We start from the raw sequence: 144,179 nt of genomic DNA on the forward strand, positions 1-144,179 counted from the left end.
AGGTCCAGGAGCCTCTTCGGCTACCTTCATAAGTGATGGAGACTTTTTCTGTTTTGGGAGAAGTGACTTCAAATTTGAAGTAAGATGATATGAAAGATATCATAACAAGGGAGAATCAGCAGAAGTCCTGAGTCGAAATCCTGAGAGGATTTATTTAGATGTAAGTGGCGCAATGGAATTGAGAATCTCACCAGAAGCATTTGTTTTTCAGCTACGGATACACGACTGAATTTGTCTTCAGTTTAGCTCTTAAGTCTCCCTTACAGGCTGGAGCTGGAAACACTAGCTTGTTATGTGAGATACCACGGGAACGATAACATTGAATTTTGCATCAGTATCGTCATTTTTTCTGCTACTTTCCCCCCAAAAGTTGCTGTCTTCATCTCGCCTGTCCTCACAACAGCTCTGCAAAGGTGGCGTTAAAAAAATTCCAGAGGTTTACATAAGGTTTCCATTGTTTCTCATTTCCTTCTTACTGTAGTCTGAGACTCATCATCTTTTTAATGTTACGGGCATTTGGGGCACGGCGAGATAATATTTCTTCAGCCTGTATTTTTCCATCCCTTTGTTGCAATACATAAATGTGTCAGAACCCCTTGAGGTGTAGCTAGAGCGCAAGGTGTGACTTTCACAATCTGAGCAGAAGTCAGAATAGATTCTCAAATATGGTTTGCTTGACTTACCTGAACAAACAATCTGCTTCCCCCCCCCCTCTAATGCACTCAGCAGTGCCACAAGGAGGTGGAGTCCCTTATTAAGGTACTAACTGTGATTCCAAATTTAGAAAGAAAACATTAAAGCAGAATGTAATATTCTTGCTAAGATATTGCGCCAGGCTTTTTGACCCATCATTTATCCACTATAGAAATCCACTACAGGATTATCTAGGAAGTATAATATGTGAATAATTAAGAATAACTAAGTATGATTTTTGCAGCTGTTGTGAAAGTTGCAAAACAGTGACTCACGGGATGGAGCAATGGAGAATTTCTGAAACAACAGTGATATATTAGCTCCACCTAAGGCATGATGGAGAACAGCAACAACTGGGAAAAGATATCTGAAGAAGTGTGCATGCACACGAAAGGTCATACCAAGAACAAACTTAGTTGGTCTCTATGGTGCTACTGGAAGGAATTTTTTATTTTATTTTGTTTTGGGAAAAGATAGAAATATTATTTTACAAGGATAGGAAGAAACGTCACAGACAGAATAACTGCCACACACAGGAAGAACAAGGATATACTTTGAGTGCCTCACCTGTAGTTTTATAAATCATTTAATGTGTCAATACGAATGGAAATTGTTAATATTGCACTTGTTGTTGTATAAGGGATTGTTATTTTGACCGGAGTGTAATTGAAATTAATCAGATTTGGGAACGCGGACATAAAGTAAATCATCAAACCATCAATTCTAGCACGTGGGGAGCCACCTAAATTATATAATTTATATAATAATTATATCAATTGGGAGCTGGATGATTGTTATTAGTAATTGTATTATAATCTGGCATTGTTATAATGAGGCTATTATTGGATTATTTTAATTGAAAACTAATAAAAATTATTACTGATGCTTTTGAATTGATGCTTTTGAATTATGGTGCTGGAGGAGACTCTTGAGAGTCCCATTGACTGCAAAAAGATCAAACTTATCCATCCATAAAGAAATCAGCCCTGAGTGCTCACTGGAAGGGCAAATCCTGAAGCTGAGGCTCCAGTACTTTGGCCACCTCATGAGAAGAGAAGACTCCCTGGAAAAGACCCTGATGTTTAAACGACTGAACAACAACAACTCCTTTAGGGAACTTTAGGGTAGTTTTTAATGTTTGATATTTTATCTTGTTTTTAATATTATGTTGGGAACTGCCCAGAGTGGCTTGGGTATTAATATTAATATTAATATTAATATTAACAACAACAACAATTTCAGTGGAGAATTTGCTAAGCCTGTGGTTCTCAAACTACATATAACATGCTAAGCACCTGGAAATTGGCTTCTATAATAACTGACATCACTTAGAAAACATCTGTTGCTGGTTTTTGCAACTTCCTGTTTAATAGAGCTAATGTTTTGATTTGAGCTAGAGATCTCAAGAGCCCTCTGAAAATGTTGTTCGCTTTTGTTGATATGTATGGATAAGTATATCCTAATAGCAAAGAGATATCTGACGAGAGAAGGGAGCATAACTTGAATCTCTTTACCAACAACATGGCAATCATGTTAAGTGACCCACTGGCAGCACTCCCCGCTTATGTTAAACAAGAATCAATTTTACTATACTCTCCTAAGATACAGTTTCAGTATCTGGGGTTAATAGCACCCCAAAAGCTTAATAAATTGTATCAAGCCGACGACATCCCTTTGATGAGAAAAAAAAAACCTGAGGATGTTAAGCAATGGAAGAATGGCCACATTACCCAGGAGTTTTTTTTTAGAGAACTACACCTTTAGGGAACTCTAGGGAAGTTTTTAATGTTTGATGTTTTATCTTGTTTTTAATATTATATTAGGAGCCGCCCAGAGTGGCTGAGGAAATCCAGCCAGATGGAAATAATAATAATAATAATAATAATAATAATAATAATAATAATAATAATAATAATAATATTTCTTGTGGCATAAACCTTGGAAGTCTTTGAGAGCATGCCTACACCCCAGAGATATTAGGGCATTTCAATTGCTTACTATATACTTAAAACCCTCAGTACTTTACAAAGTCTGCACAACAACAAGAACGACTTCATTGAGGTAGCTAGTTTTAAATCTGAATTACTATTAAAACACCTACCAGTATATTTTACAAGGTTGTTATTGTACTTCACGAGAACTTTAACCTACAGGTGAAACTCGAAAAATTAGAATATCGTGGAAAAGTCCATTTATGTAAGCAATTGTTTTCATTAGCTACTGGAGTTTAATATATGAGATAGACTCATGACATGCAAAGCGAGATATGTCAAGCCTTTATTTGTTATAATTGTGATGACTATGGCGTACAACTGATGAAAACCCCAAAGTTGAAATTGTTAATTTGGGGTTCTCATCAGCTGTACGCCATAATCATCACAATTATAACAAATAAAGGCTTGACATATCTCGCTTTGCATGTCATGAGTCCATCTCATATATTAGTTTCACCTTTTAAGTTGAATTACTGAAAGAAACGAACCTTTCCATGATATTCTAATTTTTCGAGTTTCACCTGTATTACAATATTTGTAAGAATGGATTCCAAATATCACTGAATTTGTCCATGGCAAGTCTGTGTTTATATGCAAGTTGTTCATATGTAGCGAGTTTGTATAAGTCTTCAATCCAATCGTAGAAGCGGGCCGCATTTTTATTTTTCCAATTCATCAGCATCAGTCTTTTTGCTGTGGTAAGGGCACAGAGAGTCCACTCTTATTCACCTTTTGTAAGGTTCCATGTGCTGGGTATATAATTCAAGAGGATATATAAGGATGTAAATGTAAGGATGTTCCGTGCAGTTCTGTTGATAGTTTCAGATACCTTTTGCCAAAAATCTTTCAATGTAGGACAATACATTCATGTACTTCTGATCACATGCTATTTCTCAGAGGTACTCTAGTTCATGTGAAGAATTTGAAGAAGCCACAACAAAATGCTCTTAAAATACACTACTTTGGGGTGGGGGGGGTCAACTTTCTCTTAGATATGTTCAAGAGAGACCTTTAGACTTTACTACGAATCTTCACACCACACGCATTGAAATTCCACCCCCAACACACACACCCCAAAACCTAAAATGGCAGCCCATGGTCTGTGTTACAATTGCCAGATGCCACCATTGAATGTCAGCTGAAGATACTCCACACCTGTGTTTTATCTATATCACCCAAATCAGGGGTGGGGACTAGGGATGATGGGAGCTGTAGTTAGCAATATCTGGGGGGCCAAAGGCTCCCCACATCTGACCTAAATAAAAAGCACGCAAAGAGACTCTGCGTTATAGCCAAACAAGTCCTATTGTGAGTAGAATGAGTGGAAGAATTGTGGAGCTTGAAGGGACCTCAAGGGTTATCTCTTGCAATGTAGGAATCTTTTACCCAATGTGGGACTCGAAACCATGATTCTAAGATTAAGAGTCTCATGCACTACCAGTCAAAGTTAATGGATCTAGTTTAAGTCATGCTCTGTGACTTTAGTGGGTTTATTTGCAGCATTTGCAAATAGCTATCTCTTCTGAGTGGGCATTTAAAGTTTCCCCATTATAACGCCTCAGCTTTGTTTTCCTTCCCTGACATCCATCTTCATGGAAAGCCATTACAGAAGCGACAAAGGTTAAACCAGCAAAAGAATGCCCCCACATTCTTATTCTACTGGAATCGTGCAATCCTGTTTGACTGAAGTGTGCCATAACTACACAAAACACAATTTCACTCATGGAAATTCTAAATCTTTATGGGCTTCCTGCGGAAAAGATTCCTTGTCTAACATTTTGTCGTTCCACTGGATTAGTGAAGGACAATTAGCTCCATTATTCATGTTTCAGTCTCCGGTGGTATTTAGCACATAACGAATGTAAATAGCTGGGAGCCAAAACTGTCGGAAACAATAAATAATGGTTGCGCTATGAGTTTTGCCAGAAAGTGGGCAGGTGGCCTAGGAATCAAATGCATTTATAGGACTTAGGGGAGAAAGTCCACTGTTGCATGATACCATAATGGGGTGGAGATGTAGGTAAAGGGGCATGATATGAAACATGGATGCCATCATAAATGTTTTCTAAGTCACCACAAAGAGTGAAATAGATTTCACAAAGAGATTTCACTTTCTTGGGTTCCATGATCACTGCAGATGGTGACAGTAGTCACGAAATTAGAAGACGCCTGCTTCTTGGGAGAAAAGCAATGACAAACCTAGACAGCATCTTAAAAGCAAAGACATCACCTTGCCGACAAAGGTCCATCTAGTTAAAGCTATGGTTTTCCCAGTAGTAATGTACGGAAGTGAGAGCTGGACCATCAAGAAGGTTGATCGCCGAAGAATTGATGCTTTTGAATTATGGTGCTGGAGGAGACTCTTGAGAGTCCCATGGACTGCAAGAAGATCAAACCTATCCATCCTTAAAGAAATCAGCCCTGAGTGCTCACTAGAAGGACAGATCCTGAAGTTGAGGCTCCAGTACTTTGGCCACCTCATGAGAAGAGAAGACTCCCTGGAAAAGACCCTGATGTTGGGAAAGATGGAGGGCATAAGGAGAAGGGGACGACAGAGGATGAGATGGTTGGACAGTGTTCTCGAAGCTACTAACATGAGTTTGGCCAAACTGCGGGAGGCAGTGAAGGATAGGCGTGCCTGGCGTGCTCTGGTCCATGGGGTCACGAAGAGTCGGACACGACTGAACGACTGAACAACAACAAAGTCACCACAGCCAACCACAAATGAACAATCACACCCTACGCCAATCCTGACCTCTCTCATCACCAAAGAAACACAAGTGAACAACAGAGAACCTACACAAACAACGTTGACACCAAACCCTACCCGTATTAAGGAAAATAGAAACATCGTCACCCCACCTCACCCATCCCACCCCCCATCCCACCCACCTCTTTCCCCCATTCTCTCCCTAATGTCTCAACAACCAAATCTGATTTGTAAAAATGTTACATGGAAAAAATACGAGAGAGACATTGCAGACACTTTTGTAAATCAAGAAAATCTTTAATAATTTTTTTAAAAAATAAGTTTTCCAAGGTATGGTTGATTCCCCCCTCCCTTTGAAGAAATATGATAAAATGGTGATGCTCTGCTGAATAACAAGCTATAACTGGGGGGGGGGGAGAGAGAACACAAAACATATATAAGAATCCATTGAAATGAATTTCCTCTTGCAACAGGATAAGGCATATTTGAATAACATTCTTTATATCAGTGTAGTGACCCATCACAATTTCCTTCTGACGGAAAAAAACTCTTCCATGTTCAACAATATCCTGATAGGTAAGAAAGTGATTCACAAAATGCATTACACAACAGATTCCATTCTACCAGAAACCACACAGGAAATTTGAAGTGCACCTTCTGAAATATGCACTAAGGAAAAGGAAAATAACTGTTGCTTGCTACTGAAATTCATGCCCTGCCTTTCCCCACACGAGTGAACTTACAAAGTAGCTTATAAAATAAGAGTACCACACCCTAAATAGAAATATATCCACTATAAAATTACCAAAAAACACAATAATCATCAAATATCACAAACATCAACCACAAAGGGATAGCACTAAAATAACAAAGCCAAGAAAACAACTGACTAAAACTTTGAAAAAGACGTGTTTTGGCTAGTCACCTTAAAATAAGAGACTGTCAGGTCCTCCTGATGAATTTCCGCAATACCAAAAAGACATCGCTCCTTTTGGAGGCCAAAACGATCTCATTTGGCAGCAGGACCTTTGTGAAAGGCCTTGGCTGTTGAATGGAGTATGTGGGGAAGAACATGCAAAACATGGCTGTCTTTGGCCTACCAAGGTGCCGGGCTGTTTAGACATTAAATGATAAAACCAGCACTTTGAACTGAACTTGGAAACGAAAACGAGCCTGAATGCCTAACTCAAACAAGCCAGGGGCGTAGGAAGGGGGGGGCAGGGGACAGCCTGCCCCAGGTGTCATCCCTGAGGGGGGTGACAGAATCCCTCCTGGGTGGATCGCCGCGCTGCCCCCCTGGGTGCTGATCGCTGCGCCGATCGCCCCCAATGGGCGCCAATTGCCACACCAATTGCTCCCCTGGGCACCAATCGCCGCACCAATCGCCCCCAATGAGCGCCAATCGCCACACCAATTGCACCCCTGGGCGTCTCGCCCTGCCCCCCTGGGCAGCTCACCCCACCCCCGGGTGCACAACATGTGCGCCAGTCCAGGTGCCAGCAACCTGGTAGCAACAGTTCAAGTTTCTGAATGCCTTCAAGGGCAGCCCCATATACCAGCCAAAGCTTGGAAAAGACACCCCTCGCCACCAACACCATCTGTTGCATCGAGGATAAGTTCTGTGTCAAGGAGCACCCTAAGCTGCAAACCCAAACCATTAGGGCAGGCAGGGCTTGGCAGAAGATACACTGAAATCTGCTGCGGATCATTTACAGTAGATCACGAAAGATTTCTGTCTCCCAGCTGGTTAACGAAGCCGTCCTACAACTCTCCCCACCCCAATAGAAATACAGACCCTCCAAGTGCCCCAATTTTCCAGGAACAGTCCCGGATTTACAGAAGCCATCCCAGATTCTGATCCCGGAATGTCCCACTTTTCCTTAGGACGCCCCTATTTTCATCAGAGAAATGTTGGAGGGCATGGAAATAGGCTGCAGAAATGAAGGAAGTCTGGAGGGAAATAAGGAATGGGTTTTTGAATTTTATTGCATTTAGTTGCCCTAAAGAGAGGAAGGCAGACCCTCCAGCTTTCTAAGCAGTGTAACTACAGAAGCTCCAGGAGTCTTGGAGAGCTGCTACCACAGCGCATCTTAGCAGATCCAGAGAGTTCCCACAATATGATATGTGGCATATCATATGCCTTGCTATCACACCTTTAATAGTAGATGGGCACACACATTCATTTAGCAATTAAGTAGATGACACTTTCTCCATAAATAAAAGTTCAGAGATTATTTTTTTTAAGATATGTAGAATGCTGACATGTGTTTAATTTGTTTGTACAACATTTTATTGTTGATTTTGTTTACTTTTTGAGTGTTTTAAATGGTTGTTCCTAACAATTTTTAGGCGTAATTTTACTATTTTAGCAAACAACTCTTGGTTTTTTTTAAAAAAACAATCCAGCAGTATGTAAAGTTTATGAAATAAATAAACATCAGGAAAAGCTTCCTTTGCTCAATTTCTATGTGTCGAGCAAGGTGAGGAGCCATGAAAAAAAGTTGACAAGTGAAATTCTATGCTTACTCTGGAGTAAGCCTCACTGCATTTAGTGGGCCTTGATTGCAAGTGCATAGGACCATATAATAACGAAATGCAAAGTGTAAGAGAGAACGAATACCAGAATGGATTGTTTTCCTTTCAGCTATATTTGCTTACATTTGCTTAAAAGAGAGAGAGAAAATTTGGTTCATGATCGTTTGCAAAAGAAATTCTGTACGAGAACAAAGGAAGAGTTTGAATATAGCACTCACATCCTTGTCCTCTGCTCTTAGAGAATTATTGCAGTCAAAATAGGGGTTAGCAATGGAAGCAGGTGAGTGAAGCTGGAAACCTTAGCCTTAATCTTTTCTGACCTAATTTTCCCCTGCCAGGCCCCTGAAGGTAACTGACACAAACGAGTCCCAAAAAAAAACAGTTGAAAGTTTAAGACCAGAGTTAAAGCTCTCTCATGTTGGTTCAAGCTCCACAAAGCCAGAAAGCTGGAGGCCAAGGAAAATCCCACAACAGATGTTCCCCACGATCAATAATGCTTGCTTGCAACTCATACTTCATCCACCAACTCTTTCATGCCCAAATCTAGACAGGGAGCACGTAGTGTTCAGCAAAGATGCCTCCTATTGAATTGGTCCTGTATTTCCACATGAAGCATCTGTGCCTTACTGTGTTGTTCAAGGATTAACAATTTGTACACATAAACACAATTTAATGCTATGGGTTGCATCTTTATTATTAGTATTATTATTATTAATAATAATTTTTATTTGTTGTTGTTCAGTCGTTCAGTCATGTCTGACTCTTCGTGACCCCATGGACCAGAGCACGCCAGGCACGCCTATCCTTCACTGCCTCTCGCAGTTTGGTCAGACTCATGTTGGTAGCTTCGAGAACACTGTCCAACCATCTCATCCTCTGTCGTCCCCTTCTCCTTGTGCCCTCCACAAGGAGTAGTTCTGTACAAAAACTCCTGGGTAATGCGGCCATTCTACAGTAATAGAAATTCTACATTTTCTTCTATGGACAAGAAGAAGAAGAAGAAGAAGAAGAAGAAGAAGAAGAAGAAGAAGAAGAAGAAGAAGTGTTTGGATTTGATATCCCACTTTATCACTACCCGAAGGAGTCTCAAAGCGGCTAACATTCTCCTTTCCCTTCCTCCCTCACAACAAACACTCTGTGAGGTGAGTGGGGCTGAGAGACTTCAGAGAAGTGTGACTAGCCCAAGCTCACCCAGCAGCTGCACGTGGAGGAGCGGGGAAGCGAACCCGGTTCACCAGATTACGAGTCTACCGCTCTTAACCACTACACCACATTGGCTCGCCACATGTTATTTTTATTTTATTTTATTTTAAAAATGTCCATAAACAGGAATCGAAAGAGATGTGAGTATCCTCCTCAGAGATTTTTTTTTTTTTTGCATTCCAATATATTGTTATAGATTTGGAAGGAGGACCCCCCCAAATGCTAGAAATTAATAAATGGCAGGATTTTGATGATGTGAAGGGAGAAATACAAACTGCAGAGGAATTCCTGGGCTAGCCATTGCAGAATGACCTGGCCAAGCTAGCGTCATTAAGAAAAAATTGAGGGCCACTGAGGGCCATTGGCAGTGCAAGAGAACTGTCGTTCCCCTTGTCCTGAGTTATGAACAGAGACTGGGGGTTTGGAAGGTTCCCAAGGTAACTGGGTGTGAGGTCACAGGAAAAGGAGAGTTTTTAGTCGGGTAAATAAAAATCAATGATTTAAAAATAATAATAACAATAATAACAATAATTCAGATTTTTTAAAATTTAAATCGGATTTTTTTAAATTTAAATTGGATTTTTAAAATAAAATGCTTTTAGAGGAAAAATCTTTCGAAATAATAGTTTTCTATTTAAGTTGCATTATAGTGCCAAGGCTATTCATCAGGAAATAAGGATTTGTTTTAAGTTTTTCATGTGTGCTAAAACTCAGTCTAAGGTTGTTTTTTTTTGGGGGGGGGGAATTGTTTAACCACATCAGTTAACAAACATGGGTACATATGCTATAATGTTATTGTTTTAGTTAAATAAATTGTTTAAATTGTTCTTCAGGAAATGATTATTTTTATCCTTCCAATAAAGTACAGTAGAAAAGTCATCCAAATATAAAGAGTTAACTTATTAAACCTCACCATAATTTCATAATTATCTGTCTATGTATTTCTAATAGTATAACCAAATCAGTAATTTTTGATATGACTGTAAAAACTACTCTGAAATTTTATTATTCCAAAAATGAAACCTTCATCTGGTTGTAAATATTAAGATTATACCAGCAGGAATGAGTCTTTTGTTTTTTAAAAAAGAGGCTTTAAATCAAGTCTTACTGACTAGTGATTTAAATCATGATTTAAATCAATTCGCTTTAAATCAAATCCACCCTGGTTTTTAGCAAGGTGTTCTTGGAGGATGAAGGAGGAAGAAGACACACTGGGATCCATCTTCGGAAGGCTGGCTGGGAGAGATGCCTTGAGATTCGGGGCTGCACTACTGTGAGGTACAAGCCCCTGTGGAAATGACCATGCTCTATGCAGACTGAAGCCATAAATAGGTGAATAAACCATATTTCTTAAAGCTACGACAGCCTCTGTCATATCTCAGTTACCAAAGGATCACAGACCCTGGGTGAGTGCCTGGAACTCCATGAGCTTTGGCCACCATTCAGCAGAGGAGGAGGTGTGGCGGAATAATGCCTTCTGTTGATTCAGGTTCATCATGGGCTAACCTATCACTCCCATGTTAGGTAGGCGTTCCCTGGGAGGCGGAGCTAGTTGGCATTCTAAAAGGAGGGGGAACAACCGTTGAAAGGCAGTTGGGGGTTTGGCAGTTGGGGGTGGAGGATTAGAGAGAGAAAATGCGAGGTTAGGCTTTGGGGAATGGGAGGAACGGTCATTACCATTGCTAAAGGGATGCAGGAAATATTATAACTAAGCTGAATTACATGAGAAGAAGATTTGTACCAGTAATAACCCGAGACATCCATGTTTTCAAGTTACCTGATAAAGTTAAATGTGCTTAAACGTTTGTTGACTCTGGCAGTAAGGTATCAGTACCTTAAGAGGTGTGACTAAGAGGAGGGAACAAAGCTTTCCTGTGGAAGAGGAAACTGTTTGCTTATTCTCCTGTCATACAGAGGGCTGGACAGTGAAGCCCAGTGTGCCACTTATTTGCCTAAAGGGGAGGCAAACTGCAGTAGTTGGGAACCCTGGTAGGGAGATCCCATAGGTGGCAAAAGAGGTTTTCAACCGTAGAGCCCTGAGGTACCCCAGAGACAACTCCCATATGAACACTGAAGGATTCATCCTAGTTGTCAGTGAAACCTAGGGAGAGTCATTGTTGGGGAAGTATTGAAGGGGAGGGAATAGGATCCCTCACAGGAGGCACCCAGCTTTGGTAACAATATATTTTTTCCGTAGGTGTTCCTCTATCAAGGAAAAAGCAGTTGTGTTGCCAAAGGCCCTGGATAGATGTTGACCTCAACATACAGATTTTCCTTTGAGTTAGCACTAGAGGGTGCACTATGTTTAGGACATAAATGCCAAACCCTACCTCTCTCTTCTCTTTCTTTGCCGTCAGCTAAGATCTACTCCGGGAACTCTGCTGTAAGGGAAAGCACGTTTGGTGCCTTCCGCCAATGTGGTTACGGAAGCTGGCTTCCACAAATTTGCTCCCAAAATATTGGTAAGAACAAAATGATCCATATGTATAGTTTTTGCACAACCTTCCCCAAAGCCAACTTGTAGTACAAGTTGGGACGCGGGTGGTGCTGTGGTCTAAACCACAGAGCCTAGGGCTTGCCGATCAGAAGGTCGGCGGTTCGAATCCCTGTGACGGGGTGAGCTCCCGTTGTTCAGTCCCTGCTTCTGCCAACCTAGCAGTTCGAAAGCATGTCAAAGTAGATAAATAGGTACCGCTCTGGCGGGAAGGTAAACAGTGTTTCCGTGCGCTACTCTGGTTCGCCAGAAGCGGCTTAGTTATGCTGGCCATATGACCCGGAAGCTGTCTGCGGACAAACGCCGGCTCCCTCAGCCTACAGAGCGAGATGAGCGCTGCAACCTCAGAGTCGTACCTTTACCTTTACCTTTAAAGGTGTATAATGAAGGCGCCAGGTGAACTTCCCTGGGGAGAGCATTCCACAGATGGGGAGCCACTGCAGAGAAGGCCCGTTCTCGTGCTACCACCCTCTGGACCTCTTGAGGAGGCGGCACACGAAGGAGGGCCTCAGAAGATGATCTCAGGGTCTGGATAGGTTCACATGGTAGCATCTTCTTGCTTGTTTCTGCTTGGCTGCCGAACACAAGCTCCAAAAGGGATTCTTGATGGCTCCTGAAGAAAGCATTCAGTTACACACTTTGACAGATTTCCTTTTAGGGAAGGCACTTGCACAACTATGTGACAGCTGTATATGTTCCTTCTTTACAAATGTGGCACACTGTTGGTAGGCAAAGTGATGGTACAAAGCAGAGAAGAAGTGCAGCAAGCCAGGAGTATACCATTATCAGTTTTTTCTTTTTCTTTTTGCCTTCAGAAGTGTGTCTGCTTACAGATCGGAGAACACCAATGGAACAATAGGAGCACATAGAAGGATAATATGTCAGAGCATGACTGCTAAGGGAGAAAATTCAATGTCACGTTGTTAAGTAGTTGGAATTGGTAAGCAATAGATGTGGAAGGTGACTATCAGAGTGGTACAAGCCCCGAACTATTGACATTTCTTCCTATATACATAGAAATGTAAGGCTGTTGTCACACTGCAGTTGGCATGGCCACTGATAGGCAGCGACTCCAACATGACAACAGAGTTAGCAAGCAGTGTAGGTGGCAGGCGGATACGGAGTGGGGAGGGCATTTTAGAAATCAGTTTAGCCCTCACAGAATTGGAATTACCAAAGATGTCATGGGCTTTGAGGACCCTCAAACTCAGGACACAAGGGAGAAGCATGCTAAGAGGAAGACACGCTTGGCAAACCCTCACCACGATCAACTCCTGCCCAGAAACCTATGTCCCCACTGTGGAAGGACATGTGGATCCAGAATTGGCCTCCACAACCACTTACGGACTCACTGTTAAGACCGTGTTCATGGAAGACAATCTTACTTGGCTACGAGTGATCGCCAAAGAAGAAGACCCTGCCCACGCACCCAACCGCTTCCACCATCACTGGAACATTCCCCTCTCACTGAGTTTCGGAGAAAGGGTGGCATTCTGGTGGGGTGGGCAGGGTGGGGTGACGTTGGGTAGAAGGCAGCATGTTCCCATTAGCCTCGGGTGGCAAAACGAGCCGGGCCAACCCTGCTTACAACTAGCACCAGCTGAAGGAAATTTGGAAAGACTGGATACATACATCCTGGAAATGTGCCCATTTTTCAAGTAGAAAAGCTCACTTAGGAATTATCCGCAGGTGTAAACTTATTTAAGCCGTTTCCTCTCTTCGGGGAACCCTAGGAACTGTATTGCTGCTGGAGAAGGCTGCACCTCCCTAACAGAATTCTTCACATTCATAACAAACTACAGTTCCCAGGAATCTTTGATTCCATGGCACTTAAACTAGTATCAAAACCATACCCTCCAATATTTCTCCGAAAAAAAACAGAGGCATCCCATTATGCTAGAACTTTAATAAACTTACAGAACCAATTTCTGTCTTGTTTACCTGTTACCGGCATTCTAAGAAATTCTGGAGTAATATACCCAGGAAATGGGTGTTTGAAACAGCTGGTGGTCTGACTGAACCGTTTCCAGCCTAGGGCAAAGCTTAAGGTTTGTTCTTTGTTTTTTTAAAATAACTCTGGAAATGACTAGTTTGTTTCAAAGTAGTGTTGGGAAATTGTATCTATGGCTTGCAACTCAGAGCATATTCCTTCTGCTGTGCCCATTAATCTCTTAATGCCCTTCAAAATGTGTTGGGTAGAAGCAACCTTGCATGTCTCCAGTCGGCAGAGGGCAGGGTTGAGACTAACGGATAGTCTGGACTCTGGGGAAAATACACTTTGAGGTTTTCCTTTAAATTCCCAAGTTCTCTCCCTTTGCCTTGCTCTTGCTCTCTTTCTCTCCCCTCTCTCCTGTACGAAGCAGCCATGAAACTAGCTTCCAGCACGTGGGCTTAGGATCTGAAGCTGTGCTTGTAAATATGTAAGGAAAGAACCATTTTTCCTTTACTAATGGAAAATTTATTTACTCTTTTTAAACAATGAGACAGAATGGGTGGTGGTGGGATTGCGTAGCTCCAGCTTCCAAGTTTTTTTTTTTTTTAAACTCTGCTATAAACTATACTAGGGACACAAGTGGCACTGTGGTCTAAACCACAGAGCCTAGAGCTTGCCGACCGGAAGGTCAGCGGTTCGAATCCCCGCAACGGGGTGAGCTCCCGTTGTTCGGTCTCAGCTCCTGTCCATGTAGCAGTTTGAAAGCACGTCAAAGCGCAAGTAGATAAATAGGTACCACTCTGCCGGGAAGGAAAATGGCGTTTCCATGCGCTGCTCTGGTTTCACCAGAAGCGGCTTAGTCATGCTGGCCACATGACCCGGAAAAACTGTCTGCGGACAAACGTCGGCTCCCTCGGCCAGTAAAGCGAGATGAGCGCCGCAACCCCAGAGTCGTTCGCAACTGGACTTAACTGTCAGGGGCCCTTTACCTTTTATAAACTATACAGTGGTGCCCCGCTAGACGAAAATAATTCGTCCTGCGAAAATTTTCGTCTAGCGGGTTTTTCGTCTTGCAGAGTGGCAATGACAGCCGCGCTCCGCAAAACGGAAAAAAAAGACGAACATTTTTCATCTTGCGAGGCAGCCCCATAGACTTTTTCGTCTAGCGGGGCAGCCTTCCGCTAGACGAATGCCTTCGTCTAGCGAGTTTTTCGTCTAGTGAGGCATTCGTCTAGCGGGGCACCACTGTACTATATATTAGCCAATTTTTAAAAAAAAAAAACTGAGGAGAAGAAGAAGAAGAGTTTGGATTTGATATCCCGCTTTTCACTACCCTAGGGAGTCTCAAAGCGGCTAACATTCTCCTTTCCCTTCCTCCCCCACAACAAACACTCTGTGAGGTGAGTGGGGCTGAGAGACTTCAGAGAAGTGTGACTAGCCCAAGGTCACCCAGCAGCTGCATGTGGAGGAGCGGAGACACGAACCCGGTTCCCCAGATTATGAGTCTACCGCCCTTAATCACTACACCACACTGACTCTCAATGAAGGGGGTTATTTCCTCCTCCCCACCCATCAGTTGATCAGTCTGATGAGTGTGGAGAGTCAATGCACATCTGCACCAGAGCGATGGTGTGGGTGGAGGGTTTTTAAATCTCCTTGCCTAGTCCAAAAACATGTTCAGGATGGAAACTGCTGTAGCTCTGCTGGTCTTCTTCAGTTCCCCATCCTCTACCCCAATGCCTGTGCCGCTGCCAATGGAAAATTGATTTGGGGGAGCTGGGGGAACTTAGTGGGTCAAATCATCCCTGCCGACTGGCAATTCACCTTCTTTATGTTAAGTGTTGAAATTGCTGCAGTAAGCTACGCAGACACTCCAGTGTAGTACTTAAATGTAGAAGCAGCTCCAATAAGGAATAATATCCCCTGAGCAGAGGTGCCAACAGGGCTTTCAGGGCCCAGTGCACTGTATGTGGATTTGGAGATGCAGGTGGCCCTGTGGTCTAAACCACTGAGCCTCTTGGGCTTGCCAATCAGAAGGTTGGCGGTTCGAATCCCTGCGATGGGGTGAGCTTGTGTTGTTCTCTCCCAGCTCCTGCCAACCTAGCAGTTCGAAAGCATGCCAGTGCAAGTAGATAAATAGGTACCACTGCAGCGGGAAGGTAAACGGCGTTTGCGTGCACTCTGGTTTCCGTCACAGTGTTCCATTGCACCATAAGCAGTTTAGTTATGCTGGCCACATGACCCGGAGAGCTGTCTGTGGACAAACGCTGGCTCCCACGGCCTGAAAAGCGAGATGAGTGCTGCAACCCCATAGTCGCCTTTGATTGGACTTAACTGTCCAGAGGTCCTTTACCTTTTTTACCTTTTATGTGGATTTGGCCCTCTGAGCCAGCTGCAAAAAGGGACAAAGATTTGCATCAAATGCAAATTTGTGTCCTCCTTTGCAGGTAGAGTGGAGAGAAGCCTCATCCTCTTCACCCACTCTACGAGCCCAAGAAATGAGAACATTGCCTATTGGCACAAGATAACATCACCAAGTCAACTATGTCAACAAACAATAAACGCCCATAAAAATGGCAAAAGTAATTTCTTTCCCAAGTAGGGGAAAGAATACCTTGTTTCGACATTTTACCTAAGATTCATAAGGTGGGATTTCCCCCACCTGGGAAGTAATTCCAGTAGTAATTCCATTCTGGAACCTTTGGCTAAATTTGTAGATTCTTTTCTGTCACCGCTCATACCTAAGATTCCATCATACATTAAAGAGCCAGTGTGGTGTAGTGGTTAAGAGTGGTAGTCTCATAATCTGGTGAACCGGGTTCGCCTCTCCGCTCCTCCACATGCAGCTGCTGGGTGAGCTTGGGCTAGTCACACTTCTCTGAAGTCTCTCAGCCCCACTCATCTCACAGAGTGTTTGTTGTGGGGGAGGAAGGGAAAGGAGAATGTTAGACACTTTGAGATATCAAATCCAAACTCCTCCTCCTCCTCCTCCTCCTCCTCTTCTTCTTCTTCGGACTCCATCGATTTCGTTCAACAAATTGAATTCCTTCTGATTCTCTCCTCATGACTCTGGATGTTAAATCTTTATATACCTCTATGCCTCAAGAGGAAGCCTGCACTTGTGTATCTGACTCTCTAGGACGACATACCTTTTCAAATGCTCCAAAACATTTCCTTATGGACCTATTAGACACAGCTTTAGAGAAGAATTTCTTTAGATATAGAGAAACCTTCTGTCTTCAAGTGAAAGGTAATGCCATGGCTCCTTCCATAGCCAGTTTATTTATGGCCGATTTTGAGCATTGCTTGGTGTATGGTCCTAATAATCATTTTGCTTCTGATGTGGTTTTCTATCAAAGGTTCATTGGTGATACCTTTCTGATTTTTAAAAAATGCCAAGAGATTTCCTGACTTTTCATCTTGGATTAATCAACTACACCCCTCGTTGATGTTTTTTTTCTGCCAACACTAGTCATTCATCAGTCCCATTTTTGGATATTTTAGTCCCACGAACCATTGTGATTTATTTATTTTAATCTACAGGTATTTCCCTATATAAAAAAGGATACTGATCATAACACTTTATTACATTTTAAATCACGTCATCCATACAATCTTAAATGTAACCTACCTTTGTGCCAATTTTTGTGTAGGAAAAGAAATTCCTCTACTTTGGATGCTAGCCATTTTAATGATTGCTTCATGTTGCTTTTAAAGTTTTGGGTTTTTTGTTTTTTTACATTGTGGAAAACCACCCTGATGTTGTGGAAAAGGGCAATACAGAAATTATTTTATAAATAACTTTTAAAAATTGCTTCTGATAGTTAGGTGGAGGCTCCTAGCAGTGGCAAGGCCATCCTTGTCCAGAAACATTCCATTTTTTCCTCATGTGTGTTTATCTGAGTGCACTTTGCTCTGGTTGAGTAGCTGAAAACGGTGTTATCTGAAAGCAAGGATTTTATATAACCTTCCTCTCTAGCTTTTGCTGGTGCAGAGATTAAAATGCTGAGCAAGTGAGACCCTCGGGGCATTATGACCTTTTTGTCTCCCTTGTCAGTGTTAGTTGAAAATTTACAGAGGAAGAGCTGTATTTCCTATTTTTATTTCCCTAATGTGCAAAAGATGCTTGTGTAAGCATCTGCCTCAGAGTTTTGTGGACACTTACTGCATTCCAAGAGATGATGATGATGATGATGATGATGATTCAAATTGGATAGAAAATTGAGACGAAAAGAGGGAATCACTTCATCATCTGTTGAAATAAAACATTTTGGCTGCTGTATATATTTGCAGGCAGGGAACACACACACATACAACGGCCTCGGTCCAGTATACCTGAAGGAGCGTCTCCACCCCCATCGTTCTGCCCGGACACTGAGGTCCAGTGCCGAGGGCCTTCTGGTGGTTCCCTCGCTACGAGAAGCCAAGTTACAGGGAACCAGGCAGAGGGCCTTCTCGGTAGTGGCGCCCGCCCTGTGGAACGCCCTCCCACCAGATGTCAAAGAGAAAACCAACTACCAGACTTTTAGGAGACATCTGAAAGCAGCCCTGTTTAGGGAAGCTTTTAATGTTTAATATATTATTGTATTTTAACATTCTGTTGGAAGCCGCCCAGAGTGGCTGGGGAAACCAGCCAGATGGGTGGGGTATAAATAAATTATTATTATTATTATTATTATTATTATTATTATTATTATTATTATTCAAAACAAAATAAAATAAAAAATTCCTTCCAGTAGCACCTTAGAGACCAACTAAGTTTGTTCTTGGTATGAGCTTTCATGTGAGAGCCAGTTTGGTGTAGTGGTTAAGAGCGGTAGACTCGTAATCTGGGGAACCGGGTTCGTGTCTCCGCTCCTCCACATGCAGCTGCTGGGTGACCTTGGGCTAGTCACACTTCTCTGAAGTCTCTCAGCCCCACTCACCTCACAGAGTGTTTGTTGTGGGGGAGGAAGGGAAAGGAGAATGTTAGCCGCTTTGAGACTCCTTCGGGTAGTAAAAAGCGGGATATCAAATCCAAACTCTTCTTCTATTATATTATACAAAGGGAAAAGGGGGGGGGTGTCAAATTTAGAGCGGAAGTTGATGGTGAGCAAAGCCAGAGCTGACAATGGGCAGAGTTTGCAGGCGCATGAGTAGCGTTCTGTGTGCTGTTATGGTAGTTCAGAGGGACACAGTACGAAAGGGAAGGCTGTCAGCAGCCCTGGGAAGGGGAACTCAAAACACGTGCAGAACAGATCACTCAAAAACATATCCCAAGCCAAAAAGCACAGGTCAGCTTCCATACTGCAGAGCTGCTGAATCAATTATTTGCAGCCGTCTCCACGATGGAAAATATTGAGCAGAGCTCAGTGCCTGAATGAACTTTTGCAGGGAGGGAGGAACTGAGGCAGACAGGGGTGACGAGAGATGAAGTTCTAAGCCTAACAGACAAAATAAAAACTGAAAAATTGATGGGCGCAGGGGGCCCTGAGAGTTCTCAAAGAACTCAAATGTGAAATTCCTGATCTACTCACAGTACTCAGTTCTCATAAGGATATTTGTCCTCTTGGTTTATTTTAAAATACGTATTGTATTTCTTCGAGGATGCTGATACTAACTTCTTATTTCTGTTTGGGCAACGAACCTGACATCGCTAATTGGGTTTAATGGGGCAGGGTAACTGGAATCAGGAAAATGGAAACATGAGCCTCTGTTTTAAACTCTAGCCCCCACTAGAGCAGGGAATTTAGGGGTTTGCTTAAATTCTAACCCATTAGTGAATCCAGATGTTTTAGGGGAGTCTTGCTGCCCCCACAAACTTATAACAATATTTGTAGCCTGCATGGTTTGCCACATGTTGTGCAGACATTGTGAAGAGTGTCTTGATCTAGGTAAATGGTGCATGCTCTAAGGGGAAAACTTGCTTCTGGTCATTTTAATTAAAAATGCATCTTTTTAGGAAGTAAAATAAGGGTACTGTTATTCTTTAACTGCAATACAAGCACCAGGAAAGCCAAACAGTATTTTGAAAACTAATGACCTGTGTTGCAATTAATAAGGTGCTAAGAGGCTACCAAAAGTCGTACAAGGTTATTCATACAATTCATTGAAGTAAATATCCAATAATAGAAACTGCAACCAGCAACTGCTGGAGAAATTTATACAACACTGGGGGCCCAAGTGGTGGTTTTCAGCAACCCAGGCATTGATGAATGAAATCTCTGCCCAAAGCAATGTGTAAAACGTGCATTTGAAAGTTTCAGTTCAAATCAAGGAAGTTATAGAATATATTTCAAATGTGGAGGAAGCCGATTGTGTATGTGTGTTGCTCTAGCTTAATTTTAAAATAAAATTGCAGTCAGTATAAATGCAAATTGACTGTGTGACGCCGTGCAATTGTTTCAAAACACTAACATAAAAAGAATTAATCTAAATTTCCTGGTGACACCATCATAATCCTGTCAACCAATAGGGGTTATTCTCACTTTCTCACTAGGAAATTTAGATTAATTCTTTTTATGTTAGTGCAGGGGTCAGCAACCTTTTTCAGCCGTGGGCCGGTCCACCGTCCCTCAGACCATGTGGTGAGCCGGACTAATTTTTTTTTGGGGGGGGGGGAATGAACAAATTCCTATGCCCCACAAATAACCCAGAGATGCATTTTAAATATAAGGACACATTCTAATCATATAAAAACATGCTGATTCCCGGACCGTCCGTGGGCCGGATTGACAAGGCTATTGGGCTGCATCCGGCCCACGGGCCTTAGGTTGCCTACCCCTATGTTAGTGTCTGCAGTTGGGTTTTCCACTCTCCTTTCTGCCCACTTTTTTTTTTCACTTGACACCACCACAAAATCTGGTCAGGCCCTTAAGGAAGATGTGCTTCTCAGGCCTCTTGCCTTTCCTATTGATCTACTGCCACAAGGTATGCCATGGAAGACTGGGTATTAATCAAGGGCCTGCAGCAGGTGGAGAAATAAAATAATAGTGTCCCAATTAAATTCTGTACCCTGGAATTAAAAGGTACCCTTCCAAACAAGAACATTTACAGCATGCCAAAATATTGACAGAAATTGTGTTGTCTTAATAATATTCGTAAGTTTTACACAAGGTGACGGGTCTTTCAAAAACTCCATCCAGTAGGTGCAAGAGACAATTTCATATGGAATGACATTTTTGAAAAGAATTATACCAAAACAAAAGTCCTGCAGAGATATGCAAACAGCCTTTAGGGCATGTGATGGTTTTCTGGTGCTCCTGGTTTGTAGACTGGTAGATTTAGGACAGGAAGTTGATGTTATCTGCCCACAAATTTCACAGATGACAGAAACCGATCTGTGAGAAAGAAAGAGCTAAGTCAGTCCAACAGCCAATGACACAAAACCACAAACTAAAGGCCACCTTTGTGACTACTTCTTGTTCAGCAGGATAATTAAATTTAGCATTTGCATTCCTACTACTGAAGAACTGCTATTTATCCACCCCCCATTAGATGTTACCACAGGGATACCTGCACCATCAGTTTCACATTTTCATAAACTCAAAAAGTTCAGGCTACAATGGCCATTGTGTAAGGATGGGAAAGGGTTCAGAAAGACAATGTTATATTGCCAAGAGGATATGGCAACCAATACTCCAGCATCTTGTTTTCCTTCCAAAACAGGTTACTTGTTTATTTGAGCTCTGATTTCAATGAATGCAGCCTTGGTTCTCTACATAACATCACAGACATCTCCTTTTCAGCTGGCAATTTCTAGAGACGGCTTCTTTCGTTTTGTACTCACATACAGAGATGCATGTACAAAATAGCACAAGCGCAATCTTTGATGTGAAGGCCATGCCATTCCTTAAAACGCACACACAAACACACACAGAAAAGGATCAAGAGAACCTCTTAAGTAAATCATTCCAAAATCTTCCCTCTATGGGAAAAGTAAACAATATAGCCCCCCAAAATAATAGTCACACAGATGCACCTAGCATGAAACCTAGGTGTGACTGTTAGCTGTTTCTTCCTTTGGGCTGATCCTGATTGTAACATCATAGATGGCGTCAGGAGGTTGTGTTTGTGTTCAGTCTAGGGTGTCCTCATGCCAAGCATAGTTGCCTTTCAGCTTGATTCTCCAGCAAGTTTGATTTCATAACCTACGACATTTAAGCAGCAAGAATTTTAGAGTCAGGTGACACCTCTGTTTCTAGGGATAAAAAAGAAACCACTAGCTAAATCCAAGCAGGCCTGTCCAGTACCTCTAACTGAAGCACCCTAAAATGTGGATAACCTTCTCTTCTTACGAGGGCAGATTTTGGTAATATATATCATAGGACTATATCACAGCAGTCTACAACAATATGAAAACATAAAACCAAACGTTCACATAGCAAAAAAAAATTAAAATCAAGTTAAAGGCAAAAAGAAATAAAGCACGAATCAAATAGACCATTGTGGTGAGTGAAGATCTACATCAGAGCAAGAGAGGACTAATGGGAGGAATAAAAATTTCCACTGAGATCTTCTGCCCCTGTGGATCCTGCCGCCTCAGACAGTAGCTGCATGGACCAGTAACTCAAAATTGCTGTTTCCGTTTTGTTTTTGCTATGTTAGCAGCTCCAAAGTGATCTCTCCAGGGCAAATGCCTGAGCAGTATGTAAAGGTAAAAGGTAAAGGAGCCCTGGGTGGTTAAGTCCAGTCAAAGGCGACAACGGGGTTGCAGCACTCATCTCGCTTTCAGGCCGAGGGAGATGGCGTTTGTCCACAGACAGTTTTCCGGGTGATGTGGCCAGCAGGACTAAACTGCTTCTGGAACAATGGAACACCATGATGGAAACCAAGAGCACGTGGAAATGCCGTCTACTTTCCCGCCACACCTATTTATCTATTTGCACTGGTGTGCTTTTGAATTGCTAGGTTGGCAGCAGCTGGGACAGAGCAACGGGAGCTCACCCTGTCTTGGGGATTCGAACCACCGGCCTTCCGATCGGCAAGCCCAAGAGGCTCAGTGGTTTAGAGCACAGTGCTACCCGCGTCCCCTCTTGAGCAGTATGTATGGAGGTACTGGGCTACCCAGACGACAAGACGCCCCTCTTGGCCTTGTTGATGTGGACAAAAGGAAAGCAGAGCAAGGAGTTTGGCACCAGCTTAGGGACTCCACACGGGATTTGTGTCAGGTTTACTCCATAGCCTTTTCCTCCCCCAAAGATATCCTGTAAGGCAGCGGGTACAGATTTTTCATTGAGGTTTTCTCCCAAAGCCTTTCTCACATAGCAGCACAGTAGAGTTTCTCTTCTCTTAGATGGGCTACCTCCCCAGCTTGACAAGCTCCACCTGCCCCTCACTTCCCTCCAGAGTGCATGCAGAAACTGCCTTCTTGATCATTGGACCCAAGTGCCAAGTGTCAACAAAAACAAATGAATAAAAGAGAACCTACCCACAGGATGCTGACACCAAAACCTTGGACATAAAAGTAAAGGGACCACTGGCTGTTAGGTCCAGTCGTGGACGACTCTGGGGTTGCGGCTCTCATCTCGCTTTATTGGCCGAGGGAGCCGGCGTACAGCTTCTGGGTCATGTGGCCAGCACGAATAAGCCGCTTCTGGCGAACCAGAGCAGTGCACGGAAACGCCATTTACCTTCCCACCAGAGCGGTACCTATTTATTTACTTGCACTTTGACGTGCTTTTGAACTGCTAGGTTGGCAGGAGCAGGGACCAAGCAACTGGAGCTCCCCCCATCGTGGGGATTCGAACCACCGACCTTCTGATCGGCAAGCCCTAGGCTCTGTGGTTTAGACCTCAGCGCCACTTTCAGAAAGAAAGTTTATGTCCTTCCTGCTCTGTCTCTCCACCTCTCTTCTCCCCAACTTTACACTATATATAACATTAAAGTCTCACATTGAATGTAACTGATCTGTAAAAAGGACTCTTGTAATCTGAAAACAGAGACAATGTATGTTCTTTTGTAACCGAAGAAAATCTTTAATAAAAGCAATAAACGAAACAAAAAAGAAAGCAAGAAGAGAGGGCAGGAAACAGCAACATAGAAAATCTAGTTACAGGTAGGTAGCCGTGTTGGTTTGCTGTAGTCGAAACAAAATAAAAAAATTCCTTCCAGTAGCACCTTAGAGACCAACTAAGTTTGTTATTGGTATGAGCTTTCATGTATGCACACGAAAGCTCATACCAACAACAAACTAAGTTGGTCTCTAAGGTGCTACTGGAAGGAATAGAAAATCTATAAACAGAAAAGAAAATACAATACATTCATTCGTCAGCTTTATTTGAGTGGCAGCTTAGAGGTTCAGGTGAGCAGGGGGGCCAATTTGAATAAAATATTGGGGGGGCAGGTAAGTCCAAGCTTGCATAATGAATCACATGATGCAGCACATGCACACTATTTGAATGGCAATGTCCATCAACTTTGGGGGTTCTCGGCCACCTCAAATATTTTAGAGGGGTTGGGGCAAAGTGACCTCCGCCGCTAGGAGTTGGCTCCTATGAAAGTGAGCCTGGAGCAAGGATGATAATGAACGAAGTGTAAACGTTGGCAGCATCAAGATAAATTCAACAGTGTTGAATTTAAGTTTTGATGGATGTAATAACGGAATACTGAATGGTTTGGTTTATATAAAATACGCAAGGATTTATGTTATGCAAAGTGAACCACTGAAGGGAGGAAGCCATTGATATTTTTGAAGATTAGATGTGTTTGCGCGAGTGTGAATGTGAAGAGAAGGGAACTGGCCCCCGTTTTAAGAAGGTTTTCCTTTGTCTTTTTATTTATTAATTAATTAAAGATTTTCTTGGTTTACAAAAGTGTGTACAATGTCTCTCGTATTTTTTCCATGTAACATTTTTACAGATCAATTTTGGTTGTTGAGACATTAGGGAGAGAAGGGGGAAAGAGGTGGATGGGATGGGGGGGCTTCTCCTTTCCGCAGCCTGAGCGTCTTCTCGCGCCGCCTTAAAGTTGGAGGCAGCGGGCAGCTGATTTGGCCGGGGACTCCGCCCGCCGCCGCTCGGCTCACGAATGGCAATTCTTCCCGGGCAGCCCGCCTGAGAAGGGGAGGAGATAGACCTCAAAAGAAAAAGAGAGAACACAGAGACACACACAGTGTATGCGTGTGCGCGCGGCTTGCAAAGTGGAGATCTGCGCGCCACCGAAGGATCCCCCCTGAGCGCTCCAAGACGGCGCTGCAACTGTAAGTAGGGCAACTTTGGAGAGGAAGGAGGCGCACGGGGCTTCCTTACTGATGTTTGGGTTGGGTTGGAGGTGGTTCGTTCGCAAGAAGATGGGACGGGAAGAAAATAAGGAAGCGCACCGCCCGGTCCCTTAAAAATAACTGGAGAGGAAGGAATGCAAAAATGAAACACGAATTCTGCGATTCTGTAAATTATTTTTACAACAGCTGCCTGGTCCGATTGCGATTGGCAAGGACTGGAGGAGATATTTGGGTCGCCTGGGCAGCTGCAAACGGGATAGTGCCTTGCGTATTACGGAGCTTTGATTTGTTTTATTTGTTTGCATGGGCCAAGGGTGGAGGGTTTGGAAGTTGCATATTATTTTTCTCTCTAGGGACCAAAGAAAAGTGTAGGACTAGGAGTATGTCATTATGGAGCTAATAATCGTCGATTTGTAGTTGGGAGTGTCATCTATTGCAACCTCCCTGCACTGCAGGATTCTTTTGCCCAATGTGGGGCTCGAACCCACGACCCTAAGTCTCATGCGCTAACCTCTGAGCTATCCCCAGGTGCATCACAGCACGTGGTGCTGTTCTCGCGTGCTTCTGTGGGGATGGCTATCAATCGCGTAAAGTACTCGAGCATATAATCCACAGCCTTCCCGGTCGGTTTTCTACGCGAGTGCAAGCCTCTGTAGGGTGGCCTCAGCTTCCCCGCCTGCAAAATGGGAAGAAGCGATTCGATTAAAAGCGCCGTTAACTGATAAAGAGGCAAGCGCACGCATGCCTCGGCTGAAGTAACTGCTGAGCAGGGAGACTTCAGGCCAGGAGGCAAAAGGTTTCGCAACGGCCACGGAGATGTTTTAGCAAACGAGCTGGCAGCTTCTTCATTCGCTCTACGCAGCTTCCTAATGCAAAACGGGGAGGAGTGTGTGTGTGTGGGGGGGGGGGAGCCAGGATTTTTGAGCATGAAATTGAAAATATGCCCAGTGCTGAGAGAGCATTTATGTCATTGAGGCTGCAGCCCTGCACACACTTACCAAGAGGAAGTTAACCCTCTGGAATACAGCAAGCAGTTCTGAATGAACTCACAAGGGGCTGAAGTATGAAGGATTTTTTGTGCGCATGTGCACACACACACGTGCAAATATTGTTTGATATCTGCCTCTGCTTACTCTAGCATCCACATAATTTGTAGGTTGCTTGCGTGTTCTTTCCCTCAGTTTTATCGGTGACCCTGATGTGTCGCATTCCAAGCGTCACTTCCTTCTCCTTGATAAGAAACAGCATGCCATCTAATACTAATATTTGCATTTCTAGGTGCTGCAGGAAATACTCAGCTTGGGTTTTAGGAATAGCGTGCAAAAGAGTTTTAGTGCCTAAGATCTCGGTGTGGAACGTAGATTTTCCAAAGTGCTTTCGGTGCAGGGCTAAACCCAAGCCAAGATTGAAACAAAATAAAAAAATTCCTTCCAGTAGCACCTTAGAGACCAACTAAGTTTGTTCTTGGTATGAGCTTTCGTGTGCATGCACACATCTTCAGATACAAAGATGTTCGGCCTTATAACCTAAAGAGCTCTAGTCTCTGTGGCAGGCCCCTCTGAAATAATTGTGCATTTTAAATTTATTTATTTTAATTTTGTCTTTATGCCACCTGTCCTCCCTGACCTACATTGTTCCTTCCTCTGCTCACTTTTTCCCTCACAACAACCCTGCGAGGTAGGCTAGGCTGAGAGAAAAAGAGATTGGCTGAAGGTCACTCCAAGTGGGCTGTTTCACAGCTGAGTCGGGATTTGAAACCAGGCCTCCCTGGTTAGCCAAGTCTAACCCAGGGATTGGGAGCAGGTAGATCTGCTGGTAGATCTCTAGGCGTTTTGCAGTAAATCAGCAAGGGTTTCTGACTCCCATTAATTTAATAATACCAAGTGAAATGGCAAGTGAAAACAAAAACTGAGCCTTCTGCTAATTGCTTGTCAACCTTTTTGTACCTCTCTTTACTGCAGTTTTATGAATATAAGTTGGTTGCCTTTGGCCAGTCCTTTTTGCACTTCCACTGACCCGTTTTGGAGTTTGGTTCTCAAATCCCCGATCTGTTGCAACTCTAAAGTTGATTTGTACTAATACACTCAGGTTATTTTGCTGTATGCCTTCTGGGATGCAGTAGAGGAGTGGCTCCGCCCCCTGTTTTTTTTGGGGGGGGGGGAGGCAGCTGGCTCTGATTGGTAGATATTGGTAGTTTAAGAAGAAATGCAAAGTAGGTCGCATAACCCGAAAACCTGCCCACCCTGCTCTAACCACAGCACCACATTGGCATAGGTACCACTTCTAAGCTTATGCTAGTTGCACATTTAAAAGCACAGCTGCTGTTAATTAATAGGGTGATGCTGGGATAATGAACAGAATCAACAACTGTATCCATAACTCAGGGATGGGAAATCGGACATCCTTGGACCACAGCTTCCATCTTTCAAGACCATTGGCTATATTGGCTGAGGCCGACCAAGAATATCTGGAAGGCCACAGGTTCGCTACTCCAGGGATGCGGGTGGCGCTGTGGTCTAAACCACTGAGCCTCTTGGGCTTGTCGATCGAAAGGTCGGCGGTTCGAATCCCCGCGACGGGGTGAGCTCCCGTTGCTCGGTCCCAGCTGCTTCCAACCTAGCAGTTTGAAAGCATGCCAGTGCAAGTAGATAAATAGGTACCGCTTCAGCTGGAAGGTAAACGGCGTTTGCGTGCGCTCTGGTTTCCGTCACAGTGTCCCGTTGCGCCAGAAGCGGTTTAGTCATTCTGGCCACATGACCCGGAATGCTGTCTGTGGACAAATGATGGCTCCCTCGGCCTGATAGTGAGATGAGTGCCACAACCCCATAGTTGCCTCTGACTGGACTTTACCTTTTTTTTTTTTAAACTCCAGCTTACTTTTCCTGTTTTACACAGTTTATAAAACCTCTCTTTAGCGTGCTTGAGACTAACTTATAAATAAAAAGGAGAAGACTATGGTCTTTGGGAGTCTTGCTTCTTAACTTCGAACAGTTGTTGTTGGCATGGTAATAAGGACATTCCTCATATGCTCTGGGGCATTTTGTTCTCTGTTGTTGCCGTCCGTCTGCCTCGAGGGACAATGCAGTGCGCCTCTGGGAGTGAAGTCAAACCAAAGTGACCTCTCCGGGGCGCAAGGCTGGGTAGTGTGTGTGGAGGTCCTGGGCTACCCCCTCACTGATGTGGTCCAAAATAAAGCAAAGGAAGACATATGAACAGCAGCTAAATCAATACAGGCTTCCTCAATCTCTGCCCTCCTGGTGTTTTTGGCCTACAACTCCCATGATCCCTAGCATGCAGGACCAGTGGTCAGGGATGCTGGGAACTGTAGTCTTACAACATCTGGATGGCCGAGGTTGAGGAAGCCTGGATTAGAAGGTGTGGAAGGATATGTAGCACAACTAAGAGTAAAAGGGAACCCATGGAGGGAGGTGCGGGGAAGACAAACAGTGTAGAAGGATAATCCATTGTGACATGGATGTACTAATTTATTGTAAAAGCATAAAAAAGGGAAAGCAGAGCAAGGCATTTGGCACCAGTTTGGCTGCAGGAGTTGCCAGAAGTAGGCATACAAGAAGAGGAGGAGGAAGAAGAAGAGTTTGGATTTGATATCCCGCTTTATCACTACCCGAAGGAGTCTCAAAGCGGCTAACAATCTCCTTTCCCTTCCTCCCCCACAACAAACACTCTGTGAGGTGAGTGGGGCTGAGAGATTTCAGAGAAGTGTGACTAGCCCAAGGTCACCCAGCAGCTGCACGTGGAGGAGCGGGGAAGTGAACCTGGTTCACCAGATTACGAGTCTACCGCTCTTAACCACTACACCACACTGGCTCGCCTCTACAAGGAGCTATCCAACTGTCTTAGGGACTCCACTCCAGATCTGCATAGTGTTTTCATCTCCCAAAGATGTCCCACAAGGCGGCGGAGATTTAGGACCAGAGTTTACCTTCTCCCAGATGGGCTACCTTCCAAGGTTGATGAGCCCCATCTTCCCCTCATTTCCCGGTATGACATGTGCTGAAACCACCTTCTTGACCGTTGGACCCACTATTGGTCTCGTCCGCTCAGTCTGCTGCAGCCTGTCTTTGCACACAGGGGAAGTTCCTAACTCACCAAGAGCTTGAGACCCATCGGCTACCATCACCTGGTTTAGCCGGCCAATCAAAGCGGTTCCAGGGATGTGGTTGCTGTCACATACTGGCAGCCTCCAGATGCCACAGGTGAGAGCTAAGTGCATGGTGGGGACCAAAGGTGGTCAAATTCCCAACCTTTACACCCCATTTTGTTCTCCCAAGTACAGACAAAAACTGCTTTATTTAAAGTAGCGGGGACAGCCGCTAGCTTAGATGGTTAAAAACAAATTACTGGGCAAGTTCATGTAAGGTTAGGTCTGTCAAGAGGTATTGGTCATGGAGGCTAAAGATAATCTGTGTTCAAAGCAGATTTTAGTGGCAAGTAACAGTTGAAGGTTGTTATCCTGATACTTTGCTTGTGGCTGTCTTGGAGGCAAAATGGTGATGGACTAGATTGACTTCGGTTCTGACTCAGCAGAGATCCTGTATGGCAGGTTGTCTGGGCTTGTCTCGAGCTTCTGAAACCTAACTGTTGTCCACCTCTGCCCTGAGAGTTGCTTTAGGGCCAGGGTGGATAAAAATCAATGATTTTAAAAAAATAATGATCAGATTTTTTTTAAAAAAAAATAAATTGGATTTTTTTAAAATTTAGATTGGATTTTTAAAATAAATTGCTTTTTGGGGAAAACTCTTTCTAAAGATAGTTTTCTATTTAAGTTACATTATAGTCCAAAGGCTACTCATCAGGAAACAATGATTTGTTCAAGTTTTTCATGTGTGCTAAAACTCAGTCTAAGTTTTGGTTTAATTGTTTAACCACATCAGTTAACAAACATGGATACATATGCCATAATGTTATTGTTTTAGTTAAATAAATTGTTTAAATTGTTATTAATGAAATGTTTATTTTTCTCCTCTCAATAAAGTACAGCAGAAAAGTTGTTAATAATAATAATAATAATAATAATAATAATAATAATAATAATAATAATAATAATAATAATAATTTATTTGTACCCCATCCATCTTGCTGGGTCTCCCCAGCCACTCTGGGCGGCTTCCAACAAATATTAAAATACATTAAAATATCAGATTAAAAACTTCCCTAAACAGGGCTGCCTTCAGGTATTTTCTGAATGTCAGGTAGTTTATCTCCTTGACCTCTGATGGGAGGACGTTCCACAGGGCGGGCGCCACTACCGAGAAGGCCCTCTGCCTAGTTACCTGTAGCTTTGCTTCTCGCAGTGAGGGAACCGCCAGAAGGCCCTCTGCGCTGGATCTCAGTGTCCGGGCTGAACGATGGGGGTGGAGATGCTCCTTCAGGTATATAGGACCGAGGCCGTTTAGGGCTTTAAAGGTCAGCACCAACACTTTGAATTGTGCTCTGAAACATACTGGGAGCCAATGTAGGTCTCTCAGGACCTATGTTATGTGTTCCCGGCGGCCACTCCCAGTCACCAGTCTAGCTGCCGCATTCTGGATTAGTTGTAGTTTCCGGGTCACCTTCAATGGTAGCCCCACGTAGAGCGCATTGCAGTAGTCCAAGCGGGAGATAACCAGAGCATGCACCACTCTGGCGAGACAGTTCACGGGCAGGTAGGGTCTCAGCCTGCGTACCAGATGGAGCTGGTAGACAGCTGCCCTGGACACAGAATTAACCTGCGCCTCCATGGACAGCTGTGAATCCAAAATGACTCCCAGGCTACGCACCTGGTCCTTCAGGGGCACAGTTACCCCATTCAGGACCAGGGAGTCCTCCACACCCGCCCGCCTTCTGTCCCCCCAAAACAGTACTTCTGTCTTGTCAGGATTCAACCTCAATCTGTTAGCCGCCATCCATCCTCCAACCGCCTCCAGGCACTCACACAGGACCTTCACGGACTTCACTGGTTCTGATTTGAAAGAGAGGTAGAGCTGGGTATCATCCGCATACTGATGAACACCCAGCCCAAACCCCCTGATGATCTCTCCCAGCGGCTTCATATAGATATTAAAAAGCATGGGGGAGAGGACAGAACCCTGAGGCACCCCACAAGTGAGAGCCCAGGGGTCTGAACACTCATCCCCCACCACCACTTTCTGAACACGGCCCAGGAGGAAGGAGCGGAACCACTGTATAACAGTGCCCCCAGCGCCCAACCCCTCTAGCCGGTCCAGAAGGATGCTATGGTCGATGGTGTCAAAGGCCGCTGAGAGATCCAGCAGAACTAGGAAACAGCTCTCACCTTTGTCCCTAGCCCGCCGGAGATCATCGACTAGCGCAACCAAGGCAGTTTCAGTCGCATGACTAGTGATTTAAATCGATTTAAATCAAATCCACCCTGTTTAGGGCAAATAATTCTTTTAAACAAGCGCAACCAAAACTGCATACCTGATAGACGGAAGTGGCGGATCCAGTGAAATTGCTTTTTAGGCAGAATCCTGCATTGAATAGGTGAGGCTCCACTTGAAGAGATTAGATCTCATTCTTAGACGGATTAGAGGCATTATGCTGGAAGAATTCTCGGGACTGTGCACGGGTGTGTGTGTGTTTGTGTGTGCAAGCATGTCTAGAACACTGAAGTGGTTAAACAGCTATTCCCTCTTCCCATGGGATTGTGGGAATTGTAGTTCCGTGAGGGGGAGGTCTTGGGCATCAGTACAAAGCAGCATTTCATGTCTTCGTAGAAATCTGTGGGTGAGAGCCACAAATTGCTTCAACCTCTTCTTTGCTTCCTCAAGGAATCTTGTTTAAGTACTGTACGTCATTGTGCTGGCATAGGTTTATTGTCTGGTACAAAATGCAGCCTTAGGAGTATTATTTATATTTATTTAAAGAGGACCGGAGGGTGGCAACATGAGAACGGGGCCTTCTCTGCAGTGGCTCCCCATCTGTGGAATGTTCCAGGGAAGTTCACCTGACGCCTCCATTATAGGCGTCAGGCAAAAATGTTCCTTTTTAACCAGGCCTTTGGTTGATCTGATTTACATCCTATGCCCTTTTAAAATGTGTTATTTTTGTGAGGGGCTATTGGGTTGTTGTTTTTATTATGTATTTTGTGGTTTTGTACAGTGGTGCCTCGCTAGACGAAAAACTCGCTAGACGAACGGCATTCGCTAGCGGAAGGCTGCCCCGCAAGACGAAAAAGTCAATGGGGCTGCCTCGCAAGACGATTTTTTTTTTCCGTCGCGAAAACTAGCGGTTTGCATTGGTGCTTCGCTAGACGAATAATTCGCTCTACGAAGACACTCGCAGAACGAATTATTTTCGTCTAGCGAGGCACCACTGTATCTTGATTTTATTCTGTGAACTGCCCTGAGACCTCTGGGTATAGGGTGCTATATAAATTCAATAAATAATAATGATAATAATAATAATTAATAATAATATTTATTACATTTATAGAATCATAGAATTGGCTCACAAGGGTCAACTAGTTCGACTCCCTGCAATGCAGGAATCTTTTGAACCCGCAACCCTGATAATAAACTTTATCTTCTAAGGATCTTAATGTGATGTACATGGTTCTCCTCCAAACTTCATCCTCAGAACAACCCTGCGAGGTAGCTTAGGCTAAGAGATGCTGACTGGCCCAAGGTCACCCAGTTAGCTTCCTGGCTGGCTGGGGATTCAAACCCTGCTCTCCCAGGGTTCTGCTCTCCCAGACTAAGTTGCACATGCTGTGTTAGATGTGCAGTTTGCAGCCATGCCTGTCGGTTTGTTTGTTTTTTTACTTTAATTAGAGGAAGAGGAGGGGGGTTGTCATTGGACCAGCGCCGGCATGCAGGGGACAGAGGTGTAAGCCTCAAACCTGTTCAGGTGGGTGGAATTTTTGTCCTGGATGTGTTTAGATGGGATAAGCCACCTCTTCTGCCAGTCTCTATAGGTCCCAGTGATTGTTGGCTCCAGTCCAGTGCCTGTAATTAAATAAAGTAAAACACAGATGTTTTTGCTTACTGCACAAATTAAAGTTAGCACCCAGTTTGGCCTTTAGTGTCAGCTGTTCAGTAATGTTCAATTTATGTGGGTCAGTAATAATCTCTCTCCCCCTTCCCCAACCCCATCTCAACTCTTTTGAGGACAGTACAGCAATTCAGTAGCAGAGTAGACTAGACAACACAACACAACACAACACAACACAACACAACACAACACATTATAATATTTAACATGCATTTCGCTTCATTCAATATGGTCTTCATTAAAATTGACAGACTCAATGGGTTGGGGGTACTTTTTTTTAAAAAAGTCATCTAGGCTACACTGTGTTGATCTGTAAAAAAAGGAATATTGATAACTACGTTTTTTATAAAAAGCTTCCTTTCAGTTGCCTGATTCAGCTCTTTCGCCACTGACTTGAAGCAGTTTATTGTGAAATATGAAGAGAAGCAGCAGGATGATTCTATTAAGAAAGAGTCTTACAAAATTTCCTGCTACGTAAATTATTTGTGAGGGAGAGAAAGATCTCGACAGCAACTGCTGTTGGCGTCTCAAAGATACCTAGTAGTTTAAAGTACCGTATTTTTCCATGCATAAGGCGCCCCCATGGACATCACCTGTTTTGGGGGACCCAGATTTAAGAAAATGGGGGGGGGAGATGGCCCAGAGTATAAGACGCCCCCTAAAATTTGACATTAATTTTTAGGGGAAAAAACTAGTCTTGTACATGGAAAAATACGGTACGCTCACAAGTTAGGTGGAGAGCCAGTGTGGTGTAGTGGTTAAGAGCGGTAGACTCGTAAACTGTGGAACCGGGTTCGCGTCTCCACTCCTCCACACGCAGCTGCTGGGTGACCATGGGCTAGTCACACTTCTCTGAAGTCTCTCAGCCCCACTCGCCTCACAAAGTGTTTGTTATGGGGGAGGAAGGGAAAGAAGAATGTTAGCCGCTTTGAGACTCCTTAGGGTAGTGAAAAGCGGGATATCAAATCCAAAACTCTTCTTCTTCTTCTTCTCTCTTCCTGGGATCACCCCTAAAGCCCAAATGGTGTCCTCCTCCTCCTCCTGCTTCGCATATAAAGCTGAATGTGCACAAGTTAAAATCACAAAAGTTGCAAACTTACTGTATACTAAAGCAGTGCTTCTAAAAAATTTTTTTGAACTGCCTCCACCAGGTTGCACTGTCTTCTGCAAGGGTCAGCAACCTTTTTCAGCTGTGGGCCGGTCCACCGTCCCTCAGACCATGTGGTGGGCCGGAATATTTTTTTTGGGGAAAAATGAACGAATTCCTATGCCCCACAAATAACCCAGAGATGCATTTTAAATAAAAGCGCACATTTTACTCATGTAAAAACATGCTGATTCCTTGACCGTCCGTAGGCCGGATTGAGAAGGCGATTGGGCTGCATCCAGCCCCCGGGCCTTAGGTTGCCTACCCCTGGCCTTCTGGAATTGCCTCCTAAAACTCTGATGAAAGTGGGAGAGTACTATAGTCAAACCTCGGTTGTCGAACTTCATCCGTTCCGGAAGCCCATTCGGCTTCCGAAATGTTCGACAACCGAGGCACGGCTTCCAATTGGCTGCAGGAGCTTCCTGCACTCAAGCGGAAGCCATGTTGGACGTTCAGCTTCCGAAAAACGTTCAGAAACTGGAACATTTACTTCTGGGTTTTTGGCGTTCAGGAGCCGAAATGTACAGAAACGGAGGTGTTTGGGAGTCAGAGTAAGTGGCGGAGGAAGGGGAGTGCGGGCCTCCACAGGTGTCATCACTGAGGTGGGTGACAATATGACAAAAATAAGAACTGGAAGACAGAAGAATAACCATTGATAGAAGAATGGCAGATGAAAATGATGGACTATATGGAACTTGCAGAAATGACCAGGAAACTCTGTGACCAGAGGGATGACGCAGTGGAAAAAGAATGGATGAATTTTAAATTGTATTTAAAGAATCATTGTATGATTGAAAGTTAGATATAACTGGAGGATAAATTAGGTTATAGATTATAGGTTATAGATAAGAAGATAGGTGATTAAGATTTAGGATGATAAGGATTAAAATAAGATGTTAAGATTAATTAATTAGGCAATGTTATGAAAGGAGGTTAATAGGTATAGGTTTTTTTTAATGAATTTTGGTATTTATAAAGTAGAGTTGTTATGAATTTAGGAAGTTACGAAAAGATAATTTGACAAGGGACGCAGGAGGCAGGAGGAAGTCCTACTATGATGTGAGGAAGAAATATTAGTTATAAGAAATATGTATGTTATGTTTTGTTTTTATTAGTTGTTTATGTAGTTGTGTTATGTTGATGTTTTTCTTGTTAAAAAAATTATTTAATAAATATTATTTTTAAAAAACCAAAATGACAAACATATGAGTTTTTAAAAATATTTTTTTTAAAAATGGGCTCACGAAACTTTTCAGTTCAGTCAACAAACGTAACGAAATGTGGCGGGCACTGGGAGCCACACCGCGGGGGCTGGCACTCGCCACAGGACCTGCAATGTGCTCGAGCCACGCCTCTCTCCTGGGAGTGACGTGGTGGCTTGGGCGCCTGCAGGCTCCGCGCTGCCTGAAACGGCAGTGTGGGACTTGCGTCTGACCTCCGCCTCTTCCTCAGCCGCCCTACAGCTGAGGGGGAGGCGGCGGAGAGGCTCCATGCAGCTCGCCCCGCCCCCGGCTGCGGATGCGCAGGCCGCACCCGAGCGGCTAGCTACGCCACTGGTCGGGGTTTGACTGCGCTATATTACAGAATCAAACTGGTTCAGCCGTCATCGAGGAATTGCAGTTTGGGGTGTGTTTTCGGATCTCTGATAGATCATTCTCAGTAACCGTGCCAAACTACATTTCCCAGGACACCGTGAGAAAAGCCGTGACTAAAATTGGTATAAAGTTGATACAAGTTTGTCATGTAGATGTACGGAGGGAGATCTTTCAGTTCTTTCTCCCAGAGGAATTGCCCCATAGTTTTAGAAACTAGGCACTAAAGAAGAGATGTCTTAAAAATATATATATCTCTAAATCGTGGAGTTCTTAAATTTCTAAAAAAAAGTCATAAAAGGAAAAGCAGCCCACCTGTCATTCATCTGCTGTCATACCGCTGTCAGGTGATTGACAGGTGGACAGGACCACCCGCCTGTCAAAGATGGGCAGTGTGGATAGGATTGAACCCCTGCCCATTAGTGGATGGGTGAGAGACCAGTCCTGCTTTCTCCAGAAAGAGAGTTTTGTATGGGGAGCAAGTGTGCACAGTAGAACCAAGCAGGACTCAACCCTCTGACCATCAGGTGATGTCACCTGATTGATAGGTGGTAGAAGTTCTGAAAAAAAAATGGCTGCAAGGACCAAGCTGGAAACTTGGGCAGGCCACAATTAGCATGTGGACTGAGGATTCTTCACCCGTGTTCTAGCCTTTGAAATGCACTCCCACTTCATTCAGCAAATTCCTCTATGTTTAAATGGCCAGACTAGACCATTTTGGAGTACAAAACTTTTACCTACGCATAAAAAAATGGCTAGTATCGGTCTATGCCTGGCACAGATACTGAGTGCTTATAATGTAAAAAAGAGCACTTGAAAAAATCGAGTGTGATGCAGCAGCTAAAAAAGCCAATCCAATTCTGGGCTGCATCAATAGGAGTATAGCATCTAGATTAAGGGAAGTAATAGTACCACTATATTCTGCTCTGGTCAGACCTCACCTGGAATACTGTGTCCAGTTCTGGGCACCACAGTTCAAGAAGGATACTGACAAGCTGGAACGTGTCCAGAAGAGGGCAACCAAAATGGTCCAAGGCCTGGAAACGATGCCTTATGAGGAATGGCTTAGGGAGCTGGGTATGTTTAGCCTGGAGAAGAGAAGGTTAAGGGGCGATATGATAGCCATGTTCAAATATATAAAAGGATGCCATATAGAGGAGGGAGAAAAGTTGTTTTCTGCTGCTCCAGAGAAGCGGACACGGAGCAATGGATTCAAACTACAAGAAAGAAGATTCCACCTAAACATTAGGAAGAACTTCCTGACAGTAAGAGCTGTTCGGCAGTGGAATTTGCTGCCAAGGAGTGTGGTGGAGTCTCCTTCTTTGGAGGTGTTTAAGCGGAGGTTTGACAGCCATCTGTCAGGAATGCTTTGATGGTGTTTCCTGCTTGGCAGGGGGTTGGACTGGATGGCCCTTGTGGTCTCTTCCAACTCTATGATTCTGAGTCCTTTATTTGTCTCAGTCGCTATCAAAAGCAGAACATACCTGGCGGCCAGGTATGTGGTGCAATCCTTTACACCTTTAATCAGAAATAAGTCTTGCTGCGTACAGTGGTGCTTACTTCCAAGTAAGTGTGCATAAAATTCCAGCCTAAGAGTTTCTGGAAATGCACTTGTCAATTGGCACTGTGCCACAAGGTCCCATATCTGGCTCTCTGCTAAGCAAAATAAATAAACCGTTGTGTTCATGTGATGCCAACCTCAGCTCTTACTGTGTAAGGAAGTGGTACCAGTCTGTGTAAAGGAGCTGCAGTTGATTTGATCTTTAGTAATAAACTGCGGAATGATTGCTTTGTAGTAGCCCTAGGTTACAACATGTTTCAACAGAGCTGCCTCACCTTCCTTCACATATCTTATTATCACTCTTCTTTTATTTTACTGATCAATTGAATTCTATTTTTATCCAGATGCACTGTGCCAAGAAGGAACGAAAAGCTTCTGTTAAGAGGCAAGGGTCTGGTGTGCCAGTTGAAAGATTCTATTGAAAGCTTGTTTTTAGACAATCGTAGAGGTAAAAATGTTCTATAAATACCAGGTGCAAGATAATTCCCCATCTCCATGCTAAGATTTGATTGGTTTCCCTCTCTCTCCGTCTCTAGCTGTTGTTGGAATCCAACGTCCATCATCCCTAGCTAGCAAGACCAGTGGTCAGGGATGATGGGAATTGTAGTTCGACAACAACAGTTGGAGACCCAAGTTTGAGCAACTCGGCTCCATAGCCATTTACAAACTCACTAAGTTACCATGTGGGTGAGAGTCTTAGCTCCATGCTGCTTCTTCACCAGTTCAGACCCATTCCAACTCTTTGAAGGAGACTATAGGATGCGGGGAACTGTTTTTTATCCGTGGAGGCTACCCACATATTTCGGAAACTTGATACAGTGGAACCCCGGGTAACGCGGGCGCGCATAACTCGAATGCACATAAGAAAACCCGGAAGTCGCATGATTTGAGCGCATCTGTGCATGTGTGAAGTGCGCAGAAGCGTTCTGCGCATCCAGCGGTTGCGGCGCTGTGGAAAACACTTCCGGGGGGGCGGGAGTACGTATCCCGAAAGTACACAACACGGAGCGTACGCAACATGAGGTATGACTGTACTCTAATTTTAAAAAGGTTCTAAAATGTGCACAGAGTCGGCGTGTTTAGAAAAGGCACTCCACGTCACACAGTCGCCTTTTGTGAATGGAAAGACAACTGCACTGGGCATTGGTTGGACGACAGAGCCAACTGCATCCTCACTGCACCCCTTGCATAATAATTTTGCCGGAGAGTGAATGCCTTTCTTGCGAGAGAAACATGAGGTGCAAGTACTGTACAGAGTCCTCATTTCTCACAGGAAGTTGCCTCATACCAAGTTGGGTCATTTGGTCACTAGCTCTGTAACATGTGCACTGTTTTAGCAGCGACTCTCCCAAGATTTTTTGAATTATGGTGCTGGAGGAGACTCTTGAGAGTCCCATGGACTGCAAAAAGATCAAACTTATCCATCCTTAAAGAAATCAGTCCTGAGTGCTCACTGGAAGGGCAGATCCTGAAGTTGAGGCTCCAGTACTTTGGCCACCTCATGAGAAGAGAAGACTCACTGGAAAAGACCCTGATGCTGGGAAAGATGGAGGGCACAAGGAGAAGGGGACGACAGAAGATGAGATGGTTGGACAGTGTTCTCGAAGCGACTGGCATGAGTTTGGCCAAACTGCGGGAGGCAGTGGAGGATAGGGGTGCCTGGCATGCTCTGGTCCACGGGGTCACGAAGAGTCGGACACGACTGAACAACAACAACAACAACTCCCAAGATTCCGGACAAAGTTTTCCCCAGCCCTATTTGGCGATCTCAAGGATCGAACCTGGGATCTTTGGCATTCAAATCACTGTGCTTTGCCCCTGTGCTGCATCTCTTCTCATCAGGCCACGTTGACACAGTTAAGATATTTTCATATCACCATTGTGTGGTGGCTTCCATGTTACGTTACGGAGAGCCTAACTCAAGTTCTAGACGGGCTGAAACTTTTTGATATACGTGGTTCCACTTTCCTAACTGGTTTGGTTATAGTTACTGGTAGGTAGCCGTGTTGGTCAGCCGTAGTCGAGACAAAATAAAAAATTAAAAAAATTCCTTCCAGTAGCACCTTAGAGACCAACTAAGTTTGTTCTTGGTATGAGCTTTCGTGTGCGTGCACACATCTTCAGAAACACTGAAACAGAAGTCACCAGATCCTTATATATAGTGAGAGAGTGGGGAGGGGTATTACTCAGAAGGGTGGTGGTAATGGCTGATAGGTGTGGTAAACCTGTTGATGACTGTTAACGACTGCAATTGGTCTTACAGGAAAAAGCAAGGGATGAGATGGGTAAAAATATAATGAGATAAGAATCCAATGTCTCTATTCAGACCAGGTCTCTCCATGGTTTTAAGTTTGGTAATAAGTTGCAATTCAGCAACTTCTCTTTCCAGTCTGTTTCTGAAATTATGTTGGAGACTTCTCTTTTTCTGAAGCATCGATTAGCTGCAGTTTAAAGACACCCGGATACAGGAGTGTGAACATGAGCTTCACGCATGCTTAAGGTTTTGTTCGAGTTGCTGTGTTTTGAGGAAGGGATGAGGAATTGCACATGTGAACCAGATCTGCGTCACATTTTACACTGGCTGCCTTGTTTCCCAAAACAACGTTGTTGTTTTTTTCCTATGGAGGAAATTCATTTGCCTCTTCACATCAGGGGTGGCTAATCTTTTCCTCCCCAGATGTTGCTAGACTACAGCTCCTATCATCCTTGACCATTGGGCATAGTGAGTGGGGCTCATGGGAGTTGGAGTCCAGCAGTATATAGAGGGCCACAAGTTTGTAACCCGTTTCAAGCAGAAAAAGCTTATTGTACTTGTTTTGAAAAAGTTGCACCCTTTGATACATTTTAAGGTGTCAATACTTTTTGGTCCTTCTTTGTGAAGTTGATTACGTGTACAAAATATATTTAGGCTTTGTCACAGAGACAGATCTTGCGAGAAAAGAGGAAACGCGATTCGACATATCCCTCTGTGTGCTAGTGAATGGTACATTTGGCTTGGATTTGTGTTCAGATTTTAATTATGGGCTGATGCACAGATTTTATGGAGGTAAACTTGGGTTTGCTATTTCAAGTGTTTGGATTTCTACCGACTTTTTATCGCTGCTGTTGAGTTATATCTTGCTGCCGTTTTAACATTAGATTGTGTGGCTCCCAGTCAACAGTGTGATGCAGCAGCTAAAAAAGCCAATGCAATTCTGGGCTGCATCAATAGGAGTATAGCGTCTAGATCAAGGGAAGTAATAGTACCACTATATTCTGCTCTGGTCAGACCTCACCTGGAATACTGTGTCCAGTTCTGGGCACCACAGTTCAAGAAGGATACTGACAAGCTGGAACGTGTCCAGAGGAGGGCAACCAAAATGGTCAAAGGCCTGGAAACAATGCCTTATGAGTTACGGCTTAGGGAGCTGGGTATGTTTAGCCTGGAGAAGAGAAGGTTAAGGGGTGATATGATAGCCATGTTCAAATATATCAAAGTATGTCATATAGAGGAGGGAGAAAGGTTGTTTTCTGCTGCTCCAGAGAAGCGGACACGGGGCAATGGATTCAAACTACAAGAAAGAAGATTCCACCTAAACATTAGGAAGAACTTCCTGACAGTGAGAGCTGTTCGGCAGTGGAATTTGCTACCAAGGAGTGTGGTGGAGTCTCCTTCTTTGGAGGTCTTTGAGCAGAGGCTTGACAGCCATCTGTCAGGAATGCTTTGATGGTGTTTCCTGCTTGGCAGGGGGTTGGACTGGATGGCCCTTGTGGTCTCTTCCAACTCTATGATTCTATGATTCTACATGGTTTCATTGCTAGCTGCCTCGAGCTCTCTGGAAGCAAGGCTGGGTTTAAGTGTTTTAAATAAGTATGTTGTTCTCTGACTTAAGTTGTAGTTAGACCAGATCCATTGAAACCGGTGGTTTCAGCTAGTCACAATTAACTTTAATCCATTGGTTTCAGAATGTACTGGAAAATATATATATGAAGGTTTATTGTTTGGATCACATTCTGCATTAAGAAAGGTAGATGCAAAGGGACTTGACAGGAAGTCGGATGTGTGGAATTATATTTTTGTGAATAGGAGGGTATGCATGTTTATGTATATCTGCATGTATGTGTATATATATATATATAGAGAGAGAGAGAGAGGGGGGGGAGGGGTGTTTCTTTTTTCCTTCCCCCCCTTTCCTTCCCTTTCCTTTTTGAAAGGGGATCATTTAAGATACAAAAGACAAAACACAGTTAAGACAATGTTGTATGTAAAATTTTATTTTGTAACGTTATACAATAACAGCTGGATTAAGTGGTTCTTCTTTGTTAAACTAAAATAATTAATAAAAATTATTCCCAAAAAAATCCATTGGTTTCGGCATGTCTATTTTGTGTATGACTTGGTTGGATTCTGCCCATAATATAAAAAAACATCTGCTCAGCTGGGATCTGTAGCTGCTGCAAGGAGACCAATGTTACATTGTGCTCCTTGGTTTTTTTTCCCTTTTTGTTGGAGATGTTAAGTTTAGCCCTTTGTTCTTTGTTTGCAAATATTTGCATCCATATGCAAAAGAAGTAGCTCAAACTGTATCCCTGTAGCTCCATTTCCCAGAGCCAGAACTCTGGAAGTTTCGTCCAAGTTGTTGATTCCTTATGGAATCAACAAAATAAATTACAAACGGTGATCATTTTAGGCTTGTCCAATTGACTTGTGATCGCCAGTGCGTGGGTCCTTTTGGACTTGGAAGAAGGCAGATCAGGGACAGGATGGGGTGGAGGAGAACAGAATTGGGGCATAACAGGGTGTGCTTGGTCACTGCCTGTATTCAGACTATAAATATTGACACATTTATAGGCTGGCATGAAAAATGTACATTTAAAAATAAAAATAAAAATATTTATTTGGTTTTTCAGATTAAATTTTTACAGTCATTTATCGAACATAGATCATAAAAACCGGATTCCAAGGAATCTCCTGGACTTCCGTCCTCCCCTTTATGGGTCCTATTTATTAACCATTTCCTCCTGCATCTTTTATGGTGATCCAAATCTTTTACATCTCCATTATACCCAACATTCTCTATTAAACAACAAGTGATATTCCAATCCTACTAACGATTTTAACTGTTTACAATGGTCTTTAAGATAAGTTATAAATTCCCCCCATTCTTTATTAAAATTGTGGTCTTCCTGATTTCTGATTCTTCTGGTCATTTTAGCCATTTTGGCATAGTCCATCAACTTCATCTGCCATTCTTCTCTGTTAGGGACTTTATCTTCTTTCCATCTCTGGGCCAATAACATCCGTGCAGCAGTGGTCAAGTACATAAATAGTCTTTTCTGCTCCCTTGGGATTTCGACACCTAGAATTCCTGAAAGGAAGGCTTCGTTTTTTTTAAAGAAGAGGTTATTTTAAACATTTCCCCCCCAACTCATTATATATCATTTCCAAAAATGAAAAAAAAAATACATTTTGGGGGGAAATGTACATTCTTGGTGTGACACTCTTGTGGCAGTATGGCCTGTTTTTGTGGCATGTACAACAGCAAAGTAGTATCGTTCCTGGGGTAATGTGCAGAAGGAAACATGACAGCCTCCATTGGCAATCTCTACTACTTCTTCCCACAATGCTTCAAGACCACTGGTAATGTTGTGTAATTCCCAGTGGGCATGAGGTGGCGAGGAGGTTGCAGAAGTCTAGTTAGCACCAACTCTGCTACCACTGTGTTGGAGTAACCTGCTCCAACAGGTCATGAAGGTCGTGAGGATTTGGAGGAATTGAAGCAAGTTCAGGGCTGAAGAAGCGATAGGCAGCTAGAGGAGCAAAGGCGGCCGAAGCAGCAGAAGGTGGCCGAAAATAAAAGAGACTGCAGTCTAAACTTGTAGTGCACTCACTGGTAGCGAGCGAGCTCTCCGACACCTCAAACAGAGGCAGGGGCTATTTATTAGCTATTCATACAACGTCATCAGCATAACACCAACCAATAACAACGCAGCATAACAAGCCATTCCGGGAGGGAAACAGCCTCAGGAACCGTTAACCTAGAGGCTTCCTCGCGCGCTTTTGCTGGAGCGGAGGGATCCCGACTCCAGCTCTGTGATCCTGGCCGGATCTTCTTTTTCCTCCTGCGCACGGCAGCATGGAAGGATCAGCACGGCGGAAGGCGCCAAAGCGTATTCCCACACCACTGCTTGTGGGGAAGGTCACTAAAAAAAGAAATGAAACAGGTACAGCAGACACTACAATATATTTTGCATTGAAGAGCACATGAGGGGTTTGTTGTATAGCCCGGTCTTTCACTACCACATGCACACCAGACCAGCCCCACTGGCCAGCATGTTCAGGGGCCATGTTCAGAGGCCCTATGCACATCCATTTGTGTGTGTGTGTGGAACTCCTTGACCCAGTTACTGCATGGGTGTGACCCGTTTGTGCCTGTGATGACTGTGGCAGGTCGTGTGTACCTCTGAGAGAGTTCTGATAGGCTTCCTCTCTGTGACATGAGGGCAGCTGGGCCAATCGCTAGCATACAATTTTATTGTAATCAGCACCACAAAATTGCAACTCCTTTCTCCATTGTGGTATAGAATAATTTTACAGTGGTACCTTGGTTGTTGAACTGCTAGATAGGTCAAGCATTAACACCTTGCAATCAGATGTAAGCTTTTTACCTGCTCAGGTTTAGTGCGGTCCTCTCTCTTTCTCTTTCATTTTTTCAAACATTTGCGCAATAATCTCAAATATTTGATTATCAAATATCAACCTCAGAAATCAAATACCTTGCTTCATAAGTTGACTTCCCACCCTCACCTCCACAGTGGTTTTTATCCAAACCTTTTCTACTGCATTAAATCTTTATCTATTACAAAAAAACTTTGACAATTATTTTGTCATTCTCCTTCTGCTGCTTTTTATCTCAAATCCTGCCTGTGATTTCATTTGGCTGTAATATTTTTTTAATTAGTCCATCATTTTTATCTCTTAATTTCAGGTTTGCCATTACTTTCAAAATCCACTCTTCCTTTGTTAGAACCTGCTCTTCTTTATTTTTGTGCATATAATATTCTAGCTAATAAGTAAAGAACTGCACTAAACCTATCTCTTACTGCATTTTAAGACATTCATGTACTTGCTTAATTATTCACATTTCAACATGGTGGTTGCCTAATTGGTTTCTTAGCCAACCAGCTAGGCAGCTCTTTGTTGTTGTTCAGTCGTGTCTGACTCTTCATGACCCCATGGACCAGAGCACGCCAGGCACTCCTGTCTTCCACTGCCTCCCACAGTTTGGTCAGACTCATGTTAGTAGCTTCAAGAACACTGTCCAGCCATCTCGTCCTCTGTCGTCCCCTTCTCCTTGTGCCTTCAATCTTTCCCAACATCAGGGTCTTTTCCAGGGAGTCTTCTCTTCTCATGAGGTGGCCAAAGTATTGGAGCCTCAGCTTCAGGATCTGTCCTTCCAGTGAGCACTCAGGGCTGATTTCCTTAAGAATGGATAGGTTTGATCTTCTAGCAGTCTATGGGACTCTCAAGAGTCTCCTACAGCTCTTAAGGTAAAGGGTAAAGGGACCCCTGACCATTAGGTCCAGTCGTGTCTGACTCTGGGGTTGCGGCGCTCATCTCATGTTACTGGCTGAGGGAGCAGGCGTACAGCTTCTGGGTCATGACTAAGCTGCTTCTGGCAAACCAGAGCAGTGCAGGGAAACACCGTTTACCTTCCCGCCGGAGCGGTACCTATTTATCTACTTGCACTTTGACGTGCTTTCGAACTGCTAGGTTGGCAGGAGCAGGGACAGAACAGCGGGAGCTCACCCCATTGCAGGGATTCGAACCGCTGACCTTCTGATCAACAAGCCCTAGGCTCTGTGGTTTAATGCCAAGCGCCATCTGCTCTGCATTTTAAAGTATGATAATCTGAAGAAACCTTCTCAGACATTCTCGTTTCCAGCACATATTTTTTAGGTGGATAAACGATGTGTATAAATGCCAGCAATCTCTATTTTCGAAGATTTTCAAAAATTGGCAGGTATTGTGTGTTTGAACGTGCCAGGGATCTTAGTGTCTCTGTGTAAAATGTGCATATTGAGTTGCATTGTAAGGTTTTGCCTAGGGTGCCAAAATACTACAGGCTGCCCCAGGGAATTTAGTAACAAGTCTGGGCCCATGCCGTGTGGCTCCTCAGTTCCTGTTGCTGCAGTCAGTAATAAACACTACTGTACATAGTGCTGATGGCAGAAGCAGCCAAGAGCAAGTTGAAGCCAGCCCTGCCGTATTTCGTAGGAGATTTTTGCAGCAGCAATAAGCCCTTGCTACCTTCCCCTTTTAACTAAAGAATGAAAAAGCGAGTGCTGGATTGCTCATCATTTGCCAGATTTAAAGGTGGCAGCCTTATTCTAGCTGGCTGTTATAACAACCCAGCCCCTTGTAATCCACAATAGCTGGGGCTCTTCTCATCCCAGAGGTATGTGTCATTCTTGGATTACACAATTTATGGACCATTTCGCTACAAAGCGTAACCATGATTCAGCCTTGAGGTTAAAGCTTGCGTCTGTCGGGTAGGGTGGGGGAAGCCCCCTTCCCCCCCCCCCGTCACCATTTGTAGTAGATTTCCCTGCAGATGTGATTCCTGGCACGATGTGATTTTTGGAGAGGAGTCAGCAAGTCAGCCTTTTACAGGTTTTAAAAAACAAGGCAGCGGATAAACTTCCACATGTCACCGATTTCTTCCGGTTCTCTTTTTGCGGGGGAGGAAAGCGAGAGGAATCTGAATCGAGTTTTTACGTGCTCCGTGAAGTTTAACCGTTGCGGACTTTGAGGAAACAGAATGCTGTCGTTTATAGAGCAGAGAGACAAAAATGAAATTGGCATTAACGAAATGTTGGGCTAAGGCCTGAATTTTTGCGTTTTGATCTGTCCTGTCCCGAGGATAAGCATGCTGATGTGATGATATGTGAGAAAGAAGAAAAGGGGGCGGGGCGTCACGGCGCGTGTGGCGTGACATCACGGCGCATCGGATGCACTGCATGCCCGGAATTTCCAGGCATGCATAGTGGATCCGAACTGGCGAGCACGTGATGGTTCAGGCAGCCACACGACCTGCCGCTTGCTCGCCACGAGAGCAGCGCCAGCCCAGGTGCATCTGGCCGGCGCTGCTGCGAGGCGCGAGCGAGCGGTGGGTCAGGCAGCCCCATGACCTGCCGCTCGCTCACCATGGGAGCAGCACCAGCCCAGGTGTGGGGGGTGACATTCCCCGGCCCCTCCCATGCCGCCCGGCACCCCGTCAGCTGCTCCCGCGAGGCAGCGAGCGAGCGGCAGGTTGGACAGCCCCACGACTTGCCACTCGCTCCCCGTCTCCCCATGGGAGAGCGGGCAGGGTGCTGGGGGGCATGGGAGGGCCTGGGGAGTGTGTCACCCTCCTAGCAGGCAGCCACCCCCAAAACCTTGCTCGGCCGGCACGCCTCCCTGCAGCTTTTCTGACGCTGCCGGGCGGAGGCGAGGGGTGGGGGCGTGACCCCAAGTGTCACCCCCTCCAGGGCGGTACCTGGGCCGGCCCGCCCCCTTGCTCCGCCTCTGAGCACACAGAAATGCCGTTTACCTTCCCGCCAGAGTGGTACCTGTTTATCTACTTGCACTTCGACGTGCTTTCAAACTGCTAGGTCGGCAGGAGCTGGGACAGAGCAACGTACCCAATGTACCTAAAAGGGAAAAATAAAGGAAAGTATGCTTCCTAGTTAATTTAGAATTGTGGAGTTGGAAGTGATCCCAAGGGTCATCTAGACCAGCCCCCTGGAATGCAGGAATCTCCGCTAAAGCATCCATGACATATGGCCAAGAAACATACACCCACCCCTTGGGTATGGGGAACTAGTTGCAAAGATCTTGGTTTCCTAGCTGGAATCACACACTGTTCCATTACTCCAGTCAATAGGCTTGCTCGTGTGTCATTTCTGTGTAGAAAAACGGAACAAATATTCTGAAATCCAGTTTAGACTGACCGCCATGCTACACCAGGAGGTGTAGAAACGTTTCTGGCCTGGGGGTGGCATTCACTTCCGGCCAGCCTCCCGGGTGCCCCATGTGGTGGACACAGGCAAAATTAGTTGGAGCAATTTACACAAATGTTCTCTTTTATACACTCGCATGCCCTGTTCTATTATTGAAGAAGCAGTTTGATAAATTTTAAAAATGTAACTGCAAGGCAACATTCCTAAACGCTTGGTTGAAGTGTTTTGGAGTTGAAATGATGCGTTTGTGCAAAATAGATTAAATGCTGGCCAAGAAAGCTAAATCCCGATTGTAAAGCAGTTCGTGAATTGTGTGAGCTGCTAGCTCCATACAGTGGTCCAAACAAAATGGCTGCCACGGGTTCCCTGCCTGTACCCGTGCAGTGCTAGTAGGTTTTCTGTCCAAATTGTGCAGAGAATGCTTGCCATCCTTTCCTTCACTCTTGGCACTGTTACTTTGCCCTTCCTTACAAATACCAAACCAAACTGAACAATTTCCACATATATCACAACAAAATCTAAAATAAAGAAGCAAGAAACCACCACCAGCAACGACCCTCACCCACCAAGAACCCCCCCTCCCCATTGTGTCACTTTGTTTCATCATTGGTGTCTCCCGGGAAGGCATTAAGAAAGCAAGGAGGGACGTGGCTGGTATATCTAGTCAGGGGATCTATTTCATAGGGTGACCAAGGTTGGATTAATTAGGGGAAAGCACTTAAAAACCTCCAAGTACTTAATTGTGCAATACCCTATGCAGCAGAATGTGAGAAAGCTGGGTTTATTATCGAACCTCTTCAAGAGTTATCAGTTAGTCATTAGCTGTGGCTGCATGAGCCAGTTGGACTGGTTAGATTGCATTCTCAAAGGATGATGGAAGACAAGTAGCCTTAAGGATCATTGGAGTTCATTTTTAAAGAAGACTTTCAACAGGACTGGACAACTTCTGGCCCACCAAGCCAAGTGCAGCCCAGCAGTTGTATTTTGTGGCCTGTTAGGTGTTTGGTACTCCCGATTTGTTGGTCCAAGGAAAAGGAATAGGTATAACATGAGAATTCGTGGGTGCCACGAATTAGTGAGGGAATTTCAGCAGAGATTTAAAATCACAAGAGATGCAGAAAAGTAAAGTGTGGGAATATAAGCTGTTAGACTCCATCTGGTATGCAGGCTGAGACCCTACCTGCCCGCAGACTGTCTCACCAGAGTGGTGCATGCTCTGGTTATCTCCCGCTTGGACTACTGCAATGCGCTCTATGTGGGGCTACCTTTGAAGATGACCCGGAAACTGCAATTAATCCAGAATGCGGCAGCTAGACTGGTGACTGGGAGTGGCCGCCGGGACCACATAACACCGGTCCTGAGAGATCTACATTGGCTCCCAGTACGTTTCCAAGCACAATTCAAAGTGTTGGTGCTGACCTTTCAAGCCCTAAACGCCCTCGGTCTCGTATACCTGAAGGAGCATCTCCACCCCCATCGTTCAGCCCGGACACTGAGGTCCAGTGCCGAGGGCCTTCTGGCGGTTCCCTCACTGCGAGAAGCGAAGCTGCAGGGAACCAGGCAGAGGGCATTCTTGGTAGTGGCGCCCACCCTGTAGAACTCCCTCCCTTCAGATGTCAAAGAGATGGACAACTACCAGACATTTAGAGGACATCTGAAGGCAGCCCTGTTTAGGGAAGCTTTTAATGTGTGATAATTTTGTATTTGATTTTGTTGGAAGCCGCCCAGAGTGGCTGGGGAAATCCAGCCAGATGGGCGGGGTACAAATAATAAATATTATTATTATTATTATTATTATTATTATTATTATTATAGACCTTTAAACTGTACCATTCAAAGTTCCTTCCAAAATTTCCCACTTCCCCTAGCATAGAAAAAGACCACGTTTGGTGAGTTAAAAATGGTTTACTTACAAGCTCTCAAAAGGTTAGTTTCATGTGCGACAGGAAAGTTGCGCAGCAGTAAAACCTAGGTTAGTTACAAAGTGGTGAAAGTTTCTAAATTAATGGTATAGGAACTCGATAAGAGTGGCTTGTGGTTGCCATATGGTCTGAGCTGGAGCAACCGGCTCAAATCTCTTTATATGTTCAGCTTCTCAGGTAGACTGAGGGTGAACAAAGGCTTGATTACTTAGTTCCTCCCAAGGTGAGGTGGACATTGCTAAGCCTGACAGGACCGCTTACTCTATGGTATTAACCCCTTCATGCACTGGTTAGATGTTGATTATATGTTTATCCAACACATTTAACTGCCGAGGAAGCGAGCTTGGAAGGAGATATTTCCTAAGATAGTCAGAACCCAGCGAGATGAGAACTTTAAGGCCGAAAGCAGTATTGGGCCTGGAAACATTGATAACCAGTGCATATTTTTCAGAATACAGAAGATATGGGTACAGTATGCTGACTCTAACCTGCCAATAGTCGAGCACTTTGTGCTAGCAGGACTTTCCCAACAATTTTCAAAGGCATTCTTAGGTTGAGCACAGAGCTGTACTGCAACCTGGGCATTTTATTTGTTTGTTTGTTTGTGTTATTGCATGTATGGCTCACCTGTCCTCCAATTTGCTAGGCTGAGGGAGATTGACTGGCTCACCGTCACCCAGGGATCTTCACTGCTGAGTGGGGATTTGAACCTGGGTTTCTCAAGTCCTAGTCCAGTGCTCCTAACCACTACACCACGCTGGATCTCACCACAGCATGAACAATATTGGCCGAGTTTCTGTTTACCTAAAACAGCTGTAGCTGGCACATCAGCTGAAATTGATAGAAGGTAGCCCAGGTTAAAATAGGAGCAGTGTGGAACCCAGCAGTTGAAACCATCAACCTGAATCTTGCAGGCGATTGTGACTCACCCATACCAGTCATATCGCCAGCCAACGGGTCTACTGAGTAAAGTTCAATCCAGATAAGTCAGAATTGATAGCAAAAGCACTCATTAGACCATTTGGCTGGGGATATGTCTAGTCTGGGTGGGATCACACTCCCTTGTATGGTTCACCCATATCCGATTCCAGGATTTCATCTTATTCTTGAGAAGATGCCAATAAGTTGCAATAATACTTCATAATGAATGACTACTATAAAGGCCATAGCCTTTGTTATTTTCCTTTTCCACTTATTCAAGGAACAGACATTTAGAGCTACCTAATGGAAATAACACAAGCTTATTTTTTATTATTATTGTGCATTCTGACCAAGGGTATCACATCATACTTCAATAGAAGCAAATATACAACTTCAAAGTAATGCCATTGTTGAGTCACAATGAACGGAAGTTCTGAATGACGCCTGACGTACAGAGCCCTTTCTTCCATTGTTGAGTTTTTACTGTTAGGAGAAAAAGTATTTAATCTCCTTGTGGCTAATTATCACTGACTTAACACCTTTGAACTGCAGAGTTTTACAACTTTTGTTTTCATTCTCACGGCAACCCTGTGAGATAAGTCACTGAGTGAGAGAGGTCAATCCTAGGTGGAAATTTGAACTTGGGGCCTGCACCACATACTACTGTACAGCCCATTGGTTCTGCACAATTGAATGAAGTCATCCGGTGTCTGTTAATTGTCATTTAGTTTAGTCTCCTAAGGTGACAATGTATAAGTGTGAAACATATGAATAGCCAGTTCTTTAAGAATTCATTGTGAGAGATGAGCGCCGCAACCCCATAGTCGCCTTTGACTGGACTTAATCGTCCAGGGATCCTTTACCGTTTTTTGTTGTTCAGTCGTTCAGTCGTGTCTGACTCTTCGTGACCCCATGGACCAGAGCACGCCAGGCACCCCTATCCTCCATTGCCTCCTGCAGTTTGGCCAAACTCATGCCAATCGCTTCGAGAACACTGTCCAACCATCTCATCCTCTGCCGTCCCCTTCTCCTTGTGCCCTCCATCTTTCCCAACATCAGGGTCTTTTCTAGGGAGTCTTCTCTTCTCATGAGGTGGCCAAAGTATAGGAGCCTCAACTTCAGGATCTGCCCTTCCAGTGAGCACTCGGGGCTGATTTCTTTAAGGATGGATATGTTTGATCTTCTTGCAGTCCATGGGACTCTCAAGAGTCTTTTTTTAAATACTTTTTACCTCACAGCATTAACACCCCAAGAGGGTCTTGCTTCTCCCACAGCCACAGCCAAGACAGGATATAAATGAAATAAGTAAATAGAAAATAAATGTTAATATTAAGTACCTATATTGTATACAGCTTGCCTAATGCATTTTCTCAGCTTTATGAGTAAAACTATGGTAGACTTTTTTTAGCATGTCGCAACAGCACAATCCTGTGCGTGTTTACTTGGAACTAGGTCCTTCACTGTGTATCAAGTGTGCTTAGAATTGCAGCTGTAATTAAATATTGGTAGCGCTACCAGAAGGGCGCTGTGGTCTAAACCACAGAGACTAGGGCTTGCTGATCAGAAAGTCGGTGGTTCAAATCCCTGCGACGGGGTGAGCTCCCGTTGCTCAGTCCCAGCTCCTGCCAACCTAGCAGTTCGAAAACACATCAGAGTGCAAGTAGATAAATAGGTACCACTCTGGCGGAAGGTAAATGCCATTTCTGTGCTCTGCTCTGGTTCGCCAGAAGTGGCATAGTCATGCTGGCCACGTGACCCGGAAGCTCTCTGTGGACAAACGCCGGCTCCCTCGGCCAGTAAAGCGAGATGAGCGCCGCAACCCCAGAGTCATCCACGACTGGACTTAATGGTCAGGGGCCCCTTTAGCTTTACTGCTACCAGAATCTAGGTAAAATGGCTGGGGAGGGTGAGCAGATGTGATATGTGGGGCACAGGTCATTATCTCCAGCGCCTGGAAATGTGTGTAGAAATGGCATGATATAAATATAATGGTCTGTTTTGTATAGCTGTTGATATTTCCTGAAATGCATGTTTGCACAATTTTGCATCTCGCCTTACTGCTTACACGGAAGATGCCACTTTATTTCCCCTTAATCTTTCCATTATTGTTTTGAGTGACGACTCTTTGCAACACCTCTGAACAAAGTATTTGCTGTTCAGACATCAGGAAGTAAAGCTGCATACATGGTGTCCCACGGCAAGTTTCAGTAGTATGGGAATACCAAAGCTACGTCAAGCAGGACTGTTCAGAAGCAATGACAATTGGCATGGGGTTGTCCTAAGAAAACAAGAAGATACAGTACCCTCTGTGGGTTAGACCAGGGTTTTTTGAAAGGAAAATTTAGAACTGCCCAGTGGTTATAATTCATGTGCAAAGTGTGTCATGATATAACACCTATGGATTTTCCTTATGTGCATATATGGTGGTACCTTGGTTCCCAAAAGGCTTAGTTGTTGAACAAATTGGCTCTCGAACGCCGCAGACCAGGAAGTAAGTGTTCCGGTTTGTGAACGTTTTTTCGGAAGCCGAATGTCTGACGCAGCTTTAGCTTGAGTGCAGGAAGCTCCTGCAGCCAATCGGAGGTTGCGCCTTGGTTTTTGAACCGTTTCGGGAGTCGAACGGACTCCTGGAGCAGATTACGTTTGAGAACCAGGGTACCACTCATGGTGGATAAAAATCAATGAATTTTTTAAAAAAAATCGGATTTTTTTATTTAAATCGGATTTTTTAATTTAAATCGGATTTTTTTAAAATAAAATGCTTTTTGAGGAAAATATATTACCATCCAAAGGTTATTCAATCATGAAATAAAGATTAGTTTTTTTAATTATGTAGAATAAGGATGTATATGTTTAATTTTTTTGGTAAATAAATTCCATTAATCCATTCACAATGTCATTTATGCTCTTCCAGGGGTTTTTGTAAAATTATTGGGGAGTTTCTCTGCCTACTAGATATTATCACATATGCTTGGTTTACTTTTGCAGTTCTCAAAACTGAATTTGACTCAGCAGAGATCACATGCCTCTTCTTCACAGCAAAAATGTTATAACATGAACAGTTGAGAAAAAGACCTTAATCCTATTGTTCTACAAACCTATGAATACAGAATCAACCCCTTCAGTGTTAAGTTTCAAGAAGTTCAGTGAATAGAATAGAAACAATATTTTTCTGATTGTTTGGAGTGGAATGGATCTAATAAATCTATTTAAATTGCTATTATTAAGCCTTGGTTGTCGAACCGTTTCGGGAGTCGAACAGACTTCTGGAGCAGATTAAGTTTGAGAACCAAGGTACCACTGTACATGCTATCTTGCTTAGAGTTACTTTCCATGATAATTCAGAAGCCTACAAAGAGTGGGAGGAAATCCTCAAAAATGGGTCTGTGTGTCTCTGTGGGCTCTAGCACAAGCCTGACTTTTGACGGGTAAGAAGTGCTTCCAGATTCCATATGGAGTAAAGAGGGATCATGGGAGAGTCGAGAACTCATACTCCCTAAATCCCTCTTCGAGGTCAATACATGGTGGACTTTTGTTGCAGTGATAAATCTTTATCTCCATTTTTCTTTTTGAAGCCCAAGTTCAATAATTTTATGCTACGGTGATACTTTCAGACATAAATGTTTCATGTAGCTTTGCCCCAATAAGATTCCTGTTAAAAATGCCATGTTGGATGTTTCTGACAATGCCGTCCTTATCATGACATCTCAGGAAAGGGCAGTCCATGTTCTATAATTGTTTCCTTCATATTACAAATAGTGGTGAATGCTCTGTGGAGAATACCAGTGGAGTCTGCAGGGCGTGCCTCTGGCAGGGTGAAGGAAAAACGGATATGCTTGTTCAGGGTCTTTCTCACATTGTTCCCAGTAGCTTTTTTTTGCATCACTTAATACTAATATTTGCATGGCTTGAATTCTTGAACTGTCCAAGTCTTCTTTTTGAACTGCCCATAAACATGGCAGGCACACCAGTAAACAAATGCAGCTGCTGACATCACCATATGATTTCAGGCTCTCTTGGCCTGAAAGCGAGATGAGTGCCGCAACCCCGTAGTCACCTTTGACTGGACTTAACCATCCAGGGGTCCTTTACCTTTACCTTTTACACATAGATCTGTCACTGTTGTTGGAGATGTGGTAGTTGGCTGCATGCCCCACTGGACAATGAAAACATTGTGTCAGGTCGGCGTTAGGGTTGCTCACGAGTAATCAGGCACGAGTCTCAACTGTCTATTAACAGTTTAATGGAGCAGACTATTTACAGTGCAGAGAACATGAAAACATGGCCATCCTAGTCACTCACGGAATCCGGGAGTGCCGCTTTCCGGCTGTGACCCCTCAACGTAAGAATTTCGGCACCCCAAAGCGCCGCCTCCCCGGTCTCCTTTTGACCCCTCTGTGCAACTGGGGCGACGGAAGTGGCATGCTCCCCTCAGAGCGATACTCATGAGGCGTGCTGGGGCTCTCAGCAGCATCTCCAGTGAGAGCCAGTGTGGTGTAGTGGTTAAGAGCGGTAGACTCGTAATCTGTGGAACCGGGTTCGTGTCTCCACTCCTCCACATGCAGCTGCTGGGTGACCTTGGGCTAGTCACACTTCTGTGAAGTCTCTCAGCCCCACTCACCTCACAGAGTGTTTGTTGTGGGGGAGGAAGGGAAAGGAGAATGTTAGCCGCTTTGAGACTCCTTAGGGTAGTGATAAAGCGGGATATCAAATCCAAACTCCCCCCTCTTCTTCTTCTTCTTCTTCTTCTTCTTCTTCTTCTTCTCCTCCAAGCCCTTGTCCAGCCTGCCCCTCCCCGCTGGAGGAAGTGCCGCTTTTCCCGCTTGAAGAGGTCTCACTACTGAGGGGGTGTCAGGGCTCTTGGTACATCAACAAGACCTCCCGCCCTGCCGAGGGCAGTTCCCTGACACCTTGCAATAGTTATCTCAGTTAATTATGAAAGACAAGTTAGAAATATTTTAAAAATAAATACAGTGGTGCCCCGCTAGACGAATGCCTCGCTAGACGAAAGGCATTCGCTAGCGGAAGGCTGCCCCGCAAGACGAAAAAGTCAATGGGCTTGCCTCGCAAGACGATTATTATTATTATTTTTAGCGAAAACCGCTATTCTGCCTTGGTGCTTCGCAAGATGAAAAATTCGCTATACGAAGACACTCGCAGAACGAATTATTTTCGTCTTGCGAGGCACCACTGTAATTGAAATACTTGCAGGTATAGTGACTACCTTTGAAAAGCGGACAGCTGAATTCCCTGCATTTTATTCAGAGTAAGCCCCAATCAAATACACTGGGGCTTCCTTCCTTCCCACTATGCATGCTTAATTTTACACGTTGAATTCCATAAATTCGAGGCACTGGAGATCAACGCTGGAAGGCTCTTCCCACCTTAGTTGAACTGAACTTTGAACTTTGCAAAGCCCCCTCCCAACGAAGAGAGAAAAATGAGGTGCTGGAACACACACCTGTCCCTGTGACTTTTAAACTAGCAGCCCGAAAGATGGCAGGTAAAGTTTCAGCCTGTAAGCCCAAACTATTGTTTTTGCTCGTCTTCCCTTAAAGCCAGCAGGAAGTTGGTTTGGCACAAGATAACCTTATTTTTGGTGGGTGGTGCATTAGGTGCACGATATTATGTCTGGAGATTGGCTGCAGAAATAAAAAGAGTTAAAACTTTTTTTCCCTGGCTTTTTAAATTATACAGCCCTTAAAAGACTGCGTGAGCCCAGTGTGAAAAGAACATTACATCGGCAGCTGATAACATCGTCCACTGCCTGTTTCAGGCTGTTACCGAAACCAAAATGTCTTCTACAGATCCTTATCAGCAAATTATGGTGAGTTGATTAGACTTTCTATTCCCAATGGTCAGGATAAACTGCGGCTAATAACAATGGCATTAACTACAACAAATTATTTTAACGAGGCTTGCAATTTTAGGAATTGTATGTATAAGCATTATGCACTGTTGAGTTTGGGCGAGCTAGGAAAAATTTGAAAAAAAAACTTGACGTGAAAATATTTTAAGTGCATTGAGTATGGAATTTTTCCCCCCCAGCTGGCCTCAATTCATGAATTTCTGAAGATAAGGGGATATAAACTGTGTAAAAAACACATACCATAAACTGATACGTTTAGTACGATAAATTATGTACCAGCGTGTAACTAGGTAACTAAAACTTTAATTACAGATTAAACTGATTAGTTGAGGGGCTGAAAATAAGCAAAGACTTCAGGATTCTGGCTTGCTGTTCACTTTTCAACAAGACAGTTTCTCCTCTGACAAATTACGGAAACTAGGCGCGGAAGGCTTGTATTGAAAACTTGCAAATGACCTTCCTTCAAGCAAGAAGAACCAAAGGCAGAGAAAGTTGAAGGAGCTCAACCGCAATAAATAGTTGATTTCAGATTTCAGAGGTGTAAAATTTCTTGAATTGTTGAAGCTGTGGAAAAATACCTGTGCCTCAACCATGGGTGTAGTCAGGAGTTTCGTTAGGGAGGGGGCAGGCCAGGGGCGTAGCAAGGTAAATTGGTACCCGGGGGCAATTTTTTTGGTCAACCCCCCCCCCCCCGAGGCATGGGAAGGTCAGGTGGTACCCGGTGCGGAAAATTTCTTGTCAACCCCCCCGTTGATTCCACCCCCCGCAGAATGGATTTACGTTATTTCATATTTTCTTACAAAGGAATAATAACAAATAATAATAATTAAAAAAACTTTTATTTATATCCCACCCTCCCCGGCCAAAGTCGGGCTCAGGGTGGCTAGCATCAGATACATAACATTGGTATAAAAATCAAACAATAATTAAATGACCTCCTAAAAACATCTCAAAATCAAATTAAAGTCTAATTAGATGGCTTTCCACAGGGTTAGGGTTGGGAACAGTAAGTGCTCCACTGAACTGAAATTTCAGCCTTCATGACATAGGAAAACGGCCAAGTGAACAGCTATTTTGGTGGAGGAGGGTCAAGATATTAACCGATATACATGAAATTTCATATATAGCTATATAATCCCTAGTATAGTAAGATAAGACCTTCGGAGCAGGCATTAAAAAAAATGTTCCTTGATAATTTGTCAACCCCCTCCCCATTATGGAACACGGGGCGGACCGCCCCCCGCCCCCCTTGCTATGCCCCTGGGGCAGGCCTTTTGTTAGCCTCAACGCAGGGGGGGGGTGATGATATTTTTGGGAAAAACCAAAATATCAGCTAAACTTACTTATGAACCCTGCACCCATTTTACTGTTTTAACTACTTAAATGGGTTATTTTATTACTTGGTTGGAATATAAAATTGTATTTGGCATACAGGCAAAATCGCACAAAGCCAGAATCCCCCCCCCCCAGAATGACCACAGCCAGTGCTGAGTGGGACTTGCCCCCTCATGCAAGGTAGATAGCTTTTTAAGCCCCCCCCCCTGCCTTGCTTACCAGCTCTGGGAAGGTCTCTGGAGAACCTCTTACAAGTTTGTAGAAATCTTGTGAAATCTCGCAGGAGGTTCTCCAAAGGCCTCACATTATCTTCCCAGAGCCCAGTAAGCTAGGCGGGGGCTTTAAAATGTTCTCTCTGCAGCAAGAAAACACTCCACAAAAATAGCTTTTCCCCTTGAAAATCTCTCCCCCCCCCCTAATTGTTCTGGGGCCTTTACAACTCTATGTAGTTGAGACGTCATTTTACAGACTTGATCAGGAAACACCGCTTAAGATTGTGAGGGATGCCAGTTGAGTAAATTGGTCAAAAACCAATTAGAAACTAAGCAGACAATCCTTGAGTATCTAAGGCTCTCCCACTGTCCATTACTCAACTGGCTGAACAAGAGACTCCAGCAAGTAGCGCAAATCGAGTATTGTTTATGGATTTTAAATTTTTAGTTAGGGCAAAATGGTTTGGTTTGAGTTCTGTTTTCTTCGGTTCAAGTCATTGTGGGCAAATACATTTTAACTTTTTTTTACTGTGGAAATTAGTAATTCATGCCCTTAAATGCAGGTGTACTTTTGCTGAAATTAACACGTGGGTTCTTATTTTCCCTGAGAACTGTACGAAAATATTAGCTGTAGTATATCCAGATTCTCTGGAAACAGCTGGTAGCAGGAAAAGAAAGCAGCGTCTGTTCAGAGGTAGCGGCCAGATTATTCATCATAATGCTGAACTAGTGAGGGTGCTAAAAATACTTTTCTGTGCTTCCTTGAAGTGATCCTTTATCATCTCTGTGGCTTTGGGTTTCCCTCCACATACAGTCACATCCTTTTCAGTGAGTCTGCTGCAGTGAGGCTGTAAAAGCGAGTATTTCACCACTCTGTGGCTTTACCAATGGCAGTCACATGTGTGCATGTTTGTTTGTTTGATTGATTTGGAGTGAGGAATGGAGGACGAACATGATCATATTAGAAGTTTGCGTGTTTAGACCTTTAACCTTTAATTCAGACAAGACTCATAATTTTGGTTTGGTTTTTGGCAGAATATAGGCCACAACTTTATTGATTACAGAAAGTGAGTGGTTGCATAGGCTCTGGTTCGACGAGCTCCCTGCACAATGGTAGTGCTGACCCAGGGCACCAGCATAGGTTAGCCTAGGGTGAACACCTGGAACAGTGGAAAGCCGGGGTCAGGCTAGTCCACCACCCAGATGTCCCCCTGGACTCAGGCACGGGCACAACCCCTCTCAGGGTTGACCAAACCATTGAGTCCCTGGATTCCTTTACCGGAATACCCTTCGCATAGGGATGGCTAGAGCGTTCTGCCACCCCTATCACCTGAACCAGAGCCTATCCACAACCTTACAAGTTGTGACGATTTGCTACGCAGCAGGTGAAACCCAAATGGCAACAGCCAATCAGCCAAGTGGGGAAAATTCCTGCCGTGCCCCTGTCCCAACGACAGACGACACACGGCGGCATATCAATTTCAAGCACAAGCCCTAAATACAGGGAGAGGTGGGTGGGTGTTCTGATGCACTGGCCCAAAGAGGAAGCTCAGGGACACGTGCATGGGCTTATGTAGGTCCCTCGATCCCTTTCGCTAGCGTCCCATTGGTCTGATTACACCCAGCATCGAGGGACCTACCAATCGGGTGTTGTGGCTATCCAATCGGACCCACCCACAACACAGGGTTTGGTTGCCAGGTCGCACCGCAACATGTGCCCTCTTTGAGGGAGGACACGATTATTCCCGTTGCAGGTTGTCATGAACTAGTAATCCTGCATAATGGCTTGCATCTTTTCTGAGGTAAGCTACTCCTGCCACCTCCTGGATGAAAAGTGTCACTCGGCATATTTGCATATCTGAAAGATTTACAGTGTGCTCAATAAGAAGCAGCTTATTGTTTTATTCTTTTTGAGGTTTTCTTTCAAGCGAGTGATAAATAAACGTTGTGATATGAAACAAATAAGGAAACGACTGGTGCCAGGTAGACAGAGTCAGGATACCGAACACATAATTGTTGTTGTTGTTGTTCAGTCGTTCAGTCGTGTCCGACTCTTCGTTACCCCATGGACCAGAGCATGCCAGGCACCCCTATCCTCCACTGCCTCCCGCAGTTTGGCCAAACTCATGCTAGTCGCTTCGAGAACACTGTCCAACCATCTCATCCTCTGTCGTCCCCTTCTCCTTGTGCCCTCCATCTTTCCCAACATCAGGGTCTTTTCCAGAGAGTCTTTTCTTCTCATGAGGTGGCCAAAGTATTGGAGCCTCAACTTCAGGATCTGTCCTTCTAGTGAGCACTCAGGGCCGATTTCCTTGAGAATGGATAGGCTTGATCTTCTTGCAGTCCATGGGACTCTCAAGAGTCTCCTCCAGCACCATAATTCAAAAGCATCAATTCTTCGGCAATCAGCCTTCTTGATGGCCCAGCTCTCACTTCCGTACATTACTACTGGGAAAACCATAGCTTTAACTATACGGACCTTTGTCGGCAAGGTGATGTCTTTGCTTTTTAAGATGCTGTCTAGAGAGGAAAATAGCCTTTTGAATTATTTACCCAATACATGGAATCTAAGGACGGGGCAATATGACTCTCAAGAGTCTCCTCCAGCACCATAATTCAAAATAGCTAAAGCTTTACATGGTAACAACAACCAACTACTATGAAGTACAGTCCTGGTCACCACCGTCAAATAGCATTAAAAGGCAGAAATTTCAGTGAGTTCTGTTTTCGTTATGGTCCCTCGCAGCTACTTAGGCCTGCATTGTGCTGCAAATAAAGCGAACCTCTGCAATTGTTTTAGAAATTGTCACATGTCCGATTTACAGCTGGGGCATAAGAAGAATAGGAATCCTTAAAAAAACAAACAACATCTTATTATCGGCATGCAAAGGACTGATTTTACTACAGCAGCTCATGTTTTGTTAGCCCCAGAATGGAAAACGAGCGAAGTCCCAAATAAAGAAGAATGGCAACTTAAATTGATGGAATATGCACAGCTTGCAGACCTAACATATAGAATAAGAGAACAAGAAGAACATACATTCAGAGAAGATTGGAAAAAAATTATTGAATATATGGAGGAAAATGGTGTATATCTGAAAACATGGGCAGCATTAAGATGAATTCAACAGTGTAAATAAGTTTTGATGGATGTTATAATGGCATACTGAATGGTTTAGTTTAAATAAAATATGCAGGGATTTATGTTGAGCAAAATGAACCATCGAAAGAGAGGATGGGATGTCACTGATATTTTAAGGATGGTTTAAGTGAATATTCTAAAATGTAAAACAGAAATTTAATAAAAATTATAACAAAAAGGACTGATTTTACCAATACCACTAATCCATCAGTTTAGCAAATAAATCAGCTCTTTTTGGCTCCTCCAACCCTCAGCTGTCACCTATTAGCAACTGTTCCAATTGGCTGGAGTGAACTTTCGGGCCACTCAACTGGCTTCTTTGACAGACCAGCTCTGATTGGCTCCCCTTCTCCCTGCCTGTTTCCATTCGAGCTACTCATTATTAAAAACAAATTTAAGAATTGGTTTGCTTGTCATCCTCTTCCTTCTCCAGACCTTTTCCCTTTTGTGCTTTGACTTTTAGGTTGTGGGCCTGCAGTCAGGGATAACTTGACTGTTACTGTCTATTACTGGGAACCTTTTGGATTCTAGAGCAAAGCTTTTAAAAGTTTTAAAATACATAAATAAATGTAACCACTCTTATGCAAATATTTTTTTTTTTTTGCAGTGGTAGGTTTTCCTCACTCTGTGCATGCAGATGGGTGAGGCATAGTCTCCAAATCCATATAAGTTAGTGTGAGTAGAGAACCAGGATGGTGTATGGATAAATGAATGCAGGAGAAGCTATTTTCAGTTCCAGAGTAATGTTGAGGTCTCTGAGTTTATTCTCTCTGAGTTTAATTATGCAGTATAGCTGGAAGAAAATTGACAGTTACCATTCAGCAGAACCTGTATTTATCTAAATCTTATTTGCAACAGAAGCATAAGCCTGCAGGGCACAATCCACCTTTTATACTCACTGTAGGGGTAAATGGTTGCATTTTCCTCTGCCTAACCCTGGCATAAATGTGTGTGTGTGTGTGTTGGGTGTTTGTGTGTGATAGGATTGTGCTCAAACCCTGTCTTTAAAATAATAAAAAAAGTTTTTGAGTTCCTAAGACAATAAACGGGAGCAACAGGAGTAAATATTTATAGTAGACCAAAAGAATAAGCTTAAGATAAACAGGCTGAGAAAAAGGAAGCCTGTGCAGGAGGAAAAGTGATATGATTAAAACAAGAAGTAGAATGTTCATGGAAGGTTTGGATGACATATAAACACAGAAAGCTTATTCTGAGTGTGATGATGGATCCATGTTGCGTTCGTCTACTGAGCTATAGCCCTTCCTCTCATGAGTACGCACCAGTCAGGAAGCTAGACAAGCACTTTGAATCTTGAAGTCTTCCTGAAGTCTAGATTGAGTGATGATCTTCCATTGTTGTCAGTCAAGCGAAGTCTTGAGTACAAAAGTCTTCATAGATGAACTTGACTTCTCGGGTGTCTGCATTTGATAAATGAACGTTTTCAGAAGCAGGGAGAAGTATTCATTTTACACATTCCCGTGTTTGGCCTCAACAGAATACAGCCTGGGTGATTTGTATTACCTTTGTACGGTACCTGAAGTATGCAGTGTCTTTTTCTTCATCAAATTTAATATATGAACTGTCTCCTGTGGTAGTTCACACTGAATTCTACCCATTATAGAAATGTTTATAGCTTCTGTTAGCTTGGTAATCTGATGTAGCAACACTTTGCAGACAGTCCATTTTGCAACGAGTTCCTTCTTTAGGATTTGAATGAGTGTTGTGATTTCTCACCCTATTAGGAGTTCTGTTGAGCTATAGTCAGTAGCTATTGATTGTATTGAGTTGTCACTTAAAATAGCAATAAGTGGGAAATTCTCTCTGCCTTACAGTTTGTGCTTAGTGAGGGCTAGTGGTAATGTGCCAAGAGTTGGAAGATGCATAGAATGGCTGAAATTCTACTGCCATAAATTGGTTTGCATGGTTAGTCCAAGCTCTTCTGAAAAGCCGAAGTAATCAAATATTTTCTTCAGTTGTCCAACATGCTATGGCAGGTAATGTCAGGCAAGGGGAGTGTCTCAGTACTTGAATAGTACGTAATCCACAAAAAACCCAATAGTGCAGGGCTCCAAGCTGGTAGCCTTTCCCAAAATTTATTGGTAAGGTGTAGTGATGAATGGTTCCTTTTCTTCAGATGTGTCAGCAAAATTGTTTCTATCTTGTTGTTGTTGTTGTTGTTGTTGTTGTTGTTCAGTCGTTCAGTCGTGTCCGACTCTTCGGGACCCCATGGACCAGAGCACACCAGGCACGCCTATCCTTCACTGCCTCTCGCAGTTTGGCCAAACTCATGTTAGTAGCTTCGAGAACACTGTCCAACCATCTCATCCTCTGTCGTCCTCTTCTTCTTGTGCCCTCCATCTTTCCCAACATCAGGGTCTTTTCCAGGGAGTCTTCTCTTCTCATGAGGTGGCCAAAGTACTGGAGCCTCAACTTCAGGATCTGTCCTTCTAGTGAGCATTCGGGGCTGATTTCTTTGAGAATGGATAGGTTTGATCTTCTTGCAGTCCATGGGACTCTCAAGAGTCTCCTCCAGCACCATAATTCAAAAGCATCAATTCTTCGGCGATCAGCCTTCTTGATGGTCCAGCTCTCACTTCCGTACATCACTACTGGGAAAACCATAGCTTTAACTATACGGACCTTTGTCGGCAAGGTGATGTCTCTGCTTTTTAAGATGCTGTCTAGGTTTGTCATTGCTTTTCTCCCAAGAAGCAGGAGTCTTCTAATTTCATGACTGCTGTCACCATCTGCAGTGATCATGGAGCCCAAGAAAGTGAAATCTCTCACTGCCTCCATTTCTTCCCCTTCTATTTGCCAGGAGGTGATGGGACCAGTGGCCATGATCTTAGTTTTTTTGATGTTGAGCTTCAGACCATATTTTGCGCTTTCCTCTTTCACCCTCATTAAAAGGTTCTTCAATTCCTCCTCACTTTCTGCCATCAAGTTTCTATCTTAATCATTGAAAAACAAGCAAACACGAGAGCCCGGTGATCAGACCAAAGGCCCATCTACACAGGGTCAACCAGATCTCCTCTGTTACTTACAGTTTAACACTGTCAGTGAGCTCTCAGCAGTTAGTGAGGCAGAACTTGCCCTCATAGAGGCCATCTTGGTTCTCCCTCAGCAAGACTTGTGCTTATATGTGCTTGGTAATTCCACCTTTTACAAAGCTTCCCACCAGTTCTTCCTGAACGCGGGCGTTAAGTTAACCGGCCCATAGTTTCCAGGATCCGTCCCTGCCCCTCCCCCCTGATCCCTTTTTAATAATTGGTGTTACACTAGCTGCTTTCCCCTGACAAATGACTCAGTAGTTTCTCTAGGCTTTTGAGCAATTTGATAGAAGTAGGGCCCTCTCATAAACGACATTCTTCTTGGGAGTTGTGTCAGAATTGGCCAGAACACTCTCGCCTTACGGATGTGCTTATGGCCTTCTGCTCCTCCCTCCCGTTGGTCTTCAATATAAGGATAATAACAGTGGTCTACCTTGGAAATTAGTTATAAGGAATGTATGTGAAGTGTTCTGAATGATCTATAAAGTGCATGCTAAGTAATTATTATACTTAATATATGCAAGCATATAACTACCGTAAGTGTTTCTGAGGAGAGCCCAAAGAGAAGGGAGCACATAACCACCAGTGCCTGAAGGAGCCCATCGGTGGCCTGAGAAGGCAGTTGGAGAAACCCCACCCGCCATCTTCTCTGGGGCCATTCAAGACCTGGGTGCCTTGAGGGAAAGCAGAAGCCAGGGAGCTATTGTCATAAGCCGCTGAAGGCCAGCTTGAGAAAATTTTGTACCTTTTTTTTTTTTTTGCTTGTGTTAATTGTAAACTGCCCTTGGTTTCCTTTGGTGCAGAAAGGCAATATATAAATGCCATTAACAACCAATTAACAAGTAATGATTTTTATCCTTAGTTCTCTCTGTCCCTTTGCAAAGAAGGAAACATGCTTTTGTGAAGGGAGCTGCTGAAACGAAGCTTTCCCCCTTTCTTAAAACGTCTCCTTGAGCTTCCTTGCTGCTCCCAAGGAAGTAGAAGGAAAATGCGGGTGTGGACATGATGCGTTCAGCACCATGACTTAGCATTCCTGTCCCAGACACTAGGAATGGTAAGAGCGAACTCTGGGCTTTTCCAGTAGGCCTAGAAAGCTTTGGTTGGCTTTTACTAGAGACGGAGCCTATAATGTGTTGGCCCCCGCCCTATGGAACGCTATATCAATAGAGGTTTGGGAGGAATCCTCCCTCCCTTCTTTGAAACTTTTTTTTTTTGCAGAGTACTGTATATTGTTTAGACAGGCCTTTGAGGTATGAATCTTCTCTTTCTAACCAAACAGTATTTATTGATCTGTTTAAAGACGTTTCCATGAATGAATGGTTTTCACTGGCTTTATACTCACATGCTGGTTTGTTTTGTTTTTTTGAGTTTTTCTCCTGCCCTTCCTCCCCAAGGATACATTTTAACAAAAGTGCTGGTTATAAAAAGATAAGCAAGATCAGTGTGCCTTCCTTAAGGAAGCTTGCTGGCACCTTGTTAGCCATGCAGCACCTGCCGGGTTAGAAGCAAAGGACCCTCCACCCCAGATATATTTTTTCCCTTCTGTTGATGGCACGAAGGGAGAAGAAGAACCAACTTTCACTCCATGAAACAGGAGTGGGGACCTTTTTCAGCCTTGAAGTTGTGTTCCCTCATGTTCCCACCTTGTTCTGGGTAGACTGTTGAGGGCCAGATACGAAGATCTGGGGGGGGGGCTGTTTTTGGCCTGAGGTCTCCCACTCCTGTTCTCTGCCTACTTCCTGAGTAGTTAACTAAGCTAGTTAATAAACTAATATTCTGACAATAATGTCAAGTTGTATTGTTAAAACCCAGCCTTGTTTATGGTGTTTGAGGTGCATCAGCTGGGCAGATAACAGTCGGAAAACAGGAATTCCTAAGCAGCATTTCTTCTAAATTGTTTGTTTTTTACCCTCATTATGTTTTCCTCTTATCAGTCAGCCCCCCCCCCCCAATAAATCTGTTCCTGGAGTAGCTTTTGAAAGAACAATAAAGTTGAGTGTCCTCACTACGTTAGGAACAGCTACTCCACAAATGTGTAGGGTCTCCCAATTGCAGATTCAGTATGGTCCTACACAGTGCCGGATTTACGTATAAGATAACAAGCTATAGATTAGGGCCCCATTCTTTGGGGGAACCCAAAAATTTAAAGGAAAAAACCAACTGGATGTACATTTCCAAAATATAAGATAAAAAATATAAGATAAAATAAAACCTACATACTGCAACAGTGTTTTGTGTTGTGTAGTATCCTATGATGGGCCTGCTAGCCTGCTCCCTAAAATATCACTGGTAATTATTTCACTATTAATATACTTCTTCTTAATTGTATTTCACTATTAATACACAGTACTTCTTAATTGTATTTCAGTTCAACAATTACTTTGATAAAATAGGTATTTTTGTTATGTGCAAATGGCTTTAGATACCTATTAGGTCCATAAATTACCATATAGCATATATTCAACACAAAAAACAGCAGCAATTTGTTGTTGACAAAGGACTGCTGGTCATATAAAGGGCCCCATTACCTTCAATAGCTTAGGGCCTCATCAAATTTAAATCCACCCTGGTCCTACAAAATTGCAGAATGTATCTTGCCAGGGTCCAAGGAGGAACCTGGGGGTATTACAAAGGAACCTGGTTGCTAAAGGTACGCGGGTGGCGCTGTGGTCTAAACCACTGAGCCTAGGGCTTGCTGATCAGAAGGTCGGTGGTTTGAATCCCTGCGACGGGGTGAGCTCCCATTGTTCGGTCCCAGCTCCTGCCCACCTAGCAGTTCGAAAGCACGTCAAAGTGCAAGTAGATAAATAGGTACCACTCCGGCGGGAAGGTAAACGGTGTTTCTGTGTGCTGCTCTGGTTCGCCAGAAGTGGCTTAGTCATGCTGGCCACATGACCTGGAAGCTGTCTGCTGACAAACACTGGCTCCCTTGGCCTATACAGCAAGATGAGCGCCGCAACCCCAGAGTCGTCCGCAACTGGACCTAGCGGTAAGGGGTACCTTTACCTTTACCTATCTTGCCAGGGTCCAAGGAGCAACCTGAGGCTATTACAAAGGAACCTGGTTGTTAAAGAACGCCGATGGCACAATACTGTACTTCACCCTCAGCTAAAACTCATAGTTGGGCCGATACAGGAATGCGACTCACTGTGTCAAAAGCCACTGAGAGAGAGGAGACCTGGAAGAGGCAGCAGAAGTCAATTTCCCTTCCAGCCAATTTCCCTTCCAGCTGATGTCAAAAGCTGCCTTGATTGCGCAGCCAAACTGGAAGGTGATTTGGGGTAAAGCAGAGAGTCTGGCCTAACAGGTTAGGGCAAAACGTTGGGGTACTACATCACAGAACACAGTGTTACTGGTTGCGTCAATAAAGCTGCCTGTCTTGATAGCAAAGGAGCTGGGAGCTCCTCTCCAGGAACCTGCACATTTGCATGGTGTACTGGCAAGCCGCCGTGTGGCTTAGCATGACGTCTGAGCCAGGCCAGTGTAGAAAGGATCCCGTGAAGTTAGAAAGTTGGAAAACAACTGCTCTAGTGTATGTAAGTATCCTGAATGTAAACCCATTTCCACATGCACGTAGGCATACGGTATGCCTTCCGCAATATAGTATTTAAGGTATAATTGTACCTTTCCCGTAGGAGGGAATTACAAGCACAGGGTAAAGTTAAAGGCATCTATAAAACAACTTTTGGCTTCTCTAGCCCCTGCTGTGTTTTTTTTGATGACTAATGAAATGCCTGTACAATAGCAGTGCTTCGAGGGGAGGAGTGCTGAATTCATTGACGCTAAAAATTAAAAAACACAAAGGTGTGGTGGCGAGGGGAACGAGCAGTTGTGTAGGAGTACAGTAGTTATAGTCGGTTACGCTCAATGTAGTCTCAATGTTCGGTAGAGCTGAAGACTTCTGATTCAAGATGCTGTGTCTTCCAGTGGGTGCTTCATTTGCTTTTGGGAAAACAAACTTGGGGAGTGTCTCAGACGTATTGAGAATTGGTTGCAGAGGGTTGTTTGATTTGGGCGCTCTGTGGCCTTTCATTTCCTTCCTAACACCAGCTGTTGTTTTTGGCGTGCAGGTGGAACACCAGTATTCACACATCTTTACCGTGACGATTAAGCAAGCCAAGAATGTCACCAAAGGGTCTTTTGGAGACATGCGTAAGTATCGCTTCAACTTTGTTCCTGTTGCTCTGTGGGCTATTTTGGTGTGTGCATGCGCTCCAAGTGACACATGCTGGATTCTTACCATATGAGAGGGGTCTAATCTTAAACTTGCTATTTTTCTATGGCTTTTAAATTGTAATCAGCTAGTTAGAACCGACGACTAAGGAAATGCAGGTTCCTTAAACAGCGTATTTTTTTGACTGTATTTTTTTTAAAATGATAGGCTTACTTTTTATTTTACACTTCCCAATAGCAGCAAAGTCAGTGAGCGAGTTTGCTGCCTTTACTTTACTCTTCTTAGACTGACTTAGAATCCAGCAATTCACTTACTGAAACTTAGAGGTTAGCTGTGGTCAAGGAAGGGGTGTGTGCAAAAGTTCTGCTGAGTCCTTGTGGCAAAACAGAAAGTGAAGCCACAGACCAAAAGTGTGCTTATTGTTTGAAAGGCAGTCTAGTACGAGCTCTTAGAATAGTGGTGGCCACTGCTCATCCTCTCGGATGTTTTAGGCTACAATTCCCATCATCCCTGGCTATTGGCGATACTGACTTGGACTGATGACAGTTGTGGCCCACGACATCTGCAGGACACCACTTGGGCTGTATCCCTCCTTTAGAAATTAATGTGTGATCATTTAGTGCATCAATGTGCTGCTCTTTCCTATGCATTCTCACCCTTGCTCAACAATGTCACAGGCTATTTACAAAGGAAATATATCGATGATGAAGTTTTGAAATTTTGGCACATGTTACTTAACTTTACTACTGATGAATTTTCAAAGTAATTGTGTGCATAGGAAGCCAGATGGGTAGGCAGAGTTATATTCCTTCCAGAGAAAATACAGAAGGGTTAAAACAAAAAGAAGTAAGAATGGGGGGGCTGCAGTAAAGAAGAGAGTTCATCGGAAGGCTGTACAGAACCTGGACAATGTTGAAAAAATCTCAAGGACATATGAGATAAGAAAGGAGCAGAAGCCAGTTTCCCACAACGATAGGATTTTGGAATTTGAGAGGGTGGGTGTGGGTTGAAGAATGAATGTTTTTAAGGAAATTCTCCTTGTGCCATGGTATAGACATACGGTTTGGTAATGGATAACGGTTATAGAATAAGAATTTATCTTTAGGGAGTGTAGGAGGGAAGGGGGGAAGAGTTTGAATAAAAATAATTTCAAATGGGATGTTGTAATGAAATTTGGAATTAAGTAAGGGGGGTTCAGGAATATAGTGAATGCAGAGGATAGGTTAAAATGATAAATAAAATGTGTAAGATGAATAATCATTTAGTAAAAGTGTGTATAAGGAAAATGTGAGAAGGAGAAAAAATAATATGGGGATTAATTGGCAATAACTGAATTAGGATTAAATTGAAATCAACGGGGGGGGGGGTCAGGGAAGTCTGGAAAAGTAATGATGATAAGTGTAAAGCAAGTGGTTAAATTGGGAAAGAATTGTTGATCACCCCAGTGAGAGGGGGGTTTGTTTGGTATGCTCCCTTTGGTGAGAGAAAAGGGAGTGGGGGGAAATTTAATCATGTATTGTAATTTGGAATTAATTGGAATTTTTAAAATAAATATTATTTTAAAAATAAATAAACTGGTCTCTTCACAGTGGGGGAAAAAAGAACCCTGTGCATGTATTAGTTGTTGTTAGTTTCTGCATATATGAATATATGTTTTTGGGAATTGCAGCAGAGCCAGAGGTTAATATAATACATGTGGGTTTCGATGGCAAATGCTGTCTCCTATTCCTTCGAATGAAACTAATTGCTTGTGAATGGTCACATATTCATATGGCACAAAGCACTGTGGGGCAGTCTCACGTGGTGAGAGAGAGTCTCTTGCCCTACAGATTGCACAGAGGGGCAAGTTTGTTTCTCATATTGGTAGTCGATAATCTCGGGACTTTATTGATTGTGATATTGTTCCAAGGAAGTGCTGAGGGCAACCTTTGATGATACATTTTACAAAAAAACCTTTCTGTAAAGAGAATAAAGTGGTCATCTAAAGATCCTTGACTGAGAGTTGCCATTACGTCTTGGCTACCTGCTGAAGTGAAGGTGCTGCTCACCTACAAACATTTGCAGATGTAATCGGAGTCTCAGCAACCTCAAAAGCTGGATTAGTAAATTATGTGCAAGATGATAACTACAATGAAAAGTGATATCTTTATAAGTCCTGTAGACACTTATAAAGGTAAGAAACTGGGGTGGGTATGTTTGATAGCCCCCCCCCCCCGGCAACTCATTTGCCTTGACTGGTTACTGGTATCACCTGCTGGTGATGGAACACGGGTGGCATTGTGGTCTAAACCACTGAGCTTGGGCTTGCTGATCAGAAGGTTGGCGGTTCGAATCCCCGTGACAGGGTGAGTTCCCGTTGCTCTATCCCAGCTCCTGCCAACCTAGCAGTTTGAAAGCACACTAGTGCAAGTAGATAAGTAGGTACTGCTGTGGCGGGAGGGTAAACAGCGTTTCCATGCGCTCTGGTTTCCGTCACGGTGTTCCGTTGTGCCAGAAGCAGTTTAGTTGTGCTGGCCACATGACCTGGAAAGCTGTCTGTGGACAAACACTGGCTCCTTCAGCCTGAAAGCGAGATGAGTGCTGCAACCCCATAGTCGCCTATCACCTGCTGGAAAACCCTGGGGAAAAGGAGGTGGAGAATGCTGGAAACATTTGACTTGTCTCAGGCTCCTTGTTCTCTAGCCTTATATACTACCAAGGCCTGTTGGACTGCCCTGACAGGGGTGACCTCACAGGGTGGACATTTTTGGTGGACTCCTTTTGCCATTTTGGAGAGAATGGGTCATTCCCGAATGGGACACGGGGATGGCAAACTGTGTCAGGTGTGTGTTTCCAACTCAGCGAGAGGCGGAGTCCTGAGGGGACCAGCCACCTGGTTGAGATGTGGTTACACACTTGAATAACTGGAAAGACATTAATTCTGGTGCAAGTATAGGATGAGTGCCATGTGATGTGTTGGAGTAAGCATTGGGAGCAGGGTATGGGCATTCTGGGAGGGGATGGTATGGTATGGTGAATGATAGGGATCAGGGAGAAAAAATAAAACAAATAGAAGGGGAAAGTGGCTTCAGGTCATCTCCTTTGCTGATCTTACCTTGCTGGTGACTGGTGACTTGTCTACTGAGACTCCAAGCCTGGTGGTGTTATTCAATGTCAGGTCAGTACATAATAAGATTTAATCATTATATACTCACCTATGATTTAGTTACGGATGAGGGAGCTGGCCTGGGTTGTGTAACTGAGACCTCTTTGGGTGAATTACTGTAGGTGCAATACTTGGTTCAACACCACCTAAGCTTACATGACCAAGACGTGGGCATTCAGGGAGAGTTGGTGTGGTCTTTAAGTTACAGGTAGGTAGCCGTGTTGGTCTGTCATAGTGAAAAAAATAAAAATAAAAAAATAAAAAAGTCCTTCCAGTAGCACCTTAGAGACCAACTAAGTTTGTTTGGTATGAGCTTTCGTGTGCATGCACACTTCTTCAGATGTTTCAGTGTATCTGAAGAAGTGTGCATGCACACGAAAGCTCATACCAAGAGCAAACTTAGTTGGCCTCTAAGGTGCTACTGGAAGGATTTTAGTTTTTTATTTTATTTTGTGTGGTCTTTAAGATATCCTTTCTACTTGGCACAAAAACCCTTTGCCTTGGAGTGAACGTTGAAGACCTGTCACTGTTGGTGGGTCAATGGGACATATATATGGGGGTCATTGGGAGCATTTAATAGGAGTTTTGGGGCACAGTGTCATCATAGAACCATAGAGTTGGAAGAGACCACAAGGGCCATCCAGTCCAACCCCCTGCCAAGCAGGAAACACCATCAAAGCATTCCTGACAGATGGCGGTCAAGCCTCCGCTTAAAGACCTCCAAAGAAGGAGACTCCACCACACTCCTTGGCAGCAAATTCCACTGCTGAACAGCTCTTACTGTCAGGAAGTTCTTCCTAATGTTTAGGTGGAATCTTCTTTCTTGTAGTTTGAATCCATTGCCCCCTGTCCGCTTCTCTGGAGCAGCAGAAAACAACCTTTCTCCCTCCTCTATATGACATCCTTTTATATATCCGTCTGGAGAGGCTGTGTGCTAGCAGAAGCAGTACCTGTACCCAGTGCTGTAGTGAATGAGGGGTAGTACATTCAGTAACCATTTTGCTTGCGGGTTCCGTTCCTGCCCCCCTCCCCACACGTTGGTGGAGCGCAAAAAAGTGCACCCCCCACCCTTCCACCCTGCCCCCATTCCACTCTTTTAGTGACGTGTTTTGCGATGTTTTCAGTCACTTCTGAGTTCAGCAGTGTGCGTTCAGGCACAAAGCTGAATTCGGCGGTGTTGAGTTGTTCCCAGGTCTGAGATTTGAGGGTGTGGTTTTTTTTGGCTTGTTCTAAATTATTATTCTCCATTTTACGTAACAAAATTTACATACTTCTTGAAACAGAGCCTTCTAAGTGGTTTGAAAATAATGCGACAAACATTAAACGAGGTCTTGAACAGATGAGACCAACGTAGGTCCATTGGCAAAGGCATGTGCTCTAGAGGGAAGTGACGGGGAGATGGGGCTCATCAACCTGGGAAGGTAGTCCATCTAGGAGAAGGAAAACTCCGATCCTGAACCTCCACTGCCTTGTGGGATATCTTTGGGAGAAGAAAAGGGTAAGGATTAAACACAACACAAATCCAGAGTGGAGTCCCTTAGGCAGTTGGATGGCACATTGTATGCCTCCTGGTGCCAAACACATTGCTCTGCTTTCCTTTGGACTGCAGCAGTGAGGCTGAGAGGGGAGTCTTGTCAACGGGGCAGCCCAGGACCTCCATATACACTGTCCAGGCTTGAACCCCAGGCATGCCACGTTGGTGCTGCTATTTCACTCCTGGAGGCACATTCCATTGTCTATCCAGACAGACGAATACCAACAACAGCTACTGTTGTGAAATGGTCTGCCTGCTGAAATATGCATTGGCATTTTACCAGCTGCTCAGATGAGCATTCCTTTGATCTCCTGACCTGAACCTCCTGCTTTAATTGCCGTGTTAGCAATTATAATTTTTGAGCTCTTTTAATAGGCTTGTTTTATTGGATGTTTAGCTTAATGTTTTGATGGCATTGTTTTATTGTGTGTTTTAATTATGTGTGTGTGTGTGTTTATATATGTGTGTGTGTGTATATATATATATTTAGGTAATTGGTTTTATACTTCTAAATCACTTAGAAGGCACTTTGGCAATTAAGCAGTATATTAAGTAAATAATACCTGTTATTAAAAGGCCAGTGTGGCTGTGCCCTAAGGAGGGTTGTGGCTGGGAAAGAAAAGGCTGGAGCAGATCTGGAACCAAGGCGCAGCCAAGGGAGCCATGTTTCTTCTTCCTCTGGTGGTGGAGATGCAGGGAGGTCCTCCATGTGGAGTTTCCCCAGCTTTCAGACAGCAGCTTTTATCTGTGCACCATTTTGCATATACCGGTACATGTTGCCCCTGGAGTGGAACCCTTGCATGAGAGGTGACTGCACAGCGGGTGGCGCTGTGGTCTAAACCACTGAGCCTCTTGGGCTTGCCGATCAGAAGGTTGGTGGTTCAATCCCCGCGACGGGGTGAGCTCCCGTTGTTCGGTCCCAGCTCCTGCCAACCTAGCAGTTCGAAAGCACGCCAGTGCAAGTAGATAAATAGGTACCACTGTGGCGGGAAGGTAAATGACGTTTCCGTGTGCTCTGGTTTCTGTCACAGTGTTCTGTTGTGCCAGAAGCGGTTCAGTCCTGCTGGCCACATGACCCGGAAAGCTGTCTGTGGACAAACGCTGGCTCCCTCGGCCTGAAAGCGAGATGAACGCCGCAACCCCATTGTTGCCTTTGACTGGACTTAACCGTCCAGGGGTCCTTTACCTTTACTGTACTTGTTTTACAAATTTTATTGATGTTATGTGCTACTGTAGGAGCAAGGTGAGGGCTGTGAGCAAGTGAAATATTTGACATTAGGTCTACTCTTTGCGTGCCAGCCTGTTCTGGCCCTTTCACTGGCAATGGTGATCAGTCAACACTGCATTCTATGCCTCAAATCCTGTCAGTGTAGGGCCATTGTGGGAGGTGTATCGAAGATGCACCAATGTAAGGACTTCTGCCAAATCTTAGCTCTCCCTAATCAGCACATCTTGGGCACAGTGCTGTGTCCTTAACTCGATTTGTTGTCTTATGTGCAAAATAGCATCTGTTCAGCCCAGATTTTCATATGTCTGTGCGGAACAAACACCCAAACAGAAATGCAGTTGGTGAAGATTCTGTTGAGTGCAATTGGCCATTTTATTTACTTTCATGTTTTTGAAGAATTTGCTACTGACTCCTGCGTGTCTTTATTTTATTTCAGTTGACACTCCCGACCCTTATGTGGAGCTGTTCATCCCAACAGCCCCAGACAGCAGAAAGAGAACGACACACATCAACAACAATGTGAACCCCGAGTGGAACGAAACCTTTGAAATGATTTTGGACCCCAAGCAGGAAAATGTTTTGGAGGTACCAACACACATTATATTGGGCTGGGCGGGGGTCGTATGTGCAGGGCTGCTTATATCTTTTGCTGGTTTGCTCCAAAGATATTTAAACTTACCTCAGGAAAACTGTAGTATTCAGAATAATTTATACGAGTTTGCATTCTTTTAAGTCTACCCATCTTTTTGCTGAATTTGCAAAATGGTGTCCAGAAACATGGTTTGAGAAAGGGGAGGAAGAATATAGCATTGGCAATGTGTTTGCAGAGCCCTCAAGCTTCCAGTCCACAGTGTTCTAGATATGAATTTCCTGAGTTTACAAGGGACTGAAAAAGGACATTGCTACAGGCTGGGGAGATCAGCAAAAAGTGAGCAAAAATATTACTAGACTAAGGCATTTCCTACAGAGACGGTACACCTATGTGTAGTTGGTGGCGCTGTGGTCTAAACCACTGAGCCTCTTGGGCTTGCCGATCAGAAGGTCGGTGGTTCAAATCCCCGTGGTTAGGTGAGCTCCCGTTGCTCTGTCCCAGCTCCTGCCAACCTAGCAGTCTGAAAGCACACCAGTGCAAGTAGATAAATAGGTACCGCTGTGGTGGGAAGGTCAACGGCGTTTCTGTGTGCTCTGGTTTCCATTACGGTGTTCTGCTGTGCCAGAAGCGGTTTAGTCATGCTGGCCGCATGACCCAGAAAGCCGTCTGTGGACAAACACTGGCTCCCTTGGCCTGAAAGCGAGATGAGCGCCACAACCCCATAGTCGCTTTTGACAGAATTTAACCATCCAGGGGTCCTTCATCTGTATACATCAGGTTACAGGTGAGAGCTTACATAATGGAACTCTTCCCCCAAAAGATAGCTTCGTGTGGGAAATGAATACATCAAGCTAGGCTTGAACTCTTCTCCTTTACATTGACTTTTCTATGGTCAGGGAGTTAATTTGTATGGAGGAACATGTGAATCCCCACAGGCAGTCTGAAGTGATATAGCCCAGCCAGAAGTTCCCATCCTCGGTGAAATCTGGCTCACTCAGTATGAGAAGAGAGAGCAAGCTGTGGGCTTCTTGAGAGGTTTGGAGAAGAGAAGGTCACCTGAGGACCTGCCCTGGGCAACTAGCTCTCACGACCTCGTTCCCCATTTGTAGAATGGCTTTAATGGCGAGGATAAGTAAGATAAGGAAACTTCGTGAGGCAAAGCTTTCATATATCAACAGAACTGAGCCTTTGAAATTATTATTATTTTTAATACTGCAACTGGAACAAGCAAAACAGGAATAAAGAAATGAGCAACTCTGAGAGCATAATTGGGTTTTGTTCTCTTCACTCACCGTTGTGTAACCACATCCATTATCTGGGACATTATGAGTAGTAGCAGGGGGCCTGCAGAAGGTCTACTGGTGGTTGTGATAGAAGGAAATCCAATACTCTCATGCATAGTATATGTGTGCTGAGTTTAAATGAGTATGTCTGTTCCAAATTGGGTCTTTCATTCCAGCAGCATCCTGTTTTACTTCTCTTTATGCTGTTCTTAGTACGCATTATGTGAACTTCCCTTATTCTTGGAGGCAGAAAAATATATATAGAAAGGAATTTTCTTAAGGGGCTAGCTAGTTCGCTCATTTCTGTTGCTGTAACTATGGTGAATTGAAATAATTTTCCCACTGGGCAGCTTTAAAAATGAACATTTAGAAACCTGCTTTTATTGTAATAGATTTAATAATTTAAATTGACATGCTCAGCTGCTTGTGGAAACGCATGACGAAAATTCTGAAAGCTGACACTAAAGAACCAATAATGTTGTGTAGGCTGGATAAGAGAGTTTATCTGACAATAATGCAGTGCCATTTGCAAAAGTGCTTTCTTTCCCTCTATATCACATTTCTATATTAAATTTAGTTTGTAATTCAGTGCTTAGAAATGTATCATTGTGGAGGCCTACCCTTCTCTGCTTAAATTCTATTTTTCATGTAAATTTGTTAACCAATGCTGTTAGTTTGACAAATGAAACAACGGCACCCATGAACTAGCTAGTGATGGGGGAAATGCAAAGCTGGGGAAATTTGAAATAAGGATCCAAAAAGATGGAAACACTCCATTCTGAGCTGGGCCCAGACCCTTCTGAATTTGGTCTAGCTGGAAATGGACTTTGCCAGTCTTTCCTACTGGCCTCATTCTCTCCCCAGCCCTATTCCCAAGCAAATAAACCTGGCCTTTGAGAAGAAGATGGGGAACCCAACAGCAAGAAGAGCTTAAAAGTGGCAGGCAAAACCTTGTCCACCACTCTGTAGTTGGAAAGCCACTTCCACTCATGAGCAGGAGGTGGCGTTGCGGGCAGCCCCTGCGTGATTGGCCAGATTTCCCGCCGTTCAGCCCCGCAAGCCGACCAATCCAGTTGGCGGAGAGGCGGGACTGGCAGCCCCTTTAAATCGGAGACGGTGGGAATCCTTCCCCCTCTCCTTCTCTGCTCCCCAGCTTCACTGGTTCACCCACCCACCCACCCACCCACCCACCCTTTAGGTTAGCCCTTGACCTTGCTATGGACCTCGGTTGGTCGCCTCAGTTGGCTGGGGGGTCTGGTAGGACTTTTTCCCATTTGGGCTAGCCAAATCGGGTTTTTTCACCTACCTCATAGAAATTTGTTACAACTTTGGTTTGGCGGTTAGGCATTGGACAACATCAATAGAGGTGAAAAGGGGAGGTAACGCCATCACCTGCCCCTCATTGGAAGAGTATTCCGTTAAAGGATTCCGGGGGCGGGGCCCTGTCCGAAGCCTAGGGAGGTTAGGGCCTAAGGCACGCCCCAACGGTGATCACAAGGGGAGTTCCACTTGATAAACATCAGTTGGGCTCCCCTTGGTGGTTAACCCTTCACAGACTTCCAACACCTGGGTTGGGGTCAGATATAGTCGGTTAGGGTCCAATGCCTAAGCCAATACCGCTCAACATCCGTAACCAATAAAGTTGTGGCCTTTACACCCATTTAATTTGATATCAATGTCTCATGTGTCATTCTTCTTCACGGGAGGGGGGGACATTGCCATGCAAATGATACTTCTGAGCAGAGTTCATGGAATTTAAAGTTTCCTTCACCTCTTAAATTTAATTGCCATTTACTTTCTCTTGCCTCTGGTGTATGGGGATTAAGTGTCCTCTTCAGCCGGTGTTAACTACAAAATAACAACACAAAATTCTGCAAAATTATACGGTCATCAGAGTAATGTATATGTTTAGCATCTCCTTTTACATTCCCCTGCCTTTGGGGCCACTTACTGATGCTAGATCTCCATTCTACACTGTGAGAATAAGCATAGGAGGGAAAAGCAATGGCTATAGATCAACATCTTTATGATGTTGGGATGTCATACTCTGTGCAACCATTGGTACACATCTGCGAGTTAATTATTTAAATAGCTGCAGCACCAAGTACAGTGGTACCTTAGTAGTTGAACAGCTTAGTTGTCGAACAAATTAGCTCCCGAACGTAGCAAACTCGGAAGTGAGTGTTCTGGTTTGCGAACGTTTTTTGGAAGCCGAACATCCGACACGGCTTCTGATTGAGTGCAGGAAGCTCCTGCAGCCAATCGGAAGCTGCACCTTGGTTTTCAAACCATTTCGGGGGGAAGAAGAAGAAGAAGAAGAGGAAGAAGAAGAAGAAGAAGAAGAAGAGTTTGGATTTGATATCCCGCTTTATCACTACCCGAAGGAGTCTCAAAGCGGCTAACAATCTCCTTTCCCTTCCTCCCCCACAACAAACACTCTGTGAGGTGAGTGTGGCTGAGAGACTTCAAAGAAGAGTGACTCGCCCAAGGTCACCCAGCAGCTGCATGTGGAGGAGCGGAGACGCGAACCCGGTTCACCTGATTACGAGTCAACTGCTCTTAAAAACTACACCACACTGGCTCTCGAATGGACTCTTGGAACAGATTAAATTTGAGAACCAAGGTGCCACTGTAGTGAGTTGTATGCATGAATGAATGGACTATTACAACAGATCAGACACAACAGATAAGATTCACATATCACCGCAGAATTCAACACTGTTTCAACGGAATCAATTCCCCCAAGTCTCAATTCATACACTGAATACCCAACTGATTTAAAAATCATGTCATAATATTGCATTTTTGAACTGGCCCCCAGATGCATGTCTTGATCCCAGAATCCTTTCCATGCCTCATTCTGGTATGTGGCTGCTCTGACGTTACAATAGTATGTGTGTTTGGGCATATTATGTCCACTATTTCAAAATGTTTTTGTCTACTGATGATGAATCTTCAGTAAGCCTATTTCTGCAAGGTTTTAACATTTTATTTTCCTCATTCATGCTCTGTTAGTTGTACACTAATGTATACTAATGTACACAAATGCTTGAATTTTCCTGTTTTCCCTGATTAATTTCTGATTTTTTTTTTCTACATTAGTATTTCAAAATGATCCTTCATGCCTTAGGAATGAGGTGGGCAAATTTGCAGCTGTTCTAGACTCCTGGCAAGATATATTTAAAAATTGGTGGTTTGTGCATAAGCAGAATCTGCCCATTCATACTTAGGAACAGGAAGCTACCCTGAAACCAGATATTTATACTAGTGGTCTAGATAGAGGACGGGACCAGAAAATGTACATCGGAAATGGCAGTAGAGAAAGGCAATTGAATGACAAAAGAAAAAGAAAATGCTTAGATATATCAATTTCAGTCCCTCTGTGCAATTGCTTTGCCATATCTGACAAAGGTGTACTAATAATTGCTTGGCAAAGATGTTGACTTTAATGAGTGTTATCATAAAGGCAAGTAGGTGATTTTGATTTTTTTTTTATTTCTCTTTTGCAGATCACTCTTATGGATGCAAATTATGTGATGGATGAGACAATTGGTACAGCAACGTTCCCCATATCTTCTTTGAAAGTGGGAGAGAAGAAAGATGTCTCACTCATCATCAATAAAGTAGGTTTCAAAATTCCGCTGTATAGAATATCAGTTCCATTGATGTCAGTGGCAAATCTGGCATTGTGCAGTATTATGGAGGGCTAAGAGCATGGGTAGGCAAACTAAGGCCCGGGGGCCGGATCCGACCCAATCGCCTCCTAAATCTGGCCCGCGGACAGTCCGGGAATCAGCATGTTTTTACATGAGTAGAATGTGTGCTTTTATTTAAAATGCATCTCTGGGTTATTTGTGGGGCATAGGAATTCGTTCACCACCACCCCCCAAAAAAATATAGTCTGGCCCCCCACAAGGTCTGAGGGACAGTGGACCGGCCCCCTGCTGAAAATGTTTGCTGACCCCTGGCTAAGAGTGTCTCTAGTCATTAAAGTATTTCAAATCGGCTCCGCCCCTGAAGGTCCCAGGGTGGAAGTCCATAAGCTTCAAAATCAAACTTTTCAGTAGGACTAACAGTAGCTACTGTAAAACGAAACAAATGCAAAATATAAGTTAAAAGACAGCAGTAGAACCCAAAACATATAAATACATTGATTCAATGAGTGTATAGAAGCAGTTCTTTTATATAATGTATCCCAAGTAGCCATGTCAAACAGTGATATCCTTTTTAAATCATGGTGGAATTTAGTATGATGTGAAGGATGCTATATAGCAGGGCCCTTTCAAACAACAGTAACTTGGCTTACAAGGCTGTTGTGATTTACTTGTATAATGAGACGTTATTAACTGTGCTGATCCATAGGAAAACAGGATGATATGTGTAAGGACGTTCAGTGGCTGCTCATGAGTAAACGCCAAACGCAGAACTTCTAAACTAAGTTCTTTATTGTGCAAGTTATTTACAGTGGAGCAAAAGTTCAAACGTCCCATCTCATCCCTCCACAGAGTCCAGGAACGAACCCTTCCGGTTCTTTGTCCAGCAAAAGAGGCGCGGGATTCTGAACCCCCGCCTCCCCCCTCTACGTCCTTCCTGTCTACGCCCTCGGAGCGTGGGAACCTGACCCCGTTCCCCGCTATCCACTCGGCGTTCAGGCTCTGCGATCCTTTCAGAGCCCCTGCCCAGCCTTCCTGTCTCTAAGTCCCCCCCTCCCCACTGGAGGAATGGTCGCTTCCGGAGCTGGAAGGGGAGGGCAAACTGGCAAACAGAGGAGGGGGTTCTCTATATTGCAAACGCTCCCGCGATTCTACCACCCGCGGGGAGGGGGGTTTCCTGACAATATGCATTTTAAAAAAATGATTAAAACTAGTCCCTTATTTCCTTTGCATTAGCTTGGTAATGCTTTCTCGGGAGAGAAAGAGCTTGGGGAAACTGCAAGGCAATTGCAGCACTTTTTATATTATTGGTAATATTACCATTTTCCTTGGTGAAGACTTGTGAAGAAATAGCATTTAACCTTCTTCCTCTGGGATACAAGTAAAATCATCTTATTTAGATTTGGGTTTGGTTTTTTAAAATACTCTTTCTGCAACTTTCAGGGAGATTGTGGTAGAGAGTAGAACTGGAATTGCATTGGCTGTTTTTTTGGAGACAGGAGGGAAAAGATGGCTTGGAATTGATTCATTTTTTTTAAAAAAAGTATGCATCAGTTTCAGAGCTTTTCACCTAAGATAAAATAAAAACGCCAGTCTTGAAAATACAGGAAAAACACGGCAGACATTGAAAACAAATTCATGTTAAAATCCGGAGTGAATGAGGGCCTAGTTCCAAAAAGATAGGAGTGTTGCTGCCGGGCATGTCTCCATAGAGAGGGGATCTTAGAAGTCAGGTTTTCCAAATCATTGCCAGGTTGGCTGACCTGGAGGAGTGTCTCCAAAGATTATCTCAGTATTGTTGCTGTTGTTCAGTCGTTCAGTCATGTCCGACTCTTCATGACCCTATGGACCAGAGCACGCCAGGCACCCCTATCCTCCACTGCCTCCCGCAGTTTGGCCAAACTCATGCCAGTCGCTTTGAGAACACTGTCCAACCATCTCATCCTCTGTCGTCCCCTTCTCCTTGTGCCCTCCATCTTTCCCAACATCAGGGTCTTTTCCAGGGAGTCTTCTCTTCTCATGAGGTGGCCAAAGTACTGGAGCCTCAGCTTCAGGATCTGTCCTTCCAGTGAGCACTCAGGGCTGATTTCTTTAATGATGGATAAGTTTGATCTTCTTGCAGTCCATGGGACTCTCAAGAGTCTCCTCCAGCACCATAATTCAAAAGCACCAATTCTTCGGCGATCAGTCTTCTATCTCAGTATAGTGGCAGGTTAACATGGGGGAAGGCACACTCCCAAAATATCAGTGAAAGAGAGAAGGGCAGGTATTTATTTCTGTGATCAGCACCATCAACATATATGGTGCTTTAAGGTGCTGGGCACACCAAAAGAAGAAAAAAGACTTTATTCCTTGCCACCCAGGGAGAAACAATTGACCTGGAGCCAGGCTGCTTGTTCGGCTCACCACTTGGCAAATGGTGCTGGAGGGGGATCTAAGTTAAGCACACAGGAAGGGAGCAGCTGTTGGCTGGCTTTTTGTTTGTGGTTTCCCTCTAATTATGTCTCCTTAGTGCTAAATATTTTTAAGGAGTTGGGAGAAGATGGAGCTGGGCAAGATTATCCACAAAGGGAAGAAGGCTGTGGACAGAATTGGTCCAAGACACTTGGCTGCCCGAGGCGGAAGAAGTCAACCTTTTCTTTTGTAAACTGCCTTGGGGGTGCCTTGTTTAAAGGCACCAAACAAGCAAATGATCCAAGAAGGACAGAGTTAAGGTGGTGCAAGTTAAGGTGGTGCTGCATTTACAATAGCAAATGGATACAGTGGTACCTTGGTTCTCAAACGCCTTGGTACTCAACTTGAAACCCAAACACTGCAAAGTGTTCCGGTTTGCAAACTTTTTTTCGGAAGCCGAAGATGCTCCGTTTTGAGTGTCGCGCTTGTGCTTTGAGTGCCACACTTCGGTTTTGAGTGTTACGCTGAGGTCTGTCTGTTTTTTGCGGTTCATTCTGCGTTTTTGTTTTTGCGGCTCCTTTTGTTTTGTTTTTGTGACTGTGCGGAACCCAGTTCAGCTGCTGGTGCATTTATTGTGTGACTGCGGTACACTGTTTATTGCTTTCATTTTATGGATCAATGGTCTCGTTCAGGGAAGTTTTTAATGTGTGATATTTTTGTATCTGATTTTTGTTGGAAGCCGCCCAGAGTGACTGGGTAAATCCAGCCAGATGGGCGGGGTACAAATAATAACTATTATTATTAGTAGTAAAATTCATGTTAAATTGCTATTTTGGGGGTTGTTTTTAAAAGTCTGGAACAGATTAATCCGTTTTGCATTACTTTCTATGGGAAAGCGCGCCTTGCTTTTAGAACACTTTGGTTTTGGAACGGACTTCCGGAACGGATTAAGTCTGAGAACCAAGGTACCACTGTGGTACCTCGGGTTAAGAACTTAATTCGTTCTGGAGCTCCGTTCTTAACCTGAAACTGTTCTTAACCTGAGGTACCACTTTAGCTAATGGGGCCTCCCACTGCCACCACACAATTTCTGTTCTCATCCTGAGGTAAAGTTCTTAACCTGAGGTACTATTTCTGGGTTAGCAGAGTCTGTAACCTGGAGCGTCTGTAACCTGAAGCGTCTGTAACCCGAGGTACCACTGTATAGTAAAAGTAAGGTGAATTGTAGAAGTTATAGTTACAGGTGGGTAGCCGTGTTGGTCTGCCATAGTCGAAACAAAATAGAAAATTCTTTCCAGCAGCACCTTAGAGACCAACTGAGTTTGTTCTTGGTATGAGCTTTCGTGTGCATGCACACTTCTTCAGATACACTGAAACAGAAGTCACCAGACTCCTTAAATACAAAGACATTGGATTCTTATCTCATTATACATAACAAAGCTATCTTTAGCCATCTCACCCCTTGCCTTTCCCTGCAAGACTAATTGCAGCTGTTAAGAGTCCACAACAGGTTTTCCACACCTATCAGCTGATGACCCATTCCGACCACCCTTCTGAGTAATACCCCTCCCCACTCCCTCACTATATTTAAGGATCTGGTGACTTCTGTTTCAGTGTATCTGAAGAAGTGTGCATGCACACGAAAGCTCATACCAAGAACAAACTTAGTTGGTCTCTAAGGTGCTACGGGAAGGAATTTTCTATTTTGTAGAAGTTATGGGGGGTATTTTGCTGCAGTTTAGGATTAAAGCACTGCCCTGAAAGTTGGAAGGCTGCTACACCAGGTGATGGTTTCAGGAACAGGTGACAGGAAAGGTCAGCAGCACAAAGCCACCAGGGAGGGAAAGATGAAGAACAAGGCAATAGGGAGTACAGTGTTGTACACGCACACCAATGGAAGCATGACATGCATTGCCACCCCTTTTCTCTGGGCACTCTTGCATAATAATAATAATAATAATTTTATCATTTATACCCCTCCCATCTGCCTGGGTTTCCCCAGCCACTCTGGGCGGCTCCCAAGAGAATATTAAAAACACGATAAAACATCAGACATAAAAAACTTCCCTAAACAGGGCTGTCTTCAGATGTCTTCTGAAAGTCAGATAGTTGTTTATCTCCTTGACATCTGATGGGAGGCCATTCCACGGGGCAGGCACCACCACCGAGAAGGCCCTCTGCCTGGTTCCCTGCAACCTCACTTCTCGCAGTGAGGGAACCGCCAGAAGGCCCTCAGAGCTGGACTTCAGTGTCCGGGCTGAACGATGTGGGTGGAGACGCTCCTTCAGGTATACAGGTGAAACTCGAAAAATTAGAATATCGTGGAAAAGTCCATTTATGAAAGCAATTGTTTTCATTAGCTACTGGATTTTAATATATGAGATAGACTTGTGACATGCAAAGTGAGATATGTCAAGCCTTTGTTTGTTATAATTGTGATGATTATGGCGTGCAGCTGATGAAAACCCAAAGTTGAAATTGTTAGTTTGGGGTTCTCATCAGCTGTACGCCATAATCATCACAATTATAACAAATAAAGGCTTGACATATCTCGCTCTGCATGTCATGAGTCTATCTCGTATATTAATTTTACCTTTTAAGTTGAATTACTGAAAGAAATGAACCTTTCCACGATATTCTGATTTTTCGAGTTTCACCTGTATTATATGTTAGTGAAGTAACCTACAAGCTTTGGCCTGATTCTTTAAACTTGCTAGAATTCCCTGTCTAGCCTCTGTGAGAAACAGGATGGACCTTTTGGTCTGATCCTATGAGGGTTTTATTTTTAGTCTTACTTAGTAGCCATCTTAAGTTCTGTACATACTGAAAGTTTCTGTCATTTCTTAGTTTAATTAATTGTATTGTTGAGGAAACTACATTTTTTTTTGTTGGTTGTCATTAAGCTGCAAAGAAAGACCGTGATCTTTCCCCACAAAAATCTGATCCTGTTGTAACTTGTCTTGTTTAGGTCATTACCGTTACTTTGGAGGTATCTCTTGAAGTTTGGTAAGTCATCTTGACACAATAAAAACAGAAGTTTAGGGATTTCAGAAGCAGTATGGCTTTGAGAGTAGGTTTTGGTTGTTGTTGCTTTGCTATGTTTTGTAAATTTAAGTGTGAAGCTGTAAAATTAACTGTGTAGAGCTAACTGCTGGAATAACTTAGCATTGAAAATATCAGGTAGGAAGTTGGTATTATCCAAGTTGGTATAATCTTCAGAGGAGGTATTTGACTTGTAATTGACCTATTTAAACTGATGGGATTCAAATGTACCATACTAAGAAATATTTGCAATATTCTAAAAATGTTGCAGATTTTGGGTACATAAAACTAGAAAGCCTAGAAATCTGCTGGAGTATAACCTATAATGTACTGTCAATGATTTTAACTGTTTGGAGTGGTTTTTAAAATAAATTTAAGAATTTACTCCAATCTTTAAAAAAATCCTTGATTTTCCTGGTTTCTGATCTTCCCCACCAGTTTTACCATCACTGTGTATTCACCTATTATACCTAAGCAAAGGGCTTTTGGTTTCTTAACAAATGTATTCTTAAACATTTTCTTTAATTCGTTATATATCATTTCCCAGAAAGCCTTGACCCGTATACATGTCCACCACATATGATAAAAAGTACCCTCCTCCTCTTTGCACTTCCAGCACAAATTTGAACTTGTTTTATACATTTTTGCAATTTTACTTGGTGTTAAACAGGCATAGGCAAACTCCAGCCCTCCAGATGTTTGGGACTACAATTCCCATCATGCCTAGCTAACATGAACAGTGGTCAGGGATGATGGGAATTGTAGTCCCAAACATCTGGAGGGCCGAAGTTTGCCCATGCCTGGTGTTAAATATCATCGGTATATCATTTTCATATAATTTCCTGCTGTAAAACTTGTCTGTTTTTTGCCCGGTAGCTCATCAACAGACCTCCGTTTCAGCATGGCGCTGTGTGATGAGGAAAAGATTTTCCGAGAGCAGCGGAAAACTAAAGTAATGCACCATCTAAACAATTTCCTGGGGACAGACCTCACCTCTACCCGCGATGTAAGTATGGAAGGCTCATGTCAGTAGCCAAGATGGCTGTTGCTGTCAGAATCTCAATAGTGAGTTTTTTTTAATGCAAATACTCATAAAACTACAAAGTTCCGCAACGAAGTACTGAACAGGTGTGTCTATAGTCCAGACTGTTAAAATACCAGCAGCATATCTGGTGCTGAGCATATTTACTGAATTGATTTTGTTAATACTTGGCTTTGAGCTTTATTCTCTGTTCCTGCTATCTATAGTCCTGCGGTTTCTTGTTTCAAAGTTCAACACACTCATTTTCTAGTCTCTGCTGGCAAAATTTGGATGCTGGGATTTGTTTTCTGGAAGTTGTCACATGTTTGGGACTTTATTTTAATCTTAATTTTAAACAAATAGACCAGTCTCCCCCCCCCACACCCTCATTTTTTGTTTCATTTAGGCTTAGGAGAGTGGGAATCTTAGTTTAGATAGTAATGATATCTAATGTAGCATCAAACCCTTTTCTATAAACCTGAAAAAGTGACTGTGGACCACCAAAAAGTGCAGAACGATTGTGAGAGTTGAGGAGACCAGTATCTAAAGAGGATCGGATTGTTAAACCGAGTCAAAAGCAAAATTGCTGTCAGAGGTGGTACCAGTCGAATAACGTTGACAGCTTGTTTTAATTCTACAGCACCGTAAATGTATAATTTGATTTACAAAGCAATATAAAGAGGGGTTAGCTATGTATTTCCACTCTAAGGAGCTTTCACTGTGAATTTTGACAGCAGGGAGGGTGTCAGGGAAATGTCCCCGCTCTCCCCGGCACAACACAGGGTGGTGGAAGGGCTCTTGGGATGCTACAGAGAGCCCTGGCCCCACCTGACCAACAGCACTTCTTCCTCTAGCGGGGAAACAGCGACGTCTCCAGCGGGGAGGGGCAGGCAGTTCCGGGCCTTCGGCGCAGAGGCTCTGGGGGTGCTGGAGTGACGCTGCACTCCCCTCACTCAGCGGGCAGGGAGGGAGACACTCCAGTTCCGGCGCCCCAAATGCGTAGAGGGGTGAAACGTAGGGAAGGGAGGCAGAGATTTGGGATTCCGAAATTCTTATGTTGGGGTCCCAGCCGGAAGGGGCCACTCCCGGATTCTGCGAGTGACTGATACAGACATGTACTTGTAGCTCTGCACTGTAAATAGCATGCACAATAAACCTGTTAAAAGACAGGTCAGAGTCTTGCCTGGTTACTCATGAGCAACCACCCCACGGACGTTACAGAGGGCAACAAAAAAAATGGAAGAGTCAGGCATGGATAGAAAAGAAGAATGGAACAGAATGTTTTTTTTATTTGAAGCTGAGGAATATAGTTCTCACTGACCCACGTTCTTTCTTAGAGGTGATTTTATTGCCTCTAGGTGATCCAGAAACTATCTAGGTCTGTAGGAACAAAAGAATTTCAGTAGATGGAAAAACTAAGCCGCACACAGTGAATGTTTAAAAATCCGTCTTAATTGTATGCTTATCCAGGTACCGGTGATTGCAATATTGGGATCTGGTGGTGGATTCCGTGCCTCAGTGGGGTTTGCTGGGGTGATGAAAGCACTGTATGAATCTGGAATTCTGGACTGTGCAACATATATCGCTGGCTTATCTGGATCCACATGGTATGTTTCCCCACCGAACTGTCCTCATCTCAACTTTCTTATATAATAAGAACTTCCTTCAAATCTCATTCTTTCTACATGTAGGTTAACGTATGAAAAGTTGAAATAGTTTCGAATATAAGGATTTAAATAAACATTTACAATTTTATTTATAGAGAACAAGAAGTATAACAATGTGATAACATAATACTGTATATAAACAGCAGAATGTATCATCTGATGTAATAAACAAGAAATGGTAGTTGAGGGAAGTCAACAGGGAGGGGGGGAATTGGAAAATGTATGTTTTGGATATTTGTTTGGAGAAAAGAAAATTAAAAAGAATTATTTTTTTAAAAAGAAAAGAAATAGTTTTGAATATGAACATCCTGATCTCCTTATCTGCTGATCCTGTTAACCAGTATACAATAAGCAGCACAAAAACGGCGCACACAAATCTACCAAACCATTCCACGTTCTGAATTCTATATTGGTAGTCCAACCAAAGAGAGAGCAATACAAGAAGTCTAACAAAGAAGCCACAAACAGAAAACACATTCCAGTTAGTGCAACAGGACAATCTCAGTCTTTAAATTTCTTTAGCCAGGCTCCTGTAGATATTGATGAAAATAGGTCCAGTCAGATGAAATATCAATGATGATACGCACAGATGTTAATTGATGAAAGGAAGTGCAATCAGATGAAATATTGAAGATGTTACACACAAAAGTTAGACAGGGTGCCGGCGTTTGTCCCCTGTTTCGCCCATGGACAGTTTTGGGCTTCTTCAGTAAATTCTTTCCCAGGGTTTACTGTATTTTCATACATACAAATTTACATGTTACATCTCATCTTAACTAGAACATCTAGTCTTCTTCAAAATATTCTTTCTCAAGGTTTTGGTACATTTACACACTTTCAACTTCATATCCAGTTTCAGTGTCTAGCTTGTGCCTGTGGCCTCTTTTGGTGCTTTAATTCTGTGATTTTAAAATGATTACTGAATGAATGGAATAAAAAAAGGGGGGACCCCTGGACGGTTAAGTCCAGTCAAAGGCGACTATGGGGTGCGGCGGCCATCTCGCTTTGCAGACCGATGGAGCCAGCATTTGTCCACAGACAGCTTTCCAGGTCATGTGGCCAGCATGACTAAACTGCTACTGGCGCATGGAGGACCGTAATGAGTGCCAGAGTGCATGGAAATGCCATTTACTTTCCCACTGCAGTGGTGCCTATTTATCTACTTGCCATGGCGTGCTTTCAAATTGCTAGGCTGGCAGGAGCTGGGACAGAGCAACAGGAGCTCACCCCTTTGCACGGATTCAAACTGCCGACCTTCTGATCGGCAAGCCCAAGAGGCTCAGTGGTTTAGGCCACAGCGCCACACGCGTCCCTACATGAATGAAATATTGCAAGTGTAGGAATCTTTGTAATTGCTTCCTACAGATGAAACTGAAACCCACAAAAATAAGTTTGCTCCCAATTCATGTATTTTACAGTATATTGTATATCCCGCCACCTTGAATTAGCCAGAGGGTGGAGTTAAGGTTAAATATTTTTTATCTTGGTTATAAAACATCTTCAGCTGCTGCTGGAAATGATTTCAAATGTTCTGCTCAGTAACGCTAAACTTGATTGTGGTCATTTGCAGGTATATGTCAACCTTGTACTCTCACCCAGATTTCCCAGCAAAAGGACCAAAGGAAATAAACGAGGAGTTGAGGAATAGTGTCAGTCACAACCCATTGAAGCTGCTCACTCCTCAGAAAGTAAAGCGATATATTGAAGCATTATGGAAAAAGAAGAGGTCTGGGCAGCCTGTTACATTTACAGATATCTTTGGAATGTTGATTGGGGAAACTCTCATCCAAAATGTAAGTTTGCAAATAAAACTTGGAGGCAGGCGCAGGTTTTTACTGTAGCACTGTCGAAAATCAGTGCAAATCAGTAAATCTATCTGTGCTTTTGCATGTGTGATGTCAAGTTTTGTATTATCAGCTTATTTCTCTCTCAACCCTTCAAAAGAATTCACAAAGGCCACATATTTATTTATCAAGTCTCTCCCACAGTGTTTTATGCCATATAATAATGTTACAATTGATGAACAAATTGTGTAACTTCAGTGTCCATTGAGGCAGTGCCCTTTGTTCAAGCCCACAAATATGGCATAAAATTCTATTATGTTGCAGTTCTAAAACAACATTTGTTTATGATGCAAACATTTATGTGGAGATGGAAGAAGGTGCCCTAGCAGCTCAAGTCTGCTCTGTATAAAATCTTTTCGTTCTTTTGACACTGCTGAAATATTTTAAAATTTGCCTTGGCCTTGAATTTTTGTTTATGCTACCACCGCGGAATGTTTTATGATGATGTGGTGTATAATTGGTGCTTTAATGCAGATATAGGATACCTGTGGCCTTCTAGGTGACCTTCAGCTCCAATTCCTATCAGTCTCAATTTGCAATGCCACTGGTTTTAGTTGCCAGTGTGGTATAGTGGTAAAGAGCGGTAGACTCGTAATCTGGTGAACCAGGTTTGCATCTCCACTCCTCCACATGCAGCTGCTGGGTCACCTTGGGCTAGTCACACTTCTTTGAAGTCTCTCAGCCCCACTCACCTCACAGAGTGTTTGTTGTAGGGGAGGAAGGGAAAGGAGAATGTTAGCTGCTTTGAGACTCCTTCGGGTAGTGATAAAGCGGGATATCAAATCCAAACTCCTCCTCCTCCTCCTCTTCCAACATCTGGAGGACCACAGTTTCTCCATTCCTGTTTTAATTACTGTCTTATTGTTGTTTTGATTAACTAAAACATTAATTAAAAAGAGCACTAGCAATTAATCAGCACAATAGTTAATTAAAAAGCCAAGTGAAGGTATCTATTTCCTGTTGGACTGAATTTCACGTATGCTGTTTTGTAGTTTTATTGCTGTTTTAATCTTTGTAAATTGTTTGATAATTGACTCTGGGCCAGGCTTTTGAGAATAGGGTGGGCTTGCTTGGCTTATTATTATCAATCAAATCTCTATAGCGCTCTCCATCTGAAGATCACGGGGTGGTTTTCAATATAAAAACACAAAAATTCATACCACAGTAACAAACAAAAACAATCCCCACCCCCACTGTAGAAGGCCATATAGTTAGCCTGGGGGAAGGGGAATGTTTTTTGCATGGCGCCTAAGTATATGTAATGAAGGTGCCAGGCGAGCCAGTGTGGTGTAGTGGTTAAGAGCGGTAGACTCGTAATCTGGGGAACCGGGTTCGCGTCTCCGCTCCTCCACATGCAGCTGCTGGGTGATCTTGGGCTAGTCACACTTCTTTGAAGTCTCTCAGCCCCACTCACCTCACAGAGTGTTTGTTGTGGGGGAGGAAGGGAAAGGAGAATGTTAGCCGCTTTGAGACTCCTTCGGGTAGTGAAAAGCGGGATATCAAATCCAAACTCTTCTTCTTCTTCTTCTTCTTCTTCTTCTTCTTCTTCTTCTTGGGACAAGCGGGGAGCCACCACAGAAAAGGCCCGTTCTTGTGTCGCCACCCTCCTGAACTTTCGTGGAGAAGGCACACAAAGAAGGGACTCAGGTGGTGACTGCAGTGTCCCTGTTGGTTCATATGGGGAGAGGTGGTTTTTGAGGTATTGCAGTCCTGAGTCATTTAAGATTTTACAGGTCTTAAACCACCACTTTGAATTGGGCCCCGGAAACTAATTGGCAGACAGTGTAGCTGAGCCAGGATTGACGTTATATGCTTAACAACCTGGTTGCTGAATTCTGCACCTACTGGAGTTTCCAAACCATCTTCAGAGGCAGCCCCGCGTACAATGCGTTGCAGTAATCTAACCAAAGGGGGGTTATTGTTTCATAAGTTTTCTGAGAGTAAATTCTGTTGTCCTTTGCCTTCTTGAATGATTTCACAAAAGCGACCAGGTACTAGCTGGATTGCTAACTCTAGTCTTTAAATTACCTGTGCTCTCTTTCTCCCCTGTAGAGAATGAACAACACTTTGTCTGATATGAAAGAGAAAATCAACAAAGCGCAGTCCGCTTTGCCACTCTTTACATGCCTCCACGTTAAACCTGATGTATCGGAACTGATGTTTGCAGGTAGTCAAATCACATCATTTTATATATGTGTATCTGAATATAGGCCAGATAGAAGGATTAAAACAGCCTTATTTAAGCCCCTTCGACTTGATTATTTGTTTCTGCATGTCTCATTTGGCATATCTGATTTAAGCACGTCTGTTGCATTGGCTGCTTTTGCCTTCTGGTCCTGCTCATTTTTTATTTATTTTTTGTCACCGTCCCTGCCAAATCTTGGCATGCACCTCCCAAAAGTTGCCCATAAAAAAGGTTCCCTTCCCCTGAACTTAAATAATCCTCTCTGTCCCACTTAGACTAAAAAGTGTGTTTTGAAGAGAAATAATTACTGTATATTCTGACGTATAAGACTACTTTTTAATCCAGGAAAATCTTCTCAAAAGTCAGGGGTCGTCTTAAACACCGGGAGGAGAATCTGCGGTCAAGTAGATCTCTAACTCTATATTTTAACTGGAAAAGTTGGGGGTCGTCTTATAGGCCCAGTCGTCTTATACGCCGGAAAATACGGTAGTTATCCTTTCATGAGCTGACCTCTGAATTCTTAGGGTTAATCTTGCATTCCTTCTTTATACTTTTACTATTCTGTTTAAAAGAACGTTGCTTAGAAAAGCAATGGATAAAGATATTTGCCAGCTGAGAAGAGTTTTCACAATTCTGGTTGAGTTCCCATTATCCATAATATTTTTATTCCAAGTGGGCATTGATCACACCTATGACTGCTCGTAATTACGATGACTCAGACATAATTTAGACCTATTTCTGGAAAGCTGTTGTGAAATTGCAGAGTTTTAAATGAAAACACATGAACTATGTAGGGTGGAACAAAACAGAGTCTACCGTGGCACCTGTTGCAGCAATGGGTTTTGTCGGGACTTGTTCACAGACCTATTTTCACCTATTAATCTGTAAATATCTTCCCCCGTGCCCCAATTTCAGTCTCACTCTGTGTGGGTGTCATGTATAATTTGCTGAAGGGCATGCCTTAATAACACAGTAAAGTTCCTGGAAGAACGCAGAAAAAGATGAAAAGGGAGATGCAAGGAGGTGCAAAACGAGCTGAGGAAAATAGCAGTATCTGCTTGCCATAGTGAAAGCAAGAATCTGGCTGAATATAGAGGGTGGCATGCAGGGAGGGCGTTCAAAAGCACGCCAGTGCAAGTAGATAAATAGGTACCACTGTGGCGGGAAGGTAAATGGTGCTTCCATGCACTCTGGCTTCAGTTACAGTGTCCCCTTGTGCCAGAAGCGGTTTAGTCCTCCTGGCCACATGACCCGGAAAGCTGTCTGTGGACAAACGCTGGCTCCCTCAGCCTGAAGTGAGATGAGCGCCACAACCCTTTGGCTGGACTTAACTGTCCAGGGGTCCATTACCTTCCCCCTTTTTTTACACTTTACCACATGGGCTAGTAGTTGTTGGCATATATGCAGTTTGGCAAGGAAAGTCAGCAGATAGAAGTCAAGATTCGGTTGAGCCTTGATAATCTTTTGCACACCTCTTCTGTTCCTGTGCTGCATTAAAGAATTTCTTCTTCTTCTTCTTCTTCTTCTTCTTCTTCTTCTTCTTCTTCTTCTTCTTCTTCTTCTTCTTCTTCTTTTGTTTTTCGTCATCGTTCTGTGTTAACCAGTGCCCCTTTTTTATATTTTTCTTTACAGATTGGGTGGAATTCAGTCCCTATGAAATCGGGATGGCTAAATATGGTACCTTTATGCCTCCTAATTTGTTCGGCAGCAAATTTTTTATGGGAACGGTAGTGGATAAATACAAAGAAAACCCTTTGCATTTCTTAATGGGTAAGTAATTGAGTGGATATGTGAGCATTGCCAGAAAGTGAATAATACCCAAGCATCTACCAATATCTTAACAACAACAACAACAACAACAACAACAACAACAACATTAAGTTATATTTCATTTTTTTCAGGTGTCTGGGGAAGTGCATTTGCTATATTATTCAACAGAGTCCTTGGAGTTTCTAATTCTCAAAATAAAGGGCCTACAATGGAAGAAGAACTAGGTAATGTTACGAAAATAAATTAACAAAGAAATTAAACAATAGGCCCAGGACAGAACCCTACAGCACCCCATTTGTCACTTTTCCCCCAGGATGACCTGGGACCGTTCATAAGCACTCTTTTGGTTTGGTCAATCAACCAGCTACAAATCCGCCTAACGTTACCTCATTCAGCCCACATTTTACTAACTTCTCTGCAGTAATATCCTGGGAGACTTTGTCAGAAGCCATACTCAAATCAATATTCACTAAATCCATAACATTCCCCTGGTCTTCCAAGTTTGTAACTCTTGTCATCTCCCTTAAATGTCTGTTGCTTTTCTTTCGGTATTAGCTTTCAGAATGGCTTGAGTAGTGTGAGTAACTGTGAAGCTGGGAAGATTACATGAAAATATGTAAATCTGTCATTGATACTGATCTACACAGATGTAAATTGCATGAGGGCATGACTCTCATAAAAGTCATTGCAATCAAATATACTTATAAGGAACCTATCTGGGGTGGTTGTTGTTTTTTTGGTGCAGATCTAGTTGAGTTAAACATTCCTTTGTGAGTTAAAAGAACTGTTAGGGCGCCAACAAGTTGGCGTGCTGAAGTGCAGCAGTCAGTCAGATAAGCCAAGGTCGAACAGTCCGGGTCAGAAGCCAGCTGAAGTCAGGTATCAGTATGGGGTCAGGAGAAGCCGAAGTCAGAACAGTCCAAGTCAGGAACCAGCCAAGTCAGTCAGAGAAAACCCAGGAGCCAGGAACAAGCCGAGGGTCAGGAACAAGCCAGGAGTCAGGAACAAGCCGAGGGTCAGGAACAAGCCGAGGGTCAGGAACAAGCCGAGGGTCAGGAACAAGCCAGGAGTCAGGAACAAGCCAGGAATCAGGAACAGAACGAGCAAGAGCAACCACGCACTCAGCATATCAGTTGCAGGTGCTAGTGAAGGGAGGAGCTAGCCTTTCTTAAGTAGCTGGCCTGCAACCACGTCTCTTACGAGTTGCAGCTGCCTCTAATTGTTCCCTGCGTCTCTCAGCTCTACGCTCTACAGCTGAGAAGGGAGGAGGGGAAGGGCTGTTTCTCTCCTCACAAGGGCCTGATTCTGGCTCGACTTCCGCCTCCTCCTGTTCTGGTCTTTCCCCCTCTCCATCTGACTCTTCCTCTTCCGAGGAGTGCCGCCACCAGTCTTCTCCAGGTACGAACTCCTCCATTTCCCCAGGTTCTTCCGTGGGTGCAGCCTCACCAGGGGGGGCTTGCCACCACTCCTCCTCATCCGGCTCAACCCTGACAAGAACCATTTAATATTAAGCCTACCCAGTCTGAGACTGTTTCATAAGGATCTTTTGAGATAATATAGGAAGAGTTTTTGAGACAAGCTGAGATGCTTCTAGGGTCAGTAAAAAGCAACAGTCTGTTTCAGACATTCGTTCTTGGTTTCAGAATGAATGTTTATGGAGCTGGGAATGAGAGCCAGTGCCACACATGCCTTACTTACTCCTCCCCTCTTTAATTCCTTCATACTGGTTTGGTTCAAACCACAGTTTCCAGTTGTATATAAAACAGGAAACCCTGGCTTAATGTCTTTTAACCTGGCTTAATATCCTAGTTATCAGATGCCAGTACAAATATACTATTTCATCTTTATCAAAGGGGATGCTGCTGTGGGAAAGACCCAAACCAGAGGCAGAGTTTAGGAAACACTTCCCTCTGCTGATGCTTTTTGAGCTTGGTCCATTTGTTACCTCAGCAAGGTGGTTGCTTTCCATGGCTGGCTTCTCTGTTACCAAGGTGAGATACAGAAATTTCTTATTTTGTGGTCCACATTGTGTAGGTTGCTTCTCCTATCAGCAGCCCCTATGGAAGGGAGAAGGACTGATACGACGCGGCCTACTCACATGTGAAGATATTTTTATTTGTTACAGAGGGTAATGTGGGAGTCAGACATGGGGCAGTGGTTTTGTGGCAGGAACCGCAACACCAAGGTAATCATAGAATCATAGATCATAGAATCATAGAGTTGGAAGAGACCACAAGGGCCATCCAGTCCAACCCCCTGCCAAGCAGGAAACTTGTAGAATGCAGAAACTCAACCTTGATGTGGTTCTGAGAGGCAGGTTTGAAGAGTTCAGCAATAGGGTGAAGTCAAGAAGAGGCTGAGATGGGAGTCTTTGCCTACTAGCACTTCTGTAAGAGCTCTTTTTATGGCCAATAGTATGATATTTTGGCAGCATATGCTTCAGGAAGTGCCTGTCTCCTTGATATTCCAATTTCCTTGTTGTCAAATACGCAGCCTTTTGAGTAAAGGGGTGGGTGGGTAACAAAAGGCCGCCTCTCACCCTGGAAGCATGTCAAGCAAGGCAATCCTAAACCACCATGTTGTATTTGTATTAGTCTGGAAAGCCAAAACATTGTGCATTAAGCTGGCAACTCTCATATAATGCAAGTTAGCCGTGCTTCTCTGCTCAAGCTTAAATTAGTGTTCTTCTCTGCTTGTATATTTCGAATGTGGTAGTGGAAAGAAAAATGAAGGCCTCGTCAGTTGGCCGGGGGGGGGGGGAGTAGTTTTGAAACATATTAATCTCTTGTTTAACTTCCTTCGAGAGACGGTGCTCTGTATTGTAGTTTTAACCGTTGTTGTTGTTCAGTCGTTCAGTCGTGTCCGACTCTTCGTGACCCCATGGACCAGAGCATGCCAGGCACCCCTATCCTCCACTGCCTCCCGCGGTTTGGCTAAACTCATGCTAGTCGCTTCGAGAACACTGTCCAACCATCTTATCCTCTGCCGTCCCCTTTTCCTTGTGCCCTCCATCTTTCCCAGCATCACGGTCTTTTCTAGGGAGTCTTCTCTTCTTATGAGGTGGTCAAAGTATTGGAGCCTCAGCTTCAGGATCTGTCCTTCCAGTGAGCACTCAGGGCTGATTTCTTTAAGGATGGATAAGTTTGATCTTTTTGCAGTCCATGGGACTCTCAAGTGTCCTTTAGCTTGGTAATCTGCTGGTTTTATGGATGTGGAAAATCCTTTTGTCATAAAGTTAGCTTCGGATTGCTTAATTGTTTTATTCCAACATTACTCTCTCCTTCCAAGAACTTGCACAGCTCCTTTGATAGCCATTTTACCAACCCATCCATTTAAGGTACCAAAACCTTCCTTTGTTTATTTCCACAGACAATATCAGGGTACGGCACCTAGTGAGCAACGATTCAGACAGCGATGATGAGTCACAGGGACCAAAAGGTAAGAAAGGTCACCAGACGTGATACTTCATACAACTATTTTTACTGGCGCGTCCCACTAAAGCAAGACATCATGAAAAGGAGAAAATTCAGGTGGTATTTAGGACCTGAGAAAGGAATAGTCGGCTTTTGGATTAACTGTTTCCTGGTGCTTCATAAAGTTGGGGAAGGTGGAGGTGGTTGGGTGGTGTGTGTATGTGTGTGAGTGTGTGTGTGTGTCAAGATGAAATGTGAGACCTTTTTTGGTGGCAGATCAGAGCACAGTGGCACCTTGGTTCTCAAACTTAATCCATTCCAGAAGTCCGTTCCATAACCAAAGCGTTCCAAAAGCAAGAAAGTAAGTACAGTGGTACCTCAGGTTAAGAACTTAATTCGTTCCGGAGGGCCGTTATTAACCTGAAACTGTTCTTAACCTGAAGCACCACTTTAGCTAATGGGGCCTCCCGCTGCTGCTGTGCCGCCAGAGCATGATTTCTGTTCTTATCCTGAAGCAAAGTTCTTAACCTGAAGCGTTATTTCTGGGTTAGTGGAGTATGTAACCTGAAGCGTATGTAACCCGAGGTACCACTGTAATGCAAAATGGATTAAACTGTTCCGGACTTTTAAAAACAACCCCTGAAACAGCAATTTAACATGAATTTTACTATCCAACGAGACCATGTATCCATATAATGAAAGCAATAAACAATGTACGGCAGTCACACAGTCAGTCAGTCAGTCAGTAGCTGGACTGGGTTCCACACAGTCATAGTCACAAAACAAAAAAAGAGCCACAAAAATGCAAAATGAACAGCAAAAACAGACAGACCTCAGCGTAACACTCAAAATGGAAGTGTGGCACTCATAACGGAAGTGTGGCAATCAAATCGGAAGCGCAACACTCAAAACGGAAGTCTGGCACTCAAAATCGGAAGCGTAGCACTCAAAACGGAGCACGCTTGGCTTCCAAAAAAAGCTCGCAAACTGCAACACTAACTTCCGGTTTTGCAGTATTTGGGTTCCAAGTTGGTTGAGTACCAAGGCGTTTGAGAACCAAAGTACCACTGTACTGCTGATGGAGCTGTTCTTCTGTGGAGGAGACCTGACCTCTGCCCAATGTCTTGGGCTTTCACAGGTGCAGTAACTATTGACCAGCCAAGACTCTCCATGTTCCTAAGCCAGTCCATTGCCAAGTGAAGCCTGGAGCTTGTGCAACCAAAATAGGTCTCCTCACTTTCCATCTGGCAGGACTTTGGATGGAGCACTGTCAGCAGTGACTCCAACTAATTTTTGAAATAGTTGAAATAGTCGAGAGTCACTTTGTGAATCACATGTTCTTGATGAACCAGGCTGTGGTTCATTAGAAACGTCTGGGTTATTTATGAAACCTGGAATGAGAATTCTCTTTACGGTCAAAGGAGGGCCCACCCTTCTGAACAATATCAGGCAAGGACAGTATGGCTCTGTGCGTGTTATGCCTTCCAGGGGAACATTAAGACTTGCGTGTGCCTCTCTCAATTACATCAGTAACAAAAAAGCTCAGCTGGGCAGATAAGATCTCCCTTTTGGCCAGGCAGTTTCCCCTTCTACTTTTCCACATGCAAATCAGTTCCATTTTCTCACATCTACTTTTGTCACGGAAGATTTTTCCTTATGGCATATCAGTAAAGTGAGGAAAATGAGCCTTCCTTCCTTCCTTCCTTCCTTTTAAGACAGAAGCAGATTAGTATGTCCTTTTTATTTGTTTGTTTGTTACACAAGACAATCTTTAATAAAAACTTTTTTTAAAAAAAAATGTAGTACCTCGGGTTTCGAACTTAATTCATTCCAGAGGTCCGTTCTTAACCTGAAACTGTTCTTAACCTGAGGTACCACTTTAGCTAATGGGGCCTCTTGCTGCCGCCACGCGATTTCTGTTCTCATCCTGAGGTAAAGTTCTTAACCCGAGGTACTACTTCTGGGTTAGCGGAGTCTGTAACCTGAAGTGTTTATAACCTGAGGTGTTTGTAACCTGAGTTACCACTGTACTTATTGCTAGAAGCCCTTTGGGTTTTTTGTTTTGTTTTGTTTTGTTTGCTTGTTTGTTTGTTAAGGTATGCATTTGTATTTTGCCGCACCAAGGGACTTTTCAGAGTGACTCAGAACAGAAAATAATAAATGATCAATCAGAACAATCAATCAGGACTTTTATTGGCAAATAAGAGCCAGGAAGGGAAAGGTTTTCATTAGGAAATTGTCACAGCCCCCCTATCATGGCACATGTTCCAAACTGGGACCCCACAGCTGCTTTCTTGTCAGAATAAAAGTGGCCAGTTTAAGTAAACGTCTTGCTTATCACAGCACATAATTTAACATATAGAAAATATTAAAAATAATAATAGAAACAGTAGCATCAGATTTCAGCCCAAATACTTTGCATCCTTAAAAAATTATTGTGGGTATTTTTCAGAAATTACAGCTGGAGTCCTAGGCATACTTACATGGGAGTAACTTCTGTTTAACTTGATGTGACTTTCTTCTAAGTAAACATATATAGGATTGAGCTTAAAAGGTAAAGGGACCCCTGACCATTAGGTCCAGTCATGGACGACTCTGGGGTTGTGGCGCTCATCTCGCTTTATTGGCCGAGGGAGCTGGCGTATAGCTTCTGGGTCATGTGGCCAGCATGACAAAGCCGCTTCTGGCGAACCAGACCAGTGCATGGAAACACCCTTTACCTTCCCGCCGGAGTGGTACCTATTTATCTACTTGCACTTTGACGTGCTTTCAAACTGCTAGGTTGGCAGGAGCTGGGACCAAGCAACGGGAGCTCACCCTATCACGGGGATTCAAACCGCCGATCTTCTGATCGGCAAGCCCAAGGCTCTGTGGTTTAACCCACAGTGCCAGCTGGATAGAGCTTAGGGGTCCATAATTTTTGGCTGCCCTTGAGATAGGCCAAAGACTCTTCCACTCCCCTTGGAGTCATTATTCTGTTTCAGATTGCCCACTCAGTCTCTTTCAACTCTCAGGATGCCGGACGCATCTCTGCTGCAGTTCTGTGGCGGGGAAGGAACATTGGAGAGAGGGGTCACTTTGAGCTGGAAAGTGCCCAGAGTTAAAACGGTTCCATGCCTCACCTGCAATTTCTTCTCTTAAAATTGCAGCCTCGCGGGACTTCTTTCTTTAACAAGTGAAAGTCTGCCGAAGCATCGCTACCTGAGTTTGTGTGCTGTGTGCGGTATGCCCTTCAGGCATTGCCAGAGCCCAAAGGCATCTCTATTTAACTTTCTGTAGGAGAGGTAGTTTTATTAAGACATTAATTCAAGCACAGTTGTATTGGCATGTTACGTTACATGCTGAAGTTATATAAATACAGTTTTTTATGGGTTGGGGCCGCAGGGGTACGCATACCCCTAAACATTTTGTGAATCTTTGTACTTTTGTCCATTTATTGTATTCATTTTTCCCAATTAGATAGATAGATAGATTACAGTAGATATACACACAGTACTTTTTTCTAAAAAAAAATGTTTAGGGGTACTCTCATTTTGAAAATCACCATTTTATAGACTATATATATATATATATATATATATATATATATATATATATATATATATATATATAATAAATTGTCCAGTAGCACCTTAGAGACCAACTAAGTTTGTTCTTGGTATAAGCTTTCATGTGCATGCACACTTCTTCAGATACACAGTGTATCTGAAGAAGTGTATCCTAAACATTTTTAAAGAAAAAAGCACTCGATCTATCTATCTTTCTATCTATCATCTATCTATCTATCTATCTATCTATCTATCTATCTATCTATCTATCTATCATCTATCATCTACCGTATATTCCGGCGTATAAGACGACCCCCAACTTTTCCAGTTAAAATATAGAGTTTGAGATATACTCGTCCGCAGATTCTCCACCCGGTGTATAAGACGACCCCCCGACTTTTGAGAAGATTTTCCTGGATTAAAAAGTAGTCTTATACGCCAGAATATACAGTATCTTTCCATGATTCATTTTACATATCTTAAATCCCTGCATATTTCACAGAAACTATACCATTCAGTATTCTGTTATTACATCCATCATAACTTATTTACACTGTTGAATTTATCTTAATTTTGTCAGCTTTTCCAGCTGTACACAGTTATTCCCATATATTCAATAAACATTTTCCAGTCTTCTCTAAATGTATTTTCTTCTTGATCTTTTATTCCATATGTTAACTCTGCAAGCCGTGCATATTCTGTCAGCTTTCTTTGGTTGGAACCTTGCTCATTTTCCATTTTTGGGCTAACAAAACACGGGCCGCAGTAGTGGCATACATAAATAACCTTTTTTGTCACCTGGGAATTTCAATCTGAATTATCCCCAACAGAACGGACTCTAGTTTTTTTTTTTGGGGGGGGGGATACTTTTAAACATTTTTTTCAATTCATTATGAATCATTTCCCAATCCCCTTTTACAAGTCTACCACATGTGAAAAAACATTCCCTCATCCACTTTGCATCTCCAGCACTTATCGGATTCAGTCTTATACAAGCCTACTCGGAGTTAAATACCATCTGTAAATCATTTTCAAGTAGTTCTCCTTCAAAGAATAGCATGCTGTGAACTTCAAATCACTTTTCCAGAGTTTTCCCCTTATGCTGAAGTTCTTTCTGCTCCTACTTGGTCTCTACAGGCTCAGAAAACCCTGATGCTGAGAAAGAACGTGAACAGAGCAACCAGGAGAGCTGGGTTCAGCGGATGTTTATGGCTCTGGTGGGCGACAGCGCCCTTTTCACCACCCGGGAAGGACGTGCAGGCAAAGTACACAACTTCATGCTGGGCCTGAATCTCAATACTTGCTACCCGTATTCTCCTTTGGCCAGCTACGGTGCTCAAGAATCTGTGGACGAGGATGAAATGGATACTGCTGTCGCAGGTAAGTGCATGCACTTTTATTTATTCTTCCTCTCTCGTGAAAGCGTCCGAGTATGTGAATGGCAAATGTGTTACCTGGTGTGGGAGACCCATTTTCAGTGGGTCCAGTTAGGTCTTGTCGCAGAGGACTCTGGGGTTGCGGCGCTCATCTCGCTTTATTGGCTGAGGGAGCCGGCAAACAGCTTCCGGGTCATGTGGCCAGCATGACAAAGCCGCTTCTGGCGAACCAGAGCAGCGCACGGAAACGCTGTTTACCTTCCTGCCAGAGCGGTACCTATTTATCTACTTGCACTTGACGTGCTTTCGAACTGCTAGGTGGGCAGGAGCTGGGACCAAGCAACGGGAGCTCACCCCATCGCAGAAATTCGAATCGCCGACCTTCTGATCAGCAAGCCCTAGGCTCTGTGGTTTAACCCACAGCGCCACCCACATCCCATCAATAGCTATTATCCATTGTAAATACATGGAGCTTCCATGTGCAAAGGGAATATGCCTAATCGGGACGTGAGAGAGAGAGGTCACTGCTTCTGAACTCCACAGATGCATGTGGCTGGTCCCTAATGGCCATAATGCACTTTTTTTAAATCAAATAGTCAAAAAATATTGCTCTCTTTTAAATTGTTAGGAGTCCATTTTCAATGAATGTATGAACTTCCCTGAGGTCACTGGAAATAGAACTAGACATTCTGTGGCACAGTGTTTACCAGTTTTCACCGCTAAGACTTACCACATTAAGATAATTGAAGTCTGAATGGGGAACTAAGCCATTTAGGTGCATAACGTAGGAAGTTTGTAGTCATGGATCTCCATATTACATCATTCATGCTTGGAGCCACATCAACGGCACAGTATCTCAAAATAACAACAATTATGCCTTGTTTTAAAAGTCATTAGGTAAGATGGAATTTCCTGCCATCGTGCAATTGTGCTCAGATTTTACAATAGTGCCACCTTCTATATCTCTGTTCAGTGGGACATTCGCCCACTGAACAGCCTGAACATTCAAATAACTCAGGAACATGCAGAAAAGCACATTCTTCTTTTAAGTGGCCGCACCTCATCATTTCCATCTGTGCTCTGCTAAATATTTTTTTAACTTATTGTAGATGTTTATAACTATCTAATCCTAATATTTGAAGAAAGTAAAAGTGGACATCCATCTTAAACAGTAGAATGCTGAAAAATGGTAGGGAAAATATATTGGATGGCAGCTTTAGGCTTTGAGTGGATCTTTACACAATTTTCTAACTACACACATGAGGTCAGTATGTGCTTTTGGGTGGCCTGTTGACTGTGGCCTGGTTCAGAATATCTTTCAAGGCTCCATAAACCTACAGTGGTACCTCGACTTACGAATTTAATCCGTTCCGAATGCACATTCGTAGGTCGAAAAAAGCGATTTCCCCATAGGAATGCACTGGAAACGAAAAATTCAGAAAAATTCGTAAGTCGAGTAAACCGCATCTAAAATTCATAAGTCGAGTAAACCCCATCTAAAACCGCCAACGGATGTCCATTCGTAAGTCGAAAAATTCATATGTCGAGTAATTCGTAAGTCGAGGTACCACTGTATTAGAAATGAAAATGTGATGGTTTGTTTCAGACAATTGCCCAAAGATTCATAAACCATATTTGGTTGAATACCACCCATAGAGGGTTTTACAATATTTGCTTAGCATTAGAAAATAGCTCACACCATGCGTTTAATATTCGTTAAATTATTTTAAATTTGCATTTCAAACATTTTGAGATGTGAGATATAGATACAGATGAGAATTCTGTTTTAGAATTGTGTTCTTTAACAAATGGCGTCGTTTGTCTCATTCTGCCCAGATCCTGATGAGTTTGACAGGATAATGGAGCCATTGGATGTAAAGAGCAGAAAGATTCACATTGTGGATAGTGGGCTTACATTTAATCTGCCATATCCAATTATCTTAAGACCACAACGAGGGGTTGACCTTATCATCTCATTTGATTTTTCGGCACGTCCCAGCGATTCTAGTCCTCCTTTCAAGGTGAGAAATCCAGGACAAAGCAATTTGTGCAGAGGAAGTGCTAAATAAGAATGTTTTTTCCCCCTCCCCCCACACAAAGCTTGTTTCATAATGATGATTGGTTGTTTTCAAGAAGTCCTTGTGCAAATGGAATGACTTCTGCTCACCCAATGGAATTTTCTCTCCCTCTACTCCCCTCCCGCCATGCGTGCCCCCTCTCCCCAAACTGCACACACACAAATATGCTCTACACCAGGGGTGGCCAACTCCCAAGGGACTGTGATCTACTTACAGAGGTAAAAACTCGCAGTGATCTTTTGGGGGGTTCAGGTCAAAGTTGTTGAGCTTTTTTGGGAAGGAGGAAAGCCCCATTTTTTAGGCATTCAGGTCAAAGTTGTTGTTGTTGAGCTTTTCTAGGGAGAAGGAAAGCCTTGTTTTTTGGGGGTGCAAAAAATTAGCTTTTTTTAGGGGAGCCAAAGTTGTTGAGCTTCTTTGGGGGAGCCTGTGATCTTCCAGTGATCTACTGGTAGATCACGATCAGCCTGTTGGACGTGCCTGCTCTACAGATTAGGGAGGAGCAGTCCTGTTGCACAATCAGAAGTCATTCCCCCCTTGTGCAAAGACATAGAATTGTAGAGTTGGAAGGGACCACGAGGGTCGTCCAACCCCCTGCAGTGCAGAAACATTTTGCCCAACCAGGGGCTCGAACCCACAAACCTGAGTCTCGTGCTCTACCAACATCCGTGGATTCAACCCAATATGCGAACATGGAGCTGCCATTTTTGGTGTCAGTTCAACAACACCATGAGTCTGCCAGGTAAACGTGGGAACTGGTCCATTATCTTGCTGCCAGCATGTTACATGCTATTCTTGTATAAATATAAATGGCAGCTCTAAATTTGTGTGCATTTGATGCATGCACAACCATGCACACATGTGTCATGCTTGGAACCGGAAGGGAGCAGAACAGGCTTATGCGCACAGTGACCTGGAACATAACTCCCCGCCTAAATGGAGATTTGCCTGTACTCTGTTTCCATTATTTATAACTAAGGTGACCACATATAATGTCATTTCTGCCTGTCCCGGCCTTCCTTTTCTCATTGCTTTTTCTTTCTTTCTTTCTTTCTTCCTAGGAAATTTTACTTGCTGAAAAATGGGCGAAAATGAACAACCTTCCTTTCCCCAAAATAGACCCAAATGTTTTTGACCGCGAAGGCTTGAAGGAGTGCTACGTCTTCAAACCCAAGAATCCTACTTCTGACATAGACTGCCCAACAATTATCCACTTTGTTTTAGCCAATATAAATTTTAGAGAATACAAAGCGCCAGGTCAGTAGGCTAAAACGACAACACAAAATTAATCCTGTTATCTAAAGATACTGTTACAGTACACTTTAATCTTTCTCTCTATGTGTCTTTTCTCTTAATTATGTGCATGGTTTTTTTACTCACCTCTTCATCATCACCAGCATCATTATTTCTCATTTCCCCCAGACTGGGACTCAAGGTGGTTTACTAATTTACTTTTACTAAATCGGGTCCTCCCTTAAAGAGGGCACGTATTGTGGTGAGACCTGGCAATCAACCCCCTGTGTTGTGGGTGGGGTTTGATTGACAGCCACAACACCCAATCAGTAGGTCCCTCAATGCAGGGCTCAATCTGGCCAATGGGACGCAAGCTAAACAGACCGAGGGACCTATAAATACCCATGCACACGACTCTTTCGGTGCGTGCATCGGAACACCCACACACCTCTCCCTACTTTTAGGGCTTGTACGCTTGATCTCGCTATGCCGTCATGTGTCATCTGTCGTTGGGACAGGGGCATGGCAGGAATTTTCCCCACTTGGCTGATTGGCTGTTGCCATTTGGGTTTCACCTGCCACGTAGCAAATCATCACAACTTGTAAGGTTGCGGATAGGCTCTGGTTCAGGTGAAAGGGATGGGAGAACGCTCTCGCCATCCCTATGTGAAAGGTATTCCGTTAAAGGAATCCAGGGACTCAATGGTTTGGTCAACACCTGAGAGGGGGTTGTGCCTGTGCCTGAGTCCGGGGGGGGACATTTGGGTGGCGGATACAGCATGTCTCTGGCTTTCCGCATATCCGGGTGTTCACCCTTGGCCGACCTATGCTGGAACCCTGGGTCAGCGCTACCTGCGGAGCAGGGTGCTAGTCGAACCAGAGCCTATGCAACCACTCACTTGCTGTAATCAATAAAGTCGTGGCCTAAATTATGCCAAAAACCAAACCAAAATTTGAGTCCTGTCTGCATTTATTTGGGGTGAGGTTAAAAGGTCTGAACACGCAAATAGATATTAAACTGTGGTATATCAACTGGACAGTTTGCCCTTTAAAATGCCTACTTTCGTTGTGGTCTACCTAACAGGTGTTCCAAGGGAAACTCAAGAAGAGAAAGATTTTGCTGAGTTTGATATTTTCGATGATCCCGATACACCGTTCTCCACCTTCAACTTCCAGTACCCTAATGAGGCCTTCAGCAGACTGCACGATCTAATGGAGTTTAATACCCTGAACAATTTAAATGTATGTTTAATGCACAACTTGCTTCAATTCAAAGATGCTTTGTGGAAGTGAAGTGGTGGTTCTTAATGACTTTTCCACCCTCTGCGTGCAGGTTTTTCTGGGTGTGGTGCCACAACCCTCTGATTTATGTTTATTCTTAAGAGGGCTGCTTATCACTTTCAAGATCTGTTTTTTTTTAATTATTTGTATTTCACAAAGAAAACACTTCCAGTGAGTGTGATACAAAGGAATTGCTGTAAAAGAGGAGCCAGGACACTTTTAAGAGTGGGGTTATGCCTTAGCTGTGTTCAAAGGGTTCCTGGAATTTGCTCTGTACACCAGGGTAAGTTCTTGCAGGCAGATTTGGGTGTAGAAGACTCAAATGACGGGTTTTCTATTTGGCATTGCCGCGTAAAGTACCTCATGTGGAAAGAAAATTAAATGAAAGTAGTAGTGCTTTTTTCCCTTTCTGCTGTAGATGCCCAAATGGACAGTTAGAATGTGATCAAAACATGCCACCTACTGGTTAAATTCCATTCTGTATTTCTTTTGTAAAAATACAAATAAGGATCAAAATAGGTTGGTTGCATGAAGAGCGAGAGATCCATTCCAAGTTTAAATGATAACATTTTCACCAGAAACATCAACGTAATTTGTCCATGCTGATGAAAATGTCCCCCCCCCCCGTTGTATACAATCAGATATACAATCTACCTCTATGTAGGTATGGATGCTTGTGTGTGTGTGTGTGTGTGTGTGTGTGTAAATTGCTATCCTGAGAATACATATTTCCAGTGGTGAAACCCTTACAGTTACACTTTCAGAGCCTAATTACTAGTGAATCTTGTGCAGCTGCTGTCTGGAGAATAAATGTCTCCCATGAGTTCACCAGCTCTGCTGCAGGACAATAATTTCAGGGTAATAATAATAATTTTATTATTTATATGCCACCCATCTGACTGGGTTGTCACACCCACTCTGGGTGGCTTCGAGCATATACAGAAACATAATAAAAAATATCAAACATTAAAAAAACTTCCCTATACAGGGTTGCCTTCAGATGTCTTCTAAAAGTCAGATAGTTGTTTATTTCCTTAACATCTGATGGGAGGGCGTTCCACAGGGCGGGCGCCACTACCGAGAAGGCCCTCTGCTTGGTTCCCTGTAACTTCACTTCTCGCACTGAGGGAACCGCCAGAAGGCCCTCGGAGCTGGACCTCAGTGTCCGAGCTGAATGATGGGGGTGGAGACACTCCTTCAGGTATACAATACCAGGCTGTTTAGGGTTTTAAAGCTCATCACAAACACTTTGAATTGTGCTCGGAAATGTACTGGGTGCCAATGCAGGTCTTTCAGGACCAGTGTTATGTGGTCTCGGTGGCCGCTCCCAGTCACCAGTTCGGAGAAGACTTGCTTTATAACATTTAAACAGTTTTCATTGATAAAAATGTACCCAAGGCATGCAAATCCACCTGTCATTTGAAGAAAGGGGAAGGAATGCATGTTTATTACCTGATTTTCCTGGTTATGCAAAGAAGACAAATCGGGCAAATAGCATCTGCATCTGATGACGTTTGGTTGTTAGTTGGTTTCTTCTGCGGCATGTTTACCGTATTTTTCGCTCCATAGGACGCTCCGGACCATAGGGCGCACCTCATTTTTAGAGGAGGAAACAAGAAAAAAAATATTTTTCTGGTTTTCCTCCTCTAAAAGCCCTGTTTTGTTTTGTTTTTTTGTTTTGTTTTTGAGGATCAGCTAAAAGTTTTGCAGCTTTTTTCAAAGGGAAAAGCCCTGGGGTTTGGGGGTTTTTTTTTTGAGGATCAGCTAAAGGTTTTGCTGCTGTTTTTGCAAAGGCAAAAGGCCTTTTTTGAGAATCAGCTAAAAGTTTTGCAGCTTTTTTTGCAAAGGGAAAAGCCCTGGGGTTTGGGTTTTTTTTTTTTTTTTTGAGGATCAGCTAAAGGTTTTGCAGCTTTTTTTGCAAAGGGGGAAAAGCAAAGCTCCTTTTGCAAAGGGGGAAAAGCAAAGAGGAAAAGCCCCATTTTTATGGGGTTTAACTCACATTTCTGAAAAATCTTAAGGAAAGGGAGCCTTTTCTACTGTTTCCAGACAGATAATCTAATCAGCCAGTCACATGTCCTGGGGAAACAAACAACCTCCCTCTGCAGCACATTCAACAAAGGAGGGCGGGGCTGAAAGGGAGCCGGGGACTCTTATCTCTCTCCCGATCTCTTGCTGATCAGCTGCTGAGCGGGTCCTTTCAACACTCCCTTTTCTCTTTGTAAAATAAAAAGCACAATCTGCTTTTGGCCCCTGGGCAATTCAGCTCCAGGGACCACCATTCGCTCCATAAGACGCACAGGTATTTCCCCTTACTTTTTAGGAGGAAAAAAGTGCGTCTTATGGAGCAAAAAATACGGTACATGCTTTGAAAAACCGTCCACGTAAGCAAGCCCTTCACACCCACTTAGCATGTGGTGGCTTCCGGAAGAGGCAACTGCTGTAGACATGACATATCCTGCATCATCAAGTGCTACTAATGAGTTCAATGTTGTTTTGATTCTGTTTTGCAGATAGTCAAGCAAGCAATAGCGGACAGTATTGAGTACAGAAGACAGAACCCGTCGCGCTGCTCAGTATCCCTCAGCAGCGTCGAGGCAAGGAGGTACTTCAACAAGACTCAAAGCAACAACCATACATAGGGACAACACATTGCAGGCTTCGTTACCCAGAGCAGAGTCTTCCTGGATTGGTTGGACAGACGTCGTGATGAAGAAAATTGCTTCTGGTATAAACAGTGCAGAAACACAATGTGGGCGTTTTATAGACTTTAAAATGGCACTGAGTTATCTTACGGTCATGACAATATCCTAAGCCACCTGTCAAGGCAGCTCATGTGTGCATACAAATGTGCAGCAATAATCGCTAGAAAATTTTGATACCATTGTCTGATGATGAGTTCGTGCTAATATGCTCTGTGTACAAAACGCCAGTTCACTCGTACACTAGCACCAGTGGGAATATAATTGGCTTCTTTAAAATGTTACTGTTTATTTTTTTATTACATATACATAGATAACGGCTGAATATTGTTTCTTGTTATTCTTTAACTTGGTAAAAAGGGCTAGACTTTTCTTTTTTCAAGCAAGGTTGAAAATTCTGGGATGGGGTCTGAAAGGTCACTCTGGTGGTGGCGCAGAAAGCACTTTATCTACAACCCTTTCACTTGTCTTCTGCGGTAATATTGTAGTGTGCGAAAGAGCAACGAAAGGAAAATCTCCATAAAGTGATTTCTTGCTGCTCGCTGACTGTCTCAGTTTGCTACATGAAACCATTTTGCGCACCCTTCCTTCATGGGATTAGAACAGGCATGGGCAAACTCGGCCCTCCAGATGTTTTGGGACTACAACTCCCATCATCCCTAGCTAACAGGACCCAGTGGTCAGGGATGATGGGAATTGTAGTCCCAAAACATCTGGAAGGCCGAGTTTGCCCATGCCTGGATTAGAATCACATGAGGGGGAAACCAGGGCCCAGATGGGTGGCTCCACTCCATCGCATTGCACCCTTGTCACCCCTGTAACTGTCCACAGGTTTTAGGGGATAGTCTGCAGTGAGGAGCCTGCTTCATTCATGCTGGTTCCTGACATAATTTTGAACTTTGGTCACACAGGGTTCTAAATATTAGGGGGATCGTACACATGTGCAGCAGACTGGCCACTTCAGACCTTCTCCTCAATGTGTGGACAGGGTGGGGGAATGTAGATGTGGAATTGGGGCCAGTAAGCATGACCCCCCCCATTCCTCCCCTCACACAGTGGGGCATAACATCTGAATGGCGCTATAGTCTTTTCCCCTTCTTTCATACTATCATACTGGATGCGGGTGGCGCTGCGGTCTAAACTACTGAGCCTCTTGGGTTTGCCGGTCAGAAGGTTGGCGGTTTGAATCCCCGCGACGGGGTGAGCTCCCGTTGCTCTGTCCCAGCTCCTGCCAACCTAGCAGTTCAAAAACACGTCAGTGCAAGTAGATAAATAGGTATCGCTGTGGCGGGAAGGTAAACGCCGTTTCCGTGTGCTCTGGTTTCCGTCACGGTGTCCCGTTGTGCCAGAAGCGGTTTAGTCCTGCTGGCCACATGACGTGGAAAGCTGTCTGTGGACAAACACCGGCTCCCTCAGCCTGAAAGCGAGATGAGCGCCGCAACCCCATAGTCGCCTTTGTCTGGACTTAACCGTCCAGAGGTCCTTTATACTACCATTCCTATGTAGCCCTGTGCCACTGTTGGAATATGCAAGTCTTTTATTTGTATCTGATTGGTTGAATGTTTAGGTTGTTCCAAGGCTATGTGGCTAAGGTGCCACTCATGCATACTTGGAATGAGACACTTGCTGCTGAAAGCTTCTATTTTTTGCACTACTGGAAGCTTTGAAGAGTTAACTACATGGTGCTGCCACTAGCACCTGGGATGTCGTGAGGCTGTGTGCCTGGAGCTGGATGATACACATTCTGGAAGGGCCGCAGAGCCCTTTGGCATGCTGAAGACGTTTTCAGTAGCAACGGCAGGTAACACATTGGGCAGCAATAAGATTATATACTGCAAGCAAAAGAAATGTCCCTTCCTGGTTACTTACAAAGCCTTGTTTCAAACCTCGGAAAACAAAGAAACGGTGCCTTTGAGAAAAGGACTAAGGGCTAATTAAAGTGTCATATTTTAGAATTTTGTTTTCAGGATAAGATTGAAATATGGTGGACCAGTTCTCTGCAGTTGACCACGAGTCCTCTTCGCCAGAGAGCTCACAGTGATCTATGAGCAAAATGATCTAGCTGATTTGCTCTTCATGGTGGACTGACTTTCCCAGACATTCCCATAACTACTGTAAATAAGGTTTTCATTATGGTTTTGTTGGATATTTTATGTCTAGCTGCCTCCTTTGTTTCACCCCACAAATGCATAATGCAGTAACCATAACCATTAATCACTAGCACTGTACCCCAGTTCTGCAAAACGAGGATGAATTCATATACACCTTTTCCCCCACTTGATGGTTGTAGTTATTTCATGGAAGCCTGATTATTGGAGATAAATCAACACATTCAAGAAATTCTGTCAGTAAAGGTACATTTTACCAATGACGACTTTATCACCATATCCATAGCTTCTTAATTGTTTGTCTGAATTCAACCGTGGTCTTTTGTGTTAATTTGCTTTTACTGTCAGAATTTCAGCTAATGGCTAATGGTTCTGGTTTGTCTCCCAAGGTGCCACTGGGCTGTTAAATCTAAGCCTAACAATGTTATTGTGCCATAAACTTTCATGGCCAGAGTCCCATTTTTTGCATAGATACCCGGAGTTCAGAGAGGCGGCACTTTATTGAAGCCAAAAAGCCAAGCAATCAAAGAGACAAAAGGCTTGTCATTATGCGGAACATATATAAATTACTCTGTCGTGTTCCTTGTTTTTATTTATTTATTTATTTAAGACTGTAAGCTGCTTTGTGGAAGTCAGAATCAAATAAATCCAGAATCCAGTCCAAATGAATGCAAGATACAAACATCTGGGTGTGACCCACTCCTGATGTATGCCACATTGATGTGGTCTTCCATTGAGACTCCCCAGACCAAGTCTCTCACCAGCAACCCTGCTCTGTATTCTCTTTGAATGCAGCCAGTTAAGAGCGGTAGACTCGTAATCTGGGGAACCGGGTTCGCGTCTCCACTCCTCCACATGCAGCTGCTGGGTGACCTTGGGCTAGTCACACTTCTCTGAAGTCTCTCAGCCTCACTCACCTCACAGAGTGTATGTTGTGGGGGAGGAAGGGAAAGGAGAATGTTAACCACTTTGAGACTCCTTCAGGTAGTGATAAAGCAGGATATCAAATCCAAACTTCTCTTCCTCCTCCTCCTCCTCTTCTTTCTTCTTTCTTTCTTTCTTTCTTTCTTTCTTTCTTTCTTTCTTTCTTTCTTTCTTTCTTTGCTTTCCCCTACCTGGAATTTAACTTTCAACCGTGATAATGGCTACTGTTAGCTTGTGAGATCCCTTTGGTAACAACTACCTCCTAATTTGAAACATTGATCCTGAGAAACAAATGACTTAAGCCTTCCATGGTGATAAGTCTTATATTACCCCTTTCTACGATTTAGTTGGGGATGGATGTGTTTCTGATCTGGCAGATGTACTGGATAACTCAGTTGGTAGAGCATGAGACTCTTAATCTCAGGGCCGTGGGTTTGAGCCCCATGTTGGGTGAAAGATTCACCCAACATTGCAGGTAGTTGGGCTAAATAACCCTCGTGGTCCCTTCCAACTCCACAATCCTTTTAAGAATCATTTTGATAGCCAAACTTTCTGTGCTTAGGTGCCATATTGGGATTTCTTCTTGCATTTGCTGTTTTGAAGCATCTAGTGTCTTAAATTCTCAACTCTGGTCTGAACTTTCTAATTGCTTGCCTTGTTTCTGTCAAAACTATAAATAACAATCATTGCTATAATGAGTTAAAGCAGTTTTCACAGTGAATTAGTAGGAGCTAAACTAAATTTGTATATGATTCTGTCTGCAGTAATTTTTTTAACAGCTTTTCGTTTATCAGAGAGATTACTTATCCAATGGTGGCTGCATCTATTATGAACAATTCCATTTTTCAATTGTCTACAATATGTGAAACCTATAAGTAAGAACCTGGTAGAGCTGCTTTCTTTCTTAATAGCTACTTCACTAGCCACTTTCAAATGTTTGTATAATACTAAGGGATTACTAAAACCCCTATCCTTGATTAATCAAGTTTTATGTTAGTTTTAATTAGTACTTGTTTAAAACTGCGAGAGTAAAATAAGCACAATGTATTTTACAGTTGTATTTTAAAAGTATTTACGGTGAAACAGAAAGAAGCTGGTACTATATTTTTAGATATATCTTTTTAAATATTTTGTTCATAAACACAATAGCACTGGCTTATTCAGTTTTATACAGAATGCAATTTTGTATGCATCTTCTCTTATACTTGGAGAATATTCGGTGTCCTATGAAAATATTTGTTATTGCCTTGTTATTGGGTACTTAATAAAATATGAACTTCAATATATTACTTCCATTTCTCTCAAATTTGTGGTTTGTTTCACGCGTGGTCTGCAAATCAAGAGATGGCATTGGATAATTATAGTTACAGGTGGGTAGCCGTGCTGGTCTGCCATAGTCGAAACAAAATAGAAAATTCTTTCCAGTAGCACCTTAGAGACCAGCTGAGTTTGTTCTTGGTATGAGCTTTCGTGTGCATGCACACTTCTTCAGGTACCATGCACACGAAAGCTCATACCAAGAACAAACTCAGCTGGTCTCTAAGGTGCTACTGGAAAGAATTTTCTATTTTATTGGATAATTATGTCTGTCTTGGTCCCTTCTCATCTCCCCAGAGCTATTGCCTCACTGCATTTACTTCTGGTGGCTTTATATTACACGTGAGCTGATGCAAACTAAATTAGGTTCGCTTGTGACTATCGGCTCATCCACTTTTCCACTTGTTCCACTGCTTTCCCCTGGAGAAAACCAGCTCTTTACCTCTCAATCAGACCTCTTTTTGCAGAGAGTCACAATGCTGGAGTTGCACATGTGTTGTTCCCAACACTGCAGGAGGAGGCTGTGGAGGTACATCTGTCATTGAATTCTACTCAGTATTGATCCAGAGTACAGGTGAAACTTGAAAAATTAGAATATCATGGAAAGGTTCATTTCTTTCAGTAATTCAACTTAAAAGGTGAAACTAATATATGAGATAGACTCATGACATGCAAAGTGAGATATGTCAAGCCTTTATTTGTTATAATTGTGATGATTATGGCATGCAGCTGATGAAAACCCCAAATTAACAATTTCAACTTTGGGGTTTTCATCAGCTGTACGCCATAATCATCACAATTATAACAAGCAAAGGCTTGACATATCTCGCTTTGCATGTCATGAGTCTATATCATATATTAAACTCCAGTAGCTAATGAAAACAATTGCTTACATAAATGGACTTTTCCACAATATTCTAATTTTTCGAGTTTCACCTGTAGATTCCAATGTATAGTTAGCAGAGTAGCAACTTAAACACGTTGCAGGATTCCCCAAAAATAGACCAGAAGCAATTGTATTTCATCCAGCAGAGCTTTGCTGCTACTGAAGGCAAATGAGCATCATGGTCACAAATCCAATACATCCAGGATTGGCACTGGCTATGAGAAATCCAGTTGCAGCCGACTTAACTTAAACTTACAATAACTTATAATAAGACTAACCTTAACAATAAGCATGCTATATACAGAACACCACACCAGAAGGAAAAGAAAGAGAGTGAAACCCAGGCTCCTTCTGGCCTTGTTATTATAGTTAGTGGGACCTTGACAGAAGAGATAAGAGAACCAGTTTAAGCCAGCTGTACTCAGCTTCTCTGAAGGAATAACCCAAACATCATGAACCTTCTGCTTGTTTCTTTCACACAGAGTGGCTTCCAGAACCCTCTTGAATTAATTAGGATAGGAAAGATCTCTACACATCAGATCAATACTTTCTGCACTAAGAAATGCAAACTGACAACGTCATGAGGGAGGAGTTGAGGCTAACTTTCAGCACTTCTGTTGGGATTCCATCCTGACCTGGGGTTTCCTCACATGGCTGCGAGTTGATGCTGTTCTTTGACTTATCAAGGGAGGAAGGCACCTTCAGCTGTTCCAAGACAGACAGTCTGGAGGCTTTCAAGTGCTGTGTTGACCATGTTTTCTCTTGAGTACAGTTCTTGATAGTGCTCATTGGGTGAATACGTAGCTAATAAATTTTTACCAGTTGATCTAATTATTTAGTCATTAAAAATGCTATTAATCTACACAGTATATAAATATGTAGCAATTGTACATCACAGTTAACAGATGGATACGGTGGCGTAAATGTCAAATTCCACAGGCAGTGGATGGTGGCTGTTGGTTCATCCTGGAAAAGAGAGTTTTAGATCTGACCTGGGTTACGTAAACAAGTTTCCCCTCTTGCTTACTCACGGTAGACGCAAGCAGACATTTCCTAAAGCTCTTAAAAGTCATTCCTCGCACTTTATAGTTTTATCTGTTACGTTGCATAATAGCCAGATCTTTTTATCTGTTGATTCAGCAGGTAGAATTTAGGCCTTTCTCACGCTAGGGAGTAGGAAAGACCATAAATCATTGAAGTTGCACCGAACATTAGAAAACGAAGTGTAACTATGTGACTGATTCACTGTTGGAGTTTTGGAAACGATGTTGAATGTTGTGGCTTGCATTCCAGATGAAGCTAAGTGAGGCAACTCAGAGAACACAGTTCTGGCCTTGATTCACTTCCAATTTTGCTGTGGCATGTAAGGTCTCACCGCATCTGACTGCTCCTGGGTTAGTTTGGCATCTGGGAAATACCACTGGAGTTCCCACTTGCCTCTGTGACATGGGGCACCAAACGTTTGGGACCTGTGGGCTTAGTTGCAAACTGAAGAAACCATGCACTACAGCCACACACATTTGCATACATGGCACCCTTATGTATGCTCACTCTCTGTGCCAGCAACTAGGCTTGGAAAAAAGAGTTTTCCATTTTCTCCTAAGCCTTATGGAGGACTGGTCAGTTGGGGCATGGGACAGATGTGCCTGAAGGGTGCAACTGGAGAGGCAAGCAATCTTCCTTCCTTAGCTGTAATGTTTAGGAGGATCAATCCTGCCCCTGCAAGAATTATAATAAGAAGAATTTTATTATTTATTTGCCACGCATCTGACTGGGTTGCCCCAGCCACTCTGGGCAGCTCCCAACAAAATACTAAAAACACAATAAAACATCAGAAATTAAAATCTTCCCTATACAGGGCTTCTGTCAGATGTCTTCTAAAAGTCAAATAGTTGTTTATTTCCTTGACATCTGATGGGAGGGCACCACTACCAAGAAGGCCCTCTGCCTGGTTTCCTGTAGCTTCACTATTGGCAGAGATGGAACCACCAGAAGGCCCTCGGAGCTGGCTTGGAAAAAGTGCCAACTAGGGTGGTTACTGAAGGTATGGCTACTTTCCAGAGTGGTTTTAACAGGGGCGCTGTGGTGACATTCTGAGAGGGTTTCTTGCACTTTGTTTCCAACCGGGAGTTCCGTAGTTCTGGTTCTTCATCCCTGCCCACTCCTGGACTCTCTCCAGCTAAGTGCTCTCGGGTCAGATATTGAGACACTAATTCATCTGTACCTTTGTCTTGACTTTCTTTATTTCCAGTTGTCAGGACTGCAGCAGGGAGAGATTGAGCTACCCCACAAGGTCAAAGATTGTTTAGGCTTCCCTCCGGCTGTTATTTATGTAACACCCCCCCCCCCTTCCTCCAAATGTGCATATTATTGACATCCACAGGAAATTGCATCGAGGTTGATTTTCTGATATGTAAAGCACATAAGGAGTTGTCATGAAGCCTTGTCCCTTTTCCTAAATGTGAGGTGCCATATATATCTCTAAATAATTCCCAAGTACAGGGGCATAGGGGACGGTCTGCCCCAAGTTTTATAATGGAGAGGGTGACAAATTATCAAGGAACAATTACTGCCCTACTAGGGCAGTTCATAAAAAACTTTTTTAAAATGCCTGCTCCAAAGGTCTTATCTTACTATACTAGGGATTATATAGCTATATATGAAATTTCATGCATATCGGTTAATATCTTGACCCTCCTCCACCAAAATGGCTGTTTACTTGGCTGTTTTCCTATGTCGTGAAGGCTGAAATTTCAGTTCAGTGGAGCACTTAACTGTTCCCAGCCCTAACCCTGTGAAAAGCCGTCTAATTAGACTTTAATTTGATTTTGAGATGTTTTTAGGAGGTGATTTAATTATTGTTTGATTTTATACTGATGTTATGTATCTGATGTTAGCCACTCTGAGCCCGACTTCGGCCGGGGGGGGGGGAGGGTGGGATATAAATAAAAGTTTATTATTATTATTACTTGTTATTCCTTTGTAAGAAAATATGAAATAACGTAAAACCATTTTTGCAGGGGGGGAATCAATGGGGGGGGGGTGACAAGAATTTTTTTGCACCAGGTACCACCAGACCTTCCTACGCCTCTGCCCAAGTATATTTGTTCCGTTTGCTCCTTTGAAAAATGTTTGAAGACTAACACACCGGTGAGCAGGCTTCTTGAATCTACTTTGTTTTTTAGCTTGGACTTGAACCCCAACCAGAGCCAGGAGTGAAAATGAAAGATCAGAATGCCCTTGCGCACATTCTAAGTCCACAAATTTGTTTCTGGAACCAGAACTGAACAGAGCTCACCCTCCTTTCTCATCAAAGTCTACTCCTGGCTGTCTGGGTTTATTTCAGCAGCCTGACTGAAGTGGACAAAAGCTGCTCTATGGTTGCTATTGTAAAACAAACAAGGAGCTAGAAGCCCTTTCAAAAGTACTGTAAATCCTCTCAAGAACTAACAGTAGTTTCCCCATCTATGTGTGGTCCACCCATGAGTTAAAGAGAAAAGAGAGAGCAGCTGTTGGCTCTGTTTGCAGACCCAGAATCAGTTTGGATGTATAAAACTGGAAAGGATGCAGGGAGTAACCCGGAGTGCTTGCAAAATATAGTGGAAAGTTGCCTGAGTTTCGTCACCCTGTTTTCACCTGCTTCACTCAGTATCATTTTCTTTGCAGTGGTGCATCTGTAGGGCTTCTCCAGGTGAAAATAATTCCAAATCTCTGATCCAGCCCACAGAAAGCTATTAGATGTGACCCAGAAACAACAGCAATAAGAGTCTGTAGATGCTGCTAGCTATGATCATGGTTTTCAGATGGCCCAAGAAGAAGGGACAATAAAACCGGAGGAGTCATCTATTTACCTGAAATGAGTTGGTGGGACTAATTCTGGGCTATAATAGCATGTGTGAAGCTGGGCAAAAAAGAACATACAAGGAGCATGGCTGGATCAGACCCAAGGTCCCTGTAGCCCACCCAACGCCTGTTTTCCCCAGAAGTCAACCTGTTGTCTCTCAGATGCCCACAGAAGAAAGTGGCTGTTGGTGAGTGTTGAACCAATGGACTTCTGAGCTACCAGCCTTAGCTATTACAATTTGTGAGTTCATGTACCCAAATAACTGGTAGTGACTCAACACCAAGGCTTTGAAGCCCCATAGACAGTGAAGAACATTTCCTAAGATGTTGCGGTCCTTGTAAACAAAGCTGTGGGAGAGAAAGAGTGGGTAGCACATGTCACAATTTCCCCAGAGAGGGGGAAAAAACCCTTAATAAATATCATGTTCATCAGCTGACCCTTGTGCGTCATAATCCCGTCCTTACAATGACATGCTTAGAATTTGCGGCATGAAATCAATGAAATAGATTAGTCTAGCCTCGGGTCATGTGACCTCAGTGTTTGTCACCATGGTGAGCAAGTCTGGATTTAACTGCTTTGTATTAAGTTGCGTGCATGAGAGCAGTTGACAAGAGCTTTAAAACGGAACAGGAACCTGATGTGAGAAACCACAGGGCAGGAATAAGCCCCCCCCCAATGGCCTTGGTAAAGTAATTGGAATATTTACATTTAAGTTGGATGGTAGCAGTTTATGTGACATCTGTTCAGCATCAACAGTCAGTCCGCAGGCTTGGAAGACTCTGCCCAATGTATCCCAGCGTTCTTGGTTTCTACTCCATTAGTTGTGGAACAGCCTGGTTGTGGGAAGTGGGTGTTGAAAATAAGTGGGGAGAGAGGGGGGAAAGAAATGGCGAGCCTCGGGGGGGGGGAGCAACCAGTAACCCCAAATTGCAAGGCAGAAACATTTACTATGCTGTTGCAGTGATTCATTCTGCTCTGACATAGGTTTTCCAGGTCTCAGAGTCTAATTCAAGTTTCAGGAGCTTCGGCTGTAATTTTTTACCCACATATCTAAGGTGAAATCACCACTGAAGTCTGTTGGGCTTACTTCTGAGTAGATATGTACAAGATTACACTGTTAGCCTCCTTCCCTCTCCAAGGTCAGCAGCTGATGCCAAAACCAAGGGGAAGAAGAAGAAGAAGAAGAAGAAGAAGAAGAAGAAGAAGAAGAAGAAGAAGAAGAAGAAGAAGAAGAAGAAGAAGAAGAAGAAGAAGAAGAAGAAGAAGAAGAAGAAGAGGAGGAGGAGGAGGAGGAGGAGGAGTTTGGATTTGATATCCCGCTTTATCACTACCCGAAGGAGTCTCAAAGCGGCTAACATTCTCCTTTCCCTTCCTCCCCCACAACAAACACTCTAGGAGGTGAGTGGGGCTGAGAGACTTCAGAGAAGTGTGACTAGCCCAAGGTCAACCAGCAGATGCATGTGGGGGAGTGGAGACGCGAACCCAGTTCACCAGATTACGAGTCTACCGCTCTTAACCACAGCAATGGGAGCTCATCCCGTCATGGGAATTCAAACTGCCAACCTTCTGATCAGCAAGCCCAAGAGGCTCAGTGGTTTAGATCACAGATCCAGAAGTGACTTTTATGTCACGTGAAAGCTCAACTATAACGCTGAACTTAACAGTCAGGGAAGAGTCATGGAAACAGAACAAGCTGCCATGTGAATGCAGTTACTCATTTTAAACTTGAATGTTTCTGACATTTCTGACAGTGGAAACTAATCAGAATCAAAATTGTAGAGTTGGAAGTCCAGCCCACTGCAATGCAGGAATCCTGCCCACACCCATTCCCTGGTTGGTCTTGAGCCACCAACCTGGTTAACAGCCAGATGCACTAACCCATTGCACCACCTGAGGACTTAGGTGCACTGCCCTTGGTCTCTGAAATAAGGTAGCATTTCTTCAGTTGGTTGAAGAACCGTTCTCATTACCTTGAACAGTGCAGGTAGACCTTAAAAGGTAACAGCTGATTGCACATAATTTTATAGTGGCTTAAAAAATCCCCTCTCCCATTCTGTCCTCCTACAATCCTGGCTCAGCATCATTCTCAACAATAATTGCTGTTTCTGACAGAAAAATGTCAACTTCCCTGTCTCTTAAAGGCAGGCATCCCATGCCTTCATCCTGGGAGGAGGCCCTACTGAATTCAGTGGGATTTATTTGCAAATAAACTTGTGCAGGATTGTGCTGTTTGCTGGCTGTCTGCTAGACCCTTCACAAGACTCGGCTTGCTTCTCCAAATCAGGACAGTGAGCTTTGCAGCCAATTAGGTGCTCCCCTTTGCAACTTTTTTTTTTTTTTGGCCGTTTCTCCAATTACAGAAGTCTTTCTCTTCCCCAGAGCAAAGGTCTGTGTGGCACTTTCACAGAACAGACAGTTTTGACAAAACAGATAAGCAAATCATTCCTCGCTGGCTATCAACGGGCAAGCAGAGACAGCTCAACAAACCCTTCAGGTAAGGGAGAAGGGTTGCGGAGTAGCTGCTGCAGTTGTGATACAACCCAACATGGAAAATGCTATGAAAAAGAAGCTGTAGCCATTCGCTGATGAGGAATCATTAGCCAAAGTTGGTAAAAGTCTTTGGATTCTCTAAAATTTTCTACACACACAAACACTGATACATGTAAGTGTTGTTCAGAAATGCAAAAGGTAACAGAGAAGATAAACGCAACTGTACAGAATATTCTTAAATTTGTAGAGGAAAATAGCCTTTTGAATTATTTACCCAATACATGGAATCTAAGGAAGGGACAATATGAATGGACTCTCCATGCCCTTACTGTGGCAAAATGACAGGTATTGATGAACTGAAGAAATTATTATTATTATTTTTTATAAAGAATTTATTGGTATTTTTCATAACAAAGAATACCATCACCCACCCACATTTATACAAAACAAAAACAAACATAACCACGATTCTTCTTCTTGTTTACACACACATACAAAAAAATTCTAGTTCCGAATCTTTACAATTGACTTCCCCTGCCTTCTCTCCTTCGGTTCCAAATCCAGATTCTGCTTTAATAACTTCATCTCTCTAAAAATTGAATTCATTTAAAGAAAATTCAAATCTAAACAATCATCTTAATCCATAATAATTAATAACAAAACTTTATATCTTAACAAATTATTCTTATATCAAATCTAAGCAAACTTCTTCTATCCCTTAAACTGCTGCTAATAACAAAAAATTCAAAATATCCCTTTTCTTGTTAGAAAATAAAATAAAACTTAATGTCTTAACCCTCCGATTTCAGATTACCATAACAAACCAATTATATTCTGCACTTAATACACTTCACCCTATCCCCCCTCTATCCATTGACCTTCTCCATCTTTCACCGGAACCACTCCTCAAATTGTCCTCTTTCCTTGTACGTCCACAGATCCAGAGATGAACTGAAGAAATTAAAATGCAGTGCCCTTCCACGATTGGACTGAAAATATGTACAAACTCGCTACAAGTGAACAAGTAACCATGGGTAGGCAAACTAAGACCCGGGGGCCAGATCGCCTTCTAAATCCGGCCCATGAACGGTCCGGAAATCAGCATGTTTTTACATGAGTAGAATGTATGCTTTTATTTAAAATGCATCTCTGGGTTATTTGTGGGGCATCGGAATTTGTTCATTCCCCACCAAAAAATAGTCCAGCCCCCCACAAGGTCTGAGGGACAGTGGACCTGCCCCCTGCTGAAAAAGTTTGCTGACCCCTGATACAAGTTGCATAAAAATGTAAACTTGCCATGGACAAATTCAATGATATTTGGAATTTGTATTTATAAACACCGTATTAGGTTAAGGTCTGATTAACTACAATAATATATATATATATATATATTAACGTATACAATTTTTTTGGTTCTGTTTTCTACATGGGTACTATTTTCTTTTCTTCTTCTTTGTCTTATCTTCCTCTGTGCACTTGCAATTATGTAAAGAAGATAAAATAAAAAGTGTTGTTCAGAAATGACGACTGTACATGCATGCATCCGTCTTGCTTCCCCATTAGCTACTGTAATAATGCAAAATGCAAAGTGTGAAGTGATTGTGAGAAGCTCAAGCAATTCATAATAGCTGGAGGTGACTTCAAACATCAGGGTTTGTTCTAAAAGGTCCAGGAAGAGAGACATCATAAGTGGCTTCTAACTCCGATGCACCAAGAGCTTTCTTTCAAAGCTGCATAATTCAGCTTGGTTGTAAAATGTCACACTGGGGGAAGCTGAATTTATTTTCCTCTTAGCTGCGTTTTGTGCTAGATCAGAATTATCGCTGCCAAATAGATCAATCTAACCTTCGAAGTTTCAGAATTGCTATTGTGTTAAATTTAGCAGAACAGATTATGACTAGTTTGTGAAAAGATCACCCTTCTCACTAGGCCAGATTAGAAAATGTATGGTTTACTAGCTTCAACTGTAGAGTTGGAAGGGACCCCAAGGGTCATAGGCCTCCCTTCTTTGGCGATCACTCATAGCTGAGTAAGACTGTCCTCCATAAACACAGTCTTAACAGTGAGTCCGTAAGTGACTGTGGAGGCCAATTCTGGATCTATACATCCTTCCACAGTGGGGACATAGGTTTCCGGGCGGGAGTTGATCACGGTGAGGGTTTGCCAAGCATGCCTTCCTCTGAGCACGTTTCTCCCTTTTGTCCTGAGTTTGAGCATCTTCAAAGCCCATGACACCTTTGGTAAAGGGTGTTCTCCAATTGGAGTGCTCACAGGCCAGTGCTTCCCAGTTGTCGGTGTTTAGACTACATTTTTTTAGATCTGCCTTGAGTCTTTGAACCTCTTTTGTTGACCACCAGCTTTACACTTTCCATTTTTAAGTTTGGAATAGGGTAGTTGCTTTGGAAGATGATAATCAGGCATCCGCACAACATGACCAGTCCAACAAAGTTGATGTTGAAGAATCTTTGCTTCGACATTGGGGGTCCTTGCTTCTTCCAGTACACCGGCATTAGTTTGCCTGCCTTCCCAAGTGATGTGTAAAAATTTTCAGAGACACTGTTGATGGAATCTTTCGAGGAGTTGGAGATGGTGTTTATAAGAGGTCCATGTTTCACAAGCATACAGTAAGGTTGGTAGTACAAGAGCTTTGTAAACAAGCCTTTTGCTTTCCCTAACCTTCACTGGCTGAGATCCCAATGTGAGAGAAACCTCATCCCCGCACTCCCAGGTGTGGAGACCCTGATTCATGGCAATGACTAGGAGGACAAAGACAGTTCCCCTTGTTCTCTAGACCTATCTATAACAAGCACCCCTGTTTTGTGTGTGTGTGTGTGTGTGTGTGTGTGTGTGTGTGTGTGTGTGATACCAGCTTCTGGGCTCTTATGTTTATACTTTTCTTCACCCCCATTGTTCTGAGGTCCAGCTCCGAGAGCCTTCTAGTGGTTCCCTCCCTGTGAGAAGTGAGGTTACAGGGAACCAGGCAGAGGGCCTTCTCGGTGGCAGTGCCCGCCCTGTGGAATGCCCTCCCATCAGATGTCAAAGAAATGAACAACTATCTGACTTTTAGAAGACATCTGAAGGCAGCCCTGTTTAGGGAAGTTTTTAATATTTGATGTTTTATTCTGTTTTTAGTATTCTCTTGGGAGCTGCCCAGAGTGGCTGGGGAAACCCAGCCGGATGGGTGGGGTATAAATAAATTGTTGTTGTTGTTGTTGTTTACAAAACTTTGTGCTGTGTGTAATAGAAGACCAGTTATGGGACTCTGTGATAGGCTACTTCAGGAAGCAAACTTGCAGTGTGGCATGTGTGAAGGGGAAATCTTAGAATCCATCCCTACAACATCTGCAGGAGACAAGGGCTCTTCACGGACACTGTTCTGACATGGGGTTGAAAGCTTCCTTGTACAATAATAGAAATAGCACACTGCTTAATAATTTTGGTGCAAATCAAGACTCATGGGAGACTTTCAAGGCAGCCTTTCAGTGACTGGCTGCCAATCTCTGGTCCCGCACTCTGACAATTCCTCTTCTAGCTCTCTCGAGGCTTTGAAATAAACAACAGCAGAGCTGAATATCTGCAGGAAAGTTCATATCCCTCAGCTGGTTCCAAATCTCAATGCAATGTCCTCTCTAATTTTGCACACATCACAAGTGATGCTCTCAAGGGAGCCAAGCTGAACGAAATAGCTAGCTGAGCCAGTGCAACAGCAAAATGCCCGAAGGAAATTGCTGCAGGAGCAAAAGGAAAACATGGCTATTCACATTTATTGCTGGCAGACACTAACATTTGGTGAAGATGCATGGAGGACAAGATCATAATGAAGTGAGACAAAGTAATCTAGGAGATGTCTAGATTGGGAGAAGATATAAACTTGTAAAGTCTATCGGACCCTTAAAAAAAAGAAAAGTGGATATTTGCAAACTGGAAGGCTTGTTTTCTTTAGGAAGTAAACATTTTGGGCAAGGTTTTCCTGTTGACAAATCTAATTATAACATAGTCAGAACTAAATCAATGTTCTTCACCATCCCTTCCTCCTTCTAAACACAGCTATGACGTTGGTGTCTTGCAGTAATTTCCCTATGGGTCGGGAATTTTTCCAGCATTATCTGCAGAGCTGCCTTACTTTTGCTAACTTTATGAGGTTGCTGAGAAGAAGAAGAAGAAGAGTTTGGATTTGATATCCCGCTTTATCACTACCTGAAGGAGTCTCAAAGCGGCTAACATTCTCCTTTCCCTTCCTCCCCCACAACAAACACTCTGTGAGGTGAGTGGGGCTGAGAGACTTCAAAGAAGTGTGACTAGCCCAAGGTCACCCAGCAGCTGCATGTGGAGGAGTGGAGACACGAACCCGGTTCCCCAGATAACGAGTCTACCACTCTTAACCACTACACCACACTGGCACCACACTGAGGGGTATTCCCCACCTTCTTTTGCACTTAAAAGGTGTTGTGGTTGTTTGAGGCAGCCCTGTGACTCTCTGTAGCATTTTCTAGAATGTCCGAAGAAAGGATACTACATCATGACTTTGCCTACCCTCCTGAAAGTAGCTGAAAATCCTTCCCCCATATGTGTGTGCGTGTTTGTGTGTGTGTAGTGAGCAGTCTTGAAAAATGGAACAGGGTTGTTAACCGATCACTGATTACAACTACCAATATTGGAGGAACGAGGTGGCATGAATAAAATTACCGGTTCTGGTCCAGCTTCTCATTTGAGCAATGCCAGTCAGGGGTGCATGCCTGCCTGCCCATCCTGATATAAGGAGCTCTTCTCCCATTTTTAGGGAACTGTAGAGAATTCTGTTTGTGCGTTGGTTCACATGCGAAGTGGATAAGGTGGGCTTCACTGTTGCCTGGTGCATACAGAGTCTGTGTTGTGTAGAATACCCAGTGCTCCCACAACACTGTACCAAATTTGTTAGAAGTGGGAAAACTCTCTCTTGGGAAAGCAGATCTCAGACTCCCCCCCCCCACACACACAAATGTCCCTATTTCGCAGGGACAGTGCTGGATTTAGAGAAGCTGTCCTGGTTTCTGATTTGATCCTAGAATGCTTTTCCTTAGGACATCCCTATTTTCGTTGGAGAAATGTTGCAGGGTACGATATCTGCCCTTATTTGACCTGCTCATGGAAGATTGCCCAGTAATCTTCCAAGTGGCACTAGGGTTCAGGCCCAAGGTCTGCAAGATGCCCACCACTTTGCATTCCCCCACAGTGCTCCGGAGCAAGACTTCCTTAGGAACTGCGGGAAATTTAAAGTGGTGGCTGGGCTTGCAGCCTTCTGCTGCAGATCACAACGCTGCTGTTGCTGATTGTGCCACAATGGCTGGTGCAGACATTGGAAAGGGATGGCAAGTAACACCAAGTAAGGTAAAAAGGCAAAGGACCTCTGGGTGGTTAAGTCCAGTCAAAGGCAACTATGGGGTGTGTCACTCATCTTGCTTTCAGGTCAAGGGAACCGACGTTTTTTCTGCAGACAGATTTCTGGGTCACGTGGCCGGCATGACTAAACCGCTTTTGGCTCAACAGAACACCATGACAGAAACCAAAGCGGATGGTTTAGTAAGAAACCAGAGGCCTTCTTACTGGGCATGCCAAACTATGAAATCTCTAAAGAGGATAAGATAGTCTTTATGTATGCCACAACAGCTGCAAGAATTTTACTAGCTAAAAACTGGAAAACTGAAGAGATACCAACGGTGGAAGAATGGCAAATGAAAACGATCGAATATATGGAACTCACAGAACTGACCGGGAAACTCCGAGACCAGAGGGACGAAGCGTTACAGAAAGATTGGAAGAAATTTAAAGAGTATTTAAAAACTTATGCTAAGATTAGTATTTAAGAAGTGAACTAGAAGACATATTAGGCTACAGTTATGGAAAATAGATAAGATTAAATAAAGATAGAAGTTTGAGAAGGAAATTAGGTTTAGAATAAGATTACTATAGACTGATGATTATATAATGTTAAGAATTTACTAAAGATGTTATACAATGAAAGCAGGAGGGGACGTGAGGAAGTCAACTAACAATGTTAAGGAAGAGAATGATTATAGTATTATAGTTGTGTTTGTTGTTGATTTGTTTTGCATTTTTCTATTGTTTGGTTTTTTATGTATTTTTGTATTTTATATATCTTTGTTGGTTTGTTATTGTTGTGTTGTGATATATTGTTGAAAATTTAATAAAAATTTAGTTAAAAAAAGAAAGAAACCAGAGCACATGGAGACACAATTTACTTTCCCACCACAGCGGTACCTATTTATCTACTTGCACTGGTGTGCTTTCGAACTGCTAGGTTGGCAGGAGCTGGGACAGAGCAATGGGAGCCCGCTCCGTTGCGGGGATTTGAACCGCCAACCTTCTGACCAGCAAGCCCGAGAGGCTCAGTGGTTTAGACCACAGCGTCACCTGCATTCCATCTTTTACTTTTTACCTTTCGAGAGGAAGGGCTTTAAACCCTGATCCAGCCCCGCTAGGGCTCACCAGAATACAGCTGGATATATAGTTTTATTAAAGCGTGCCTTTAAAATAATACAACAGTGGGTCTCAGTTTGTGCCAAAGCTTGCCAGTGATCAGTTCCACTGTATGTTTTCATTACTAAGAATTAATCCTGGCCTGTATGAAGTAAGAGTAAATGAAAGTGCCTTGGGATAAATGCAGAACATTCCCTGCTTTGCTGAGTCACACTGTAGAAAATTCACATATGCCAGGGATTTGAGGGAAGGACTTTCCGGTGAAATCATGCTGGTTTCAGACAAACTTGATCTCCATCATCTCTTCTTTCTAGAAATAAAATACCGTGCATGTGTAGGAAGATTAAAAGCACAGTCCTCTCCATATCTGTTCAATAGCGAGTCTCTCTGATTTCAACGAGGCTTAGTCTTTAGTAAGTGTGTTTCTGATTGCAGGTTATACCGTACGATGGATAGTTGATGTAATGATGTTCCTTCCTGCAGAGAACTTTTCAGCTAGTTTATATTCCTGCTTTTAATACAGGCTTGCCATTAAAATGAAAATCTTAAGGATTTAAGCCTAAACTGTGAGTGGTCAAGCAGAAAAGGAGAGGGAAATCTCCATTTCTTGTAGGTATTATGGAGTTTATTTTGCATTCTGTTCAAGCGGTAAACTAAGAAGACACATGAGAACAAGTCAGTGGTTTTTGAAAGGATGCCGCAGGAGAACTCCAATCTATTCTGAATAACCAAGTAAATGAATAGTTGGCAGTGGAGATAAATGGTGCGCAACCTACACCCTCCACGATCGAGACCTCAATGCCTTCCATAATTGCTGCTTCAGGAAGATTTTGGGCGGAGTCTCAAATAAAGATTTGCTCTTCCAAACCCACATTCCCAGCACGTTCACACTTCTGTCTCAGTGACGTCTAAACTGGCTTGGTCGTGCACATAGAAAGGAAGATACCAGGATCTCAAAGGATATTGCTTTATGGGGAATTGGCTTCAGGAACTTAGCAAAAAACTCTTGTGTTTCATAAGTTGCATTTCCCGTTTACATTTCTAACATAAATTTTGAGGTGGGGTGGGGGAGAGCTTGGAAACTGGAATGAATTTTGCTTTTTAAAGATGCCCCTCCCCCTCCATACAATTTGTCCTGCTCACAAATGCAATTTATTTCAAATTTAAGTTATGGTAAGAGATGTTTACAGGGGATTAATGATAAATGAAATGGGGAAGAGTCAACCTGGAGTAGTGCATTTTAATTTTATAATGATGAAAGATTGATTGTTTAATGTAAATAAGTATTCTTGGATTCTGTATTCTTCATTATAACTAATGGGCCCACATTCATTCCAGCATTTGATGAGAAAGAGAACGAAAACGTCTTTTGGATTTAATAATAATAAATTGCTTTGGTCATCAGTTTGAGCTGAATTTTCTGTTACAGAAAAGGGAAAAGTAGAAGAGTAATTAATCATCTTCGTAATACACAAACCCTTCACTCCCCCTAAAAACCCCCAAACACAATTTAATTCAATGTTTTAATTTTAAAACACCCTAAGCAAGAAACTAGTGCTATATATATATACAAATAGGCTGTTGTTCAGTCGTTCAGTCGTGTCCGACTCTTCGTGACCCCATAGACCAGAGCACGCCAGGCACGCCTATCCTCCACTGCCTCCTGCAGTTTGGCCAAACTCATGTTAGTAGCTTCGAGAACACTGTCCAACCATCTCATCCTCTGTCGTCCCCTTCTCCTGGTGCCCTCCATCTTTCCCAACATCAGGGTCTTTTCCAGGGAGTCTTCTCTTCTCATGAGGTGGCCAAAGTACTGGAGCCTCAACTTCAGGATCTGTCCTTCTAGTGAGCACTCAGGGCTGATTTCTTTGAGAATGGATAGGTTTGATCTTCTTGCAGTCCATGGGACTCTCAAGACTCCCTTAGCCTTAGTCTTATGTATATTCCTAACATGGACACTGTCGTCATGCCCGCTAGTGCTTTTTATTTTATTTGTTTTATCCAGTATGGTTTTACTTCCAATTGTTTTAACTGTATCTGTCGTATTCTTTGCAAAATCGTGTCAGGCTACTGCCTGGTCTTTTACTATGTGCTATGGCCATATGGCTAATGCAATAAATTGATTGATTGATTGATTGATTGATTGACAGCTATGCGGCTCATCCTCCTCCCAGAGCTCAGCAGTGGCACTGGTGGGAGAAATAGGGGCATTATGGGGTCAAATCAGAAGCTAGGGTGGTTTTCATTATTCCAGGACTGTCCCTGGAAAAATCGAGACACTTGGAGGGTATGGAAGTGAGCTACAAGCTTGTACATTCCCTTCCCCTCCTTCCTCGGTGCTGTGGTCTAAACCACTGAGCCTCTTGGGCTTGCCAATCAGAAGGTCGGCGGTTTGAATCCCCGCAACGGGGTGAGCTCCCGTTGCTCTGTCCCAGCTCCTGCCAACCTAGCAGTGCGAAAGCATGCCAGTGCAAGCAGATAAATACAGCAGGTACTGCTGCGGCGGGAAGGTAAACGGCATTTCCGTGTGCTCTGGTTTCCGTTGCGCCAGAAGTAGTTTCGTCATGCTGGTCACATGACCCGGAAAGTTGTCTTGGCCTGAAAGCGAGATGAGCGCCGCAACCTCATAGTCATCTTTGACTGGACTTAGCCGTCCAGGGGTCCTTTACCTTTTTTTCTACCTTTAACCATGGTTAATGCAAAGGATGGTGCTGGATGAGACTCTTGAGAGTCCCATGGACTGCAAAAAGATCAAACATATCCATCCTTAAAGAAATCAGCCCTGAGTGCTCACTGGAAGGGCAGATCCTGAAGTTGAGGCTCCAATACTTTGGCCACCTCATGAGAAGAGAAGACTCCCTGGAAAAGACCCTGATGTTGGGAAAGATGGAGGGCACAAGGAGAAGGGGACGACAGAGGATGAGATGGTTGGACAGTGTTCTCGAAGCGATTGGCATGAGTTTGGCCAAACTGCGGGAGGCAGTGGAGGATAGGGGTGCCTGGCGTGCTCTGGTCCATGGGGTCACGAAGAGTCGGACACGACTGAACGACTGAACAACAACAACAACAACAATGCAAATGAGATGATGACGAGAGCATGCTTGAACTGGTTGCTTGTTCCTGTGCCAATAAGTGCTGTTATGTCTGAACTGGACCATGTTATACTCTGCCAGACTGATACAGCTGAGTGATACAGTCCTTGGAATCAGCAGAACCATATTCCAGCCTTGGTTTCCTTTGACTTTAGTATCGTTTTTGACCTGCTTCTGTTTGTTTAGCTTCCTCAGTCCTCAAAGCATTTCAGAGTCCAAGCACATTTGTTTAGTTTATTCCCAGTTATCTGTGGGCAAGCAAGTATATTATATCAAAATGACAGCCGGATTGTCTCCTGAGCCTAACTTGCTAGCAGAGTTGATTTTTTATTTGAGAAAGTCATTTCTGGTTTGTTCCCCAAGGGAAAAATCTTTGTGGAAATGTTAATGAGGGTTTTTCTTATCTGTAGGAAGTATGTGTGTAAGTGTTTAGTCACATTCATGGGCTTCTGTGACAAATGTCAGGAGAACACTGGAAATGAGTGTTTGAAATTGTGTGCATGTGGGAGATTAATGCATAATATCATTTTCCCTTCTTGGGATTCAAATGCTTGAATGAGCAGAAATAGACTCTTGGTGTGCAGATCAATAGCAAAATGAATTGCCTGAATATTGACATGGGGTGCTTTCTTTAAAAAAACATATGTATCTTGGTTGAAGAAGTGAAGCAAATTAGGGAGGGAGAATAAAATCTCCAATAAAAAATAATTGTAACAGGATATATAGAGGCTAGAGGATAGTATTTTGAAGAGCTGAGAGCCATTGTGGCGTAGTGGTTAGGAGCGGTAGACTCATAATCAGGTGAACCGGGTTCGCGTCTCCGCTCCTCCACATGCAGCTGCTGGGTGACCTTGGACCAGTCACACTTCTCTGAAGTCTCTCAGCCCCACTCACCTCACAGAGTGTTTGTTGTGGGGGAGGAAGGGAAAGGAGAATGTTAGTCGTTTTGAGACTCCTTTGGGTAGTGAAAAGCGGGATATCAAATCCAAACAACTCTTCTTCTTCTTCTTCTTCTTCTTCTTCTTCTTGACACTTATTACAGTGTCTTTCAGGGAACCATGGATTGACTCTAAGTTTGAGGGGCCCTTCAGCACCCCCATGCCAGTGCCCCTCATGTTGGGGTAGCTCCTCCTCCTCTTGTATCTCACCAAATGTAAGTGGGTGGGGCTGATTTATATTATTATTATTATTATTATTATTATTATTATTATTATTATTATTAATCATTTATACCCCACCCACTCTGGGCGGCTCCCAAAAGAATATGAAAAAGACGATAAAACATCAAACTTAAAAAAATTCCCTAAACAGGGTTGCCTTCTAAAAGTCAGATAGTTGTTTATTTCCTTGACATTTGAATTACAATTCCATTATACTTATTTATCAATTTCTTTTTTTAATTGCAAACAGCAATTAATACTAACCAATTGGTAGTCACTTAAATTTTGTAGACTGGGGCCCACATCATCAGATGCATTCAAACAAGAACACAGACACAGTTTGCAAACTGAGGATAACATAATGCATCAGATGAGGTGGGCTCTAGTCTACAAAAGCTTCTCCTGCAATAAATCTGCTACCATTTCAAGTGCCGCAAGACACTTTCGGTTTTGCCGCAACAGATTAATAGGCCTACATATACAGAATGTTTTGACCTACAGATTTCTCTTAGCATATAATAAAAATATAACGCTGTCGTCATGCTGTACCTTACGTGGCTGCCAAAGGAGATGCTGTGAACTACAGCATGATGGCAGACTTCTGAGAGCTATCATAGGGTGAGGAGAATGGAAGCAGAGGAGGAAGATGGAGGTGGGCAGATCTGAGGTGAACCATGGAGGAATTGTCAGGACAAACTTGGGCAACTCCCCAGCAAGCATCCTGTTTCCCCCCTGCCTACTGCTTTACTACTCCTTGCCCTCTGCCATGAGGTTGAAATGGAAGCATCCGTAGGAGACAGGCAATATGAGCAGAAGAAGGTGGGAAGAGGTCCAAGGGGGATGTTTGGTGAAGTCTAAGATGAAGGGATAGGTGAGGTTTAAAGAGAGGGGATGGGATAGGTGGGGTTGGCAAGCATAGTAAGCAGAGGCATAGCCCTTGGCATTTTACATCTATTAATAAAACTTCCTGAGTGGGGAGCATCATAGCTCAGTGGTATATGCCCCATGTTTTAAACGCAGAAGGCTTCAGGTTCTGTCTTAGGAATGAGGGCTGGAAAAGACTTTGGGGAGCTAGTCTACATTGCAATATAGACAATTCTGGGTTCGTGGTGTGACTGAGTGCAAGGAAGCTTCACATGTTCCTATGTTGTTGTCATTTATGGAAACTTTGCAGGTGTACTGATGGGATTCAGGAGAATTAGCCATCCAGTTCTGGTTTGTTAAATTTATACCCTGCATTTCCAAATAAAATATCCAAGGGGGCCAGCAACAATAAATACACAATAAAAGTAATAATATAAACACTAGAATCATTGGGAAATGACTGGCAACACTGGTCAGTTAAAAGCATATTAAGATAACAACAAGAGAAGAGTGAAATAATAATACCTAATAGGATGTGGGGTTTTTTAATCTGCTGGCATAAGGACATTGATGAGGGGGCAAGATAGGATTCCTCTTGATAGAGATGACTCTTGGGTCCCTTCCAACTCTACAATTCTATAACATTGTCAAGTGCTGATATGGCATGGAAGATGCTTATTAAGTCTGATTAAATTTACGGTCCCGTTTTGAATGAGGCAACAGACATCATTGCCCAGATAGATGTACAAATTGAAATTTCGATGAAAGCCACTAGATGTCATTCTAGCCATGCAGACATCTGTTTCTAAGTAACGACAGTGTTATATTCTGCTTTTAAGCAGTGGTTTGTCTCAGCTTCACGTTCCTCCACCTACAACAACTTCAAAAATAGCAATTGATTTGCTTTCCCATTGTTGTTACTTTACCTGGAGTTTACAGAACTGTAACTCTTTAATTGATATGAGGAAAAACAAAATTCAAGCTTCCGTATAGTCCTGGAAACACATATCCTATTTTTGAGCAGTTTCCAGTTTTCGGACGCCATCCTTGGTCCATTTACAAGTTTCTGGTAACTTATATCCTGTGTTCTATCTGTTCACAGGAAGAACATGTACCTAGGCAAGAGGTGTAATTGGTTCTCAGTAAATATATTCATCCTAAGAGAATGTTCCCCTTTTCAGCTGATAAGTCAGCACAGAATATGAGACCCATGGACATAATTGCAGGCGGGACCAACGATCGGGAGGGGTGGAATAAATGTCCCCGGAGGACTGAACTGATCTGTATGTAGCTCTCACTTCAAAACCCACAACCTCACTTTCCCCTTCCTTCCAGCAGCAGATTTAGATTTGAGAAACTCTTCCTCTTCGGTGTGATGCAATTTCAGCCTTTCCTTCCATTTTCATGTCATTCCTGTCGCAGGTTTCCTCATGTGAAAGCAGGCCCATCAGAAGGAAACTTCACGTTTTGGGTACATGAGTTAATAAATGCGACCGGTAACTGTGAGTACCATAATCGCTGGCTTTCTTACCAGTCTGAAATTATTATGAAAAGGTCTAGCACAGGAGTCGGCAAAAATTTTCAGCTGTCCACTGTCCCTCAGACCTTGGGGGGGGGGGGCAGGACTATAATTTTTTTTTGGGGGGGATGAATGAATTCCTATGCCCCACAAATAACCCAGAGATGCATTTTAAATAAAAGCACACATTCTACTCATATAAAAACACCAGGCAGGCCCCACAAATAACCCAGAGATGCATTTTAAATAAAAGGACACATTCTACTCATGTAAAAACACGCTGATTCCCAGACCATCTGTGGGCCAGATTTAGAAGGCGATTGGGCCAGATCCAGCCCCTGGGCCTTAGTTTGCCTATCCATGGTCTAGCACAAGATACGGTGCAGTGGACAGCATATGAAATATAATCAAATCAGTCCATAACTTTTTTTATATAGAATTTTTAGCTACTGTGCAAAATCGGTGGCAGTACAGGCCTTCTAAACCCAGCACAGGAAGATTTAGGGCAGCACAACTGGTTCCCCCACACTGGGCACTGAGTCTAGGGCATGACGCAGGGTGTCACAATTATGACCTTGTGAACTGAGCGAGGGTGCATGCAGCACTGAATTTTGGCCTCCCACAGGGCGCCGCTGAAATTTGAAATACCAAAGTCCGCACCTGTCCCAAATCACCTTGCCCGGAATGCCTCACTTTGAGGAAAGACCCCCTTCCCACGAGCAAGACATGGGGATGGAGTGTTCCCAGGTGTCAAAAGGGTTATTTATGTATGCCACCACTGCGGCCCGTGTATTATTAGCCCCCCAAAATGGAAAATGAGCGAAGTCCCAACCAAAGAAGAGTGGCATCTTAAGTTGACAGAATACGCGCAGCTTGCAGACCTAACATATAGAATAACAGAACAAGAAGAACATACTTTTAGAGAAGATTGGAAAATGTTTATAGGAAATAACAGTGTACAGCTGAAAACGCTGGCAGCATTAAGATAAATTCAACAGGGTAAATAAGTTTTGATGCATGGAATAATGGAATACAGAACGATATAGTTTTTGTAAAATATGCAGGGATTTATGATATGCAAAATGAACCACGGAAAGGGAAGAAGTGAAGGCATTGATATATTAAGGATGTAAAACTGAGTACTTTAAATTGCAAAACAAAAAATTTAATAAAAATTACACACACAGTGCTTTTCTGGGGGTACGCAGGGGTACGCATACCCCTAAACATTTTGTGAATCTGTGAGGGGCAGTATTTCAATATGAGTAGGAAAATGAGAGTACCCCTAAACATTTTATTTTTTTTTAGAAAAAAAAGCACTGCACACTTGAGAAAATTGCCTGACTTTGGGTTGTGGCCAATTTCCAACTCATAACACATACTGATGTAATTTATTACGGACTTAGTTTACGGTATTTTGGCTTAAGCCAATGTTGTACCGTATGCATTTGACGATGTGCTGCTGCACAACATTATTTCATTTCATTTATAAATCGCTTCCCATGGGGCGTCCCAAAGAGATTTGTGATTTGAGCTTTCAGTTGAGGCCGCAGCCAGGAGGGAATAATGCCAGTGTGTGGCCGTTTTCCCGGGGGGTTTTGTTGGTGACTTAGAGGAGTTGAAACGCCGTCCAATAGTTTGGGATGGCTCAGGAGAGAAATCCAATGGACAGCGGCATGCATACAAATAACTGGTTCGGGAAGCCATACTTATATTTGGCTATTCTTAAAAAGATTTATAAAATTTATTCTAAATGATTACTGCATGAGATGGATTTGTTTCTTTTGAAACCGAAATGGAATGTCTGTTCTAATGGCTTGGGCCACAGATTCACCTGTACAAATCAAGCTTATAGCAGAATGAAAAATGACAAATGCAAGTGGACAATGGCCTCAAGTGTAGGAAGGATTGGTATCAGGAGGAAATATACAGGGATGTGTTTACATTTTGCAATAGGTTATTACGTTTTATAGCGTTATTTTTTCCCTCCAAATCGCCTACCCAGAGGGAATGCTTTCCACATTGATTTGTCTGTGGAGAAACACTTGTTTGCCTTCTACATAACACTGGCATACTGTGAAGGATTCTACCTCTCTGCAAAGTGACTCAATTAACACAGTAGGCCAGCCAATGAGCACCAGCCTAGCTTTGCTGATGGTTCATTTACATCAGAGGGACGTGGGTGGAACTATAAGTAACTATACAACCTTTAGAAGACATCTGAACAAAATAAAAAATAAAAAAAATCCTTCCAGTAGCACCTTAGAGACCAACTAAGTTTGTTCTTGGTATGAGCTTTCGTGTGCATGCAAACTTCTTCAGATACACTGAAATAGAAGTCACCAGACCCTTAAATATAGTGAGAGGGTGAGGAGGGGTATTACTCAGAAGGGTGGTGGGAATGGGTGATTGGCTGGTGGATGTGGAAAACCTGTTGATGACTGTTAACGACTGCAATTAGTCTTAAGGGAAAAGCAAGGGGTGAGATGGCTAAAGATAGCTTTGTCATGTATAATGAGATAAGAATCCAATGTCTTTGTTCAGACCAGGTCTCTCCGTGGTTTTAAGTTTGGTAATGAGTTGCAATTCAGCAACTTCTCTTTCCAATCTATTTCTGAAATTCCTTTGTATTAAGACAGCTACTTTGAGATCTTGTATAGAATGTCCTGGGAGACTGAAGTGTTCTCCTACTGGTTTCTCTGTCTTGTGATTCCTGATATCAGATTTATGTCCATTTATCCTTTGGCAGATGGTGACAGCAGCCACGAAATTAAAAGACGCCTACATCTTGGGAGGAAAGCAATGACAAACCTAGACAGCATCTTAAAAAGCAGAGACATCACCTTGTCGACAAAGGTCCGTATAGTTAAAACTATGGTTTTCCCAGTAGTAATGTATGGAAGTGAGAGCTGGACCATAAAGAAGGCTGATCACCGAAGAATTGATGCTTTTGAATTATGGTGCTGGAGGAGACTCTTGAGAGTCCCATGGACTGCAAAAAGATCAAACTTATCCATCCTTAAAGAAATCAGCCCTGAGTGTTCACTGGAAGGGCAGATCCTGAAGTTGAGGCTCCAATACTTTGGTCACCTCATGAGAAGAGAAGACTCCCTGGAAAAGACCTTGATGTTGGGAAAGATGGAGAGCACAAGGAGAAGGGGATGACAGAGGATGAGATGGTTGGACAGTGTTCTCGAAGCGACTGGGATGAGTTTGGCCATACTGCGGGAGGCAGTGGAGGATAGGGGTGCCTGGCGTGCTCTGGTCCATGGGGTCACGAAGAGTCGGACACGACTGAACGAGTGAACAACAACAAATCCTTTGGTGTAGGGTTTGGCCTGTTTGTCCAGTATAGAGAGCTGAAGGGCACTGTTGGCATTTGATTGCATACACAATGTTAGAAGATGAGCAATTAAATAGTCCTGAGATGGTATGTTTGATGTTGTTGGGGCCAGTAATGGTGTTGTCCGGGTTTATGTGGCAGCAAAGTTGTCATCTGGGTTTATTGCAGGCTCTGGTACCAGTGTCCATGTTGAGTCCTGTTGTTGTATTATTGTGGGTGAGAAGGCAGCCCTGTATAGAGAAGTTTTTTAAAAAAATGTTTAATGTTTTATTGAGTTTTTATATATGTTGGAAGCTGCCCAGAGTGGCTGAGGCAGCCCAGGCAGATGGGTGGATGATGATGATGATGATGATAATAATAATAATAATAATAATAATAATAATAATAATAATAATAATAATAAGACATCCCTGTTTACATCAGAGAAATTTTGGATGGTATGTTCTTGGCAAACTGACTTCTGTGGGGGCTTGTTGAGATTTGTGGGCCCAGCTGCTTGCTTAGCCAGCTGTCAAGAGGCATGAGCCACAATTTAACATTTCCCCGCACTGTGCCAGAGCAATGCTCACAGGCAATCTGGGGAATTCAAATGGCAGCTTGCGGCTGTTTACCATGGGATGCCACTGGGCCTCAGCAGCTGCCTGAGACAATTGGGTGCTGACGCTGGGTCCGTTTGTTTCCAGTTGCTTCCAATATGCAAACCCATACATATATCTGCTGCTTGGGTTTCTCCTGCAGCAAGCTTCCTGTCCACTGAGATAACCACCTGAGGCTTTTTTCTCCACGAGGCAGGTGGCAACTGAAGAGAAAGCCGTTCCAGTGGCTGATCCTTGAAATTGGAAAGCCATTCTTGGTGGCAAGGGGAGCAGTCTGCCTTGTTACTGTCATTTATTCACCAGGCCAAAACTTCTCTGTCCTCCCAGCTTTTCAAAACATTATTTTAACGGTTTTACTGGTGTGAATTTTTATTGTTCCTTTTTTGTTTTTTTTTAAATAATTTTTATTTAATTTTACATACATATTTTTTAAATATCCAATAATTTTCATCTATTATACATATTTTTGACTTCCATCAACCCCTTCTCAAGATTTTCAAATTTCCTAATTTCTTCTTGTATTTCCAACTTCACTATTACTTTTTATCACAATAATTAATTATTACCTTCCAAAATTATCTCCGTAATATTTCCTAAAATTAACCTTACAAAACTTCTTGTTAACCTACTATTGTAATTAGTTGTTTACAATTGTCTTTCAAATATTTCTCAAATTTAGTCAAAACCTTCAGGAATTCCTGGTCCCATCTGTTTCGAATTCTTCCTGTCATCTTAACTAATTCTGCATAGTCTATTAACTTCATCTGCCATTCTTCAATTGTCGATAATTCTTCTACTTTTTATTGTTTTTTTGTGGCTAGTAGGGTAGGGAGCAATTGGAAGTGTTAAGAAGCGAGGAATGTGAGAAAGTTATACGCAGTGCATTTTTTTCTGGGGTGACGCAGGGGGACGCATACCCTTAAATGTTTTGTGAATCTAATAGGATAAGAAGCTATTTTTAAAAATAAAAAAATTAGTTTCTTCTCTAGCACAGTGAATTGTCTGTTCCGTTGAACAGAATGGTGAATCGTCAGTTCCATTGCTACCCTCAATGGCGGCCTCATTTCCTGAGTCTCTGGTGTTTCCTGAGTCTCAGACAGAAGCGAGCATTTAATGTGTGAAGCAGTGTGGAATGTGAATGTGTTTTGCTTTACTGATGAAAGTCGGGAAGATGTTAGTGCACACAGGTAAGGTAAAAGGTGAAGGATGCTTGGACGGTTAAGTCCAGTCAAAGGCGACTATGGGGTTGCGGCGCTCATCTTGCTTTCAGGCCAAGGGAGCCGGCATTTGTCCACAGACAGTTTTTCCGGGTCATGTGGCCAGCATGACTGAACCGCTTCTAGCTCAATGGAACACTGTGACGGAAACCAGAGCGCATGGAAACGCCGTTTACCTTCCTGCTGCAGTGGTACCTATTTATCTACTTGCACAGGCGTGCTTTCGAACTGCTAGGTTGGCAGGAGCTGGGATAGAGCAACGGGAGCCCGCTCCGTTGCGGGGATTTGAATCGCCAACCTTCTGATCGGCAAGCCCAAGAGGCTCAGTGGTTTAGACCGCAGCGCCACCCGTGTCCCAGTGCACACAACCTCATGCCAATGTGTAAGCTGTGTGATATGAGGTAATGCATGTTCTTTGTACTTTTGTCCATTTACTGTATTTATTCCCCCCGATTTGAACTATAAAATGGTGATTTTCTTGAGTCAAAATGAGAGTACCCTTAAACAATTTTTTTTAATAGAAAAAAAGCACTGGTTATATGTCAGGGACTCCACGGTGCAAAAACATGGGGGGTGGGGTATATGAATGGGGAGCAGTTTGCCACTGACTTGGCTGTGTTGCGTTGGAAGCAGCTGTTAAATGGGGGGGGGGGATTGGCTGCTTGGAAATGGAACTTCTATGGGGGGGAAGATGTGGATGAATTTGGGTTGGAGTTATTACACAATGGCGGCAATCCAGAAACAGTGTGTGCTAAGTTGGGGCCTTCCTGCAAGGGCAGGTTTTATTTTGGGGGGAAATGGATGTGAGATGCATCTGGATGTTTCTTGGTGAGAAAACATACCTGACAGGGGAGACACCTTGACCATTGTCCTGTATGAGCAGCCTGCCGCTCAACGGACTGTTGCTGTTTGCCATTTATTCTTTCCCATTTTTATTGTACTTTTCTTTATTGTGTCTTACTCGTTTGTTAGCTGCCTTAGGAGCATAAATTTCTTTTGAAGGAGAGGGTTATAAATAATGTTTGTTAGTTAGTTCCCCTTATTTAACTTTCAGTTGCTTTCTGTCGTTCCAAGAGTGTAATAAATTGTCTTCCCTTTGCCTATGATCCAAAGTAGAGCATTCAAATGAAAAAAAAGAGCATTTAGTGAATAATCACCTGCATTTCAAGTGGCTGGTCAATTGAGTTTAAATAACTTTATACATCACCTAAAGCTTTTGAGATACTGAAGAAAATGTCAAAGAGTTTCTGGATATTGAAAATTGGATAGCTTACAATTTTTACGAACAAAAGCATACCCTCCAAGTATCCCTATGTTCCAGGGGCAGTACCAGAATTATGAATACCATTCTGGAATGTTCCTATTTACCTTGCCATTGCTGCTGCAAAGCTCAGGGAGGAGGATGAAATAATATCGGGATTAAGGGGTTTTCTCAGAACGGTGGAGGGTTTGCATGCTGTGCTCCATTGGTGGTCATGGTGGTGGAAATGCTTGGGTGTGGGTGTGTGAAAAATGGGGGGGTCCCCTAGGAGGGTCAGTAGGAGGGGGGTGAGAAATGTCCTTATTTTCATCTGAGGAATGTTGGAGGGAATGAAAGCAACCAGATATTATTAGAATGGAAGGCTATCTTTAATGCTTTCTTGTTTATCTCTTATACATATAGAGGAGGGAGAAAGGTTGTTTTCTGCTGCTCCAGAGAAGTGGACACGGGGCAATGGATTCAAACTACAAGAAAGAAGATTCCACCTAAACATTAGGAAGAAGTTCCTGACAGTAAGAGCTGTTCGACAGTGGAATTTGCTGCCAAGGAGTGTGGTGGAGTCTCCTTCTTTGGAGGTCTTTAAGCGGAGGCTTGACAGCCATCTGTCAGGAATGCTTTGATGGTGTTTCCTGCTTGGCAGGGGGTTGGACTGGATGGTCCTTGTGGTCTCTTCCAACTCTATGATTCTATGATTCATATTGGGTGATAGCTCGAGAAAAGTTTTAATTGAATAATCAAACAAAGTAGCCATACTCCAAAGATAAGATTGGCACAAGGCAACCCTGTCTTTTCCTTCACCTCCTGGAGTAGGCACAAGAATTATTGGCCGCATGTATGTTGCAGAGACATCACCTTGCCGACAAAGGTCCGTATAGTTAAAGCTATGGTTTTCCCAGTAGTGATGTATGGAAGTGAGAGCTGGACCATAAAGAAGGCTGATCGCCAAAGAATTGATGCTTTTGAATTATGGTGCTGGAGGAGACCCTTGAGAGTCCCATGGACTGCAAGAAGATCAAACCTAAGGAAATCAGCTCTGAGTGCTCACTGGAAGGACAGATCCTGAAGCTGAGGCTCCAATACTTTGGCCACCTCATGAGAAGAGAAGACTCCCTGGAAAAGACCCTGATGTTGGGAAAGATAGAGGGCACAAAGAAAATGGGATGTCAGAGGACAAGATAGTTCTCGAAGCTACCAACATGAGTCTGACCAAACTGTGGGAGGCAGTGGAAGACAGGAGTGCCTGGTGTGCTCTAGTCCATGGGGTCACGAAGAGTCGGACACGACTAAACGACTAAACAACAACAACAAAGTTGCTCCTCTGAACTGTGGCCTTGAACCTGTGGGGGTCCATGTGAAAAGATAGTTAATCCAAAAAATTCATGGCCCACGGGGCCACAGGAAGCACTGGATCTCTCTCTCTCTGAGGGTGAAGAGATTGTTCCAACCTCAGAGAAGATGTATTGTTGGATTCCCCCTTCCTTGCCACTTTTGAAATGTCTGGTGTCCTTGCTTTACCAACACTGGTGCTCTGACATTGGTAGGGCTGAAAAGAGGATGGTTTGAGATTGTGCTGGAGGTTGACCAGGAGAAAGCTTGGATCCAAAGGACTCAATGTCTGCCTTCTCCCTAGTCCCCCTGTATAACCCCTAATGATGCTAACTCCAGAGCTGCTGTAGTTTGTTCCCGTATATTTTTCCTAATGGAGTGGATAGTTTAAACCAAGCCACAAATAAAGGAATACAAAAGCACTTCTCTGCGTACACTTTAACCCTACTGGGCAAGAGTCTTGCTGGGCACTGAATAAAGGAACAAAATTGACTTTGGTCCTTCTTCTCCCCAGCTTTAAAATGGCTTCCTAAATCTTGTTTCTACAGATTGGCTTCAATTAAATGAAATCCATGTAATTGTCTACTGACAACATTCCACTAAAAATAGACATCTTTTGTGGGTATAGTGTTGATTATGGAACCAATTCTTTTTTAAAGCATTAATGAGATTATCTGTGTATGTTAATATCGAAGTAAGTCGCTGTCCACTGAGGGGAAAACCTTTGTATATCACTTCAGAAAAGTGAAACCTGACACACACAGCAATCAATCTTCTGAAAACAGCGCTACCAAGTATAAAGCATTCTCAGATCTCAGTGTTTTTTGTTCCAGTCAAAGGAAGACATAAAAAAAGATAGAATCGCTCCCTTTGATCACATAAAGATATTTACATTTTATTTGAATCAAGGAGTAGGGGAAGCAGCAATGTAACAGAGGTAGTTGCAGAATATTTAATCTTTTAAAATGACAATTTCTCTATGACTCCTGACTTTAATGTGGTTTTGGTACCGTGCGTTCAGGGTGAAATGAATTTTCCCGACTTGGTTAATTAAACTTTGAAGATGCAGCTCTTGAGAGGGGAGGGGGAAGGGAGAGAGCAAGAGACAGCTCAGTGCAAAACACATTTAGGTGTGGGGATGGAAGAACTGACAGAGTAATTACTTTTTTTTAGAATACATTTAGGTTCAGTAACAGTGACTTAGCAAAAATAGCACACGGTCTCTTTTATAATGCTGAAGGCGAATACGCACACACAAACACACAAACAGAGCTTGCTTTGTAAACCACAACTCACTTAAGCAGTAGGATGACACCTGAAGAAGTATGTAAATTGCCGCCTCAGGAGCATACCATTTTAGAATGGTGTCTTCTTTTTTTTGGCAATCCCTCGTAGCTGAGTAAGATTGCCTTCCATGAACACGGTTTTAACAGTGAGTCTGTAAGTGACTGCAGAGGCCAATTCTGGATCCACACGTCCTTCCACAGTGGGGACATAGGTTTCCGGGTGGGAGTTGATCACAGGGTTTGTCAAATGTGCCTTCCTCTTAGCACGTTTCTCCCTTTCATCCTGAGTTTGAACATCTTCCAAGCCCATGACACCTTTGGTAAAGGCTGTTCTCCAATTGGAGTGCTCGCAAGCCAGTGTTTCCCAGTTGTCGGTGTTTATACTACATTTTTTAGATCTGCCTTGAGAACCTATTTTGTTGACCACCAGCATTACGCTTTCCATTTTTAAGTTCGGAATAGGGTAGTTGCGTTGGAAGATGATCATCAGGCATCCACACAACATGACCAGTCCAATGTAGTTGATGTTGAAGAATCATTGCTTTGACACTGGTGATCTTTGGTTCTTCCAGTACACCTGCATTAGTTTGCCTGCCTTCCCAGGTGATGTGTAAAATTTTTCAGAGACATCATACCCACCCCTGAAATATACAGTGGGCTTGTGAGTTAAGAGCACTCCCCCCCTCTTTTTTTGAAAGTGCATTTGGGTCTGGTTTGTAAGTATAATAAGAAACGAATGATAAAATATTAAAGGTGTCCTATTCTTCCTTTAATGGTAGCTTGTGTTTATTTTTAAAATGTTTAAAATATTTTTATTGAAGTATAAGTAGCTTGTGTTAATTAAATTACACAGCATTCCATACTTCAGAAAGGCACATTGACGGTTCGGTGGCCTGTAAGTTAATTTAAATTTAATCAATTCATTAAGAAGCAAATGCCTGATGTATTAAAACTTATTGAATTGGTCCAGTTTCTTGCATTCATTAATATTATCTAAGTAGTTGAAATGTAGGACAATTCCCAGTTTAAGAATACTTTTAGGGTGAAATCAATGCTATTTTTTTTCTCTAGAAAAAGAGGTGCTGGAACTCACCATGAACACCTCCGTCATTCTCTTAGAACTCACCTGAGAGATTCCAGAACTGAGTTCCAGTGAGTTCCAGCTGAAAAAAGCCCTGGGTACAATCCTGTACACTACTGCATGCACCGAGTAGAATGTGGTGGTGCCACATATCACAGCAGAGGCAGAAGCTGGCACAGTATATTGAGGTAATTAATACTGCATATATGGCAGCCGTTGGGTGAATAAAAACTGACTCTTCTTTGAAATAAAAATTCTCCAGTCCAAAAATATGGTCCAAAAGCTTTACTTACAGAACTTAACTCCAAAACAACTTAAAACCAATTAAGTTACATTCACTTAGTTGCATAATTTCTTATACTTGTTCCAGCACATGAAACATAATTATCTTAGATTACAAACATCTTGAATCCCAGGCTAAAAATCAAAGCTCTGTCTCTTCCCCATATAGCCTCCATTAGCCTGAGGCTGTTTACTGGAGAACAGAGACTAACAAGTCCATTCTCTTTAGTAGCTTAGAACAAAAAGCTTATGCAACCAAGATTAGCATATGCATAGACCAGTAACACAATCTCTTTCCTCTGACTGAGTCAGCAAATATACAGTCCCATGATACAGCCCTACTAATGATCAACCTGTTAGGCTGTTCATCAGCTTCAATGGAAATTTCTAGTAATGCTTCACAGTATTCAAAACAAGCATATTATATATTTATTTTCCATTT

The 144,179-nt window shown here is 43.2% G+C and overlaps 1 protein-coding gene across 1 annotated transcript; it reads left to right on the top strand.

Moving 5' to 3' along the window:
• Positions 1–24,676: 24,676 nt before the first annotated feature.
• PLA2G4A (phospholipase A2 group IVA) lies at positions 24,677–108,997 on the top strand. Its single transcript, XM_033151387.1, has 18 exons — positions 24,677–24,741; positions 55,597–55,726; positions 67,578–67,659; positions 74,025–74,173; positions 78,973–79,086; positions 84,479–84,516; positions 85,429–85,558; positions 87,044–87,180; positions 88,811–89,033; positions 91,137–91,251; positions 92,902–93,039; positions 93,171–93,263; positions 96,409–96,477; positions 101,138–101,380; positions 103,213–103,397; positions 104,513–104,708; positions 105,769–105,926; positions 108,476–108,997. Exons 2-18 carry the CDS (start codon positions 55,694–55,696, stop codon positions 108,602–108,604), a joined length of 2,232 nt encoding a protein of 743 aa, XP_033007278.1. The 5' UTR covers positions 24,677–24,741; positions 55,597–55,693; the 3' UTR covers positions 108,605–108,997.
• The last annotated feature ends 35,182 nt before the right edge of the window (positions 108,998–144,179 follow it).

This window comes from Lacerta agilis, chromosome 6 (assembly GCF_009819535.1).
Source record: "Lacerta agilis isolate rLacAgi1 chromosome 6, rLacAgi1.pri, whole genome shotgun sequence".
NCBI classification, from domain to species: Eukaryota; Metazoa; Chordata; class Lepidosauria; order Squamata; family Lacertidae; genus Lacerta; species Lacerta agilis.

Excerpts from the sequence above, each read along its gene's own strand:
- PLA2G4A (XM_033151387.1), top strand. The coding sequence starts at position 55,694 with ATGTCTTCTACAGATCCTTATCAGCAAATTATG. Across the intron at positions 85,559-87,043 it reads ACCTCACCTCTACCCGCGAT|GTACCGGTGATTGCAATATT; the intron begins GTAAGTATGGAA and ends ATGCTTATCCAG. Across the intron at positions 105,927-108,475 it reads ATACCCTGAACAATTTAAAT|ATAGTCAAGCAAGCAATAGC; the intron begins GTATGTTTAATG and ends TCTGTTTTGCAG.